Below are 144,179 nucleotides of genomic sequence, written 5' to 3' on the forward strand. Positions count from 1 at the left end.
TACTACAAACATCTGTTGTATACTAGACAGGTTTACAGTTGATTTCCTCAGTACTACAAACATCTGTTGTTTACTAGACAGCTTTACAGTTGATTTCCTCAGTACTACAAACATCTGTTGTTTACTAGACAGCTTTACAGTTGATTTCCTCAGTACTACAAACATCTGTTGTTTACTAGACAGCTTTACAGTTGATTTCTTCAGTACTACAAACATCTGTTGTATACTAGACAGCTTTACAGTTGATTTCTTCAATACTACAACAACAAAAAATGTACCTCAGTGACAAAGAGATGATAGTTACTAGGAAGTGGGCACACCACGTCATTTCAAAGTGGAAAATTGCATAATATTTGGTTTAGACCAATGAGATTACAACCTATATTCACCCGCTCAAAAAGAGTTAGTTTAATTTCCAACCTGTTATCACTAGGCTTTCAACCAATCTAAAAGCGCAACCAAATTCTAATGAAAAAAACAATGTCCGAATTTTTTGGTTTAGTTGTCAACTGCGCTTTCAACCATTTAAAAGCAACGTTTAAATGGGAAATAAAATGTCAGGTATTTTGTTTATATACAACAGATTAACATGTTATCACTGTGCTTCATCTAATAGCAGAACCAAATGTCCTGGATTATAGTTGAGATTATAGTGAAAAGTACATCAGCGCAGTTCATGATTCTGTGCAGATTATTACAGCAATTGTGAAGATCTCCACGGACCTGCGCCGGGCCTATGCATGCCATCTTGAAAAGAAAACGCTTTATATGATTACAAGACAAGACATTTGTAGTTACAGTAACCTCCAAATGTAGCCACGGAGAAGCTAAACAAGACATTTGTAATTACAGTAACCTCAAAATGTAGCCACGGAGAAGCTAAACAATACATTTGTAATTACAGTAACCTCAAAATGTAGCCACGGAGAAGCTAAACAAGACATTTGTAGTTACAGTAACCTCAAAATGTAGCCACGGAGAAGCTAAACAAGACATTTGTAATTACAGTAACCTCAAAATGTAGCCACAGAGAAGCTAAACAAGACATGTGTAATTACAGTAACCTCAAAATGTAGCCACGGAGAAGCTAAACAAGACATTTGTAATTACAGTAACCTCCAAATGTAGCCACGGAGAAGCTAAACAAGACATTTGTAATTACAGTAACCTCAAAATGTAGCCACGGAGAAGCTAAACAATACATTTGTAATTACAGTAACCTCAAAATGTAGCCACGGAGAAGCTAAACAAGACATTTGTAGTTACAGTAACCTCAAAATGTAGCCACGGAGAAGCTAAACAAGACATTTGTAATTACAGTAACCTCAAAATGTAGCCACAGAGAAGCTAAACAAGACATGTGTAATTACAGTAACCTCAAAATGTAGCCACGGAGAAGCTAAACAAGACATTTGTAATTACAGTAACCTCAAAATGTAGCCACGGAGAAGCTAAACAAGACATTTGTAATTACAGTAACCTCAAAATGTAGCCACAGAGAAGCTAAACAAGACATTTGTAATTACAGTAACCTCAAAATGTAGCCACAGAGAAGCTAAACAAGACATTTGTAATTACAGTAACCTTAAAATGTAGCCACTGAGAAGCTAAACAAGACAACTGTAATTACAGTAACCTCAAAATGTGGCCACGGAGACGCTAAACAAGACAATACTAATTACAGTAACCTCAAAATGTAGCCACGGAGACGCTAAACAAAACATTTGTAATTACAGTAACCTCAAAATGTAGCCACGTAGACGCTACTCATTTTTAGGTTAAATGTTACATTAGTTTGTAAAATAGCCTTAACTTTAGGCTATTCACTGTATTAAACGTAATATTAAAACATGTTTTGTTGACAATGCAACCAAATATCAACATTTTAAGGAGATGTATCCACTGCTTGGATAGTATCATCTGAGCCACAGGCTTAATCCCATTCTTTATCTTTTATTTTTGGTTGAGTTGGAGACGTGACTCAAACGTATCATTTGTTAACTTGTCGAAAGTGAAAAGACTATTTATTGTACTTTAAAAGTCATATTGAATTATATTTGGTTGTCAACGCAACCAAATATCAACATTTGAAGGAGTATCTTCTGATTGGATAGTTCCATCTGTGCCACTGACGATACATCTCATTTAAATGTTGATATTTGGTTTCGTTGACAACCAAACAGAATTCAATATCACTAAATATAATTACATTTTAAATTAACCAGAGCTTGAAACCTTAGGCTCATTGTTTGTCTATTTTTTTGTTGAATTCTGGGTTGAATTGAAACAAAGGAGCGCCTGAGTGGCACAGAGGTCTAAGGCACTGTGTCTCAGTGCAAGAGGCGTCACTGCAGTACCTGGTTCGAATCCAAGCTGCATCACACCCGGCTGTGATTGGGAGTCCCATAGGGCGGTGCACAGTTGGACCAGCGTTGTCTGGGATAGGCCGTCATTGTAAATAAGAATTTGTTCTTAATTGACATGCCTAGTTAAAAAAAATTTTTTTTTTAAATAGCTGTTGATGTTTTTGCAAGTGCTATATAAGCCTAAATAGCATCATTGCTAATGTGAGTGGGGTAACATTTAATTTGCTTTGTTAATAAACCTACCTTTTGGAATGATTTTGATAGTAACAGTGAATCTATTTCGTTATTTAAGTGGTGGTCTCTCAGCTATCCTTCTCACAGCAACACATTGGTAATAGTGAGTAACAAATATCATGATATTTGGTTACCGTGGTGACATAATCCCGTGGTTGAAATTTTACCCTGAAAAAACAACAGTTGTTGACTTATTTCAAATCCAATGTATTTTCCACATAGATTTCACGTCACAATATGTTGATAAATTACATTGAAACGATGTTTATTCAACCAGTTTTTTTGCTCAGTGGGATTACCATTAATCGAATTTACAGTATCTTCAACGTCATCGGTTGTTTTACCTACTTCAGTTCAAAGTTCTGATTGTCAACCTCGGATAAGAGCTTCCGATAACTGACTGAAATGTACTGTCAAATTAAATAGCTGAAAATAGCAGCAGAGGTTTCTGGACTATAGGTTAAACAAATTGTTCCAGAGTTCAGGATGAAAAATCCATGACTCTTGTTTGTCCACGTCTAACCAGTCTGATCACTCGCTCTTTCTGTCTCTTTTTTTTCAGGGAATTGAACCGCGGACCGGTCGACCAGAAGCACCATGACCAGTGTTAACCCCCCCGCCTGCCTCTTGGCTCGTAACCAGTTCTATAGAAGTAAAGATAAACCCCTATTTTTAAACCTTGACTTTGTCTCGTCCATTATTGAACTTGGACAGACAACTGGTATGGTCTGAGTGTGGTGTGTGTTTGTTTGATGATATGAAGAGTGACCGGAGGATATGTGTTAACTTAATGGAGAATTACTGTCAAACTCTGCACTTTATCTTTTGAACAGGGTGTTCTTTTATTTTATTTACGGTTTATGTTTGATGAACATTTGGTTGACTGAACTGTAACCTCACTGTGAAACCACGGTATCAACACCTGGTCTAAATAATACATGACTCATTTATATTGACTTGTAGTCTCGTTCATCTGCTATTTATAAACAGTAAACTGATTCTGAGGACAAACTCCCCAAAAAAACGTACAATTTCAGAGTTGGATTCAACCTTTATTTTAACCCGGTTGTCCCATTGTGGTCAAAATAACACATTTTCAAGGAAGACCTGGCCAAGAAGGCAGCTCCAGTGTAAAAACCAAAGAAGACATCGGTCTTCATCTGTCATTAATCATTTGATTACGTACACAACATTCAAAATCACCCTAAGTATGTCCATCCATCCAGCCTCGGACTACAGTAAATCCTAACCCCACACTATAGAGTGTACAGCAAGCAGTTTAGCAGTTACACCGGCGGTCCCTGGTGGCATTAAACTAATAAAACCAAAAGCTAACCTTGACTTAGAAGACTTTCAGTGTTGGATAGCCATAGCCAGCTAGCTAACATAGCATCCCTCTGTTTGAGCCGGGTGTGTGAGTAGGCTAAACTAGCTAGCTGCGTTCGCTAGCTAGGTAAATGAAAGTGAAAAGAAATACAACTAAATATAGCTCTCTCTCTCTTGCTTCTCTTACATTTTTTAAAGAAATTAATTTGTTCAAAAACTGTTCAACTATTGTCTCTCTCTCTCTCTCTTTGAGTCAAATACTCATCACATTTTATGCACTGCAGTGCTAGCTAACTGTAGCATATTCTTTCAGTACTAGATTCATTCTCTGATCCTTTGATTGGATGGACAATATGTCAGTTCATGATACAAGAACTCTGATAGGTTGGAAGACGTCCTCCTGAAGTTCTCATAATCACTGTGTATGGAAGGGGGGGTGAGAACTCCTGAGTGGTACAGCAGTCTAAGACACTACATCTCAGTGCAAGAGGTGTCACTACAGTCCCTGGTTCAAATCCAGGCTGTATCACATCTGGCTGTGATTCAAAGTCCCATAGGGTGGTGCACAATTGGCCCAGTGTCGTCTGGGTTTGGCTAGGGGTAGGTCATCATTGTAAATAAGATTTTGTTCTTAACTGACTTGCCTAGTTAAATAACAAAACAAAAATAAACATAATCCTCCTAGGTTTGAAGTCAATGTACCTAAAGGAGGATGGAAGCTAGCTGTCCTCCAGCTACACCATGGTGCTACACCAGAGGGTGCTGTTGAGGCTACTTTGTTGTTTAAATCAATTATTTGGTGACATGTTAATATATTTAGTATAGTTTTATCTACAAATGCTAACTTTTTTTTATTGTTTCACTATTTTTATTTTTTATTTAAATTCACTGCGAAGGATGGTCCTCTCCTTCCTCCTCTGAGGAGCCTCCACTGCTGTAAGCCAAACATGCCAGCCTGAAAGAGTTTACTACAGTTTTTAGTCCAACACGTAGTCTCATCGGCCTGAGAACAGGGCTGGTTTAGTGAAGGTCCCTCACATACAGATCAATGGTAAACTGTGACTATAGGACCTGAGTCCTTCAGAGGGACCAAAAATCTTGAAATACATTGTATCAAACTCAAATATCAAGAAAATAACTGAAAACATAGCATCACTTATTGAGTCATATCTTCTGTAGTCGGGACCATTGTAGTTGTAGTGAAGTAAGAGCAGTGATTTTTGATGTCATTATGAACGACTCAAACAGGCCTGGCCGCGCTCCTGGCTGCCTCACACACAGAGACAGAACCAACATGGACACAATATGACACACAGCATAAAATAATGCGACCAGCAAAACAAGAAACACACTGTTTACACAACCTGTGATAGCTTAACACCACTTTGAAGTTGATAACAGTTGCTGCAGCCGTCTCCATTATCACACTACCACAACACAAGCTAGCTAACATCGTCATACTACTACAACACAAGCTAGCTAACATCACACTACTACAACACAAGCTAGCTAACATTGTGACACTACCACAACACAAGCTAGCTAACATCGTCACACTACCACAACACAAGCTAGCTAACATTGTGACACTACCACAACACAAGCTAGCTAACATCGTCACACTACCACAACACAAGCTAGCTAACATTGTCACACTACCACAACACAAGCTAGCTAACATTGTGACACTACCACAACACAAGCTAGCTAACATCGTCACACTACCACAACACAAGCTAGCTAACATTGTGACACTACCACAACACAAGCTAGCTAACATCGTCACACTACCACAACACAAGCTAGCTAACATCGTCACACTACTACAACACAAGCTAGCTAAAGACAATCTAACAATTTCCCCAGATTAAATCAGAAGATGATTATTAAGATTATTGTAAAGATTAAATAGAAATTATAACCACATTTAATTTAAAAAAACATACATTTTTATAAATCCTTAGGGAAGGCCTAGAAGGCCCTGACGGTTCTCCACTGATACAGATAGACTGAGCAACCAGGAATGTCTCTGAAAAGCTGCATGTGAATGTGCTTATTTGAAATGTGATTGTGACTGTTTTATCTCTCTCTCCGTAAAGTCACTGTTTTATCTCTCTCTCCGTAAAGTCCCTGTTTTATCTCTCTCTCCGTAAAGTCACTGTTTTATCTCTCTCCGTAAAGTCACTGTTTTATCTCTCTCTGTAAAGTCACTGTTTTATCTCTCTCTCCGTAAAGTCACTGTTTTATCTCTCTCCGTAAAGTCACTGTTTTTATCTCTCTCCTCCACTGTTTTATCTCTCTCTGTAAAGTCACTGTTTTATCTCTCTCTCCGTAAAGTCAATGTTTTATCTCTCTCTGTAAAGTCACTGTTTTATCTCTCTCCGTAGAGTCACTGTTTTATCTCTCTCCGTAAAGTCACTGTTTTATCTCTCTCTCCGTAAAGTCACTGTTTTATCTCTCTCTCCATAAAGTCACTGTTTTATCTCTCTCTCCGTAAAGTCACTGTTTTATCTCTCTCTCCGTAAAGTCACTGTTTTATCTCTCTCTCCGTAAAGTCACTGTTTTATCTCTCTCTCCGTAAAGTCACTGTTTTATCTCTCTCTCTCTGTAAAGTCACTGTTTTATCTCTCAGTAAAGTCACTGTTTTATCTCTCTCTGTAGAGTCACTGTTTTATCTCTCTCTGTAAAGTCACTGTTTTATCTCTCTCTCCGTGAAGTCACTGTTTTATCTCTCTCTGTAAAGTCACTGTTTTATCTCTCTCCGTAGAGTCACTGTTTTATCTCTCTCCGTAAAGTCACTGTTTTATCTCTCTCTCCGTAAAGTCACTGTTTTATCTCTCTCTCTGTAAAGTCACTGTTTTATCTCTCTCTGTAAAGTCACTGTTTTATCTCTCTCCGTAGTCACTGTTTTATCTCTCTCTGTAAAGTCACTGTTTTATCTCTCTCTGTAAAGGCACTGTTTTATCTCTCTCTGTAAAGTCACTGTTTTATCTCTCTCCGTAGAGTCACTGTTGTATCTCTCTCTGTCACGCCCTGGCCTTAGTATTCTTTGTTTTCTTTATTATTTTAGTTAGGTCAGGGTGTGACATGGGGAATGTTTGTGTTTTGTTGGTTTTGGGTGATTCTATGGTAAAGGGGTTGTTGGTGTAGTATATGGGTTTGTGTTGAGTACATGTGTCTAGCGTTGTCTATGTGATACGTTTGTAGCCAGTGTGTGCACATCGTTTATTAGCTTCACGATCGTTTGTTGTTTTGTTAGTTTGTATTAAGTGTTTCGTGTTTATTTTTCGTCGTCTTTAAAATAAAAGAAGATGGCTTATTTTCCAAATGCTGCGTTTTGGTCCGTCAATCCGCCACACGATCGTGACAGAACTACTCACCATTACAGGACCAAGCGGTATGGAAAGCGGCAACAGGACCCATCTACACAGGATTCGTGGACATGGGAGGAGATACTGGATGGTAAGGGGCCGTGGGCACAACCGGGAGAATATCGCCTTCCTCGTGAAGAGCTGGAGGCAGCTAAAGCCGAGAGGAGGCGATATGAGGAGGCAGCACGGAGACAAGGCTGGAAGCCCGTGAGTACAACCCAAAAATTTCTTGGGGGGGGCCTTAAAGGGAGTGTGGCGAAGTCAGGTAGGAAACCTGCGCCTACTCCCTGTACTTACCGTGGAGAGCGAGAGTACGGGCAGACACCGTGTTACGCAGTAGAGCGCACGGTGTCTCCTGTACGCGTGCATAGCCCGGTTCGGTACATTTCAGCTCCACGTATCGGCCGGGCTAGACTGAGCGTTGAGCCGTATGTCATGAAGCCGGCCCAACGCATCTGGTCACCAGTGCGTCTCCTCGGGCCGGCGTACATGGCACCAGCCTTACGCATGGTGTCCCCGGTTCGCCTACATAGGCCGGTGCGGGTTATTCCACCTCCCCGCACTGGTCAGGCGACGGGGAGCATACAACCAGGTAAGGTTGGGCAGGCTCGGCGCTCAAGGGAGCCAGTACGCCTGCACGGTCCGGTATTTCCGGCGCCACCTCCCCGCCCCAACCCAGTACCACCAGTGCCTCCTCCACGCACTAGCTATATGGTGCGTGTCTCCAGCCCTTTACCACCAGTGTCTAAACCACGCACCAAGCCTCCTGTGTGTCCCCAGAGTCCTGTGCGTCCTGTTGCTGCTCCCCGCACTAGCCCTGAGATGCGTGTCCCCAGCCCGGTGCCACCAGTCCCGGCACCACGCACCAGGCCTACAGTGCGCCACAGCGATGACTGAACTGCCCGTCTGCCAAGCGCCATCTGAGCCATCCGTCTCCCCAGCGCCATCTGAGCCATCCGTCTCCCCAGCGCCATCTGAGCCATCCGTCTCCCCAGCGCCATCTGAGCCATCCGTCTGCCATGAGCCTGCAAAGCCGCCCGTCTGCCATGAGCCTGCAAAGCCGCCCGTCTGCCATGAGCCTACTGAGCCGTCCGCCAGACAGGAGCCGCTAGAGCCGCCAGCCAGACATGAGCCGCTAGAGCCGTCCGTCAGACAGGATCTGCCAGAGCCGCCAACCAGACAGGATCTGCCAGAGCCGCCAACCAGACAGGATCTGCCAGAGCCGCCAACCAGACAGGATCTGCCAGAGCCGCCAATCAGACAGTCACTGTTTTATCTCTCTCTGTAGAGTCACTGTTGTATCTCTCTCCGTAAAGTCACTGTTGTATCTCTCTCCATATACACAACAAGCCCTACAGAGAGTATAAACCCTACTGCAGTCGACAGTCTCTCTGATTGGCCGATGCTACAAGTACTGGTCTGGGTGACCATGTCAACACCAGCAGGTGACTGAACCATCATATTCTACACACTACTCCTTTAATGATGACATCACACAGCGGTTCAACTAGACTGGTGCTGTCTGTCTTGTACTTTGTGTTGTCGCCTGTCATTTGCTACTACTTGAGTACCGGCACCTCTTCATATCCTCCTCAGGGTTCCCAGGAGCAGGGGGGGATCTCTAAAGGATGGTGGGTCAGTGTGGTTCTGGGGAGCCCCAAACCATTCACCACCCCAGTCCAGCCACCCCCAGCCCAGAGCACTCGCCCAGTGCTCCCGTCGAGCACCCCGGTCCAGCGCCCCCCCAGTCCAGCACCCCGGTCCAGCTCCCCAGTCCAGCACCCTGGTCCAGCGCCCCCTAGTCCAGCGCCCCGGTCCAGCTCCCCAGTCCAGCACCCTGGTCCAGCGCCCCCCAGTCCAGCGCCCCGGTCCAGCTCCCCAGTCCAGCGCCCCGGTCCAGCGCCCCCCCGGTCCAGCGCCCCGGTCCAGCTCCCCAGTCCAGCACCCCGGTCCAGCGCCCCCCAGTCCAGCGCCCCGGTCCAGCGCCCCCCAGTCCAGCGCCCCGGTCCAGCTCCCCAGTCCAGCGCCCCAGCCAACAGAACGGTCCAGTAGAGACACACCACCACCACCAATCAACAGGTTGAAACACACAGAGGGAAAGACTCCAAGAGGAAGACGAGGGAGAAGACATCTTGCTCTCTGTTCTGTCCTCTCAGCACAGAAATATGGACTTGATCAAGCCGACCGGTGTTGGACATGTTTTTACATTTTGCGTCACTCCCTATCTTACCCCGACTCCTATTTTTTGAAGGTAGAAAGAAGAGTGAGGGGGAAAAAAGAGGCAATTTCTGCAAGCGCTCTCTAAAACAGACTTCGGCCTTCATTCAATCTCTATTCGCTGAAGCCTCTCTAAAACAGACTTCGGCCTTCATTCAATCTCTATTCGCTGAAGCCTCTCTAAAACAGACTTCAGCCTTCATTCAATCTCTATTCGCTGAAGCCTCTCTAAAACAGACTTCGGCCTTCATTCAATCTCTATTCGCTGAAGCCTCTCTAAAACAGACTTCGGCCTTCATTCAATCTCTATTCGCTGAAGCCTCTCTAAAACAGACTTCAGCCTTCATTCAATCTCTATTCGCTGAAGCCTCTCTAAAACAGACTTCGGCCTTCATTCAATCTCTATTCGCTGAAGCCTCTCTAAAACAGACTTCAGCCTTCATTCAATCTCTATTCGCTGAAGCCTCTCTAAAACAGACTTCAGCCTTCATTCAATCTCTATTCGCTGAAGCCTCTCTAAAACAGACTTCGGCCTTCATTCAATCTCTATTCGCTGAAGCCTCTCTAAAACAGACTTCGGCCTTCATTCAATCTCTATTCGCTGAAGCCTCTCTAAAACAGACTTCGGCCTTCATTCAATCTCTATTCGCTGAAGCCTCTCTAAAACAGACTTCGGCCTTCATTCAATCTCTATTCGCTGAAGCCTCTCTAAAACAGACTTCGGCCTTCATTCAATCTCTATTCGCTGAAGCCTCTCTAAAACAGACTTCGGCCTTCATTCAATCTCTATTCGCTGAAGCCTCTCTAAAACAGACTTCAGCCTTCATTCAATCTCTATTCGCTGAAGCCTCTCTAAAACAGACTTCGGCCTTCATTCAATCTCTATTCGCTGAAGCCTCTCTAAAACAGACTTCAGCCTTCATTCAATCTCTATTCGCTGAAGCCTCTCTAAAACAGACTTCGGCCTTCATTCAATCTCTATTCGCTGAAGCCTCTCTAAAACAGACTTCAGCCTTCATTCAATCTCTATTCGCTGAAGCCTCTCTAAAACAGACTTCGGCCTTCATTCAATCTCTATTCGCTGAAGCCTCTCTAAAACAGACTTCGGCCTTCATTCAATCTCTATTCGCTGAAGCCTTACAGATTACGCGCTATCGAAATTTAAAGGTAATTTCTGATTGAGTCGACATATGACAGAGTTTACCGTAAATGCAGTCTCCACTAACATTTGGCTTTTAAATTTCAATCATGCCACAACGCTGAACTTCTGCGATGTGGATTGAAAAGACCCCCCTGTATATTATTACATACATTGGTATAAGATATGAATTCAATCAAACACACAGTCCAGTTATACCCCCTCTGCTCATACTCTCCCCTCCCTTCCTTTCTTCGTTTCATAACATAACTGCAGCACCACAGAAGGAACAAGATGTTCCCTTTTCTCCTGATACTGGCTGGTTGCCAGGCAGCAATATGGGAACATCCATGCATGAGTTGAATAAAACAGCTGCCTGATGCCTGGTTCAGAGCTAGAGAGAGACAGGTCGACAGGCAGCAGAAACCTGTTACCTGGTTCAGAGCTAGAGAGAGACAGGCCGACAGGCAGCAGAAACCTGTTACCTGGTTCAGAGCTAGAGAGAGACAGGCCGACAGGCAGCAGAAACCTGTTACCTGGTTCAGAGCTAGAGAGAGACAGGCCGACAGGCAGCAGAAACCTGTTACCTTGTTCAGAGCTAGAGAGAGACAGGCTGATTCTCTCCCTCCCTTTCTCTCTCTGTGAGAAGGATGTTCCCACTCACACACAACTACCCAGTGACCTGGAAAAACTTGTTTGTTTGTCTCATTGTTTGTTTTTCCCTGGTCCCTTCTGTTCTATGCATTTGGTTCCTGGGTAGCAAGGCATGACACATGCACGCAATCTAATGGCTACAACTCTAGTATTGTAATCTATGAATCGACAATAGCACTTAGTTAGCGTCAAGACAAGAACAGCCTAATAATGGCCTGGTGTCAGACAATACGGTGTCTTGAATCAAGACAAGAAAAGCCTGGTGTCAGACAATATGGAGTCTTGACTCAAGACAAGAACAGCCTGGTGTCAGACAATATGGATTCTTGAATCAAGACAAGAAAAGCCTGGTGTCAGACAATATGGTGTCTTGAATCAAGACAAGAACAGCCTGGTGTCAGACAATATGGTGTCTTGAATCAAGACAAGAACAGCCTGGTGTCAGACAATATGGTGTCTTGAATCAAGACAAGAACAGCCTGGTGTCAGACAATATGGTGTCTTGAATCAAGACAAGAACAGCCTGGTGTCAGACAATATGGTGTCTTGAATCAAGACAAGAACAGCCTGGTGTCAGACAATATGGTGTCTTGAATCAAGACAAGAACAGCCTGGTGTCAGACAATATGGAGTATTGACTCAAGACAAGAACAGCCTGGTGTCAGACAATATGGAGTATTGACTCAAGACAAGAACAGCCTGGTGTCAGACAATACGGTGTCTTGACTCAAGACAAGAACAGCCTGGTGTCAGACAATATGGATTCTTGAATCAAGACAAGAACAGCCTGGTGTCAGACAATATGGTGTCTTGAATCAAGACAAGAACAGCCTGGTGTCAGACAATATGGTGTCTTGAATCAAGACAAGAACAGCCTGGTGTCAGACAATATGGTGTCTTGAATCAAGACAAGAACAGCCTGGTGTCAGACAATATGGTGTCTTGAATCAAGACAAGAACAGCCTGGTGTCAGACAATACGGTGTCTTGAATCAAGACAAGAACAGCCTGGTGTCAGACAATACGGTGTCTTGAATCAAGACAAGAACAGCCTGGTGTCAGACAATATGGTGTCTTGAATCAAGACAAGAACAGCCTGGTGTCAGACAATATGGTGTCTTGAATCAAGACAAGAACAGCCTGGTGTCAGACAATATGGTGTCTTGAATCAAGACAAGAACAGCCTGGTGTCAGACAATATGGTGTCTTGAATCAAGACAAGAACAGCCTGGTGTCAGACAATATGGTGTCTTGCAGTACGGCAGTAAGGAAGCCCCCTTCCACTAGACATACTTATAACTTTGTTACATTTCACATAGCAATTGGCTGTACTGAATAGTCCTAAACTTCCAGGTTACAGACAAAACTTTACACAGCATGGTAAGAATGGACATTCCCATTTACTTTCCTATATACTATACCTGTTTCTAGTATTTCAGATCCATAACTGCCAAAGGCTCCATAAGTCACAGACGAGGTGGTAAGAGGATGCACGCATATCAATGGTCTGTTTCCATAAGTCACAGACGAGGTGGTAAGAGGATGCACGCATATCAATAGTCTGTTTCCATAAGTCACAGACGAGGTGGTAAGGGGATGCACGCATATCAATGGTCTGTTTCCATAAGTCACAGACGAGGTGGTAAGGGGATGCACGCATATCAATGGTCTGTTTCCAGTATTCAGCCTGACAAGAGTTGAACACCGAGTACCCAGGTAAAAACCTCTGCGGGATCGGTGTCCCCGCCGCGAGACGGTTGAGCTAACGTGCGCTAATGTGATTAGCATGAGGTTGTAAGTAACAAGGTACATTTCCCAGAACATAGACATATCTGATATGGGCAGAAAGCTTAAATTCTTGTGAATCTAACTGCACTGTCTAATTTACAGTAGCTATTACAGTGAAAGAATACCGTGCTATTGTTTGAGAACAACAAAACACTTTTATCACGGCAACTGGTTTGATACATTCACCTCTGAAGGTAAATAATGTAGTTTACATTCAGTCATCTGGCTCTGATATGTCATCCTGAGGGTAAATGTCCAGAGATAAAATGTAGCATGGTTTTGTTTGATAAAATCAATTTTTATATTCAAATGTAGGAACTGGGTTCTACAGTTTTAACCCCTGCCCCTAGATGTGTGAGGGTTAGTGTATTGTCTGTAGGGAAGCTAATCATAATTTATGACATTTCTGAGACTTACATTTTTTTATTACCATATAATATGTTCTCTATAGGCTCTGATCCTTTTAATGTTGACTGATGGATACCGAGTGCCCAGGTTAATGTTGACTGATAGATACTGAGTGCCCAGGTTAATGGTGACTGATAGATACTGAGTGCCCAGGTTAATGTTGACTGATAGATACTGAGTGCCCAGGTTAATGTTGACTGTTGGGTACTGAGTGCCCAGGTTAATGTTGACTGATGGGTACTGAGTGCCCAGGTTAATGTTGACTGATGGATAAAGGTTGACTGATGGGTACTGAGTTCCCAGGTTAATGTTGACTGTTGGGTACTGAGTGCCCAGGTTAAGGTTGACTGATAGATACTGAGTGCCCAGGTTAATGTTGACTGATAGATACTGAGTGCCCAGGTTAAGGTTGACTGATAGATACTGAGTGCCCAGGTTAATGTTGACTGATAGATACTGAGTGCCCAGGTTAATGTTGACTGTTGGATACTGAGTGCCCAGGTTAATGTTGACTGATAGATACTGAGTGCCCAGGTTAATGTTGACTGATTGATACTGAGTGCCCAGGTTAATGTTGACTGTTGGGTACTGAGTGCCCAGGTTAATGTTGACTGTTGGGTACTGAGTGCCCAGGTTAATGTTGACTGTTGGGTACTGAGTGCCCAGGTTAATGTTGACTGATAGATACTGAGTGCCCAGGTTAAGGTTGACTGATAGATACTGAGTGCCCAGGTTAATGTTGACTGATAGATACTGAGTGCCCAGGTTAATGTTGACTGTTGGATACTGAGTGCCCAGGTTAATGTTGACTGATAGATACTGAGTGCCCAGGTTAATGTTGACTGATTGATACTGAGTGCCCAGGTTAATGTTGACTGTTGGGTACTGAGTGCCCAGGTTAATGTTGACTGTTGGGTACTGAGTGCCCAGGTTAATGTTGACTGTTGGGTACTGAGTGCCCAGGTTAATGTTGACTGATAGATACTGAGTGCCCAGGTTAAGGTTGACTGATGGATAAAGGTTGACTGATGGATACTGAGTGCCCAGGTTAATGTTGACTGATAGATACTGAATGCCCAGGTTAATGTTGACTGATTGATACTGAGTGCCCAGGTTAATGTTGACTGATAGATACTGAGTGCCCAGGTTAAGGTTGACTGATGGATAAAGGTTGACTGATGGATACTGAGTGCCCAGGTTAATGTTGACTGATAGATACTGAATGCCCAGGTTAATGTTGACTGATAGATACTGAGTGCCCAGGTTAATGTTGACTGTTGGGTACTGAGTGCCCAGGTTAATGTTGACTGATAGATACTGAGTGCCCAGGTTAATGTTGACTGATAGATACTGAATGCCCAGGTTAATGTTGACTGATAGATACTGAGTGCCCAGGTTAATGTTGACTGATAGATACTGAATGCCCAGGTTAATGTTGACTGATGGGTACTGAGTGCCCAGGTTAATGTTGACTTTTGGGTACTGAGTGCCCAGGTTAATGTTGACTGATGGATAAAGGTTGACTGATGGATACTGAGTGCCCAGGTTAATGTTGACTGATAGATACTGAGTGCCCAGGTTAATGTTGACTGATGGGTACTGAGTGCCCAGGTTAATGTTGACTGATAGATACTGAATGCCCAGGTTAATGTTGACTGATGGATATTGAGTGCCCAGGTTAATGTTGACTGATAGATACTGAATGCCCAGGTTAATGTTGACTGATGGATATTGAGTGCCCAGGTTAATGTTGACTGTTGGGTACTGAGTGCCCAGGTTAATGTTGACTGATGGGTACTGAGTGCCCAGGTTAATGTTGACTGTTGGGTACTGAGTGCCCAGTTTAATGTTGACTGATAGATACTGAGTGCCCAGGTTAATGTTGACTGATAGATACTGAATGCCCAGGTTAATGTTGACTGATGGGTACTGAGTGCCCAGGTTAATGTTGACTGATAGATACTGAATGCCCAGGTTAATGTTGACTGATGGATATTGAGTGCCCAGGTTAATGTTGACTGATAGATACTGAATGCCCAGGTTAATGTTGACTGATGGATATTGAGTGCCCAGGTTAATGTTGACTGTTGGGTACTGAGTGCCCAGGTTAATGTTGACTGATAGATACTGAGTGCCCAGGTTAATGTTGACTGATAGATACTGAGTGCCCAGGTTAATGTTGACTGTTGGGTACTGAGTGCCCAGGTTAATGTTGACTGATGGGTACTGAGTGCCCAGGTTAATGTTGACTGTTGGGTACTGAGTGCCCAGGTTAATGTTGACTGTTGGGTACTGAGTGCCCAGGTTAAGGTTGACTGTTTGGCATACCAACATTGTTTTTCAGAGCAATAAATTCCATTGAAAGAAAATAGAAATGACAGACAAGTCCATAATTAGGCTGAGGCGACTTTTACTAGACATCTGCAATCACAGGGTGACAAAGTGGAGAAGTTAACAAAAGTTACGAGGGCACCACGGTGTTACAGACAAGTACAAATGTAAAAAAGTTTTTTTTCAATATATATATATATATTTTGTTCATAGATTTAAAAAAAAGGGATACAAAAAAAAAACAAGGATCATTGTCAGCCTGTCCTACTAAGACAAACACACCCTTTTTGTGTTCCAATATCCATACTACCTAGTATGAAGCAATGTAACAGGCATACATTCTATGTAGTGTGGAGGATGGAACAGAATCAAGGGTTTAGGGAATGGGGACGCAGCCTCCCGTCTCCTAGCGTTTGTCCCATCTCTCAGGAGGAGGGTGGACTCCCCGGCTCGGACCTCCCGGCTTTGCTGCCGCCGCTGACCTGCCTCTTCATCACCATCTCCCTGGCAACGCAGGTCACCTGGCCGTTGGTCACAGTCATGGCCGCCGCCCTGGAAGACAGAGGTCGAGTGTGAGAGCAAAGCAAAAAAATGGGGAGAGGTAAGGATGACCTGCGTGATTCAGTTGGTAAGACTAACAATGCAAAGGTCGGCAGTTCAATTCCCAGGGATGGAGGACAGGTTGAGTGTGAGCGAGGAGGAGTTGGTTAGGGAGAGAGAGAGGTTGAGTGTGAGCGAGGAGGAGTTGGTTAGGGAGAGAGAGAGGTTGAGTGTGAGCGAGGAGGAGTTGGTTAGGGAGAGAGAGAGAGAGAGAGGTTGAGTGTGAGCGAGGAGGAGTTGGTTAGAGAGAGAGAGACGTTGAGTGTGAGGGAGGAGGAGTTGGTTAGGGAGAGAGAGAGAGAGAGAGAGGTTGAGTGTGAGCGACGAGGAGTTGGTTAGAGAGAGAGAGACGTTGAGTGTGAGGGAGGAGGAGTTGGTTAGGGAGAGAGAGAGAGAGAGAGAGGTTGAGTGTGAGGGAGGAGGAGTTGGTTAGGGAGAGAGAGACGTTGAGTGTGAGCGAGGAGGAGTTGGTTAGAGAGAGAGGTTGAGTGTGAGCGAGGAGGAGTTGGTTAGGGAGAGAGAGAGAGAGAGAGAGAGAGAGGTTGAGTGTGAGCGAGGAGGAGTTGGTTAGGGAGAGAGAGAGAGAGAGAGAGAGAGAGGTTGAGTGTGAGCGAGGAGGAGTTGGTTAGGGAGAGAGAGAGGTTGAGTGTGAGCGAGGAGGAGTTGGTTAGAGAGAGATTGAGAATAAGGAAAACTGGTGTTGTATTCAGCAGGTAGCACCTTGCTTAATGCTGTAGATGAAACTGTCATGAGGATTATGCCTTAGAAAGCTGTCATAGTGAGGGACCCAGGAGGGATTATTCATGAAGCAAGACAACACCCTAATAAGAGTTTGGAAATGTCAGCTAATGAATGTACCACTAGTTGAAGTTGTTTCACAACACTTATAAAGACCTGGTATTTTGCTAACGTGTGCAAATGTCACTAGCATTCTGGTAAGACGCCCAATGGGCTTTGGCATTTTTGTTGTACCCCCTTATGTACTAAGCCAGTAATACCGTAAATCCCGGTGTGGGAAAAAGGACAGTATAAGGATATGAAAACCTGGATAACGATTCTACAAGGAGACAGGCTACACGTGACTATGCGAACCCTGCTACGAGCACGTGTGAAATTACAGATGCTCATTCTTGTTTTTATTTGTTTGATATTAATAAGCCTGTATTCTGGATGGCCTTGTCTACACCTCTTCTGACCAATTAGTCTGTATAAAATGTAAGTACGTTCACTATGGGACTATGTAACCTAAGATACGCACCTTTGCTGCTAATAAAAAAGGCCCAACTAAGAATCGGTTTGTTTTTCCCATTTATGAACACTTGCAATCTCACCTTTACTAGAGTAGCTATCAGGAAGTTTAGTCAACTAACCAATCATAGTGTGAGGGCGGGGTTAACGGTTTTGCTGAGTCTAGCATAGGTGTGGGAGGAGCTATGAATGGACATTTCTCCATTGAAAGGCTATGGCCATTGGAATGCATTGAAATAGTATCAAAGGTGGGCAGAAGGAAAATAAAATGTGATCAAGTCGAATTCCATAAGAGTTTTAACAAGCACACTAAAACCCTAAAAGTATTACCTCTGGTTAGATCAGTAGCTTGCCTAACTTTACAGCATTAAGTTTTTTTAAAGGGTTTTTTTTAACCTAAGGGAATTTTTTCTAACTAATTTGTCAAAGATTGAATGCATATTACATGAACTACTTGCATAAATTAACATGCAATTTGTATTATACACACACAAATATAAACGCAACATGTAAAACATTGGTCCCATGTTTCATGAAATAAAAGATCCCAGAACTTGACAAACTCAAAAAACATACTCTCAAATGTTGTGCACAAATTTCTTTACATTCCTTTTAATGAGCGTTTCTCCTTTGCCAAGATAATTAATCCACCTGACAGGTGTGGCATATCATGATTAAACAGCATGATCATTACACAGGTGCACCTTCTGCTGGGTACAATAAAAGGCCTCTTTAAAAATGTGCAGTTTTGTCACACAACACACTGCCACAGATGTCTCAAGTTGAGGGAGTGTGCAATTGAATTTAATGTTAAATTCTCTACCATAAGCCGCACTCAGCGCCATTTTCGATAATGTGGCAGTATGTCTAAGACCAGCCACACCGGACAGCTGATAAAACAGAGGAGTATTTCTGTCTTTAATAAAGCCCTTTTGTGGGGGAAAAGTGATTGGCTGGGCCTGGATCCCCAGTGTGTGTGCCTGACATTCCAGGCCCACCCATGGCTGCACCCCTGCCTGGTCTTGTGAAATCCATTGATTAGGGCCTAATTTATTTAAATTGACGGATTTCCTTTTATGAATTGTAACTCAGGAAATGTCTCCCTCAAAATTCCAGTTAACTCCTGAAAATGACTTTCCCCATCTCAAGATATTTCCGTTTGTTAATCCGAGTCCACCCAGTGACATTTTGGCACCATTTTTTTGGAAAAAAGGCTTTGCTATTGACCTGTGCATCATATCCTGTGACCTTTCGACCCAGAATTCAGACACACACACAAATTGTAATATCTCAGCAATGGTAAAACCTACAGACATGAAACAAAGAGCACTGTGCTTCTGAGAGTATGTTGCATCAGAGTTGGTACGTTCAGTTTAGCTCTAAAAGCAATGTTGATTTTACCCCCCCAGTGAGCGCAATGGAACCAGGGGATAAATCAAGAACATTCTGAAGTGTTTTGAATAGGTAAGAGGTCCATTACCCACATTTCCCTACTTTAAACTTACTTCTGCTTGGCCTCCTCTGTCAGAGTGGTCATTCCTGTCTGGTTCTGCTTCCCAAAGAAAAAGCTGGACCACCAATGTCCAGAATCTTGTTTGGGCAGACCTGAGAAACAAGATTAACAACTAGGTCAAAAACATATAAAATAACTAAACATAAGACAATTACATTTTCACGGATATACAGTAACCCGATTACCCGAAGATTCTATAGTTGACCCTCGGATCGGATCATGCTCGGTGGCCACGGACCGGTGTGAAAATATGTAAAAATACAGACCAGATCTGAAATTACCCCGATAAAAATAAATACCCTCTATATAAAAAATAAAAAAAAAATCGAATTAGCTACACATGGCAGTTGGTTCAGTAAAAAATCTTTAATTTCTCTCCTTCGCCGATCTTCCTCGCTCTGTCTGACTTGAGCACTCGCTATTCCCCGAGTTGTGCGTTTCGTCACAATATAGTTTTGAATGTTCGTTTTGGACGGATGCCCGACTGAGCATTCTACTCAATGCATCGTCAATGAGCGCCGATGACGATTTCAAAAAGGTGCATTACAGTGGCTTGGAAATACAATGACATTCAAAAAAGGAGGCAAATAATTAGGAAAAACATTTTCTCGTCATTTTGACGTCACCAGATTGACTTCAGATGGAGTATAACGCTTGCTAGCATTGCCAGCTATTTTTGACAAACTTTACTAGCTAATGTCAACATTGCCAACTGTCTAAAGTTTGATGACATGTTAACGCCGACAGAGTTGTTTCCTGCTAAATATTTGACTACTTTAGCGATGTCATCGTATTTCCTGGTCACTATAGTGTAATTTCGACAAGTAGTTTTGCTGTAATACACAGCTGTCTTTGAGCCAGGGAGAAGTGTTCAGATAGTCTATTCTATGACGTTTCCGCTGGATATATGGGATCAGCAATACGCTGCCATTTCACTACCGAGAGAACGAGAGTGTTGGAAATATTTTTTCAAAATACAGTGAGGAACTAGACTGTGGTGACCATAAAAATACATTGAGAAGCTCTGAGGCACGTAAGTGGTGGTGCATTAGGACAATTAGAAATCCTCAAACTGGAACTTTTATAGACCTACAGTTTGGGTTATCTCCCAGTACCAACCCTGAACACAGTCCCTACCCCACCAGTTTAGGTTATCTCCCAGTACCACCCCTGAACACAGTCCCTACCCCATCAAACACATTCCCCACCATCACCCATATGCTTGTGTACCTGGATGGTGTGGAATGACCTCCCCACTGTACTCTGAACTGCCACAGGAGCTGCTGCTGGAGGTGGAGCCGATGCGCCCTGGGGAAAGTTAAACCAATAGGACCGTTAGGTTCGTACAGGACAACTCATTCAGCACCTTTACAAGCCCACTCCAGATCTAGGCTATTGTCACAGGATCAATCCATACTCCTGTCACTGGATCAGGATAGGGCTGGACAATACAACCCATTCATGACCAAGAGGTTTGATCCCCACAATTTCTGAGGTGCAGTTAACTCTAATGAACTTATCCTCTACAGCAGAGGTAAATCTGTGTCTTCTTTTCCTGTGGCGATCCTCATGAGAGACAGTTATCATAGCACTTGATGGTTTTTGCGACTGCATTTGAAGAAACTTTCAAAGTTCTTGAATTTTTCCAGATTGATTGATCTTCATGTCTTAAAGTAATGGACTGTCGTTTCTCTTTGCTTATTTGAGATGTTCTTGCCATAATATGGACTTGGTCTTATACCAAATAGGGCTCTCTTCTGTATACCCCCCCCCCCCCCATACCTTGTCACAAAACAACTGATTGGCACAAATGCATTAAGGAAAGAAATTCCACAAATTAACTTTTAACAAAGTGCACCTGTTAATTGAAATGCATTCCAGGTGACTACCTCATTAAAATAAAGGTTAAATAAAGGTCCAATTTCAACAAAGAATTAAGCTGGTTGAGAGAATGCCAAAAGTGTGCAAAGCTGTCAAGGCAAAGGGTGGCTACTTTGAAGAAGTATTTTGATTTGTTTAACACTTTTTTTGGTTACTACATGATTCCATATGTGTTATTTCATAGTTGAGGTCTTCACTATTATTCTACAATGTAGAAAATAATAAAAAAGTATTAAAACTGTAGGTGTATCCAAACTTTTGACCTGATACTGATATATATTTTTTTTACTTGCGTGCCAGTTTTCAATGCTTCCAAAGACAAAGGAAAATCACACTGAAGGAGCTTGATTGAGTTAGGACCCGAGGGCTTCGTTTGTAAAGACATGCCCCGGCCCCGAGAGCTACTCACTTCGGTAGTAGTCATTGGTAGCAACAAGAGAACCGCCTGCGTTGATCGCTGCCATTCTTCAGATCTTGTTGAATAGTGCGTTAGATAGAAACCCTGGAAGAATGGGAGACTAAGTCAGACATTTGTACATAGCCAGACATTATAGCACAAGTTTTTTTATTTTTTACAACGATGTAGTTCCTAGCCAGTTCTTCATAATACATGGCTGGCTAAGTACATACAGTAACACGCAATAAGAATCACCTCACACTTATCTATATGATAAATATTGAAGCAATCATTACTGGCAAGGCTGCCTCAAATTGTTAGTGTGTAGGCTACCATCTGTTATGTGACTTTAACGTAGGCATCTGATACTACTAAACACAAATGACAAGGTCTTTTTTAAATTTAATTTACCTTTTGTTTAAACTAGGCAAGTCAGTTAAGAACAAATTCTTATCTACAATAACGGCCTACCAGGGAAAAGTGGGTTAACTGCCTTGTTCAGGGGCACAACGACAGGTTTTTACCTGGTCAGCTCCGTGATTCGATCCAATTAACGTTTCGGTTACCGGACGAACCGTCTAACCACCCAACGGTCTAACCATTGTCGCCCCAAAATTACAATATCTCCCTGATGTGGCTGTGCTAAACTCAGGGACCATTCGACCTAAACCTAACCATGATTTCAATTAACAACTGCCATTCGCTGGTGGTACATAACTAGCTAGCTAACGTTAGATATAGTTAGCTAGGCGCCTAACTATACGTTGCTAGCTAACGTTAACTTACAATGTTCCCATTCTTTAAAAAATGTTTACGAAAATGACAAACTTGAGTTTAGAAACATAACATCATTTGGTGGCCTGTTGTTGAAGAAAAAGCCAATTCGACTAACGTTAGCTAGAAGAACATGTTGTCCATTTGGGACGAAAGGCCTAAAAATGACATTCTCGAGAAAAAAATGTCAAAAGCAAATCTTCCTAAGTAATGTTGGCAAACAATAACATGAAAGTGAGTGTAGCTGCAAACAAATTACAGAAGAAAAAAAAGATAAGTCTGGAAGACTGAAATCATGATGACTTCGTGCTGTTGTCAAATACAAAGCAAATGTCCTAAACAACAAGTGCATCATATATGACCGAGCATCATTAGCATTAGCTAGCTAACTTAGCATCGCTGCATTCATCATCAAACTGCCGTTTCAAGCAAATCTCACCTGTTTGTTACCCAAGAGACGTGTTGATGTTAAATAGCACCCAACTCAATCGGCGAGGCTAGTAGGGGAGTTAACGCTAGGCGACGGGGCCCATTTGAAAAATAGATTTGGGGTAAATAAAACCCTCTAACGACCCTGCGATAGTAGTGAAATATATCGGCAGCAAATGTTCTGCCAGAATGAAGGATTGGCGAGTGGTTTTATACTACGAGGTGACACTCGCTGGTCAGACCAGGCGGAGTTTGATCTTCGATCGTGCACGACGTGCAGTGAGTTGACTGAGTTTGTTTGCTTAGAAAAAAAAACTGTTTGAGTGAACTAGAGCAATCTCTGTGACAAACTATTTATAAAATATAGTAAATAAATACATATTTATCCGTCAACAATTGTAAAAATATACATATTTATCTGTCAACAATTACTATGTTTAGCATAAGGGTTCAATCAACACAAGACTACACCTTCCCTGGTGGTCTAGTGGTTAGGATTCGGCGCTCTCACCGCCGCGGCCCGGGTTCGATTCCCGGTCAGGGAATAACTGTTTTATCAACAGACCTCCTATGGAAGAAACCTTACACGTCCTCTTCAAATCAAATTTTATTGGTCACATACACGTGTTGAAGCAATGTATGGGGATGTTTCGAAATGCTTGTGTTTCTAGCTCCAACAGAGCAGTAATATCTAACAATTTCACAATATATACCCAGTACATACATATCTAAGTAAAGGAATGATGAATTAAGAATATATAAATATATGGATGAGCAATGTCAAAGCGGCATGGACTAAGATACAGTAAATAGTATAGAATACAGTATGAGATGAGTAAAGCAAGATATGTAAACATTGTTAAAGTGACTAGTGTTCCATTCCTTAAAGTGGCCAGTGATTTCAAGTCTATGCCTATAGACAGCAGGCTCTAATGTGCTAGTGATGGCTATTTAACAGTCTGATGGCCTTGAGATAGACGTTTTTCAGTCTCTCGGTCGCAGCTTTGATGCACCTGTATTGACCTCGCCTTCTGGGTTATAGCGGGGTGAACAGACAGTGGCTCGGGTGGTTGTTGTCCTTGATGATCTTTTTGGCCTTCCTGTGACATCGAGTGCTGTAGGTGTCCTGGAGGGCAGGCAGGTAGTTTGCCCCCGGTGATGCGTTGGGCAGACCTCACTACCCTCTGGAGAGCCCTGCGGTTGCGGGCGGGGGCAGTTGCTTTATCAGGCGGTGATACAGCCCGACAGGATGCTCTAAATTGTACATCTGTAAAAGTTTGTGAGGGTTATAGGTGCCAAGCCAAATTTCTTCAGCCTCCTGAGGTTGAAGAGGCACTATTGTGCCTTCTTCGCCACACTGTTTGTGTGGGTGGAACATTTCAGTTTGTCAGTGATGAGTACGCCGAGGAACTTGAAGCTACACTGCTGTCCCGTCGACGTCACTCCAGACTGCTCCAGAGTCCAATGGTGGCGAGATTTACACTGCTTGGCATTGCGCATGGTGATCTTAGGCTTGTGTGCAGCTGCTCGGCCATGGAAACCCATTTCATGAAGCTCCTGACGAACAGTTCTTGTACTGATATTGCTTCCAGAGGCAGTTTGGAACTCGGTAGTGAGTGTTTCAACCGAGGATAGTCCCGTTTTGTGAGCTTGTGTGGTCTACCACTTCGCGACTGATTTGATATACTATCCATACTATCGATTTGATATACCTGTCAGCAACGTGTGTGGCTGAAGTAGCTGAATCCACACATTTTTGTACAGTATAAATATATATATAGTGTATGCCGGTATATAAAGTTATTTGTGGGTGAATTTTCCAGATGCCTCTTCAACCTCAGGAGGCTGAAGATACTTGGCTTGTCACAATTGAGAGCATCCTGTCGGGCTGTATCACCGCCTGGTACGACAACTGCACCGACTGCAACCACAGGGCTCTCCAGAGGGTAGTGCGGTCAGCCCAACGCATCACTACCTACCCTCCAGGACACCTACACCACCCGATGTCACAGGAAGGCCAAAAAGATCATCAAGGACAACAACCACCCGAGCCACTGCCTGTTCACCCCGCTATCATCCAGAAGGCGAGGTCAGCTGGGACCGAGAGACTGAAAAACAACTTCTATCTCAAGGCCATCAGACTGTTGAATAGCAATCCCTAGTCGGCTACCACCCGGTTACTCAACCCTGCTGCCCTGTACACAGTGGACTCCAAAATCACTGGCACCCCTGACTGGCAATGGACAAACAATACATAATAAAAGAAACAATATAATTATAGAGAAACTCAAAATACCAAAATGTGAGAAATACTGTACTTTAATGTTTCAATGGAACCCACCAAAATCATACAATTATTTAATACAAAATACATTTCACCAAAATCAAGGTTTTATAATTAATGACACTCCTCATTTAGTACTTAGTGCCACCACCTCTGGCAAGGATAATAACATGGAGGCTTTTCTTGTAATGTTTGACAAGGTTAGGGAACACATTTGGAGGGATTTTGGACCATTCCTCTATGCAGATCCTTTCAAGATCCTTCACATTCTTGGGTTAGCGCTTATCAACTGCCCTCTTCAACTCAACCCACAGGTTTTCGCTTATCAACTGCCCTCTTCCACTCAGCCCACAGGTTTTCCATTGAGGTCCGGCAACTGAGATGGCCATGGCAGAACATTGACTTTGTCACAGAACCATTTCTGTGTGGATCTTAAGGTATGTTTCGGGTCATTGTCTTGTTGGAAAGTCCACATACAGCCAAGTCCCAGCCTTCTGGCAGAGGCAACTAGATTGTCATCCAAAATTGCCTGATACTTGGTGGAATTCATTATGCCATCAATCTTAACCAGTACACCATGACCTCTGGAATAAAACACCCCCAAAATGTCACTGACCCCCTTCATGTTTCACCGTGGGTATGAGGTACCTCTCCTTGTCTGCATCTCTGTTTCAACGCCAAACATGCCGATGCTGTATCTGACCAAAACGTTCAATATTTGTCTCATCTGACCAGAGCACCTTCTTCCAGTCATCATTTAAATGACGTTTGGCAAACTCCAAGTGCTCCAAGTGCTGTGTCTTGGGGTCAGAAAGGGTTTTCTTCTGGCAACCCTTCCAAAGAGCCTGTGGTTGTGGAGGTGGCGTCTGTGTCTTGGGGTCAGAAAGGGTTTTCTTCTGGCAACCCTTCCAAAGAGCCTGTGGTTGTGGAGGTGGCGTCTGTGTCTTGGGGTCAGAAAGGGTTTTCTTCTGGCAACCCTTCCAAAGAGCCTGTGGTTGTGGAGGTGGTGTCTGATGGTGCTTCTTGAACCCTGGTGACCCCGAGACGCCACCAAGGCCTGCAATTCTTTCACAGTGATTCTTGGGAGATTTTGTTACTTCTCTCACCATCCTCCTCCCTAAACTGGGGGTCAAAATGCATTTGCGTCCTCTACCCGTGAGGTTTTCAACTGTTCCATATCTTTTGAATTTCCTAATAATTGCCCTGACAGTTCTCAGTGGTATATTCAATCGTTTGTGGATCTTCTTGTAGCCATTACCAGATTTATGAAGGTCTACGACCATCTGTATCTTTTGAACTGACAGTTCCTTTTTCTTCATGGTGTTGGATGACAGCAGGATATTGCATACGTGTTACCTCATTTTTATACCCTAGTGAAACAGGAAGTGATGTTAGGGCTCAATATAGTTCCTTAAGACTTAGATAAACTTAAGTGGCATTTCGTTTCTCATTTTATTTTGGTAGATGTTATTTACAATAATCTTTAAGGGTGCCATTAAATTGTGAAACCTTGAATTGGAGAAGATTGAATAAAAAAATCAATAAATTATTTTGTTGGGTTCCATTGAAACATTAATAAAGTACAGTATTTCTCCCACTGGTATTTTGAGTTTATCTACAATTATATTGTTTATATACTTTAAGTATTGTTTGTGCATTGCCAGTAATTTTGGAGCCCACTGTACATAGGCATGGAATCACTGGCCACTTTAAATAATGGAACAGTCACTTTAATGTTTACATAATGTATTCTATTCTACTGTATTTTAGGCAATGCCACTCCTACAATGCTCGTCCTAATATAATTCTTAATTGAATTTGGTTTACTTTTAGATGTGTGTTAGATACCGTTGGAGCTAGGAACGCAAGTATTTCACTACACCTACAATTACATCAGCTAAATATGTGCATGTGACCAATAACATTTTATTTGATGAAAAATTTTTGCCCAATGAATACCATTTAAATCAGCTTCTTGATATGCCACACATGTCAGGTGGATGGATCATCATCTTGGCAAAAGGAGAAAACACTCACTAACAGGGATGTTAACACATTTGTGCACGGACCAGCATCTATATTTTTGTTCAGTAGTTTGATCCCCGCTCTAGGCCCTTGATCCCCTGCACTTTGGGGTGTATGCCAGGTAACAGTAAAGAACTACTGAGGAAAAGGGTTTTAAATAAAAAAAATATATTGGATTGATTGATCAAATTTGAACATTTCCCCCACAATTCTCCTTTGTTTAAAGGAATGCTTTATTGATATTCTCCACATATGACAAACCAACATTGAATTCATCCACCATGCTCGTATCTTATCCATTTAAAATGTCTACAACTAGGCTCCCATTCTAAATAAAGCTCATATATATATATTCCTTCTATCATCCCCAAACATTGTACATGCCTTCAATAAATGTGTTAACAAATTCAGCCGTGGCGTCCCAAAAGTGTACATTAGACCCAAACACTGTTTTTGCAGCTCAACACAGTCTATGGATTCATCTTCCTTTATCCTTGCTCTATGTCATAACCAGAGACAATAGAAAACTGAATACACTAAGGCTGCGTTTACACACGGAGGCCAATTCTGATCTTTTGCCACTAAATTGGTCTTTTGACCGATCAGATTTTTTTTTGCCAATAAATTGAACAAAACATAAAATTGGGTTGCCTTAGGAGGCCCTGTCTGTCAACACAGATTAAACTTAGTCCTGGACTAAAACGCATTCCGGAAATTCTCTGTCTGGCGAGTGTCTGGGGGGGTGGGGGTCCAGATAGGTTAACTGCGATCTATGGAATAACTATAGTTTTGCGTTGAGAGATCTGTAACAGGCAGGTATTAAATATTGGCAAAGATTTACAGATGGCAATTAAATATTTAATTTTTTTAAATTTAAACTCTACCCAAGGGAGAGACATCAAAAACACAACCTAAATATAACTCACTACTAAATAAAAACTAAACTAAAAAGTTAAAGGGTAAATGAATACTCCATCCCCTGGACAGAAATGTAAGAGCACTAAATTGTGGGGGGGGAGAAAAAATACAATCTACGTAGATACATCAATGTTGAAAATAACAAAAAGTGACGTTGTCAACAAACCAATAGAAGCTATTTCATGTTGAAGTTGAAGGTTATCAGCTAGGGAACAGGTAGCTGTTCGTTATAGTGTAAAGAGACTGGGTTAGTGCACACTGGCTAAAACAGGAAGTGTTGTTGATTTAACAGTAGAGCGAGTCACAGGGTGGGTAGGAGTACGTCTGGGTACAGGAGTGTGTGGCGGGGTTACAGCTGAGGCACGCGGACAATTCTTATAATAAAATGGTGGACGCAGAGAGCTGTCTTTGACCGTTGATCGTTTCAGATGTGGCACAACAACAGTAAGCACTTGAGCCTACAAATAAAAAATAGAGAAGCAAACACCTCCCAGGTTAAACGCTAATTCTACAACTTCCAGATGAAGAATAGAAAAACGTACATTTATTTTATACCAGCAAAGTAACAGAAAGCAGTAAGACTGAAGGAGTAAGGCCTAAAGATAGCCATCTGATGAAGGTAGAAACTGGTCTTTACACCAAAGTCTTGCTTCACATTGTAGAAACACACCAAAACAGAAATAGAATGCTCAGCAGGGCACCAAAACAGAAATAGAATGCTCAGCAGGGCACCAAAACAGAAATAGAATGCTCAGCAGGGCACCAAAACAGAAATAGAATGATCAGCAGGGCACCAAAACAGAAATAGAATGCTCAGCAGGGCACCAAAACAGAAATAGAATGCTCAGCAGGGCACCAAAACAGAAATAGAATGCTCAGCAGGGCACCAAAGCAGAAATAGAATGATCAGCAGGGCACCAAAACAGAAATAGAATGCTCAGCAGGGCACCAAAGCAGAAATAGAATGATCAGCAGGGCACCAAAACAGAAATAGAATGATCAGCAGGGCACCAAAACAGAAATAGAATGCTCAGCAGGGCACCAAAACAGAAATAGAATGATCAGCAGGGCACCAAAACAGAAATAGAATGCTCAGCAGAGCACCAAAACAGAAATAGAATGATCAGCAGGGCACCAAAACAGAAATAGAATGCTCAGCAGAGCACCAAACTGATCATTGTTGTAGTCGTAGTGTTTTTATTTTCCTTTCTTGTTTGAGCCTCCACGTCCGCCATACCTACCGATGAATGCCGACTGGCAGTATTGATCATAATATATTTATTCATATTTATACATATAGATAAGTCATGTAAAAACATTATGCAAAGCAGTGTAAAATTGTTTTATAATACAAAATGGTTTAACTTAGTTTTTTTTCTCCCTTTTACAAGCTGTGGTGATTTGATGTTATGTAACCTCAGGTTGTATTTTGCGGTAGTTTGTATTTGCACAGTGAGATGAGATATGCACATGCTTTTAGTAGGCGATGGGGCTGAGGGACATTTCAAAACGGACCTTTAAGCCCCTAACCTACAAGGCACTTGTGGCGATCTGAAGGAACTAGATCAGAGTAAACAATATGGTAGTGGATCCACCTTGCCCTGTCATAGCTGGAATTGTTGACATATTGCACACATCAATCCAGTCCTTTCAGTCGTCCACAAGGGAGAGGGTAGGGGCTACGGAGTAGGGGCTAACGGGGTGATTTAGGACTGGGCAGTAGTATTAATGATAGAGGCCACTACGTTTGCCGGTCAGGTGAGGGAGGCAGTAGTGAGTAATGTGTGACTTCTTTAGGCCAAAGGTCATGTGTCACTCAGTGATGAGGCTCTTGATGATGATGTCACAGTCCCGGTGATGAGAGAGAGAGAGAGGAGGGGGGGGGGGGGTCTTCAGAAGGGTGCGTTGTCCTGAACAGGGTTTGTGTCGGTTGGGGACTGGACAGCTTCACCGTTACCTCTGGCTCCAACCACCTTGTACTGAAGAGGAAGAGAGATGGTAAATCTTAAGTCATTACATTTAAAAAGGAGCTGTGAGAGACTGTAGAGAACAGAGTGAGAGAATAGGGTGAGAGACTGTAGAGAACAGGGTGAGAGACTGTAGAGAACAGGGTGAGAGACTGTAGAGAACAGGGTGAGAAACTGTAGAGAACAGGGTGAGAGACTGTAGAGAACAGGGTGAGAGACTGTAGAGAACAGGGTGAGAGACTGTAGAGAACAGGGTGAGAGACTGTAGAGAACAGGGTGAGAGACTGTAGAGAACAGGGTGAGAGACTGTAGAGAACAGGGTGAGAGACTGTAGAGAACAGGGTGAGAGACTGTAGCGAACAGGGTGAGAGACTGTAGCGAACAGGGTGAGAGACTGTAGCGAACAGGGTGAGAGACTGTAGAGAACAGAGTGAGAGACTGTAGAGAACAGGGTGAGAGACTGTAGAGAACAGAGTGAGAGACTGTAGAGAACAGAGTGAGAGACTGTAGAGAACAGAGTGAGAGACTGTAGAGAACAGAGTGAGAGACTGTAGAGAACAGGGTGAGAGACTGTAGAGAACAGGGTGAGAGACTGTAGAGAACAGGGTGAGAGAATGTAGAGAACAGGGTGAGAGACTGTAGAGAACAGAGTGAGAGACTGTAGAGAATAGAGTGAGAGACTGTAGAGAATAGAGTGAGAGACTGTAGAGAATAGAGTGAGAGACTGTAGAGAATAGAGTGAGAGACTGTAGAGAATAGAGTGAGAGACTAGAGAATAGAGTGAGAGACTAGAGAATAGAGTGAGAGACTAGAGAATAGAGTGAGCTGTGTGAGACTGTAGCGAACAGGGTGTGGATCAAGCCCCCTTTAAAAAAGGTTGTACACTTGTCACAATGCCTGTGCTGCAGCACCGGTAAACCATTAATGTGACACTCTTCCGCAGGACTTTATTGAACTAGGCAAGTCAAGTTAAGAAGAAATTCTTATATGCACACAAAATGACAGCCTACAACCGGCCAAACCTGGACGACGCTGGGACCAATTGTGCGTCGCCCTATGGGACTCCCAATCACGGCCGGTTGACATACAGCCTGGAATCGAATCGGCGTGTCTGTAGTGACGCCTCTAGCATTGCGATGCAGTGCCTTTCGACCCGTTGAGTCACTCTGGACCTCTGGGTGAGTAACACCAAGCGTAACACATCACCCAGGTGTGTTAGCGTCTAACAATAACCCATAGGTACCACACATATACCCACGATGATATATTATACCCATTATAAAATATAGCCATTATCAGATCCACTTTGCCACACACACACACACCTTTTCTTTACATGTGCTGCAGTGCAGGGAAACTTTAAAAATCAGCCCAGCTGTGAATAGAGAAAAATGGGAAATCTTCAGGGAGTCAGTCATTTCATTTTAAACACCATTTTTATTTTCCAGAGTTGTTTTGAGAGACAGTTGAGAATAATCCAGTAGTAATACAATCCCGTGCAGGAATAGGATAAAGCACTCCTAAACTAACTCGTCTGTACGGTGTTAACAAGCAAAGTACAGTGAGGGGAAAAAAAGTATTTGAATCCCCTGCTGATTTTGTACGTTTGCCCACTGACAAAGAAATGATCAGTCTATAATTTTAATGGTAGGTTTATTTGAACCGTGAGAGACAGAATAACAAAACAAAACAAAAGTAAAAAATTTTATAAAATGATTTGCATTTTAATGAGGGACATATGTATTTGACCCCCTATCAATCAGAAAGATTTCTGTCTCCCAGGTGTCTTTCATACAGGTAACGAGCTGAGATTAGGAGCACACTCTCAAAGGGATTGCTTCTAATCTCAGTTTGTTACCTGTATAAAAAAGACACCTGTACACAGAAGCAATCAATCAGATTCCAAACTCTCCACCATGGCCAAGACCAAAGAGCTCTCCAAGGATGTCAGGGACAAGACGGTAGACCTACACAAGGCTGGAATGGGCTACAAGACCATCGCCAAGCAGCTTGGTGAGAAGGTGACAACAGTTGGTGCGATTATTCGCAAATGGAAGAAACACAAAATAACTGTCAATCTCCCTCGGCCTGGGGCTCCATGCAAGATCTCACCTCGTGGAGTTGCAATGATCATGAGAACGGTGAGGAACCAGCCCAGAACTACACGAGATCATTGACAAGATCCTCCCAAGGCAGCTGGGACCATAGTCACCAAGAAAACAATTGGTAACACACAATTGAAGGAAGGACTGAAATCCTGCAGCGCCCGCAAGGTCCCCCTGCTCAAGAAAGCACATATACATGCCCGTCTGAAGTTGTCCTCGGAATCATTCAGATGTTCATTGGCAAACTGGGTGAAAGTGTTGTGGTCAGAAGAGACCAAAACGGAGCTCTTTGGCATCAACTCAACTCGCCGTGTTTGGAGGAGGAGGAATGCTGCCTATGACCCCAAGAACACCATCCCCACCGTCAAACATGGAGGTGGAAACATTATGCTTTGGGGGTGTTTTTCTGCTAAGGGGACAAGACAACTTCACCGCATCAAAGGGACGATGAACGGGACCATGTACCGTCAAATCTTGGGTGAGAACCTCCTTCCCTCAGCCAGTTCATTGAAAATAGGTCGTGGATGGGTATTCCAGCATGACAATGACCCAAAACACACGGCCAAGGCAACAAAGGAGTGGCTCAAGAAGAAGCACATTAAGGTCCTGGAGTGGCCTAGCCAGTCTCCAGACCTTAATCCCATAGAAAATCTGTGGAGGGAGCTGAAGGTTCGAGTTGCCAAACGTCAGCCTCGAAACCTTAATGACTTAGAGAAGATCTGCAAAGAGGAGTGGGACAAAATCCCTCCTGAGATGTGTGCAACCCTGGTGGCCAACTACAAGAAACGTCTGACCTCTGATTGCCAACAAGGGTTTTGCCACCAAGTACTAAGTCATGTTTTGCAGAGGGGTCAAATACTTATTTCCCTCATTTAAAATGCAAATCAATTTATAACATTTTTGACATGCGTTTTTCTGGATTTCTTTGTTGATATTCTGTCTCTCACTGTTCAAATAAACCTACCATTAAAATTATAGACTGATCATTTCTTTGTCAGTGGGCAAACGGACAAAATCAGCAGGGGATCAAATACTTTTCCCCCTCACTGTATATGGCATAGCGGTAGCGGCCGATGGCATACGGCGCAGTTCACAATGAAGATACAAATGGAATGTACAAACTACAAAAAGATAGTTTTCCATTTGACCGTTTCTACATTCCAGTTGTGAGTCGTAAAGTTTTAATATAGTACTCTGCGTCATATTCCCATTTCAACAACACCCCTCAGCTCACCTTCATGTTTCCAACTTTGTCCTCAAACGACTTGAAGGTCGGCGAGTTTCTATATAAAAACAAACAAATATAATATATTACACAACATTCTACAAATGAGCACATGGGGAAGATCATAGAATTAGGAATGACTTTCAGAAGTGTTCATTCACGATATAAAACACAGGACTCAAAAAAAAATAATAACGATCCTCTCCCGTAAGGGGGTTAGGGTGCACGACAAAACAGGAAGTGGTAACCTCCATTTTATTATACTTTGATTGTCCTTATCCAGGGCTACCTCTGGGAGACGACAGGTTCATGCATCATCAGGGCATATTCTTAGTGGAGTTGATTTACATTGAGTTACCACAGTCATATGATGTGTATTGAGGTAGCTCACCTATATATTTCACAGGGAAAAGCATGCAGACAGGATATCAAAGTTATGCTTAGTATCTTCATTTAGTTAGAGCCAGCATATAGAAATCATTTCCACTAGGTATTTCTACAAGGCTGTCCTGTCAAACGATGTGTATCATTATATTGTTTGTATATGGGAAATTCAAAAGACCAAAAAACATCACAAACAAGACCAACAACAGCTGTTACTCTAAAACCACTAATGTCATAAACGACAAAGCGATACTTAGTGATAAAAAAAAAAAAAAACGAAATAGAATAGAAAAGTGTGAGCTAATTTACCTCATCGTTGGCATACTTATCGAATGGCGGATGGAGTAGTTGCTACTTTGTAAGCGTTAAAAGAAGGGAGACAAAGAAGTGATAGCATTAGGAGCCAAGCGGAGAAGAGGGTTATTACAGCAGCGAGGCAGGCCCATGCCCCACTACTGGAGCAGTCAAACACAAGCAGGGGAACATGGTTACAGTGGGACTGCAGTCAAGTCAGTCAGTCAGTGCAAGGAGGATACTGCCATCTGGTGGTTACTTCAGGTTAGTCATTTTTTATTTTATTGAACTAGGCAAGTCAGTTAAGAATAAATTCTTAATACAATGGACGGACTACCCCGGCCAAACCCGGACGACGCTGGGCCAATTGTGCCGCGCCCTATGGGACTTGCGATCACGGCCAGATGTGATACAGCCTGGATTCGAACCAGGGACTGTAGTGACTCCTCTTGCACCGAGATGCAGTGCCTTAGACCACTGCGCTTCTCCGGTAATTCATCATTAAAATATGCAGGTAATTAACATATAAACTGAACTCCTATTAAATAATAAAGTCATTAATTAAATCATAACCTGAGGGGGGAACAAAATTGTATCTTTCAAAGAAAATACCAACTAAATGGTACCAGAGTGTCGGCTCTCAGACCCATAGGCTCTGCGATAGCAGTCTTATGGCTCGGGGGTAGAAGTGAACTATTCAGCAGTTTTCTGACTATTTAATTGGTTACCCAGACTCTCTGCACTACCCACACTCACAAGCCCATAAACTCAGCGGCCAGTTTATTAGGTACACTCATCTAGTACTGGGGTCGGACACCCCTTTGCCTCCAGAACAGCCCGAATTCTCCGGGGCTTGGAAACATTGCTCAATTGGCATCAAGGGACCTAACGTGTGCCAGGAAAACATTCCCCACACCATTACACCACCGTCCCCAGCCTGTACCGTAAACACACCAGGTAGGATGGAGCCACGGACTCCATGCTGCTTACACCAAATCATGACTCTGCCATCAGCTTGACGCAACAGGAACTGGGCTTCATCAGACCAGGTGATGTTTTTCCACTCATCTGTCCAGTGTTGATGATGGCGTGGAGCAGCTTCTTCTTGTGTTTCGCTGATAGGAACCAGGTGTGGTCGTCTGCTGCGATAGCCCATCTGTGTGTTCTGCGATGCCGTTCTGCACACCACTGTTGCACTGCGTGAATATTTGCCCGTTTGTGACCCAGGTGTAAATTCTTGCCATTCTCCTTTGACCTCTCTCATCAACGAGCTGTTTCCTGCAGCTGACTATGTTGTTTTGTTTTGTTTGTCGCGCCATTCTCTGTAAACCCTAGACCAGGGCTCTCCAACCCTGTTCTTGGAGAAAGACAGTCCCATTGGTTTACACGTCAACCCTAATCTAGTGCACCTGGTTCTAATAATCAGCTGGTTGATGAACTGAAATCAGGTTAGTTAAAACTAGGATTGAAAGGAAAACTTACAAGAGGGTATCTCTCCAGGAAAACAGGGTTAGAGAGTCCTGCCCTAGATAAACGTTGTCCGTGAAAAGCCCAGGAGGCTGGCCGTTACTGAGATACTGGAACCGGCGCCTGGCACAGACGATTACAACACGCTCAAAGTCGTTAAGCTAATCCGTTCTAACGTTCAGTCGAACAGTAACTGAATGCCTCGATGCCCGTCTGCCTGCTTCCTATAGCAAGCCACAGCCAACGTGACTCACTGTCTGTAGGAGAGATCCATTTTTGTGAACGGGGTGGTGTACCTAATAAACTGGCCACTAAGTGTATAAACACACTGCTGCTGCTACTCTGTTCTTTATTTTATTATCATCTATCCTGATGTCTAGTCACTTTACCCTGCCTTCATGTACATATCTACCTTATTATTATCTATCCTGATGTCTAGTCACTTTACCCTGCCTTCATGTACATATCTACCTCTAATACCTTATTATCATCTATCCTGATGTCTAGTCACTTTACCCTGCCTTCATGTACATATCTACCTTATTATTATCTATCCTGATGTCTAGTCACTTTACCCTGCCTTCATGTACATATCTACCTTATTATCATCTATCCTGATGTCTCGTCACTTTACCCTGCCTTCATGTACATATCTACCTTATTATCATCTATCCTGATGTCTCGTCACTTTACCCTGCCTTCATGTACATATCTACCTTATTATCATCTATCCTGATGCCTCGTCACTTTACCCTGCCTTCATGTACATATCTACCTTATTATCATCTATCCTGATGTCTAGTCACTTTACCCTGCCTTCATGTACATATCTACCTCAAATACCTTATTATTATCTATCCTGATGTCTAGTCACTTTACCCTGCCTTCATGTACATATCTACCTCAAATACCTTATTATTATCTATCCTGATGTCTAGTCACTTTACCCTGCCTTCATGTACATATCTACCTCTAATACCTTATTATTATCTATCCTGATGCCTCGTCACTTTACCCTGCCTTCATGTACAGATCTACCTTATTATCATCTATCCTGATGCCTCGTCACTTTACCCTGCCTTCATGTACATATCTACCTTATTATCATCTATCCTGATGCCTCGTCACTTTACCCTGCCTTCATGTACATATCTACCTTATTATCATCTATCCTGATGCCTCGTCACTTTACCCTGCCTTCATGTACATATCTACCTTATTATCATCTATCCTGATGCCTAGTCACATTACCCTGCCTTCATGTACATATCTACCTCAAATACCTTATTATTATCTATCCTGATGTCTAGTCACTTTACCCTGCCTTCATGTACATATCTACCTCTAATACCTTATTATCATCTATCCTGATGTCTAGTCACTTTACCCTGCCTTCATGTACATATCTACCTCTAATACCTTATTATCATCTATCATGATGCCTCGTCACTTTACCCTGCCTTCATGTACATATCTACCTCTAATACCTTATTATTATCTATCCTGATGTCTAGTCACTTTACCCTGCCTTCATGTACAGATCTACCTTATTATCATCTATCCTGATGCCTCGTCACTTTACCCTGCCTTCATGTACAGATCTACCTCTAATACCTTATTATCATCTATCCTGATGTCTAGTCACTTTACCCTGCCTTCATGTACATATCTACCTTATTATCATCTATCCTGATGCCTCGTCACTTTACCCTGCCTTCATGTACATATCTACCTTATTATCATCTATCCTGATGCCTCGTCACTTTACCCTGCCTTCATGTACATATCTACCTTATTATCATCTATCCTGATGCCTAGTCACATTACCCTGCCTTCATGTACAGATCTACCTCTAATACCTTATTATTATCTATCCTGATGTCTAGTCACTTTACCCTGCCTTCATGTACAGATCTACCTCTAATACCTTATTATCATCTATCCTGATGTCTAGTCACTTTACCCTGCCTTCATGTACATATCTACCTCTAATACCTTATTATCATCTATCATGATGCCTCGTCACTTTACCCTGCCTTCATGTACATATCTACCTCTAATACCTTATTATTATCTATCCTGATGCCTCGTCACTTTACCCTGCCTTCATGTACATATCTACCTTATTATCATCTATCCTGATGCCTCGTCACTTTACCCTGCCTTCATGTACATATCTACCTTATTATCATCTATCCTGATGCCTCGTCACTTTACCCTGCCTTCATGTACATATCTACCTCAAATACCTTATTATTATCTATCCTGATGTCTAGTCACTTTACCCTGCCTTCATGTACATATCTACCTCTAATATCTTATTATCATCTATCCTGATGTCTAGTCACTTTACCCTGCCTTCATGTACATATCTACCTCTAATACCTTATTATTATCTATCCTGATGTCTAGTCACTTTACCCTGCCTTCATGTACATATCTACCCCAAATACCTCATTATTATCTATCCTGATGCCTCGTCACTTTACCCTGCCTTCATGTACATATCTACCTTATTATCATCTATCCTGATGCCTCGTCACTTTACCCTGCCTTCATGTACATATCTACCTTATTATCATCTATCCTGATGCCTAGTCACATTACCCTGCCTTCATGTACATATCTACCTCAAATACCTTATTATTATCTATCCTGATGTCTAGTCACTTTACCCTGCCTTCATGTACATATCTACCTCAAATACCTTATTATTATCTATCCTGATGTCTAGTCACTTTACCCTGCCTTCATGTACAGATCTACCTTATTATCATCTATCCTGATGTCTAGTCACTTTACCCTGCCTTCATGTACATATCTACCTTATTATCATCTATCCTGATGTCTAGACACTTTACCCTGCCTTCATGTACAGATCTACCTCTAATACCTTATTATTATCTATCCTGATGTCTAGTCACTTTACCCTGCCTTCATGTACATATCTACCTCAAATACCTTATTATTATCTATCCTGATGTCTAGTCACTTTACCCTGCCTTCATGTACATATCTACCTCAAATACCTTATTATTATCTATCCTGATGTCTAGTCACTTTACCCTGCCTTCATGTACAGATCTACCTCTAATACCTTATTATTATCTATCCTGATGCCTAGTCACTTTACCCTGCCTTCATGTACATATCTACCTTATTATTATCTATCCTGATGCCTAGTCACTTTACCCTGCCTTCATGTACAGATCTACCTTATTATTATCTATCCTGATGCCTAGTCACTTTACCCTGCCTTCATGTACATATCTACCTTATTATTATCTATCCTGATGTCTAGTCACTTTACCCTGCCTTCATGTACAGATCTACCTCTAATACCTTATTATTATCTATCCTGATGTCTAGTCACTTTACCCTGCCTTCATGTACATATCTACCTTATTATTATCTATCATGATGCCTCGTCACTTTACCCTGCCTTCATGTACAGATCTACCTCTAATACCTTATCTATCCTGATGCCTAGTCACTTTACCCTGCCTTCATGTACATATCTACCTCAAATACCTTATTATTATCTATCCTGATGGCTAGTCACTTTACCCTGCCTTTATGTACATATCTACCTCAAATACCTTATTATTATCTATCCTGATGGCTAGTCACATTACCCTGCCTTTATGTACATATCTACCTCAAATACCTTATCTATCCTGATGCCTAGTCACATTACCCTGCCTTCATGTACATATCTACCTCAAATACCTTATTATCTATCCTGATGCCTCGTCACTTTACCCTGCCCTCATGTACATATCTACCTCTAATACCTTATTATTATCTATCCTGATGCCTCGTCACTTTACCCTGCCTTCATGTACATATCTACCTCCAATACCTTATTATTATCTATCCTGATGTCTAGTCACTTTACCCTGCCTTCATGTACACATCTACCTCAAATACCTTATTATTATCTATCCTGATGTCTAGTCACTTTACCCTGCCCTCATGTACACATCTACCTCAAATACCTTATTATTATCTATCCTGATGCCTAGTCACTTTACCCTGCCTTCATGTACATATCTACCCCAAATACCTTATTATTATCCATCCTGATGCCTCGTCACTTTACCCTGCCTTCATGTACATATCTACCTCATACCTTATTATTATCTATCCTGATGCCTCGTCACTTTACCCTGCCTTCATGTACATATCTACCTCTAATACCTTATCTATCCTGATGCCTCGTCACTTTACCCTGCCTTCATGTACATATCTACCTCATACCTTATTATTATCTATCCTGATGCCTCGTCACATTACCCTGCCTTCATGTGCATATCTACCTCAAATACCTTATTATTATCTATCCTGATGCCTAGTCACTTTACCCTGTCTTCATGTACATATCTACCTCAAATACCTTATTATTATCTATCCTGATGTCTAGTCACTTCACCCTGCCTTCATGTACATATCTACTCCAAATACCTCGTTCCCCTGCACATTGATCTGATTCCCCCTGTATAAAGCTTCATTCTCGTTTATTTTAATCCTTGCGTTTCCATTATTCTTTAACTCAGCATTGTTGGTTAAGGGCTCGTCAGGAAGCATTTCACGGTTAAGTCTACACCCGTATAATACATTTTGATTTGAGAAAGCAGAGTGGCAGCATAAAGACTATAGCTTTATTAAACCAGTCAGAACCTCTTAGGTAAGTGACGAAGTGGGTAAATTGGGTTATTCCAGATCCAGAAGCAGAGAGTAGGTCTTACCTAAAGGAGTTAGAGAACGGCAGCGCTCTGTAGACCAGACGCAGCGGTTTAAAAACAAACAAGAGAAACAAAAAACACATGGTGAGGCACATGAAGCAACGAGCTGAGCAGAGCTAGCCTAATTTTATCAAAAGGGGCTGCTTTCAGAGGGTACGTTCCAAATGGCATGGCACCCTATTCCCTATTTAGTGCACTACTTTTGACCATAGGGCTATATAGGGGAAAAGTTGCCATTTGGGACACGAGCAGATATTGAATTAATTTAAGAAGTCCAGAAAACCTCATTGCAATGCACAGGTCAGCCATGTTTATTTTGTTGGGTTTTTTCCCCCAAACCTGGTAGCAATGATGGTGATGGGTACATGATAGATGGCATTGCAATGCACACCAAGGTCCCATGTTCAGCAACCCTGCTGTAGGAAGTGTATAGACCTATAGTTTGGTCTAATTCAGACTTGGTCATGGATATTGTTAGATGAAAATGAAAGATAATAAACCAAAAAAAAAAATGGGACAAAACAAAACTAAGGCCAAAGAACAAGAGTTGTTGCATCACATTGATACGGCGCAAGCAGGAAGGAAGTACAGTTGCAAGGCCAGAGTAATGGATCCAGAAACAGGGAAACAAAGAGAGGGCGATGACACACACGTCGATGTGGACAATGTGAATGAGATATATTCTGAAATCATGTAGATAGCAGAGATAATGTGTTATTATGGTGGTGATGAATGGAGAGATGACTTATTTACAACAAATGATTAAGTGTTGAATCAAACCATATATTAAAAAAGGCCTTCGGACATTTGGTTCAATTACAAGTCATCTATAACATGGCTGTAAAAAGCATGGTCCACCATAGCAAGTAACTAGTTAAAGTTGGAGCAACCAAGTGGAATTGACTGCAGGCAAAGGAGGTTATCAGTCAAGTCTGGGAGGATGGGGGAGGTTAGTGTAAATTCTACAGTGTCTACTTCAGTAGTCTTCTAGGAGAGTAAACACAGATAGTGTTTTCTGCATCAGAGCTGCCAAACACTCCTCCTGGAGAACTACTGGCTAATCAAGGGTCCTGGGGCCTTATTCATAAACGTTGCAGCTAATCAAGGGTCCTGGGGACTTATTCATAAACGTTGCAGCTAATCAAGGGTCCGGCCCCCTTACCACTGTAACCAGTCCTACTGTAGTTCCCCCCCCCCCCCTCCCCTCCGGAGCAGACGATGTTATAGAATTTGTGGGCAGTGCAACTTATTTCTGTTCGGGGGGGGGGGGGGGGGGGGGGTGGAGTTTGTAATGTTTACAGGGCCACAACAATTTGCAATCGTTGTCGTCTTTCAGAAAAACGGTCAGATATTACAAACGTCACTGCAAAAAAAAACGTCCTTGCCAACCCCTCCGAAGACATTTAATCACGTTCACCGTTGCTATTTCCTTTAGCTAGAGACTTGGACTAATTTCCATATTCACAAAGTAGACAGCAAACAAAAAATCAAAAACGAGACGATTACCACCACCACACAAAAAACAAAAAAAGGGTGAATGATGGACGTTTCCAGACGGCATTATAACGCTCGTTGACACACGCACAGTTTAACAACACGTCTGACTCATAACAGGAAATATACGTTGTATATTATAAATCTATATTTGTGCGCAGTCTTTTCATGAAATTAAGCAAGCAGATATTTAGTGTCAAATTGACCTTTATAAAACACAATTTGACAGTTATAAATGAGGCCCCAGGTGTGCAGTTGAATCAGGTGTTCGAGATTAGAGGGGCAGGACTAGCTCTCACCAAATACACTTATACAACCTAATGGAAAAGTGGACCGAGATGACACCTCTAGGTTTTTACAACTTTGTGGTGGTGCGAACCTGCTCTACAGAAAGGGTATTGAGGAGGCCATTTTGAGTCTTGGTCTGTACCTCATGTCTCCCAGTTTCCTGCTGAGGGCAGTACCCATGGTGGAGAGGGCAGCGGTGGTCTTCTGTCCCGCCACAGACAGGGTCTCCTGAGTCTTCTTATACCTGGCGGGAGAGGATAGATAGACTATATATCATTAGAACATGACTGAAACCATAACGAAAATAGGACTCAGTTTCGAATAGATGTCGCAAGCAGAAGGAAGATTCTTTGCCACTAAGGGGTTAATAAGTCTGACAGACAAGAGCAGAAATACTGAGGAATTAGCAAGAGCTTGTATCCAATACTTGACAAAGATCAACCAATACATTCTGATGAAAGATCATATTTTTATTTTTTTTTAAAAGCCCACATTTTGCACAGGTTATAGCTGCACATTGTTCCGAGATACTGAGCATCAAAGTTCACATCCCAGATCTCACTAGCGATCCGTTCAGTACACAAGTCTGTATGTCTAAGTCCTCTCATCTTTATCCCAGAAAATGGATGTATATTCAGACTGACCAATACAAAAATAGTGTTGATAACTGTATGATAATCCTGAGAAGACGGTTGGGGAAACTATGCAGTTGGTGGATAATCAATTAACAACATCGTCTTGTTACACATTGTACAGCGGGTCAGAGGTTCCCCAGGAAATGTGATGACCAAGACAAAAGCAAGTACATTCAGCTGGACTAGGGCAGGCACCCCAGTCTCACATGATTTAAGTGAAGGTGGGCATGTGCAGGGCCATCCAAATATCACTCAGCCAAACAGAAGGGAAGCAGGAACAGTCAGAAGCCCCACCCCCCCTCCAAGCAAACAGCAGGAACAGTCAGACGCCCCTCCCCCCTCCAAGCAAACAGCAGGAACAGTCAGACGCCCCTCCCCCCTCCAAGCAAACAGCAGGAACAGTCAGACGCCCCTCCCCCCTCCAAGCAAACAGCAGGAACAGTCAGAAGCCCCACCCCCCTCCAAGCAAACAGCAGGAACAGTCAGAAGCCCCACCCCCCCTCCAAGCAAACAGCAGGAACAGTCAGACGCCCCTCCCCCCTCCAAGCAAACAGCAGGAACAGTCAGACGCCCCTCCCCCCTCCAAGCAAACAGCAGGAACAGTCAGAAGCCCCACCCCCCTCCAAGCAAACAGCAGGAACAGTCAGAAGCCCCACCCCCCCTCCAAGCAAACAGCAGGAACAGTCAGAAGCCCCACCCCCCCTCCAAGCAAACAGCAGGAACAGTCAGAAGCCCCACCCCCCTCCAAGCAAACAGCAGGAACAGTCAGACGCCCCTCCCCCCTCCAAGCAAACAGCAGGAACAGTCAGACGCCCCTCCCCCCTCCAAGCAAACAGCAGGAACAGTCAGACGCCCCTCCCCCCTCCAAGCAAACAGCAGGAACAGTCAGAAGCCCCACCCCCCTCCAAGCAAACAGCAGGAACAGTCAGAAGCCCCACCCCCCCTCCAAGCAAACAGCAGGAACAGTCAGAAGCCCCACCCCCCCTCCAAGCAAACAGCAGGAACAGTCAGACGCCCCTCCCCCCTCCAAGCAAACAGCAGGAACAGTCAGACGCCCCTCCCCCCTCCAAGCAAACAGCAGGGAACAGTCAGACGCCCCTCCCCCCACCAAGCAAACAGCAGGAACAGTCAGACGCCCCTCCCCCCTCAAAGCAAACAGCAGGAACAGTCAGAAGCCCCTCCCCCCTCCAAGCAAACAGCAGGAACAGTCAGACGCCCCTCCCCCCTCCAAGCAAACAGCAGGGAACAGTCAGACGCCCCTCCCCCCTCCAAGCAAACAGCAGGGAACAGTCAGACGCCCCTCCCCCCTCCAAGCAAACAGCAGGGAACAGTCAGACGCCCCTCCCCCCTCCAAGCAAACAGCAGGGAACAGTCAGACGCCCCTCCCCCCTCCAAGCAAACAGCAGGGAACAGTCAGACGCCCCTCCCCCCTCCAAGCAAACAGCAGGGAACAGTCAGACGCCCCTCCCCCCTCCAAGCAAACAGCAGGGAACAGTCAGACGCCCCTCCCCCCTCCAAGCAAACAGCAGGGAACAGTCAGAAGCCCCACCCCCCCTCCAAGCAAACAGCAGGAACAGTCAGACGCCCCTCCCCCCTCCAAGCAAACAGCAGGAACAGTCAGACGCCCCTCCCCCCTCCAAGCAAACAGCAGGAACAGTCAGACGCCCCTCCCCCCTCAAAGCAAACAGCAGGAACAGTCAGAAGCCCCTCCCCCCTCCAAGCAAACAGCAGGAACAGTCAGACGCCCCTCCCCCCTCCAAGCAAACAGCAGGGAACAGTCAGACGCCCCTCCCCCCTCCAAGCAAACAGCAGGGAACAGTCAGACGCCCCTCCCCCCTCCAAGCAAACAGCAGGGAACAGTCAGACGCCCCTCCCCCCTCCAAGCAAACAGCAGGGAACAGTCAGACGCCCCTCCCCCCTCCAAGCAAACAGCAGGGAACAGTCAGACGCCCCTCCCCCCTCCAAGCAAACAGCAGGGAACAGTCAGACGCCCCTCCCCCCTCCAAGCAAACAGCAGGGAACAGTCAGACGCCCCTCCCCCCTCCAAGCAAACAGCAGGGAACAGTCAGACGCCCCTCCCCCCTCCAAGCAAACAGCAGGGAACAGTCAGAAGCCCCTCCCCCCTCCAAGCAAACAGCAGGAACAGTCAGAAGCCCCACCCCCCCTCCAAGCAAACAGCAGGAACAGTCAGACGCCCCTCCCCCCTCCAAGCAAACAGCAGGGAACAGTCAGACGCCCCTCCCCCCTCCAAGCAAACAGCAGGGAACAGTCAGACGCCCCTCCCCCCTCCAAGCAAACAGCAGGGAACAGTCAGACGCCCCTCCCCCCTCCAAGCAAACAGCAGGGAACAGTCAGACGCCCCTCCCCCCTCCAAGCAAACAGCAGGGAACAGTCAGACGCCCCTCCCCCCTCCAAGCAAACAGCAGGGAACAGTCAGACGCCCCTCCCCCCTCCAAGCAAACAGCAGGGAACAGTCAGACGCCCCTCCCCCCTCCAAGCAAACAGCAGGAACAGTCAGACGCCCCTCCCCCCTCCAAGCAAACAGCAGGGAACAGTCAGACGCCCCTCCCCCCTCCAAGCAAACAGCAGGAACAGTCAGACGCCCCTCCCCCCTCCAAGCAAACAGCAGGAACAGTCAGAAGCCCCTCCCCCCTCCAAGCAAACAGCAGGAACAGTCAGACGCCCCTCCCCCCTCAAAGCAAACAGCAGGAACAGTCAGAAGCCCCTCCCCCCCTCCAAGCAAACAGCAGGAACAGTCAGAAGCCCCTCCCCCCTTGCTGAAACTAAAATGCAACTCAGACAAAACTATAATAGTTAGATCAACTCACGCTTCAGATCGGGAAATTTCATCCAAAGTTGCAGACGCTGTAAGATATCTACGGACAAACAAGTGTGACAATGAAATGACTGACTTCTTACAGAGGGAGGAAAGAGCAAGTTAGAAACTTTAAAGTTAATAACTTGAAATAATAATAACATAACTAGAACCCTTCTACACACACACAAATATAAAAACAGACAGTCCAAAAACTTGCCACAATACTTTGATTTGTTTGAATACCGCATTTACTGAACCAGGGAAACACTACGACAATGAATCAGTGTTTGTTTGGAAAGTTACAGAAGTGTCAAATATTCCAACTCTGCTGAATTTCTAGGGGATTATTACAGCTGGATTTCACACCAAACTCGGGTCCCTGGGGTCCCCCTCTAGGTGCACGTTTTGGGTTTGTTGCCCCCCCCTAGCGCTACACAGCTAATTCAAATAAACACAACATGAAGCGTTTTGATTATTTGAAACCAGCTGTGTAGCGCTAGGAGGGGATTATACCACTAATAAACCAACATGACAGAGTTACGGAAACCCTGCAGTAGAGGACAACACCATGCTCAAGCTTGGACGTAGTCGGCAGTCGCATATCTTGTGTTTTTAGTGATTAAAACTCTTAGTAATATTTTCAAACATAATATATATATATATATTTTTTTTTAAACGGCTAATGTGTTAAGCATTAGAATCTATTGGATGAGTCATTGATTGAGCACAAACCATTCAGTGACTCAACATCATTGTTACATTACATTTACATTTTAGTCATTTAGCAGACGCTCTTATCCAGAGCGAATTACAGTAGAGTGCATACATTTTATTACATTTTATTTATTTATTTATTTTTTACATTTTACATACTGAGACAAGGATATCCCTACCGGCCAAACCCTCCCTAACCCGGACGACGCTATGCCAATTGTGCGTCGCCCCACGGACCTCCCGGTTGCGGCCGGCTGCGACAGAGCCTGGGCGCGAATCCAGAGACTCTTGTGGGCGCAGCTAGCACTGCGATGCAGTGCCCTAGACCACTGCGCCACCCGGGAGGTCACGTTACATGGTTACTGTAATGTAACCATGACGATCCCGGTCAGTACAGTAACCTGCGTGGGAAAGGAGGATGTGGCTTTAGTTCTGCTGTCTACAATGGAAATTAAATACATAGCAAGCATAGCTGTAGTCCGACTAAAAATAAATACGAATTAATTGACTTTAAATGTATCTGTAAAAACACTGATACAAATATTTCTGTCTAGACCGAATTAAATATCTCCCACGTAACACACTGACAAACCAAATACCTGTCTTCTAGGGCCCAGGACCATACCAGTATCACTCGGTTAGTATCGTGGCAAAGAACCCAAAAACACGAAGCGGATTTCACTTGTTTAAGAACACAGCCCTAATGTTGGAAATAAAACATTTATTTTCAAAAAGGTATAGAACACAATATTTTACATAGAGCAGGTTTTAAAAAGACCAAAAGAGTTGAGTCTGTTTCACGTTTTCATTTTTTTTGCCATGGATTTTGTTGTCGTTGATACTAGCGTCACGGCCACAGCGTCATCCCTACACAGGCACTCTCGTTCACTTGGTATTCTTCCACATCCTCACTCTGGGTCAGTCATGTGACTGATCAAGCAAGACAACCATTTTTGGGGGGGCGCCAGCCCACCGTTGTCTCTCTCTCTCTCTCTCTTTGCCCATGGTCGTTTATCAACTCTCTTTCAGTCTCTCTCACAATCCTCTCCCACACAATCCTGTGGCGGGTCCGGGCTGTTTGTCTGGTCGAGAAACTCTGCTGTGTGTGTGTGTGATATATATATATATATATATATATATATATATATATATCTCTGTGCTGAAAGGACAGTGTAAGATAGCTCACATTTAAGCACCATGTCTTCATGTAAGCCTTCAGACACCCAGACAATTTAAATTTGCTGTAGCAACAACAGTGGTGGTGGGTAGTTTCATTACCGTCACACACAGATGTAGAAGATAATTAAATGTATAGTGAAAGAGGGGAAAACGTTATTCCTCATGTATTTCAGTTTCCCTCGTTTTCAGCGTAAATCAACCACCAAAAACTAATAGAATGAGTTATAACTAGGCTTGAACCTATACCGGGCTATTTGGAAAACAACATCCTCAATACATTGTTATATTTATAGCTATTTTAACTAAATACCCCAAGTCAACTTGTGCAATACACCTTAGGAGAAAAAAAGCAGACGGAATTCTTTATTCCACCTGTCACATGACAGAAGTTTAGCGTAGGTCCCCAGGACATGTTAAGGCGATCACATGGTGTTTGTAACGAGCACAACGGGAGAAAGCGAGAGCATGGGAATTCAGCTGTGTATTGACAGGGGTCGCGTTTTATATTGAAAGTCTGTGTTATTTTGTTGTTGTTGCTGCTTCAATAGAGTGATCACATTCGACCCCGAAAACGGTTTAATTTTCATCAGACGAGAGACGTGTGACACTATTTGGTTGGCAGCCACACAAGTAAAATGAGCTCACAGTGAAAAAGCATGGCCCATCATATCCTTTATGTTTATTAGAGAAACAATGTAATCCTAATCTAGCATTTTACCAAAAGTAGTCTGGCTACACTGAAAAACAATAACTGAGGACAGTAGCTCCACATCAGTCAGAGTGCTGTCTGCTGATAGAATGATGGAGAACAGTAGCTCCACATCAGTCAGAGTGCTGTCTGCTGATAGAATGATGGAGAACAGTAGTTCCACATCAGTCAGAGCGCTGTCTGCTGATAGAATGATGGAGAACAGTAGCTCCACATCAGTCAGAGCGCTGTCTGCTGATAGAATGATGGAGAACAGTAGCTCCACATCAGTCAGAGTGCTGTCTGCTGATAGAATGATGGAGAACAGTAGCTCCACATCAGAGTGCTGTCTGCTGATAGAATGATGGAGAACAGTAGCTCCACATCAGTCAGAGCGCTGTCTGCTGATAGAATGATGGAGAACAGTAGCTCCACATCAGTCAGAGTGCTGTCTGCTGATAGAATGATGGAGAACAGTAGCTCCACATCAGTCAGAGTGCTGTCTGCTGATAGAATGATGGAGAACAGTAGTTCCACATCAGTCAGAGCGCTGTCTGCTGATAGAATGATGGAGAACAGTAGCTCCACATCAGTCAGAGTGCTGTCTGCTGATAGAATGATGGAGAACAGTAGCTCCACATCAGTCAGAGTGCTGTCTGCTGATAGAATGATGGAGAACAGTAGCTCCACATCAGTCAGAGTGCTGTCTGCTGATAGAATGATGGAGAACAGTAGCTCCACATCAGTCAATGCTGTCTGCTGATAGAATGATGGAGAACAGTAGCTCCACATCAGTCAGAGTGCTGTCTGCTGATAGAATGATGGAGAACAGTAGCTCCACATCAGTCAGAGTGCTGTCTGCTGATAGAATGATGGAGAACAGTAGTTCCACATCAGTCAGAGTGCTGTCTGCTGATAGAATGATGGAGAACAGTAGCTCCACATCAGTCAGAGTGCTGTCTGCTGATAGAATGATGGAGGACAGTAGCTCCACATCAGTCAGAGTGCTGTCTGCTGATAGAATGATGGAGAACAGTAGCTCCACATCAGTCAGAGTGCTGTCTGCTGATAGAATGATGGAGAACAGTAGCTCCACATCAGTCAGAGTGCTGTCTGCTGATAGAATGATGGAGAACAGTAGTTCCACATCAGTCAGAGTGCTGTCTGCTGATAGAATGATGGAGAACAGTAGCTCCACATCAGTCAGAGTGCTGTCTGCTGATAGAATGATGGAGAACAGTAGCTCCACATCAGTCAGAGTGCTGTCTGCTGATAGAATGATGGAGAACAGTAGCTCCACATCAGAGCACTGTCTGCTGATAGAATGATGGAGAACAGTAGCTCCACATCAGTCAGAGCGCTGTCTGCTGATAGAATGATGGAGAACAGTAGCTCCACATCAGTCAGAGTGCTGTCTGCTGATAGAATGATGGAGAACAGTAGCTCCACATCAGTCAGAGCGCTGTCTGCTGATAGAATGATGGAGAACAGTAGCTCCACATCAGTCAGAGTGCTGTCTGCTGATAGAATGATGGAGAACAGTAGCTCCACATCAGTCAGAGTGCTGTCTGCTGATAGAATGATGGAGAACAGTAGCTCCACATCAGAGTGCTGTCTGCTGATAGAATGATGGAAAACAGTAGCTCCACATCAGTCAGAGTGCTGTCTGCCGATAGAATGCCTGCTGGTGAATTCTCATCCGAGTGGAGAAGTGTAACAAAATTAGTCTGATGCCGAGCAGAAATTACAATAAGCATTTTAGATCTATGTATACAAAACGCAGCAAGATATTTCTACGCTGTCAAAAAAATAAAATGGAATTCTGTGTTAACTAGCAACTTAAACTTAGGTGTCGTGTTACGAGGCTGAATTAAAAAAGGCGACTGGGCATCAGTGTTAACTTGCTGCCATGTTTGAGAAGTCAAAGTCCATTGGATTAGTTATTTGTACAGCTGCCACCATCTTGATTTCTTTGCGTTTTTTCTCCTCTCCCTTCTCGGCCTGTTCCCCCTCCCCCTTCTCAGAGCAGTGCAGGCAGGCAGGCAGGCCCGTTGCCCTAGCGACTCCAGACCACACAGACAGCGTGTACACATGCTGCTCCAGAGCCAGTACTGTTCTTCCTTCAGACCAGCATGCTTCAAAACGTTGTTCATTTGCACAATGTCTCTCGTTCACATTCCGCTTGTAAAACTTCCAAACACACCACAAATGACATTCTGTAGCTCCTACCTATACATGTAGAACTTCATGAGTGGGATTGCCTGTTTTTGGAATTTGTTTATTTTAGTTTGCGGTTGTTGGCATATTTATCTAGCAGCCTTCTTGTAAATTTGCCATTACTCGTGTTAAATTTTGTTTTCATTCTGGTAATTGACACCCAAATGGGTTTATTTGCCTTTTTTGGGGCCGCCCCCTCGTGTACTAAGCCAGTAATACCGTCGATACAAGGATGAGAGAAGGACGACCAACCCTAGTTAAAACTATCAGATATATTAGGTTGTTGGTTCAGAGGAAGTGGGAATGAGGATGTCACCTTAACACCCAGGAGTCACCTGCTTTAACAGGAAACACAGCACAGGGAAACAGGAAGTGAAAGAAGAAGAGACAGACTTCATGTAAAGAGTGAGTTTATTGCCAGTTAGCCACCCATCCTAAAGGGAAAGAGATGGACCTTCCTCAGTGGAGTACTACAAGCCATTTCCCAGCCTCATATAGCTTTCAGTTTCCTCAAGCAGAGGAGATCTAGTCTGACAGTACTGGCTCAGTACTGGCTCTGGAGCAGCATGTGTACACACTGTCTGTGTGGAGTCTGAAGGAAAGAACAGCACTGGCTCTGGAGCATTAACCCAGAAAAAAAAAGTGACTATATGGGTTAGTCTAGGATAGACAACAACTCTTTGGCAAACCAACAGTGGCACGTTAAAGCAGGGCAGAACTTTGTGGAATGTACAGATATAAATATATTATGTAGAACAAAAACTTCTGACACGTAAGAATAAAGAATCACATCAGCTCTACTCGTGACATTTCTATCTGCAAAAGAGGCACAATATCTGCCTACTGAACGTGGAAAAACGTTGCTACGACGACACCCGAAGCACCGGGATGAACTTGGAGACCCGGCATCTTCTGCCAAGTTCAAACTAGACCGTATTATATATAAAAAATAAATAAAAAAACATGCTTATATAAAACAGATGGTGTCATGGGAATGTGAGTTTTCACACGCAGCAGGCAGAGGAACCCACAAAAGGACAAATGTTACAGTAGCCAGGGTACGCTGCAGACACTGGTAGCCCACGGCAGGTGTTCTCAAATAGACATTGAGGGTGAGAGAGAGCGGTAAACTCTCTCATTCCACTCGCCAAGTTTCTCGGCGGTTCTGACATAGCTAGAAAACAGAGATGCTCAGAACTGTGCCAGGCTGTCTGATTCATGCTACAAAAGGCATGAATCATGCTGTTCTGACTCAGATGTTGGTCTGTTCACCTTGTCCTTTTCATAGCGTTGAAACATTAACCCACATTTCGGTTATTTTTTAACTCATTGAATGAAATTGGTTACATTACTTCAATTCAATTTTTGTACACCCCCCCCGTGAGCTCAATACGCACATTGCAGTTTCTCTAGATATAAAATCAGGTCAAGCCAGAACTGTGCGACGTAGTAGGGAGTTGTAGTTTAACAGGCCAATATTCTACATAGTTAATTAACAAAATGTTCTCTACTAAACTACAATGACCATAATCTATTGTCTGGTATATATATTAAATATTTTTTTAACACACCTGCTTATGTTAGTGTGGGGGGAGACAGAGAGAATGGGCGATGGAGAGCAGTTGCTTGGCCAGGTATCTCTACGTGAAAATACACAATCTAAATGATTGATAGTTGGTATTCAGCAGTCATAAAATTACACCTTATTTACTATGAAAAAAACGACTAAAATAGTGAGCAGCAGCACTATAGAGATGAGATGATTTGAAATAATAAAGTCATCAAATAAAAACAGACGTAATAAACACAATAACTGAAATATTTATATTAAAGTGAATGAATGATGTTTAATAAGTGATCAGCAGTAATGGACAGTCACTAGCATCAGGGGACTTTTATTTCATATTTTAATCTAAGTTAAAACATTCAATCCACATAATGCATTTAAAGCTGTTTAAAAAAAATATATATCTAAAACCATGATTATAATATATATATTTTAAGTCGAACTGACCTCAAAAAGCACTCAAATCGCTCAGCACTACCTTTCCAGAACTGTTCCAGAAACTTAACCAGGCCAGCACGACATTAGAAAATCAGGCATACAGTACGCAAGAGACTTAGGGTTTTGTAGCGCTAAGATATATCTGGTGAGAGTGGTCCTCTGTTGGTAGAGCATGAGGTTAGCAACGCTAAAGGTCGTGGGTTCAACTCCACATATTCAAAAAGAAAAAATGCACTCAATGTACTGTAAATCTCTTTGGATAAAAGCACCAGCTAATTTAAATATTTATATCTGAGGGGGAAGAGAATCCATTAACTAGCCTACTTCAGAAACTTCAATCAGTGACGCTGTCTAATACACCTTCACTATATCAACATCAAAAAATACATTTAAAAAAAAAAAAGGTCTTTGCTCCCTCCATTCTGACTTGGTAATATACGTGTCACTGTTAGGCTTTGAACTGTTTGACAGGATTTAAAAAAAGAAGCCTCGATTTAAATGGCTTCTTCACTCAAATCTAAAGACGCTCGGAGTTGAATCGTGCTACTTTTATAATACAACGAGGCCGTCGGAAACCGTTGAATTACAGAGTTACAGCACGAGTCGTCATAAACGTCAAAAAGGAATATTTGAGTAGCGCCAGAGGTCGAAGTAGACGGGCGTGATTCTAAATCCGTACGGATCACATCCGCCTTGATGTTCACTTCAGTGTACTAACAGCTGTGTGGACCCGCACTCACAGGGCCACTCTGGTCTACACTAAAAGCCCTGACCAGGCCAGAACGATAGAAAGAGAACAGCACAGAGCGTCTAGAAGAAATCGATTGACGGACGTTACTGCAAGCGATAATTTGATGTTATTTTAACAACCTAAGATGAATAATATTACAGATTTAAGAAAAACTATTTTTAAGTATCAACATTTTTTTTTTTAAAGGATTTTCTACTTACGCATTAGAGGTCTGGACATCCTGCCATCCTTTGGTGAGGTTCTGTTTGAGCTCGTTGAGGGGGCTCAGCCCAAGCTTCCTCTTTAGCTCAGCGGAATGCTTCTCTTTGGCCAGGAGCACCTGTCTCAGGGTGCTGATCTCCTCCTCCACCTGACAGCAACACAGCAGAGCAGTCAACCACTGGCTGGGCCAAACGTAGTTATGAACATTACCATTGGTCTGAAACAAAATATTCCACTCAAATGTTTGTGGAACCGATTATTAGTAAATCAAACTCACTCAAAAAAAGAGATGTGATCAGATTAGAGCGCAACAGACAGAAAGAACACGAGGCCTATATTGGTTCCGGCCGACAGACACCGGCAGACAGAACCATACCATGGCTAGCTCAGAGCGGATCTCCTCAGCCTCCGTGAGCCCTGGGGGCAGCGTGTTGACAGCTGCTAAGACCATGGCTACCTCTAACCCCAACAGGATAACAGGCCTACCTTGACTAGCTCAGAGCGGATCTCCTCAGCCTCCTCCTCTGTTAGCCCTGGGGGCAACGTGTTGATGGATGATACCCCCATGGCGCCGCCCTCCACGGGGACGTCAGTCAGCGGGTCTGCTCCTCCTGCGGGGCCCAGGCCCTTGTTGGGAGAGTTCAGGTTGATGTCTGGGTCAAGAGAGAGAGTGGGGGCAGGGGGGCATGCTGAGTTGAGAGAGAGAGAGTAGAAGGCCTTGAATTAAAGTGTTAGTGTCATCAACAGTAATAATAACTTTATTGGTACAGCTCTTTTCAATACAAGTAACAAAAGGACTTCACATCAAAGTGCTAACAAAATGATAGCTAATTAAAAATCAGACATGAAAAGCATCTTCATTAAAAAAAAGTGTCTCTTCAGCAGGGATATAAAAAGAGACACTGATCTCCTCTGGCAGACCATTCCCCAGTCCAGGGGTCCTAATATCCAGTCTCCTATCGTTATCAACCTAGAGACTTTAGAATGGGCAACAGTGCCCTGCCAGAGAATGTCTGGCTGCGTCCTGGCTCGGGAGGGAGATGCGTCCTGGCTCGGGAGGGAGATGCGTCCTGGCTCGGGAGGGAGATGCGTCCTGGCTCGGGAGGGAGATGCGTCCTGGCTCGGGAGGGAGATGCGTCCTGGCTCGGGAGGGAGATGCGTCCTGGCTCGGGAGGGAGATGCGTCCTGGCTCGGGAGGGAGATGCGTCCTGGCTCGGGAGGGAGATTCGTACTGGCTCGGGAGGGAGATTCGTACTGGCTCGGAGGGAGATTTGTGGACAAATGAACAAGATTATATACAACCTGAGGTTCTAGCACGTTGGGTTGCCAAATACAACCACCTCAGATTTTATATCATTGAGCTGAATTATTATATATATTTTTTTCAACATTTGGGGTCAGCAAGACACTGGTGAAGGTTCACTACGCTAGCTTGGTCTCTGTGTCAATAGAGCTGTGTTTTATCTGCGTAGCAGCGAAACTGAAAGTTATGATTGTGGATGGTGTCACCAAAGGGAAGCATATATTGGGGGGGGGGGGGGGGGGGGGGGAATTGGTCTCAGTATTGACCCGAGGGGACACCATAGTGAATAGGTGCCGGGGACGATACGGAAACACCCATTCTCACTGAGAAACATCTGCCACAAAAGATATGACCTGAACCAGTCGAGGGCAAGAGACTCCCACCCACCTCTCCAGCCGGTCAACAAGGATCCATAGTATCTTACACAGCACAGAGATCCAGATGAACTAGGAGAAAGCATTCACCGGCAGCCAACAGAAGGTGATGACTGATTTTCAAGAAAGTATTTTTTGTGCTGTGAAGTGGGCAGCTGCCGAACTGGAATTTTTCAAATAAAGTTGTTCATACTCAAATGAGCCACTAATTGCTTGAAAAAAAACTTTTTTTCCAAAATCGTATAAAATCGTATAAAATCTTATATATATATATATATATATATATATATATATATATATATATATATATATATATATATATATATATAAAAAAAAAAAGAAGCTTCGAGAAAGTTCTATAATTATTTAGTCAGGAGTGGTCTGGATTGGGCTTTTTAAAATGAGGACCAGAGACAGAGTTCAGGGAACTATTTACAATAGACACAATGTTAGGGACAACAGGGAACAATTTACAATAGACACAATGTTAGGGCCAACAGGGAACTATTTACAATAGACACAATGTTAGGGCCAACAGGGAACAATTTACAATAGACAGCATGTTAGGGCCAACAGGGAACTATTTACAATAGACAGCATGTTAGGGCCAACAGGGAACTATTTACAATAGACAGCATGTTAGGGCCAACAGGGAACTATTTACAATAGACAGCATGTTAGGGCCAACAGGGAACTATTTACAATAGACAGCATGTTAGGGCCAACAGGGAACTATTTACAATAGACAGCATGTTAGGGCCAACAGGGAACTATTTACAATAGACAGCATGTTAGGGCCAACAGGGAACTATTTACAATAAACACAATACTTAGGGCCAACAGGGAACTATTTACAATAGACAGCATGTTAGGGCCAACAGTAGTCAAGTAGGGACCACATCCAAGTGACAGGAGAAGGTCTTCATGTGAGGAAACATATCAAAAGGAGGAACTCAAAGGATATTTGCTCCAATGTGCAAAAAGGAAGCCGCAAAACTGTCACAAAGTAGTTGCCCCAAGTGCCTCCTGACCAGAAATGCTGGTATGAGACCAGCAACTGTCAATCTGGGATCTAATATTTTCTATATTTACTGTAAAGAATCGTAAGAACTATTGGCAGAGATGATGGGATACGAGCCTTTCACTGTCATTTTGCCTTTCTAAGTAAACTTTTATTTTAAAGCGTGAGTGGTCATTTTAAAAATCAGGTAGACAACGTATCACTGATATTCTAAAGTAGTCTGACATGTGTCGTTAAATAGCCATTCACCAAGTCATCTGTGTGAAGACAAAGTACAGGATCGGCGGCAGGGGACAGAAACCCCCCCCCCATGTTCATTTACTAACAGTGGTGGTGATAATGATGTGAGAGAGGGGACAGATTTTTTATGAGGCGGAGAAGAAAAAGCTTTTTTATTTTTTTAAGTCAGAGGCATCAATAGTTTCCAAGTTATCAACATTTCAGACCACAGGACAAGATTAAGAGTATGGTCACATGCTCCAAATACAACAGTGACGCTTACTTACAAGACCTTAATTAAACAGCAGCAAGAAAATAACAATGTGGAGGCTATATACAGGGTATTACGGTACAGAGTCAATGTGGAGGCTATATACAGGGTATTACGGTACAGAGTCAATGTGGAGGCTATATACAGGGTATTACGGTACAGAGTCAATGTGGAGGCTATATACAGGGGGTACCGGTACAGAGTCAATGTGGAGGCTATATACAGGGTGTTACGATACAGAGTCAATGTGGAGGCTATATACAGGGTGTTACGATACAGAGTCAATGTGGAGGCTATATACAGGGTGTTACGATACAGAGTCAATGTGGAGGCTATATACAGGGTATTACGGTACAGAGTCAATGTGGAGGCTATATACAGGGGGTACCGGTACGGAGTCAATGTGGAGACTATATACAGGGTATTACGGTACAGAGTCAATGTGGAGGCTATATACAGGGTGTTACGATACAGAGTCAATGTGGAGGCTATATACAGGGTGTTACGATACAGAGTCAATGTGGAGGCTATATACAGGGTGTTACGATACAGAGTCAATGTGGAGGCTATATACAGGGTGTTACGATACAGAGTCAATGTGGAGGCTATATACAGGGTGTTACGATACAGAGTCAATGTGGAGGCTATATACAGGGTATTACGGTACAGAGTCAATGTGGAGGCTATATACAGGGGGTACCGGTACGGAGTCAATGTGGAGACTATATACAGGGTATTACGGTACAGAGTCAATGTGGAGGCTATATACAGGGTGTTACGATACAGAGTCAATGTGGAGGCTATATACAGGGTGTTACGATACAGAGTCAATGTGGAGGCTATATACAGGGGGTACCGGTACAGAGTCAATGTGGAGGCTATATACAGGAGGTACTGGTACAGAGTCAATGTTCGGGGGCAAAGGTTAGTCGAGGTAATATGTACATGTAGGTAGAGGTATGCATAGATAAGAAACAGAGTAGGAGAAGAGTAAAGGGGGTGGGGACGACGACGACACAGTTACAGGATTCTAACAGGTTAAGAAACTACCCAGCTAGAACATTGTTTGGGCAACATGAATGAATGTTCTCCAAGAATAATATTTAAAAAGTGTAACCCAAAAGAGTGTTCATGGCAGAATTCTCTGACCTATGTATAAGGTTTAGGAGGGCGTTACAAGGTGGGCTGTTTCTTGTTCCAAGCAAAAGATAAGGCTCTCAAAATGGAGGAAAATTCACCACATTGACACAGAGCTACACATAAAGTGACCTCTATCAATGACGGCTGCCCCACCACCACAGCCACACAGCCTGGATTTTATTTTGTAGATAAGAAAAAGCTGGAGGAGGTAGTTTCATTTTACAGAACTAAAATCCTTGGGGTTTAAGCCAAATCTCAGAGCATGAAAATATCAATGGCATTGTAAATAATTAAAATCCTTGCCTACGTAGGAGATCTTTACATTTGGCAGGGTAGCCTAGTGGTTAGAGCGTTGAGACTAGTTACCGAAAGGTTGCAAGATCAAATCCCCGAGCTGACAAGGTAACAATCTGTCGTTCTGCCCCTGAACAATTTTTTTTATTTTTTATTTCACCTTTATTTAACCAGGTAGGCAAATTGAGAACACGTTCTCATTTACAATTGCGACCTGGCCAAGATAAAGCAAAGCAGTTCGACACATACAACAACACATAGTTACACATGGAGTAAAACAAACATACAGTCAATAATACAGTGAAAAATAAGTATATATACAATATGAGCAAGTGAGGTGAGATAAGGGAGGTGAAGGCAAACAAAATATATATAAATAAATAAAAATATAAAAAGGCCATGCTGGCGAAGTAAATACAATATAGCAAGTATAAAAAAAGAAAAAAAGTAGAGATAGAAATAATGGGGTGCAAAGGAGCAAAATAAATAAAATAAATAAATAAATAAATACAGTAGGTAAAGAGGTAGTTGTTTGGGCTAAATTATAGATGGGCTATGTACAGGTGCAGTAATCTATGAGCTACTCTGACAGCTGGTGCTTAAAGCTAGTGAGGGAGATAAGTGTTTCCAGTTTCAGAGATTTTTGTAGTTCGTTCCAGTCATTGGCAGCAGAGAACTGGAAGGAGAGGCGGCCAAAGGAAGAATTGGTTTTGGGGGTGACCAGAGAGATATACCTGCTGGAGCGCGTGCTACAGGTAGGTGCTGCTATGGTGACCAGCGAGCTGAGATAAGGGGGGACTTTACCTAGCAGGGTCTTGTAGATGACCTGGAGCCAGTGGGTTTGACGACGAGTATGAAGCGAGGGCCAGCCAACGAGAGTGTACAGGTCGCAGTGGTGGGTAGTATATGGGGCTTTGGTGACAAAACGGATGGCACTGTGATAGACTGCATCCAATTTATTGAGTAGGGTTTTGGAGGCTATTTTGTAAATGACATCACCGAAGTCGAGGATTGGTAGGATGGTCAGTTTTACAAGGGTATGTTTGGCAGCATGAGTGAAGGATGCTTTGTTGCGGAATAGGAAGCCAATTCTAGATTTAACTTTGGATTGGAGATGTTTGATGTGAGTCTGGAAGGAGAGTTTACAGTCTAACCAGACACCTAGGTATTTGTAGTTGTCCACATATTCTAAGTCAGAAACGTCCAGAGTAGTGATGTTGGACAGGCGGGCAGGTGCAGGCAGCGATCGGTTGAAGAGCATGCATTTGGTTTTACTTGTATTTAAGAGCAGTTGGAGGCCACAGAAGGAGAGCTGTACGGCATTGAAGCTCGCCTGGAGGGTTGTTAACACAGTGTCAAAAGAAGGGCCAGAAGTATACAGAATGGTGTCGTCTGCGTAGAGGTGGATCAGAGAATCACCAGCAGCAAGAGCGACATCATTGATGTATACAATGCAGTTAACCCACTGTTCCCTGGTAGGCCGTCATTGTAAATCAGAATTTGTTCTTAACTGACTTGCCTAGTTAAATAAAAGGTGAAATAAAATTAAATAACCCAATCTTGACACGGATAGCTGCTAGATGTACAGAGTTAAAATCAGGAGAGTTAACAGGAGCTCCTCTAACAATTTAACTGCACTACGGGACATACCATGTTTCCATGTCCTCGTTAGCCAATTATGACAGAGGAGCAATACCAGACTCAGGCGATCAGTCAGTTTATTTTTGTTTTAGAGGATCAGCTTTAATATTGCAGATTGATGTTTCCATCGTATGTAATTGTCTGTATCATTTCTAATCCCATACATACACACTTTTCTTTAATATACCTTCCTGTATTATTTCCCAACCCCTACCACCCTTCCCCCAATTGGAGGAAACTAATAAAGCATAATACTTAGGCTTCTACCTTCAGTTTAAACATCTTATACACATTTTACAGACAATCTATTTTACAATAGTTATATTTGATTTGTTTTTAGTCTTTCCTCTATTTCTGATGTCCATCCAGTTTGATTTCTATTTGTATCTGTGCTATTTCACAAAAATCCTGAACCTATATACATGTTACAGACCACGTATGTTTTACATCTTATTAGTCCCACCCTTCAGCTCCATTCAACCCCTCCCATCGATCTCTTAACACCATCCATATTGGATTGTCAGTCAAACAGTTATAATCCTGGAACCCCTGCGGTCAGGGTGAATCCAAGACCGATGCAATTTGCCTGGGTTACCACCAGGTTGGTGAACTTTGAAAGCAGGTACCGCTTTTTCCGCAGCTGAGCTAGCAACCGGACAATCTCGTCCCGAAGCGGCTCGATGGCGACACCTTTCGGGCAGACAAACCCCATGTCCACATTTTCTCCCCTCCCCCTGTGTGGAGATCACGTCGTACCTAGAGCATTTGCGCCCCGCCACGGATAGAAGCAACGGCGGGCTAGCACTGCTAGCCTTTTCCATTAGCAGCTAACTAATAGCTATGTTTTTTAGCGGGATCCCAGGGCACAAACTTGCAGTCCCAGCAGCAACAGTAAAAGCTAACCGTTGCTTGGAATTCAGAGCTATACTTAAAAAGATTTTTTTTATTTTTTAACTTTGATGTAGATCCATTTCTTACACTATTTAATCAAAGTTAAACTAGCATTCACCACTTAGCTGCGCTTTTTGATGACATCTGTACGGAGATCTAGAAAACTGCCCTCGATCTCCACATCTCTAGACACCGTCTTAGTTACACAAGCTAGGTTTCTATTCAATTTGCAACAGATATTCATGCAAATATTCAAAAACACACCCCAAAGAAAATATGCACTTGTTTCCCCTCCAGTGGCGTTTCCATCAAAAAGGACTTGGTGCAGATGAACATCACTATGTGATGACGTAGTGTACACAACATCCAAAGTTGAATGTGTTTCAATCGAATTTAACTCTACTGATAGTTGTACAAAAAAAACTTGTGGCGTTAAAATTGCAAATATGCCCAAAAAGCCAACAGCTCGCAGATAGGTGTAACAGTATAACTTTACAGCGTCCCCTCGCCCCGACACGGGCGCGAAGGAGCAACACTACTAATAGGTTTCAGAGCAAGTGACGTAACTGATTGAAACGCTATTAGCGCGTACCCGCTAACTAGCTAGCCATTTCACATCCGTTACATAGGCTAGTCTACATTATAAGAAAAAATATATATTATTATGCATAATAATGTCAAATTGCAGCCAAGCATCGATCATCATGTCACCAGAATAAGACTATACTTATTGGAAAAGAGCATCAAGCTCATCAACATGCACTTTCACCACCTTGTAAAGTTATTCATTTATTTAATCTGTAGCCTAATAAACTGCATGGTTTCCCCGAGTCGTAGTGGGAGGACCAAACACACACCATGTCATTGCGTGACTCCAAAAAGCAGAATATTTCCCGGGGGACAGCGAGGCTAAAAGTTATTCTTAAGAGGAACTGTAGCTACACAAGAAGCAGTCTTTCAACCGGCCATTAAATTCACTCCTGTCACTGAGTAGACTGGGCTTAGCCAGGCAGGGCTAATGGTACCGCCACCATTAGCTAGGGCCTTCGTTTGACTCGCAAGTCTGGTCTCAGATTTGTTTGTGCGGTCTTGTCTTGCCAACTACTACAGTCATTGGGGGTTGTCATTGCCAAGCGTTGACCATAGGAGTTGGCAAGACAGCACAAACAGATCTGGGATCAAGCACTGTATCCACAATGAACAAGGCCATTGTCTTCGAGGAAGAACACCAGTGTTTCTATACAGTGATGATCGATGGTTAAGACTAAAGCCGGGAAGATACCAGTACTGAAATATTATTTTTTTTTCACTGCAAAAATGAAAACACGAAGCAGTGTAATCTCTTTGGTCCTTTTAAAAACCTGCTGTAAAATACTGTGATATTTTTATTTTATTTTCCCAAACTATATGACAACATAATGTTGGTTTCCAACATCATGGCCGTTTTTCTAAGGAAGATCAATTCTCTTGGTGTTCTGCTTCCTTGCCGTGATAGTAACGAGTACGGTGATTCTGGTATGTCCCGGCCCTAGGTAAGACTACTGGAGATGACGGTCACATGTTGTAGTACTGTACAACACCTCTTCGGTTTAAATAGATCACCACTGTACTACGGGGTCAACAATGACCAATTTGGTCAAATGAAGCAATAATATAGCTGGCTAACAGACTAACCTAGTTACACACTGAAATTAGATGTCTGTAGTCTAGACATTTGAGACCAAGTCCACTTTATATTTATTTAAATTACCCAGGCAAGTCAGTTAAGAACAAATTCTTATTTACAATGACGGCCTACGAGGGAACAGTGGGTTATCTGACTTGTTCAGGGGGCAGAACGACAGATTTTTACCTCGTCAGGTCGGGGATTTGATCTAGCAACCTTTCGGTTACCGGCCCAATGCTCTAACCACTAGGCTACCTGCTGGTTACTGGCCCAACGCTCTAACCACTAGGCTACCTGCCTCCCCTCCACTTGACGCCACATTGTAGCACGTTTGAAGATGAACGCATGTGAAACTAAATCACGTCCTAATCAACCGTAACGAGTAGCTACAGTATCCACAGCAGGGCGAGAAGCGGCTGAAGAACAGCAATATGGCAGCCAGTCCTAGTTATTTATCGTTTTTGTTTTCGGGCAGGTTGAGCTTCGTTGGCATCTTGATGAGCTGGCATGATGATGATTACATCATCTATTCATAATGACGGTAACTACTAGAATTTACAGCACAACGACACATTTCTCAGGTAGTTACAGTGCCTTCAGAAAGTATTCCTGCCCCTTGACTTATTCCACATTATTTGTGACAGCCCAAATTCTAAAATGGATTAAAATATGTTTGTTGTTGTTGTTGTTGTTGCCACACACACAATGATAGGGAAAACATGTTAGAAATTGCAGCAACATTTTCGTAAATGAAATACAGAAATCGAATTTACATAAGTATTTCCACACCCCCTAACGTCAATACATGTTGTTAGAACGTCCTTAGGCAGCGATTACAGCGGAGTCTTTCTGGGTATGTCTGTAAGAGCGTTGCACACTGGGAATGTACAACATTTGTACATTACTCTTTTTTTTATTCTTCAAGCTCTGTCAAAAAAAGATGTAGATCATTACTAGACAGCCATTTTCAAGTCTTGTCATAGCTTTTCAAGCCAATTTACATCAAAACTATAAAACTAGGGCACTCGGGAACACTCAATGTTGTCTTGATAACCAACTCGAGTCTATATTTGGTCTTGTGTTCTAGGTTATTTTCCTGCTGAAAGGTCAATTTGTCTCCCAGTGTCTGTTGGAAAGCAGACAACCAGGTTTTCCACTAGGATTTTGCCTGTGGTTAGCTCCATTCCATTTTTTTTTTTTATATCCATAAACTCCCCACTCCTTAACGATTACAAGCATACCCATAACATGCTGCAGCCACCACTATGCTTGAAAATATGGAGAGTGGTACTCAGTAATATGTTGTATTTGCCCCAAACATAATACTTTGTGTTCAGGAGAAAAAGTGAATTGCCAAGTCATTTTTTTTGTTGCAGTTTTACTTCAGTGTCCTTGTTGTAAACAGGATGCATGTTTTGGAATATTAGTATTCTGTACAGGCTTCCTTCTTTTCACTCTGTCATTTATTTTTGTATTGTGGAGTAACTACAATGTTGTTGATCCATCCTCAGTTCTCCCATCACAGCCATTAAACTCTAACTCCGTGGTCACCAACCAGCCGATCGCGGTCGACCACCAAGGCATTCCTAGTCGACCACCAAGGCATTCCTAGTCGACCTCCAAGGCATTCCTAGTCGACCTCCAAGGCATTCCTAGTCGACCTCCAAGGCATTCCTAGTCGACCTCCAAGGCATTCCTAGTCGACCTCCAAGGCATTCCTAGTCGACCTCCAAGGCATTCCTAGTCGACCTCCAAGGCATTCCTAGTCGACCTCCAAGGCATTCCTAGTCGACCTCCAAGGCATTCCTAGTCGACCTCCAAGGCATTCCTAGTCGACCTCCAAGGCATTCCTAGTCGACCTCCAAGGCATTCCTAGTCGACCACCAAGGCATTCCTAGTCGACCACCCAGGCATTCCTAGTCGACCACCCAGGCATTCCTAGTCGACCACCAAGGCATTCCTAGTCGACCTCCAAGGCATTCCTAGTCGACCACCAAGCCGATCACCAAGGCATTCCTAGTCGATCACCAAACATTTCTATAAACAACGATAAAGCCTTGCATTCCTATTTTTGTGCTGTTTACGGTAGGTGCACTTGATTCAGCAACCCTAGTTCCAGGAAGGCAAAGTGTTCCCATTTCAAACAAATTTCATGTGTCTGATGGTAGAACTCCGCCTACCCGGCAGATCCAGAGAGCAAATCAAGTGCACCTGCAAGCCTACCACTGGCCAATCAGATAGCTCAGATCACAGTGTCTGCAGTTACCTTCGAGCCATAGGACTGTAAAAAAAAAAAAAGAAACCTTGAAAACAGGGAAAGTTGATACTGAGAGATTTAAAAAAAAAAATCAACAAATACAGCAAAGAGCTGCTGTATTTGAGTAAGTAGATGTTTGAGGTATTCAGCACGGTCAACACTTAACTTAAAACACTTTTCTAAGCCATAAAATGTGCTAAAAAACAGCACTGCAGCTGTAATGAATGAGTATATATATAAAGCAAAGTGTTTGGATTAGCTTACGTTGTTATTATCATTATTATTAGAAGTGTGTCTCCAATTAACCACATGAATTGGTGCATCAGGCAGAAATAATGCAGTGCGACTTGAGTTTCACCATCAACTGGAAGACATTGTTCCCTTTTCTCAGTGGAGGAGAGGGAGGGAGGGAGAGTGGAGGAGAGGGAGGGAGAGTGGAGGAGAGGGAGGGAGGGAGAGTGGAGGTGGGGGAGGGAGAGTGGAGGTGAGGGAGGGAGAGTGGAGGTGGGGGAGGGAGAGTGGAGGTGAGGGAGAGTGGAGGTGAGGGAGAGTGGAGGTGAGGGAGAGTGGAGGTGAGGGAGAGTGGAGGTGAGGGAGAGTGGAGGTGAGGGAGAGTGGAGGTGAGGGAGAGTGGAGGTGAGGGAGAGTGGAGGTGAGGGAGAGTGGAGGTGAGGGAGAGTGGAGGTGAGGGAGAGTGGAGGTGAGGGAGGTGAGGGAGGGAGAGTGGAGGGGTGGTGAAGCCTCACCACTGCTCCCGCCCTCCCCTAAGATCGACCACCAGGTGCATGCCATCAGTCAAGTATATATATATTTTTTTTAAAGCCAAATTTTGATAACTCAGCTGTGCCTCGCAACCAATTATCTATTACCCGTGTGATCACGTACCTAACATGAAGTATAATTTCTAAATGGTCTGAGAAGAACAACATTGGCAGGGCAATTCAAGCACAGCCAATATGCAGTGATAATGTATTGGGCCTATAGCCTAGTGAGTGGGGCAGCAGGTAGCCTAGTGGTTAGACCATTGGTCCAGTAAAAGAAAGTTTGGTGGATTGAATCCCCGAGCTGACAAGGTAAAAATCTGTCGTTATTCTCCTGAACAAGGCAGTTAACCCACTCTTCCATGGTAGGCCGTCATTGTAAATCAGAATTTGTTCTTAACTAATTTGCCTAGTTAAATATATATACATTTTAACTAATTGGTCCAGTACTGTTTTTAATAGGTTAATGTCAGTGGAGGAATGGCAGGACCATTCTCCTCAGTGAATGTCATAAAAATAGTCAATAAAAACGAATCGAGTCAGTAAAAAGAGTCGTTTATAAAGAACGAATCGTTCGCGGACTGCCAAATCAAACTAGTAGATGTGTCACTGTCAACTAAACCATATGAGCTGGCAGGCTAATAAGCTAGCTGGGTGCGTTCTTGGCTGGTCCCTGCAACCCTGCCTCATTGGGACGTCCCGACTGGTGTTAACGTTACCTCGTTGAAGTTTACATTTCTAAATGGTTAACATAAGGGTTATAGGGAAGGGCAAACTCATTCCACGGAGGGTCGGGTGTCTGCGGGTTTTCGCTCATCCCCCTTCTACTTGATTAATGAATGTCACTAATTAAAGAACTTCCCTCATCTGGTTGTCTAGGTCTTAATTGAAAGGATAAAAATTAAAAACGTGCCTACACTAGGCCCTCCATGGAATGAGTGACACCCCTGGAGTTGGAGTTATTGTGGTGACCCCCAAGTAGCACTGTGCTTTGCTAGCCAACTCACGTTAGCTAACGTAGCTAGTACGCTATTTAGCCCTCACAAGCTAACTAGCAAAGTAGCCTTTGTTTAAAAAAATATGAGCTATTAAAAAACACATGCCGTTTATTTTTTTTGTAAGATAAAACAAAACAAAAAACGAATCAATATCTACCGAGTAACCCAAGTTAATTGAAAGATTATCAAAGAAATGTCATCATAGTAACTGGATCTCTGCTCTGCTTTCTCCGGCCCTTGCGCATCTGACCACAACGGCTGTGTTGCTGCGTCGGGCCCCAAGTTGCATTCATAGCTATAGTGTGCACAATCACAAACAATCATTCCTATTCATTTCCCTAAATCAACCAACGTCAGCCCAAACATGTCTCATATCCAACAACAATCATGTCAGTAATTTACGTTACCTTGACCAACGTCCATGGCGTCGAATGAGCGGAGTTTTTGGGAGCTTTAGCAAAAGAAAATATGCAAGTTAGGAAAAAGGTGGCTAGCTAGCACAGCACCGTCCACTCAATCAATCGAAACCTTTGAGCCTCTCCGGGTGTGTGACAGGACTCCACAATAACAAAACACGTCGAGGGAGACGTACACGAACAAGGGTGTATTCATTACGTCTCGCACCGGAAACCGTGTACCGTTTAAGAGCCAAACGGGAGCAAACCAAACGGGGAGGGACCTACCGCTGAGGTATAATACGAACGGGATCTACCTGAATGTGTCCATTAGAAACTCTTATTTCGTTGCAAAACGTTTTTCCGTTTAGAGTAAACGGTTTCTGTGTAATGAATACACGCTAGGTACTACCTACTCGCTCCAATAAATTGACATTCTTTCCACGCCACTTCGATGAGAAGTGATTTTCGTAACAGGTTAGGAGAGCATTTTCGCTAACATTAACATCAGTCTCCTAACCTATGTAAGTTATCCTAACCTGCTACGAAAAAGTCATTTATGTATCGAAGTGGCGTGAAAAGTGTTAGATGTCAAAGTCACAAACCCCGTCTATATCTACTTCGTTAACTTATTTTCAACCTAACAGTACAAACCTTGTCTTAACTTAAATTAAGAAAATGTAAAAAATTGCCCATTTTTTATTTTTCATACATTTTTGTTCGATGATGAACTTCCCGCATGTGCCTTTTCCGGCGTCAGTGGATGGCGTTGTCAAAGCATCTCCCCTGTCCCGATTTTTACAGCCGACAGAGAGAGCTCTGAATGACTTAAAAATACTGTGTGCTCGGGTATATACTGTATCTACAGTGACATGTATCTACAACTATTTCTAAGCTATATTACTCTTGAGTAGTAAGTCGATTGTCATTATTACATCCACCCTGTTTTATATCACCAGGTTCGTAAATCTGAAAGCAGGTTAATCCTTTTGATCACAACACAACTAACTCGGTTTAGGGTGGTCCAGCACTTTCAATAAACTCAGGTTTCCTTACTAGCTACCTAGCTTACCAGTTCAACTAGTTAACCATTTATTCACTGCACTCTATTTGTTTTCTTATTTAAAAAAATATGTATTGTCAGGTTATGTTTAAGTTTTGAATTAAATGCTGTATCTCTAAATGCAAGGGGTTTACGAGACATAATTAAAAGAAAACCTATTTTTTAATTTTTTTTTTATAAACATTCAAATGCATATTTCATTCTACTCCAGGAGACTCACTCCTGCAATTCAGATTCTAGTTTTTGGAAATCACTGTTTATTATATTCATGGATCTAACCACTCAGCTAATACTATGATATTTCTTCATAAGTTTAGAGGTGATATTTCAGAATCTTGTGTGTCCAAAGATGGAAGATTGGTTAAATTGATCTCAAAACTAGATACTGCTTGTTTTATTATATGCAATATGAATGGGTACAATTCTCACACCTCAAATAGGACTTTCTTTTTGTATCTTGCTGATAAGCTTACTGAGCTGCAAAACAAGTATACAAATGGCTTGTAATAGCTGGAGACTTCAATGAAACACCTGAGAACTCTTTAGATAGATTTCCACCTAGAATAGCTCAGAGATCTCAGAATAGTGACATCACCTAATTTTGCAGTAAAGTGACAGTGGTTGATACATGGCATTTCTTTAATACAAACTGACAGTGATCGATACATGGTGTTTCTTTAATACAAACAAATACACCAGGTAGGTGAATGATAGTCAGATTCTCATTCCCCCCCCACTTTTACAGAATGTACAAGAAGTAAATTATAAACATGCTCATTTGACTTTTCATAAAAATTATATCGTTGAAGTTTGAAAGTTCTGAAAAATCCAGTGGCAATCGAGGACATTGGAAACTTAATAATTAATTCCTAAATGATCCACAAAGAGCTTAAATCAGGGACTCGTTTAATTCAAATGATTTAGAACCAAAGCATGGAAGTAACTGGGAAATATTTTAATTCAAAAGTAAGATATATTGGCATTACACACAGTAAGGAACTAAAGAAGCAAAAAATGTTAAAAGAAGATGAGCTTATGAATAAATGTAATGTTCTTTTAGAAAAGGATTCTCTTTCAGCAGAGGAAGAAACAGATTTGAATACATCTCGAATTGAACTAGATGAAAATGGTTTAGCCCACGAGGCCTTTATTAGAACTAGATCAAACTGGTTTAGCTCATGGGGCCTTTATAACTAGATCAAACTGGTTTAGCTCATGGGGTCTTTACTATAACTAAATCAAACTGGTTTAGCTCATGGGGCCTATATTAGAACTAGATCAAACTGGTTTAGCTCATGGGGCCTTTTCTATAACTAGATCCAACTGGTTTAGCTCATGGGGCCTTTATTATAACTAGATCAAACTGGTTTAGCTCATGGGGCCTTAATAACTAGATCAAGCTGGTTTAGCTCATGGGGCCTTTATTAGAACTAGATCAAACTGGTTTAGCTCATGGAGCCTTTATTAGAACTAGATCCAACTGGTTTAGCCCATGGGGCCTTTATTAGAACTAGATCAAACTGGTTTAGCTCATGGGGCCTTTATTAGAACTAGATCAAACTGGTTTAGCTCATGGGGCCTTTATTAGAACTAGATCAAACTGGTTTAGCTCATGAGGCCTTTATTAGAACTAGATCAAACTGGTTTAGCTCATGGGGCCTTTATTAGAACTAGATCCAACTGGTTTAGCCCATGGGGCCTTTATTAGAACTACATCAAAATGGTTTAGCTCATGGGGCCTTTATTAGAACTAGATCCAACTGGTTTAGCTCATGGGGCCTTTATTAGAACTAGATCAAACTGGTTTACCTCACTTATTTTCCTGGCACCACTCCGCCAGGGCCCTCACCTCCTCCCTGTAGGCTGTCTCGTCATTGTTGGTAATCAGGCTTACTACTGTTGTGTCGTCTGCAAACTTGAGGATTGAGTTGGAGGCGTGCATGGCCACGCAGTCATGGGTGAACAGGGAGTACAGGAGGGGTCTGAGCATGCACCCTTGTGGGGCCCCAGTGTTGAGGATCAGCGAAGTGGAGGTGTTGTTTCCTACCTTCTACACCTGGGTGCAGCCCGTCAGGAAGTCCAGTACCCAGTCGCACAGAGCGGGGTTCATACCCAGGTCCCAGAGCTTAATGTTGAGCTTGAAGGGTACTATGGTGTTGAATGCTGAGCTATAGTTAATAAATATTCCTCCAGATGGGTTAGGGCAGTGTGCAGTGCGATGGCGATTGCATCGTCTGTGGAGCTATTGGGGAGGTATGCAAATTGAAGGGGGTCTAGGGTGTCAGGTAAGGTTGGAGGTGATATGGTCCTTAACTAGCCTCTCAAAGCACTTCATGATGACAGAGTATTACAGGGCGATAGTCAGTTCAGTTACCTTTGCTTTCTTGGGTACAGGAACAATGGTGGACATCTTGAAGCAAACTGGGATAGGGAGAGATTGAATATATCCGTAAACAATCCAGCCAGCTGGTCTGCGTATGTTTTCTGTGGGCTTCTTCAGTTTGTTTATGGCAATACATAAATTCAGCAAAAAAATAAATGTTCCTTTTGCAGGACCCTGTCTTTCAAAGATAATTTGTAAAAATCCAAATAATTTCACAGATCTTCATTGTAACGGGTTTATACACTGTTTCCCAATTAATGAACATGCACCTGTGGAACGGTCGTTAAGACACTAACAGCTTACAGACGGTAGGCAATTAAGGTCACAGTTATGAAAACTTAGAACACTAAAGAGGCCTTTCTGCTGACTCTGAAAAACACCCAAAAGAAAGATGCCCAGGGTCCCTGCTCATCTGCGTGAACGTGCCTTAGGCATGCTGCAAGGAGGCATGAGGATTGCAGATGTGGCCAGGGCAATAAATTGCAATGTCCGTACTGTGAGATGCCTAAGACAGCGCTACAGGTAGACAGGACGGACAGCTGATCATTCTCGCAGTGGCAGACTAAACATCACACCTGCGGGACAGGTACAGGATGGCAACAACAACTGCCCGAGTTACACCAGGAACGCACAATCCCTCCATCAGTGCTCAGACAGTCCGCAATAGGCTGAGAGAGGCTGGACTGAGGGCTTGTAGGCCTGTTGTAAAGGCAGGTCCTCACCAGACATCACCGGTAACAACATCGCCTATGGGCACAAACCCACCGTCGCTGGACCAGACAAGACTGGCAAAAAGTGCTCTTCACTGACGAGTTGCGGTTTTGTCTCACCAGGGGTGATGGTCGGATTTGCGTTTATCGTCGAAGGAATGATCGTTACACCGAGGCCTGTAGTCTGGAGCGTGATCGATTTGGAGGTGGAGGGTCCGTCATGGTCTGGGGCGGTGTGTCACAGCATTATAGGACTGAGCTTGAGGTCATTGCAGGCAATCTCAAAGCTGTGTGTTACAGGGAAGACATCCTCCTCTCTCATGTGGTACCCTTCCTGCAGGCTCATCCTGACACGACTCTCCAGCATGACAATGCCACCAGCCATACTGCTCGTTCTGTGCGTGATTTCCTGCATGACAGGAGTGTCAGTGTTCTGCCATGACCAGCGAAGAGCCCGGATCTCCCATTGAGCACGTCTGGGATCTGTTGGATCGGAGGGTGAGGGCTAGGGCCATTCCCCCCAGAAATGTCCGGGAACTTGCAGGTGCCTTGGTGGAAGAATGGGGTAACATCTCACAGCAAGAACTGGCAAATCTGGTGCATTCCATGAGGAGATGCACTGTAGTATTTAATGCAGCTGGTGGCCACATTTAAGCTATATATTCATACTGACTGTTACTTTTGATTTTGACCCCCCCCCCCCCCCCTTTGTTCACAGGCACATTATTCCATTTCTGATAGTCACATGTCTGTGGAACTTGTTCAGTTTAGGTCTCAGTTGTTGAATCTTGTTATGTTCATACACTACAAATATTTACACGTGAAGTTTACTGAAAATAAAAACACAGTTGACAGTGAGAGAACGTTTCATTGTTTCTTTTGCCGAGTTTACAATACAGAATGAGTAGACATCATTTACTTTCTAAAAAAGGAGTCACAAAGGAGACTTGTTTAACCGTCGGAAACATTTATTTTACAACAGCACATCAGATGAATGACACCCGACTTCTCTTTCAGACAGTAGATGACCATGCTAAAACATACATCCTATCTTCTATTTACTTCCACTTGTATGTACAGGAGAACTCAACCATTCATTCAAGTGACCACACACACACACACACACCTAGTTTACATACCATTTAAGCTATATATTCATTTATTTAAAAAGATACAAAATAAAATAATGCTTCATTATTATCTTACCGCTATATATTTGCACTAACATTTCTTGTTGGTTTTTAAAAAAAAGTTTCTAACACAATGTTGTTTCTTGATCCGGTAGAACTGCGTTTTGTATACACATTGCATTCTCTCCGACACGTTGCGTGTACTTCGACACCTCAAAAGAGGAGAAAGAAACAACAGCAAGGATTTGTGGGTAACAGAAATGGCATTTTCATTTGTCAATGTCAATCGTGTTAACAGATATTCTGATAATACAACCAATTAAAATCAAAATGAGTGAGTAGTAGGGGCAGGGCAATTAACTACAAAACAATAAAAAATGTTTGACTTGATAATTTGAAACTTTCTTAGAAAGAAAAGGAGGGAATATAAAAGGAAGATGCTCTGACGGATTTTGCTCTTTCTTACACTGGAGCTCAACAAAATGGAGGCTGGTCCCAGACCTGTTTGTGCTCTTGCCAACCCCATTAATGTCCTTGTCAAGCCGAGTGCCAATGAGTGACAAGGAGTTGGTATGATAGCACAAACAGACTGGCAACTCAGGTTAGGACAAAATGACAAGTGGATAAAATTTTAGATTGACACTGAAAAAGTCTGGAGTATAACACAGCCTGCTAACATGAGGTAAAACAAGATCTAACAACAATATATATATATATAACATCTAAAAACAAAAAAATGAGATTCATGGAACGCATTACATCACACATACAACCACCATGCTGCACAAAGTTGATTGGCTAGCGAGTCTGAGTGACTACCGAGGGTGTTGGAACACCTAGAACCTGGTGATGCTTCATTGTAGTAAACTGGTCTTTTAGGATGTATCCCAAATGGCACCCTATTCCCTATATAGTGCACTACTTTAGACCAGAACCCTATGGCACCCTATATAGTGCACTACTTTTGACCAGGTCCCATAGGTAGGGCTCTGGTTAAAAAAAGAAACAAGTGTGCCCTACATAGGGAGATCCAGCCATACTCTCATATTCAGTCTGACTAAAGACAGAGATGTAGCCAACAGGCATAACCACTACTTTTGGATATATAAAATGTTATTCTCTTACCTGACAACATAAATAAGAAACAATACAATCTATTGGCGAAAAAAAATAAAAAATAAAGAAATCTACATTTTTTTGTTTGTTGCAAAACTCAAATATTCATAACTTAATAAAAGCGAAACCTATACATTTCTCATTACTTCCTCAAAAGACAAATCTTAAAACCAAGAGTTGAATAGATTGGTGGTAATAGGTATATAGAGGGAGACGTTCTGAGCACTTTTACCCACTAACACTGAACTCTGAGCTCCTAGCACAAGCTTTCATACACACGTACGCAGTATTACGCACACACAAAGCTGCTAAGAGACCAGGTTACATTATGTTAGTAAATCCTTCAGAGCTCAAATTAATGTCAAGTTTCAGTAAGGGACAAACACTGGATTGGACAGAGAGGAGGAGGAGGGTAGGTAACACAGAGAGGAGGAGGAGGGTAGGTAACACAGAGAGGAGGAGGAGGGTAGGTAACACAGAGAGGAGGAGGAGGGTAGGTAACACAGAGAGGAGGAGGAGGGTAGGTAACACAGAGAGGAGGAGGAGGGTAGGTAACACAGAGAGGAGGAGGAGGAGGGTAGGTAACACAGAGAGGAGGAGGAGGAGGGTAGGTAACACAGAGAGGAGGAGGAGGGTAGGTAACACAGAGAGGAGGAGGAGGGTAGGTAACACAGAGGGTAGTAGTAGTAGTATTGGAGAGAACACAACAGAGAGCGAAAGGACAACGATGATGAAGAAGAGGAGAAAGTGGAGGAAGAGGGAAAACATCCACATGATGACACTGAATTAAATAGAGATATATTTATTTTAAAAAATGTATGGAAATCATTCTGGCTTATTAAAAAGACACTGTGTCCATATTATAGGGCAGGGATCTTCAACTAGATTCAGACGCGGGCAGATTTTATTTTCTTGAGCGGATGGTCAGGGTGCCAGAACATAATTACAAATTATTTGTACAGATATAATAATTGACTATAAAACATAATTATTTCTAAACCTGGGTTACATTTGTATTACGATCACATGTCAACCGCCAGTTTCCACGGTGACAGTCTAGGTAGGTCTAGGTGTAATCAGTGTCAGAACCCTGCTATACTGTATCCACGGTAACAGTCTAGGTAGGTCTAGGTGTAATCAGTGTCAGAACCCTGCTATACCGTATCCACGGTAACAGTCTAGGTAGGTCTAGGTGTCAGAACCCTGCTATACCGTATCCACGGTAACAGTCTAGGTAGGTCTAGTTGTAATCAGTGTCAGAACCCTGCTATACCGTATCCACGGTAACAGTCTAGGTAGTTCTAGGTGTAATCAGTGTCAGAACCCTGCTATACTGTATCCACGGTAACAGTCTAGGTAGGTCTAGGTGCAATCAGTGTTTACCCTTCATTAAAACAAACACACATCTTTCATAGTGTGGTACCCTGCTCCCTTTCTATCTAGTCACATGCTTCTCATATTTCACTCGTCTTATAGGAACTACGATCAAAACTCTACGATCAAAACTCCTGGGAACAAACGCAACAAAGGAAAACAAAAAATCTGTAAGCAGCGCAAGTGTTTAGTCCATAAAGCAGAATACCATGTGCCTTGATCAGTACATGGTTAGGGAGGCAATGGTTGACACGGTCTACAGTACACAACGATAAACTAATCGACGTTCTTTGATGGGTTTGTGTGTGTTTCTGTATAAAAAGATAAACCTGTTGACATGGTCGCTGTGGACCTAGAGACCGTGACAAGTCTCAACACAGATATCTCCTTGCTGCCCGAGGAGGGGAATAGCGTCAAAACATCAACAGCAGTTAAATCCTGGTCCAAACAGAATGGTAGAACACGGCTCAGAACTCAGGAACATCATCAGGTTCCACTTCTCTAAATTTAAAGTGAAGTTGCTCAAGCCACTGATGGACAGGTGATCCAGTGCTAATGAAATGTGACTGTTTGTTATGGTCTCTACACAGTCTAAACTCATTCAATATATACTTAACAAAAAATATAAAACGCAACATGTAAAGTGTTGGTCCCATGTTTCATGAGCTGAAATAAAAGATCCCAGACATTTTCCATACGCACAAAAAAAAGCTTATTTCTCTCAAATTTTGTGTACAAATGTGTTTACATCCCTGTTTAGTGAGCATTTCTCCTTTGCCAAGATAATCCCATCTACCTGACAGGTGTGGCATATCAAGAAGCTGATTAAACAGCATGATCATTACACAGGTGCACCTTGTGCTGGAGACAATAGAAGTCCACTCTAAAAATGTGCAGTTTTGTCAAACAACACAATGCCACAGATGTCTCAAGTTGAAGGAGCGTGCATTTGGCATGCTGAATGTTCACCAGAGCTGTTGCCAGATAATTGAATGTTAATTTCTCTACCATAAGCCGCCTACGAATTTGGTAGTACGTCGAACCGGCCTCACAACCACAGAGTGCCCCATGGGGTTATGGTATGGCCAGGTATAAGCTACGGACAACGAACACAATTGCATTTTATCGATGCCAACAGTCACATTTGAATGTAGAGAAATACTGTGACAAGCTCCTGGGGCATCTGTGACCAACAGATGCATATCTGTATTCCCAGTCATGTGAAATCCATAGATTAGGGCCGAATTTATTTATTTAAATTGACTGATTTCATCATATGAACTGTAACTCAGTAAAATCTTTGAAACTGTTACATGTTGCGTTTATATTTTTGTTCAGTATAAACACACACACACAATGTGGAAACCAACGTAATGTCCATTAATGTATATAATGTATGTCCAGGTCGCCCTACACTCCTCTCCCCACTGAGAATGACCTAGTTAAAGTCCAAGCTCAGGAAACACTATCAGAGCATGATGACATAAGATTCCCCATCTCTGGTGGCTGGGGAGGAGACGGAGAGGCCCGGTGGCTGGGGAGGAGACGGAGAGGCCCGGTGGCTGGGGAGGAGACGGAGAGGCCCGGTGGCTGGGGAGGAGACGGAGAGGCCCGGTGGCTGGGGAGGAGACGGAGAGGCCCGGTGGCTGGGGAGGAGACGGAGAGGCCCGGTGGCTGGGGAGGAGACGGAGAGGCCCGGTGGCTGGGGAGGAGACGGAGAGGCCCGGTGGCTGGGGAGGAGACGGAGAGGCCCGGTGGCTGGGGAGGAGACGGAGAGGCCCGGTGGCTGGGGAGGAGACGGAGAGGGCCGGTGGATAGAGGAGACGGAGAGGCCAGTGGATAGAGGAGACGGAGAGGCCCGGTGGATAGAGGAGACGGAGAGGCCAGTGGATAGAGGAGACGGAGAGGCCCGGTGGATAGAGGAGACGGAGAGGCCAGCGGATAGAGGAGACGGAGAGGCCAGCGGATAGAGGAGACGGAGAGGCCAGCGGATAGAGGAGACGGAGAGGCCCGGTGGATAGAGGAGACGGAGAGGCCAGCGGATAGAGGAGACGGAGAGGCCAGCGGATAGAGGAGACGGAGAGGCCAGCGGATAGAGGAGACGGAGAGGCCAGCGGATAGAGGAGACGGAGAGGCCAGCGGATAGAGGAGACGGAGAGGCCCGGTGGATAGAGGAGACGGAGAGGCCCGGTGGATAGAGGAGACGGAGAGGCCCGGTGGATAGAGGAGACGGAGAGGCCAGTGGATAGAGGAGACGGAGAGGCCAGTGGATAGAGGAGACGGAGAGGCCAGTGGATAGAGGAGACGGAGAGGCCAGTGGATAGAGGAGACGGAGAGGCCAGTGGATAGAGGAGACGGAGAGGCCCGGTGGATAGAGGAGACGGAGAGGCCAGTGGATAGAGGAGACGGAGAGGCCAGTGGATAGAGGAGACGGAGAGGCCAGTGGATAGAGGAGACGGAGAGACCAGTGGATAAACGTGATGGTGGGAATGATGCTTGTGTTTGTCAAGAGTGAAATGGGGTTTTGATGATAATATCAGGCTAATATTTCAAGTGGCAGCCAAAGAAACCTTCTCTCGGACAGGACCGAGTCTTGAAGGGCGTGGGGTGTAGGGGGTGTTTAGTTGTATCCGGTGTCGGTCCGGTAGCTGGAGTGGCTGTCTGACGTCAGCCTGGTGGACTCTGTTCCAGATGGCTGCACCATGATGGGGTCACCACCAACGTCTGGGGGGGGGGGAACAACACACACACACACGTTACAAATCTAAATAAACTCTACGTGTGACGGGCAGGCAGCTTTAACCCGAATGACCACCCCGTAGGTTGCAGAGGACGGACCAGAGTTAATCTCTTCTAAAATACAGTTCCTTGCCTCCCTGGGATCGACTGCCCTCTATCAGTCTTCCCTTCGTTCAACCAAGTGAAAATCCACTCTACTTCAAGACCTAGTGCAGTCAAAAATGTGACATTGTTGTCTGGACTAGGTCTTGAAGTAGAGTGGATTTTCACTTGGTTGAACGAAGGGAAGACTGATAGAGTGCAGAAGGGAAGACTGATAGAGGGCAGTATATATATATATATATATATATATATATATATATATATATATATATATATATATATATATATATATATATATATATATATATATTTCCACATTGAGGTTGGAATAATACTGTGAAAATGATAATGCCCTTTTAGTGTAAGTGCTGTTTGAAAAGATGGCCTGAAATGTCAGCCTGTTTTTGCTGAGATGGAGATTTGGCCTGGCTGGTGACATCCCCAGTCGATAAATTAGATAGACAACTCCCAGACAGTCCTAGCAAAATTCTTGCTTGAGAAATCGCTCTTTGCTAAGAAGCTATTTCTGATCACAGTAGGGTACTTCATTGGTACCCAGAAAGGATTTGATTTCAACAAAGCCCTCAGTAACATTCTCTCCATCTCCAGTTCTATTGGTTGATGAAGCTCTCTCACCTCTAGTTCTATTGGTTGATGATGCTCTCTCACCTCTAGTTCTATTGGTTGATGATGCTCTCTCACCTCTAGTTCTATTGGTTGATGACGCTCTCTCACCTCTAGTTCTATTGGTTGATGACGCTCTCTCACCTCTAGTTCTATTGGTTGATGACGCTCTCTCACCTCTAGTTCTATTGGTTGATGAAGCCCTCTCACCTCTAGTTCTATTGGTTGATGAAGCCCTCTCACCTCTAGTTCTATTGGTTGATGAAGCCCTCTCACCTCTAGTTCTATTGGTTGATGAAGCCCTCTCACCTCTAGTTCTATTGGTTGATGAAGCTCTCTCACACCTCTAGTTCTATTGGTTGATGAAGCTCTCTCACACCTCTAGTTCTATTGGTTGATGAAGCTCTCTCACACCTCTAGTTCTATTGGTTGATGAAGCTCTCTCACACCTCTAGTTCTATTGGTTGATGAAGCTCTCTCACACCTCTAGTTCTATTGGTTGATGAAGCTCTCTCACCTCTAGTTCTATTGGTTGATGAAGCTCTCTCACCTCTAGTTCTATTGGTTGATGATGCTCTCTCACCTCTAGTTCTATTGGTTGATGATGCTCTCTCACCTCTAGTTCTATTGGTTGATGATGCTCTCTCACCTCTAGTTCTATTGGTTGATGATGCTCTCTCACCTCTAGTTCTATTGGTTGATGATGCTCTCTCACCTCTAGTTCTATTGGTTGATGATGCTCTCTCACCTCTAGTTCTATTGGTTGATGATGCTCTCTCACCTCTAGTTCTATTGGTTGATGATGCTCTCTCACCTCTAGTTCTATTGGTTGATGATGCTCTCTCACCTCTAGTTCTATTGGTTGATGATGCTCTCTCACCTCTAGTTCTATTGGTTGATGATGCTCTCTCACCTCTAGTTCTATTGGTTGATGATGCTCTCTCACCTCTAGTTCTATTGGTTGATGATGCTCTCTCACCTCTAGTTCTATTGGTTGATGATGCTCTCTCACCTCTAGTTCTATTGGTTGATGAAGCTCTCTCACACCTCTAGTTCTATTGGTTGATGACGCTCTCTCACACCTCTAGTTCTATTGGTTGATGACGCTCTCTCACCTCTAGTTCTATTGGTTGATGACGCTCTCTCACCTCTAGTTCTATTGGTTGATGAAGCCCTCTCACCTCTAGTTCTATTGGTTGATGAAGCCCTCTCACCTCTAGTTCTATTGGTTGATGAAGCCCTCTCACCTCTAGTTCTATTGGTTGATGAAGCCCTCTCACCTCTAGTTCTATTGGTTGATGAAGCTCTCTCACACCTCTAGTTCTATTGGTTGATGAAGCTCTCTCACACCTCTAGTTCTATTGGTTGATGAAGCTCTCTCACACCTCTAGTTCTATTGGTTGATGAAGCTCTCTCACACCTCTAGTTCTATTGGTTGATGAAGCTCTCTCACACCTCTAGTTCTATTGGTTGATGAAGCTCTCTCACACCTCTAGTTCTATTGGTTGATGAAGCTCTCTCACACCTCTAGTTCTATTGGTTGATGATGCTCTCTCACCTCTAGTTCTATTGGTTGATGATGCTCTCTCACCTCTAGTTCTATTGGTTGATGATGCTCTCTCACCTCTAGTTCTATTGGTTGATGATGCTCTCTCACCTCTAGTTCTATTGGTTGATGATGCTCTCTCACCTCTAGTTCTATTGGTTGATGATGCTCTCTCACCTCTAGTTCTATTGGTTGATGATGCTCTCTCACCTCTAGTTCTATTGGTTGATGATGCTCTCTCACCTCTAGTTCTATTGGTTGATGATGCTCTCTCACCTCTAGTTCTATTGGTTGATTGAGTACACTCCTCACCTCTCTCGTCAGACTGCATCTGAGCCTCCAGGTCTTCAGGGGAAACGTAGAACTCTGGCTCCTGGTCCGCGGGCGGCCGCGGTTTACACTTCCCACAGCAGCAGTTACAGCAGCAGCACAGACAGCAGCAGAAGTAGCAGCCAGTCGCTAAGCCACAGAAGATGAACAGGCCCTGCAGAGAGAGGAGACCATCAGGGAGAGGGAAGGAGACGAGACACAGTAGATGAACAGGCCCTGCAGAGAGAGGAGACCGTCAGGGAGAGGGAAGGAGACGAGATACAGAAGATGAACAGGCCCTGCAGAGAGAGGAGACCATCAGGGAGAGGGAAGGAGACGAGACACAGTAGATGAACAGGCCCTGCAGAGAGAGGAGACCATCAGGGAGAGAGAAGGAGACGAGACACAGAAGATGAACAGGCCCTGCAGAGAGAGGAGACCATCAGGGAGGAGACGAGACACAGTAGATGAACAGGCCCTGCAGAGAGAGGAGACCATCAGGGAGAGGGAAGGAGACGAGCCACAGAAGATGAACAGGCCCTGCAGAGAGAGGAGACCATCAGGGAGGGGGAAGGAGACGAGACACAGAAGATGAACAGGTCCTGCAGAGAGAGGAGACCGTCAGGGAGAAGGAAGGAGACGAGACACAGTAGATGAACAGGCCCTGCAGAGAGAGGAGAGCATCAGGGAGGAGACGAGACACAGAAGATGAACAGGCCCTGCAGAGAGAGGAGACCGTCAGGGAGGAGACGAGATACAGAAGATGAACAGGCCCTGCAGAGAGAGGAGACCATCAGGGAGAAGGAGACGAGCCACAGAAGATGAACAGGCCCTGCAGAGAGAGGAGACCGTCAGGAAGGAGACGAGACACAGAAGATGAACAGGCCCTGTAGAGAGAGGAGACCGTCAGGGAGAGGGAAGGAGACGAGACACAGAAGATGAACAGGCCCTGCAGAGAGAGGAGACCATCAGGGAGAGGGAAGGAGACGAGACACAGTAGATGAACAGGCCCTGGAGAGGAGAGGAGACCATCAGGGAGAGGGAAGGAGACGAGACACAGAAGATGAACAGGCCCTGCAGAGGAGAGGAGACCATCAGGGAGGAGACGAGACACAGTAGATGAACAGGTCCTGCAGAGAGAGGAGACCATCAGGGAGAAGGAGACGAGACACAGTAGATGAACAGGCCCTGCAGAGAGAGGAGACCATCAGGGAGAAGGAGACGAGACACAGAAGATGAACAGGTCCTGCAGAGAGAGGAGACCATCAGGGAGAGGGAAGGAGACGAGATACAGAAGATGAACAGGCCCTGCAGAGAGAGGAGACCGTCAGGGAGAGGGAAGGAGACGAGGGGAGAGGGAAGGAGACGAGACACAGAAGATGAACAGGCCCTGCAGAGAGAGGAGACCGTCAGGGAGGAGACGAGCCACAGAAGATGAACAGGTCCTGCAGAGAGAGGAGACCGTCAGGGAGAGGGAAGGAGACGAGACACAGAAGATGAACAGGCCCTGCAGAGAGAGGAGACCGTCAGGGAGAGGGAAGGAGACGACACACAGAAGATGAACAGGCCCTGCAGAGAGAGGAGACCGTCAGGGAGAGGGAAGGAGACGAGACACAGAAGATCAACAGGCCCTGCAGAGAGAGGAGACCGTCAGGGAGAGGGAAGGAGACGAGACACAGAAGATGAACAGGCCCTGCAGAGGAGAGGAGACCATCAGGGAGAGGGAAGGAGACGAGCCACAGAAGATGAACAGGCCCTGCAGAGAGAGGAGACCATCAGGGAGGAGACGAGATACAGAAGATGAACAGGCCCTGCAGAGAGAGGAGACCGTCAGGGAGGAGACGAGATACAGAAGATGAACAGGCCCTGCAGAGAGAGGAGACCATCAGGGAGAAGGAGACGAGATACAGAAGATGAACAGGCCCTGCAGAGAGAGGAGACCATCAGGGAGAGGGAAGGAGACGAGACACAGAAGATGAACAGGCCCTGCAGAGAGAGGAGACCGTCAGGGAGAGGGAAGGAGACGAGACACAGAAGATGAACAGGTCCTGCAGAGAGAGGAGACCGTCAGGGAGAAGGAAGGAGACACAGTAGATGAACAGGCCCTGCAGAGAGAGGAGACCATCAGGGAGGAGACGAGACACAGAAGATGAACAGGCCCTGCAGAGAGAGGAGACCGTCAGGGAGGAGACGAGATACAGAAGATGAACAGGCCCTGCAGAGAGAGGAGACCGTCAGGGAGGAGACGAGATACAGTAGATGAACAGGCCCTGCAGAGAGAGGAGACCGTCAGGGAGGGGGAAGGAGACGAGACACAGAAGATGAACAGGCCCTGCAGAGAGAGGAGACCGTCAGGGAGAAGGAGACGAGACACAGAAGATGAACAGGCCCTGCAGAGAGAGGCGACCGTCAGGGAGAAGGAGACGAGACACAGTAGATGAACAGGCCCTGCAGAGAGAGGAGACCATCAGGGAGAAGGAGACGAGACACAGTAGATGAACAGGCCCTGCAGTGAGAGGAGACCATCAGGGAGGGGGAAGGAGACGAGACACAGAAGATGAACAGGCCCTGCAGAGAGAGGAGACCGTCAGGGAGAGAGAAGGAGACGAGACACAGAAGATGAACAGGCCCTGCAGAGAGAGGAGACCATCAGGGAGAGGGAAGGAGACGAGACACAGTAGATGAACAGGCCCTGCAGAGAGAGGAGACCATCAGGGAGAGGGAAGGAGACGAGACACAGAAGATGAACAGGCCCTGCAGAGAGAGGAGACCATCAGGGAGAAGACGAGATACAGAAGATGAACAGGTCCTGCAGAGAGAGGAGACCATCAGGGAGAGGGACGGAGACGAGACACAGAAGATGAACAGGTCCTGCAGAGAGAGGAGACCATCAGGGAGAAGGAGACGAGACACAGTAGATGAACAGGTCCTGCAGAGAGAGGAGACCATCAGGGAGAGGGAAGGAGACGAGATACAGAAGATGAACAGGCCCTGCAGAGAGAGGAGACCATCAGGGAGAAGGAGACGAGACACAGTAGATGAACAGGCCCTGCAGAGAGAGGAGACCATCAGGGAGAAGGAGACGAGACACAGTAGATGAACAGGTCCTGCAGAGAGAGGAGACCATCAGGGAGAAGGAGACGAGACACAGTAGATGAACAGGCCCTGCAGAGAGAGGAGACCATCAGGGAGAAGGAGACGAGACACAGTAGATGAACAGGTCCTGCAGAGAGAGGAGACCGTCAGGGAGAAGGAAGGAGACGAGATACAGAAGATGAACAGGCCCTGCAGAGAGAGGAGACCATCAGGGAGAAGGAGACGAGACACAGTAGATGAACAGGCCCTGCAGAGAGAGGAGACCATCAGGGAGAAGGAGACGAGACACAGTAGATGAACAGGTCCTGCAGAGAGAGGAGACCGTCAGGGAGAAGGAAGGAGACGAGATACAGAAGATGAACAGGCCCTGCAGAGAGAGGAGACCATCAGGGAGAAGGAGACGAGACACAGTAGATGAACAGGCCCTGCAGAGAGAGGAGACCATCAGGGAGAAGGAGACGAGACACAGTAGATGAACAGGTCCTGCAGAGAGGGGACTCCATCCATTTACTGGGGACTCCATCATAACGCCATACATTTACTGGGGACTCCATATATATCTACCACTACATTTACTGGGGACTCCATCATAACGCCATACATTTACTGGGGACTCCATATATCTACCACTACATTTACTGGGGACTCCATATATATCTACCACTACATTTACTGGGGACTCCATATATATCTACCACTACATTTACTGGGGACTCCATATATATCTACCACTACATTTACTGGGGACTCCATATATATCTACCACTACATTTACTGGGGACTCCATATATATCTACCACTACATTTACTGGGGACTCCATATATATCTACCAATACATTTACTGGGGACTCCATATATATCTACCACTACATTTACTGGGGACTCCATATATATCTACCACTACATTTACTGGGGACTCCATATATCTACCAATACATTTACTGGGGACTCCATTATAACTCCATACATTTACTGGGGACTCCATTATAACTCCATACATTTACTGGGGACTCCATATATCTACCACTACATTTACTGGGGACTCCATCATAACGCCATACATTTACTGGGGACTCCATCATAACGCCATACATTTACTGGGGACTCCATCATAACGCCATACATTTACTGGGGACCCCATACATTTACTGGGGACTCCATAACGACACATCTATCGCTACATTTAGGTGTTGACAGTCTCCTCCCAAAACACGAGACGTTGTCTTACCTCGGCCCACCAGGAGGACGAGACGTTGTCTTACCTCGGCCCACCAGGAGGACGAGACGTTGTCTTACCTCGGCCCACCAGGAGGACGAGACGTTGTCTTACCTCGGCCCACCAGGAGGACGAGACGTTGTCTTACCCTGGCCCACCAGGAGGACGAGACGTTGTCTTACCCTGGCCCACCAGGAGGACGAGACGTTGTCTTACCCTGGCCCACCAGGAGGACGAGACGTTGTCTTACCCTGGCCCACCAGGAGGACGAGACGTTGTCTTACCTTGGCCCACCAGGAGGACGAGACGTTGTCTTACCTTGGCCCACCAGGAGGACGAGACGTTGTCTTACCTTGGCCCACCAGGAGGACGAGACGTTGTCTTACCTTGGCCCACCAGGAGGACGAGACGTTGTCTTACCTTGGCCCACCAGGAGGACGAGACGTTGTCTTACCTTGGCCCACCAGGAGGACGAGACGTTGTCTTACCTTGGCCCACCAGGAGGACGAGACGTCGTCTTACCCCGGCCCCACCAGGAGGACGAGACGTCGTCTTACCCCGGCCCCACCAGGAGGACGAGACGTCGTCTTACCCCGGCCCCACCAGGAGGACGAGACGTCGTCTTACCCCGGCCCCACCAGGAGGACGAGACGTCGTCTTACCTCGGCCCCACCAGGAGGACGAGACGTCGTCTTACCTCGGCCCACCAGGAGGACGAGACGTCGTCTTACCTCGGCCCACGAGGAGGACGAGACGTTGTCTTACCCTGGCCCACGAGGAGGACGAGACGTCGTCTTACCAGGAGGACGAGACGTTGTCTTACCCCGGCCCCACGAGGAGGACGAGACGTTGTCTTACCTTGGCCCACCAGGAGGATGAGACGTTGTCTTACCCCGGCCCCACCAGGAGGACGAGACGTTGTCTTACCAGGAGGACGAGACGTTGTCTTACCTTGGCCCACCAGGAGGACGAGACGTTGTCTTACCTTGGCCCACCAGGAGGACGAGACGTTGTCTTACCAGGAGGACGAGACGTTGTCTTACCTTGGCCCACCAGGAGGACGAGACGTTGTCTTACCAGGAGGACGAGACGTCGTCTTACCTCGGCCCACGAGGAGGACGAGACGTTGTCTTACCCTGGCCCACGAGGAGGACGAGACGTCGTCTTACCAGGAGGACGAGACGTTGTCTTACCCCGGCCCCACGAGGAGGACGAGACGTTGTCTTACCTTGGCCCACCAGGAGGATGAGACGTTGTCTTACCCCGGCCCCACCAGGAGGACGAGACGTTGTCTTACCAGGAGGACGAGACGTTGTCTTACCTTGGCCCACCAGGAGGACGAGACGTTGTCTTACCTTGGCCCACCAGGAGGACGAGACGTTGTCTTACCAGGAGGACGAGACGTTGTCTTACCTTGGCCCACCAGGAGGACGAGACGTTGTCTTACCAGGAGGACGAGACGTTGTCTTACCTCGGCCCACCAGGAGGACGAGACGTTGTCTTACCTCGGCCCACCAGGAGGACGAGACGTCGTCTTACCCCGGCCCCACCAGGAGGACGAGACGTTGTCTTACCCCGGCCCCACCAGGAGGACGAGACGTTGTCTTACCCCGGCCCCACCAGGAGGACGAGACGTTGTCTTACCCCGGCCCCACCAGGAGGACGAGACGTTGTCTTACCTCGGCCCACCAGGAGGACGAGACGTTGTCTTACCTTGGCCCACCAGGAGGACGAGACGTTGTCTTACCTTGGCCCACCAGGAGGACGAGACGTTGTCTTACCCCGGCCCCACCAGGAGGACGAGACGTTGTCTTACCCCGGCCCCACCAGGAGGACGAGACGTTGTCTTACCTTGGCCCACCAGGAGGACGAGACGTTGTCTTACCAGGAGGACGAGACGTTGTCTTACCTTGGCCCACCAGGAGGACGAGACGTTGTCTTACCAGGAGGACGAGACGTTGTCTTACCTTGGCCCACCAGGAGGACGAGACGTTGTCTTACCCGGGCCCACCAGGAGGACGAGACGTTGTCTTACCCGGGCCCCACCAGGAGGACGAGACGTTGTCTTACCCGGGCCCCACCAGGAGGACGAGACGTTGTCTTACCCGGGCCCCACCAGGAGGACGAGACGTTGTCTTACCCCGGCCCCACCAGGAGGACGAGACGTTGTCTTACCCCGGGCCCACCAGGAGGACGAGACGTTGTCTTACCCGGGCCCCACCAGGAGGACGAGACGTTGTCTTACCCCGGCCCCACCAGGAGGACGAGACGTTGTCTTACCCCGGCCCCACCAGGAGGACGAGACGTTGTCTTACCTTGGCCCACCAGGAGGAGAGGACAAAGTAGGTGTTGACGTTCTCTTCTCCAAACTGCTCGGCCACGTACAGTCCCAGGGATCCGTACTTGTCATAGATGTTCCTCTTGGTACAGTCGTTCAGGATGGAGTGGGCGTTGTTGATTTCCTTAAACTTATCAGCAGCCTCGGGGTTGTCTGGGTTCTTGTCTGGGTGGAACTTCAGAGCCAGTTTCCTGATTGGACAGAGAACAGGAAGAGGTTTATGACTGGTGCGTGTGTCAAACATTCCCCCCCCCCCCCCCCCCCCCCATTCTATAGTTCTAGAACCCTCATGTAACGCCATCACTTCAGCCCTATCATATACACTGAGTGTACAAAACATTAGGAACACCTTCAGAGCAGCTTCAATTCGCTGGGGGCATTGATTCTACGAGGTGTCGAAAGCTTTCCACAGGGATGCTGGCCCATGTTGACTCCAATGCTTTTCCACAGTTGTGTCAAGTTGGCTGGATGTCCTTTGGGTGGTTGAACATTCTTGATACACACGGGAAACTGAGCGTGAATCTCTGCAGCGTTGCAGTTCTTTACACAAACCGGCACCTACGACCATACCTCGTTCATACCCCTTTCACACCTCAGTCATACCCCTTTCACACCTCAGTCATACCCCTTTCACACCTCAGTCATACCCCTTTCACACCTCAGTCATACCCCCTCATACCTTGTTCATACCCCGTTCAAAGGCACTTCAATCTTTTGTCTTGCCCATTTACCAGTGGTGGAAAAAGTACCCAACTGTCAAACTTGAGTAAAACTAAAGATACCTTAATAGAAAATGACTCAAGTAAAAGTAAAAGTCACCCGGTAAAATACTAGAGTAAAAGTATTAGGTTTAAAATTACTTTTGATACTTAAGTATAAAGTATAAATTGTTTCAAATTCCTTCTACTAAGCAAAACCACATAGCACAATGTTCTTGCTTTTTTATTTTATTTACGAATAGCCAGGGGCGCACTCAGACATAAATGACAAACGTGTTTTATCGAGTCGACCAGGTCAAAGGCAGTAGGGACAACCAGGGATGTTCTCTTGATAAGTGTGTGACTTAGACCATTTTCCTGTCCTGCTAAGCATTCAAAATGTAACGAGTACTTTTGGGTGTCAGGGAAAATGTATGGAGTAAAAAGTACATTGTTTTCTTTAGGAATGTAGTGAAGTAAAAGTAAAAGTTGCCAAAAAATATAAATAGTAAAGTACAGAAACCCAAAGAAAAAGTCTGAAGTATTTTTACTTAAGTACTTTATACCACATCCCATTTACCCTTAAAATGGCACACATACACAATCCTTGTCTCAAGGCTTACAAATCCTTCTTTAACCCGTCTCCTCCCCTTCATCTACACTGATTGAAGTGGATTTAACAAGTGACATCAATACGGGATCATAGCTTTCACCTGGATTCACCTGGTCAGTCTTATGTCATGGAAAGAGCAGGTGTTCCTAATGTTTTGTCCACTCAGTGTAGTTCAGCAACAGCAGCTCTCTGTTGACCTCTAGAGGATCTTGTCTCACAGTGGACTGTGCTAAAAAAAGTCCACATTCTCTAGGTTGTGTCCTGTGGTGCTGTGGCGCGTGCCCATAGGACTTCCTGATGTCCTCTCCCGTGGCTACTGGTGCTGTGTAGTAACGGTGTGCTGTAATATGTGGTGTCCTGGTGTATATTGTTACCTGTAGGACTTCTTGATGTCCTCCGGCGTGGCGTTCTTGTCGATCCCCAGGACCAGGTAGAGCGAGTCTCCTGATGTAGACAGAGAACGCTGTCTCTGCGCCTCGGCTGCCATGACGACCACTCCTTCTCGCTCTCGCCTTCTGTCTCTCACACTCACTCCTCACCAGTCTGAGGGCGGGAGAGAGAAAGTCAGTGACGGTGTGATTCTAGAAATATCTATGATAAAATAAAACATGACTCTACAGTAGCAGACAGACTACACTAGCAGACAGACAGACAGACAGACAGACTACACTAGCAGACAGACTACACTAGCAGACGGACAGACAGACAGACTACACTAGCAGACAGACAGACAGACAGAGAGACTACACTAGCAGACGGACAGACAGACTACACTAGCAGACGGACAGACAGACTACACTAGCAGACGGACAGACAGACAGACTACACTAGCAGACGGACAGACAGACAGACTACACTAGCAGACGGACAGACAGACAGACTACACTAGCAGACAGACAGACAGACAGAGAGACTACACTAGCAGACAGACAGACTACACTAGCAGACAGACAGACTACACTAGCAGACAGACAGACAGACAGACAACACTAGCAGACGGACTACACTAGCAAACAGACAGACAGAGACAGACAGGCAGACAGAGACAGACTACCAGGAAGTTAGAAACGACAGGCTGAGTGGGCGGGGAGCTTATATTCATGAGCTCGCCTTGACTGACAGCTCTTTGACACACCTTTGTCTAGCATCTTGGATGCAGCGTTGCAGTAAAAATGTGATGGAAACACATTGAATATATATTTTTAAGTCTGTCGCCAATTTGAAGGAAACCTAGTTATTGATATCACTTGGAATGACTCTCCCCCCTTCTGTTCCTTGCTGCCTGAAGACCTAGCTAGCCAGTCACTAGCTAACACCATACAGATGAAGACCTAGCTAGCCAGTAACACCAGACAGCCGAAGACCTAGCTAGCCAGTAACTAGCTAACACCAGACAGATGAAGACCTAGCTAGCCAGTAACACCAGACAGACGAAGACCTAGCTAGCCAGTAACACCAGACAGACGAAGGCCTAGCTAGCCAGTAACTAGCTAACACCAGACAGACGAAGAACTAGCTAGCCAGTCACTAGCAAACACCAGACAGATGAAGACCTAGCTAGCCAGTCACTAGCTAACACCAGACAGATTAAGACCTAGCTAGCCAGTCACTAGCTAACACCAGACAGATGAAGACCTAGCTAGCCAGTCACTAGCTAACACCAGACAGACGAAGACCTAGCTAGCCAGTCACTAGCAAACACCAGACAGATGAAGACCTAGCTAGCCAGTCACTAGCTAACACCAGACAGACGAAGACCTAGCTAGCCAGTCACTAGCTAACACCAGACAGATGAAGACCTAGCTAGCCAGTCACTAAGGAGGAGGTTTCACATCCATTTCACAGACAGATGAAGACCTAGTTACTGGCTAGCTAGCTAACACCAGACAGATGAAGACCTAGCTAGCCAGTAACTAGCTAACACCAGACAGATGAAGACCTAGCTAGCCAGTAACACCAGACAGATGAAGACCTAGCTAGCCAGTAACTAGCTAACACCAGACAGATGAAGACCTAGCTAGCCAGTAACACCAGACAGATGAAGACCTAGCTAGCCAGTAACTAGCTAACACCAGACAGATGAAGACCTAGCTAGCCAGTAACACCAGACAGATGAAGACCCAGCTAGCCAGTAACTAGCTAACACCAGACAGATGAAGACCTAGCTAGCCAGTAACACCAGACAGATGAAGACCTAGCTAGCCAGTAACTAGCTAACACCAGACAGATGAAGACCTAGCTAGCCAGTAACACCAGACAGATGAAGACCTAGCTAGCCAGTCACTAGCTAACACCAGACAGACGAAGACCTAGCTAGCCAGTAACACCAGACAGATGAAGACCTAGCTAGCCAGTAACTAGCTAACACCAGACACAAATGAAAGGGAAACATAAATATCTTTGCCATAGATTAATAGGCTATTTAATTATATTTGCTGACACCCTACAGTCGAATGTTGGCACCAGTAGAGTAGCTATCTAGCTATATAAACCACGCCCTTCTGCAAACACACCTTCTCCCGATGTTGGTTACAAGACAGTACTTATTTAAATTAGGTAAGAGAATGTTCCCATTGGTGTATTACAATGAGAGTTAGGGTGATGTCACTCTGTCCCTTTCATAATGAATCCAGGTGTTTTAACATGAGGGAAGGGAACCAGTAGCAAGAGTCATTTCCCCATCATACTTTGATCTTATTTCGTGGAAAAACTTGCCCGCATCTCAGACAAAATAGTCACACGGTATACGCACGTAATGCACCATGACAACCTCATAGCATTGGCCTACATAACATATCCTTGTGAGAGAGAAATATGTGAGTCGGTCTCTGTGAGGGAACAAGGCTGCATTCCAGAGCGGTGTGCTTCCTTGCCAAACGGAGGGGATGACAGTCTTCCTACTAATGAATTGACACACTTCGACCACATCGGTTTCCGGGTCACGGAGGAGAGGATGGATTTCTTGCCCCTCTACGAGAAAACCCCAGGCAAACCCTGGCTAGCTGCTGGTAGAAAATCACACTTCAGTCTGCTCACCCCTCACGGCCACCGAGGCCCCAGTCTGCTCACCCCTCACGGCCACCGAGGCCCCAGTCTGCTCACCCCTCACGGCCACCGAGGCCCCAGTCTGCTCACCCCTCACGGCCACCGAGGCCCCAGTCTGCTCACCCCTCACGGCCACCGAGGGCCCCAGTCTGCTCACCCCTCACGGCCACCGAGGGCCCCAGTCTGCTCACCCCTCACGGCCACCGAGGCCCCCAGTCTGCTCACCCCTCACGGCCACCGAGGCCCCCAGTCTGCTCACCCCTCACGGCCACCGAGGCCCCCAGTCTGCTCACCGCTCACGGCCACCGAGGCCCCAGTCTGCCCACCCCTCACGGCCACCGAGGCCCCAGTCTGCTCACCCCTCACGGCCACCGAGGGAGTAAACAGTTGAGCGATCAGTGAAGAGAAATGATGGAGCAGAGGGGTAGCTATGGCTACGAGCCGTGTGCGTGTGTGCGTGTGTCTGTGTGTCACGCCGTGGGGCTTCGATGAGAGACATACTATTCTCCACTTCACTGACTGATTGGCACACACAGGAAGAGGCCAACCCCCTGGTTCATTGGTTAATTTAGGAACCTGGGAACTCATTCAGGCCTACTAATCTAATGACATTACTATGTGTTACTGACTGACTGTTGCTACACACTACCCTGGTTCCCTTCCTTTCAGCTCTGGCCTGGTAGGCCTCCTACTCAGTGTGACATAGCTACTAGATCTACCTGTAGTCCCAGAGAAGGCCTGGACACTTGTTGTTTGACAGTATAATCTGATGGGTCACAGGAATGGTTTCAGCTCATGAAAGCCATGCAGCCTATTAGCCAACAGACAAAAGAATTGACCCTTTATCACACTTTAAACATTATTATTATTTATTTTTTTACTAGCAAGTCCAAACTCCATGACCCGCTCTCCCTCTGGGTAATTTTCAGGCTATTCATGGCCTCGGTTTCACTTTGCCTGCCTGTTCTGACAGGGGCTTGTGCACGAAAATAACCCTGACAGGCAAGCAGTAAGACAGGCAGGCAGTAAGAAAAGGCAGGCAGTAAGAAAAGGCTCACCACCAAGTAGCAGGAGGAGCTGGTTCAGGATAATCTGATCATTTCCTCTGAGAGCCCGGTTTGGGATTAACCAGGGGTGGAGCTAGAGGCTGGAGCCCTAGACACTGACTGATCTGAGGTAATTGCTTTATATTTCCTCCATAGCGGTTCGGGTTTAGGCTACGGGTAGGGTAAACTGGTCCTGAATCAGTGGCTAAAGGCTAGTGTGTTGAAGGCTCCATTGGTGCTTAAGGGGGAGGGTTTAAAGTGTGACATGCCACCTCGGGTGACACCCGGGCAGAAGGCCGGCTTCCTTAATTACACTGTTGCCTCTTATTGATGTGTCAATGTGAATTAACCTACTACACCCCCCCCCCCCCTTCACATGTACAGAGACACACCATTAGTAGCCAGTCATAGCAGCTACCATGGGGGTTTATAATTCTGCCTGGCTAGCAGCTCTTCAAATTAGACGGTGTCAAACGATACCATGTACAGCAAACAGGGAGGTGATATAGGAGAGAGATCGGGTGTTGAGGACAAAAAAAAGACAGTGAGGGATAGAAGTATTCTCACCATGGTTACAGAATCCTGTTGCCACAGCTGCCGTTAAGGAGTCTGTGTGTGTGTGTGTAGGGGCCTGTCCACTAAAACCCTCACCAGATGGTCGACTCCCCGCCACGTTGCCATAACAACCCTCACTAGGCCTAAAACACACTGACACAACACGGCTACAATACACAGAGCGACCAAGCTGAGGTTCCGCTGCCTAGACGGAGCCACTAAAGCCCTGTCATTAAACCAGGCATCCTGTCAACCAGCGGCGTGTGTTTCCGTTTTACAGCTTTCAGACAGTATGTCTGGTCAGTACGCGTTGGTGGTTAGCACTAGCTATGGGCAGGTCAGTACACATTGGTGGTTAGCTGTGTGTTAGTATTAGCTATGGGCAGGTCAGTACACGTTGGTGGTTAGCTGTGTGTTAGTACTAGCTATGGGCAGGTCAGTACGCGTTGGTGGTTAGCTGTGTGTTAGTACTAGCTATGGGCAGGTCAGTACACGTTGGTGGTTAGCTGTGTGTTAGTACTAGCTATGGGCAGGTCAGTACACGTTGGTGGTTAGCTGTGTGTTAGTACTAGCTATGGGCAGGTCAGTACACGTTGGTGGTTAGCTGTGTGTTAGTACTAGCTATGGGCAGGTCAGTACACGTTGGTGGTTAGCTGTGTGTTAGTACTAGCTATGGGCAGGTCAGTACACGTTGGTGGTTAGCTGTGTGTTAGTATTAGCTATGGGCAGGTCAGTACGCGTTGGTGGTTAGCTGTGTGTTAGTACTAGCTATGGGCAGGTCAGTACACGTTGGTGGTTAGCTGTGTGTTAGTACTAGCTATGGGCAGGTCAGTACACGTTGGTGGTTAGCTGTGTGTTAGTACTAGCTATGGGCAGGTCAGTACACGTTGGTGGTTAGCTGTGTGTTAGTACTAGCTATGGGCAGGTCAGTACACGTTGGTGGTTAGCTGTGTGTTAGTACTAGCTATGGGCAGGTCAGTACACGTTGGTGGTTAGCTGTGTGTTAGTATTAGCTATGGGCAGGTCAGTACGCGTTGGTGGTTAGCACTAGCTATGGGAAGGTCAGTACACGTTGGTGGTTAGCTGTGTGTGTATATGGCAGGCTTAGGGAAGTATGTGTTGATTGTTAGGGCTGGGATAATACCAGTATCGCAAATATTGCAAATCTTTCCATGGCAAAAAAAAAACCCTGTCCTTTAAAAACCTTCTGCATGTAACATATTGTGTTCTATAACCTGGGAAATAAAGACATGTGACTCTGGATGACATCATAATGAGGTTTGTTTCCAACATGTGTAGGGTGCCGTCTTTCAGATGGGACGTTAAACGGGTGTCCTGACTCTCTGAGGTCATTAAAGATCCCATGGCACTTATCGTAAGAGTAGGGGTGTTAACCCCGGTATCCTGGCTAAATTCCCAATCTGGCCCTCAAACCATCATGGTCACCTAATAATCCCCAGTTTACAATTGGCTCTTTCATCCCCCTCCTCTCCCCTGTAACTATTCCCCAGGTCGTTGCTGCAAATGAGAACGTGTTCTCAGTCAACTTACCTGGTAAAATAACGGTAAAATAAAATAAAATAAATAAATAAAATTAGTGATGTTTTCCTAAAGAAGCTACGTCTGATAAGTGTTTTGTTTCCTTGCCACGACACTAAAGAGCACGGCGATGCTGCTATGGTGCCGCTCTAGTGACTGTGTCTGTCTGATATGGACAGGTCCTTGTATATGGACTGGTAAGTGTGTTAGGGGCAGGTCAGTGTGTTCTTGGACTGTCGTCCTGCGTTACGGTCACAACCGTTCGCTCCACCTCAGGTTCTTCCTCGACTACTTAAACAGAACAGGGAGATTTTACAGAACTAACAGTGACAGTCAAACAGGGGAGGCCACGTCCTCCTAAAACACGATGACAGCAGATCAGTTTGCCCTGGCTCCTTTGTCACACACTGTCCGTACACTAAGCACTGGTATATTACGCACTCTGTACTCATCGTTGCGTACTAACCTCAAGAAGGCGAGGTCAGTACAGGTGCATCGAAGCTGGAACCGAGAGAGTGAAAAACAGCTTCTATCTCAAGGCCATCAGACTGTTAAATAACCAACACAAGCCGGCTACCACCCGGTTACTCAACCCTGCACCTTAGAGGCTGCTCCCCTATATACATAGACCTGGAATCACTGGCCACTTCCATAATGTTTACATACCGCTTTACTCATCTCATATGTATATACTGTATTCTATTCTACTGTATTTTTGGCTATGCCACTCCGACATTGCTCATCCTAATACTTATATATTCCTTAATTCCATACTTTTAGTTGTGTGTGTGTTTTGTGGTGAATTGTTAGATATTATTGCACTGTTGGAGTTAGGAACACTAGCATTTAGTTAGATATTACTGCACTGTTGGAGCTAGGAACACTAGCATTTAGTTAGATATTACTGCACTGTTGGAGCTAGGAACACTAGCATTTAGTTAGCTATTACTGCACTGTTGGAGCTAGGAACACTAGCATTTAGTTAGGTATTACTGCACTGTTGGAGCTAGGAACACAAGCATTTAGTTAGGTATTACTGCACTGTTGGAGCTAGAAACACAAGCATTTAGCTGGGTATACTGCACTGTTGGAGCTAGGAATAGAAGCATTTAGTTAGCTATTACTGCACTGTTGGAGCTAGGAACACTAGCATTTAGTTAGCTATTACTGCACTGTTGGAGCTAGAAACACAAGCATTTAGCTGGGTATACTGCACTGTTGGAGCTAGGAATAGAAGCATTTAGTTAGATACTACTGCACTGTTGGAGCTAGGAACACAAGCATTTAGTTAGGTATTACTGGACTGTTGGAGCTAGAAACACAAGCATTTAGCTGGGTATACTGCACTGTTGGAGCTAGGAATAGAAGCATTTAGTTAGATACTACTGCACTGTTGGAGCTAGGAACACAAGCATTTAGTTAGATACTACTGCACTGTTGGAGCTAGGAATAGAAGCATTTAGTTAGATACTACTGCACTGTTGGAGCTAGGAACACAAGCATTTAGTTAGGTATTACTGGACTGTTGGAGCTAGGAACACAAGCATTTAGTTGGGTATTACTATAGGAACACAAGCATTTAGTTGGGTATTACTATAGGAACACAAGCATTTAGTTAGGTATTACTGGACTGTTGGAGCTAGAAACACAAGCATTTAGTTGGGTATTACTACACTGTTGGAGCTAGGAACACAAGCATTTAGTTGGGTATTACTATAGGAACACAAGCATTTAGTTGGGTATTACTGCACTGTTGGAGCTAGGAACACAAGCATTTAGTTGGGTATTACTACACTGTTGGAGCTAGAAACACAAGCATTTAGTTGGGTATTACTGCACTGTTGGAGCTAGAAACACAAGCATTTAGTTGGGTATTACTGCACTGTTGGAGCTAGGAACACAAGCATTTAGTTGGGTATTACTGCACTGTTGGAGCTAGGAACACAAGCATTTAGTTGGGTATTACTGCACTGTTGGAGCTAGGAACACAAGCATTTAGTTGGGTATTACTGCACTGTTGGAGCTAGGAACACAAGCATTTAGTTGGGTATTACTATAGGAACACAAGCATTTAGTTGGGTATTACTGTAGGAACGTAAGCATTTAGTTGGGTATTACTGTAGGAACGTAAGCATTTAGTTGGGTATTACTGTAGGAACGTAAGCATTTAGTTGGGTATTACTGTAGGAACGTAAGCATTTAGTTGGGTATTACTGTAGGAACGTAAGCATTTAGTTGGGTATTACTGTAGGAACGTAAGCATTTAGTTGGGTATTACTGTAGGAACGTAAGCATTTAGTTGGGTATTACTGTAGGAACGTAAGCATTTAGTTGGGTATTACTGTAGGAACGTAAGCATTTAGTTGGGTATTACTGTAGGAACGTAAGCATTTCACTACACCCGCAATAACAATCTGCTAAACTTGTGTATGTGACCAATACATTTGATTAGATTTTTAGCACGTATCATTTAGTTAAAAGTATTGGATTATACCAGGTCCACAACACAGTAGCGGCTCCTGACTGGCCGAGTACGTGGGGCGTGGGCCGAGTACGTGGGGCGGGGCCGATTACGTGGGGCGGGGCCGATTACGTGGGGCGGGGCCGATTACGTGGGGCGGGGCCGAGTATGGGGGCCGAGTACGTGGGGCGTGAGCAGAGTACGTGGGGCGGGGCCGAGTACGTGGGGCGGGGTCCGAGACCAGCCTGATAATAGCTCATTTCCAATTAGATTATTTCAGTAAACTGACTAGAACAGGAATTAAGTTATTGGCCTACTCAGGCTGGTTATAGGCAGACTATCACATTAGACCTCTAGCCTACCGTAGACCATACAGCTCATCTGTCCCATTTTTAATACTGATCATTGGGAATGATATCAGAATGAGGCTTAAAAATAGGTAGCCTAGCCTGGTAGGTGTAATTTCAGAGACCAGAACCGTACGGAGGTTCTGAAGATCTGTGTGGAGTGTGACCGCATGTGACTCCGTAACGGTTAGACTGGTGCCGGCGCCGTTAACATTCACGTTTGCCATCGCGGTTGAAACGTTAGTTTAATACAGGTCTTCTGCTCCTTAGATCGTGTGACATTTGAATAAAAAAAAAAGGTAACTGACGAACTCAAATGAATCAAATCTGAACAATGTAAGAAAACAGAATACAAAGTAAGAATTTGCCAAAATGAACTAATGCTACGGAGCCTCATCCAATCCAATCAAATTTTATTTGTCACATACACATGGTTAGCAGATGTTAATGCGAGTGTAGCGAAATGCTTGTGCTTCTAGTTCCGACCGTGCAGTAATATCTAATGAGTAATCTAACAATTCCACAACTACTACCTTATACACACAAGTGTAAAGGGATAAAGAATATGTACATAAAGATATATGAATGAGTGATGGTACAGAACGGCATAGGCAAGATGCAGTAGATGGTATAGAGTACAGTATATACATATGAGATGAGTAATGTAGGGTATCTAAACATATAAAAGTGGCATAGTTTAAAGTGGCTAGTGATACATGTATTACATAAAGATGGCAAGATGCAGTAGATGATAGAGTACAGTATATACATATGAGATGAGTAATGTAGGATATGTAAACATTATATTAAGTGGCATAAGTGGCATTTCACAAGCTCAATCAGAAGATATTCAAGATGTTGAAACAATGTGGCAAATGTCGAGAGACAGACAGCAACGTTTGTACAAACCCCACTGTTGCAAACTAAAAGTTTAGGCTAGAAGCAAGGGGAAAATGTCTAGATGCTTTTTTTGACAGTGGAGATCAAGTTAATTAAATTGGCTGGCTGGGCTGATGGGGACACCGAAAGCACAGGGATTTCTCAGATGGAAAACGGAAAACAAAATGCCCATTTTGTGTCAGACTTACCCGCGCTAAACGTTTTTATTTTATTTTTAAGTATGGTTTAGAACACGTCTCAACCAATCACAATGCTTGTTATGACTAACCCGTTAGACAGACAGACAGAACAGTTACAGAATGTCATTTGTGGTGAGTTTGGACGTTCTACATGTATAGGTAGGAGCTACAGAATGTCATTTGTGGTGAGTTTGGACGTTCTACATGTATAGGTAGGAGCTACAGAATGTCATTTGTGGTGAGTTTGGACGTTCTACATGTATAGGTAGGAGCTACAGAATGTCATTTGTGGTGAGTTTGGACGTTCTACATGTATAGGTAGGAGCTACGGAATGTCATTTGTGGTGAGTTTGGACGTTTTACAAGCGGAATGTGAACGAGAGACATTGTGCAAATGAACAACGTTTTGAAGCATGCTGGTCTGAAGGAAGAACAGTACTGGCTCTGGAGCAGAATGTGTACACGCTGTCTGTGTGGTCTGGAGTCGCTAGGGCAACGGGCCTGCCTGTTCTGCTTGGTCAATATGGGGGAGGAGCAAACGGGACGAGAACGGAGAGGAGAAAAAAACCCCGAAATGGAAATCAAGTTGGCAGTGGCAGCTGTACAGATAGAGAAGCCCTTTGGATGAGCTAACACTACAGTATATGATGTCTAGTCTCCTTATTCCAGAAATTTGGCCTCTCTTGATTAACTAAAAAGTTAAGTATAAAATAAATTCATACATTGTACCCCTGGCCTGAGGATGGAAGTTCAACATGTAGTAGATTAATGTTAACTAGCTGGCCCGGCGCACTGTTGCCCCATGAAAGGAAGTTTGGCTAGCGAGTAAGTATTTTAGCCAGGTAGCCTAGGACAAAAAAACAAAAAAAAGTGTGTACTGTATGACAATTGTTTTTTTGGGTATCTTTTGAGTTGTCACTGTATTAAACTAAGCATAGATGATATGACGCTGGAATAGTGGAGGCAGCTCCGGTTTTCTTTGTTACTTGCAGGTAACTCTCTGTGGTTCTAAATCAACAGTAGTCTAGTAGTCCGAACATGTCGGAAACATTGGGAAACATTGACTTGCTTGACCATAGTGCAGGTCATGTTTGTTACATACAATATGCTTTGTGGACTTCATCGGACAGAGGTTGTTATCCGGTTTTGTGATGAAACAAAGGTGTTGATGAATTTATTCTGCCACTGTGTCTTCTTATTGTCTCTGCCTTTAGGCCTATATATCACGGTGGCAAGGCATACGAACTAACAGGTTACAGAGTAAACAATGAAATTACCAAAACACATAGGTTGTGCTATGGCTTTTATTGAGCTTCATTTTACCCACGTACCATAATAATGGTATGGGAATAATAATGAATTTTATTTTGTAAAGCGGTTTCTTGCATCAAAACACCACAACATTTCCAGTCACTTCCTTGTCTGAAGGACAAGTGGATCAACAGGTTAATATCCTGCATGTTTTTTTCATAAGTCCCATGGAATGTAGACTTACATTGAACACCACACATTGGCTGTTACTGTAGGCTGAATGATAGAGCAGCTATTTCCATGTTAAAATGTTATGGGATGCATTTTCTCCATTGTTTTTGATGGCAGGCTACTCTTGTAGGCCTACATTATGATCAAACAGCCACAGTAGCCTCCATGGCCAATGTTAACTTAAAGCGGGTACAGCTTCAGTGTTCACAGTAGCTGGGAGCTGCACAGGATTTTTCACAACGTTCAAGTTGGCGCACAGCAGACCTGAAATTTGCTCAGTGGATTAAAAGAAGAAAAAAAGAACATGGAGGGAAGATTGGCTACAAATATGAAAATGTATTGAAAAACGGTACCACTACTAAATGAATACAAGGGAAACATTGCCCTACGTGTCCCACGTGTCACAACATGTCTGATCACCTTGCTTCATTAACTTGATCAACCATTCTGATGATCTATATTATCTCACATTATAAATGTAATAAAAATGGAAGACGCAGCTGTGATTCCCCCCCCCACCACAGATCAATGATCATTATCTTAATTCCATCCACCACCCCAGGGGCCATAATACCCCAGAAACCCTAATGTAATCCCAGCTAGACAAAGGAGGCCCCGAGGTCATTCCGGATCATTCTGCCTAATGAGACGTAAAACAGAACAATAGACAGTCAGAGCTCTGAGTGCCCCGGTTTATACAAACAAACCATATGGATTTTTTAGGGCCGATGACGAAACCGATTTTTGGGGGTCCGGGAGGCAGATGGCCGATATTTTAGGCCGATATTCAACATCATTCAATTTTAAAATTACGACAAATTTAGAATAGACAGCTATCTATATGCATGAATGCAAACATTTTAAAATAAAATATTTTTATTTGAATGGTAAATATTTTAATAAACTATGTAAATTAACACGGCATAGAGCTAACTCACAGTAAAGGGGAATGCATAATCAATAGGAATGTGTTCACGCGTTGAGTTATTGACCTTTTTGCTGATCAGTGAAGTCTATGGTGTTACAGATGACAATCAGTGAAGTCTATGGTGTTACAGATGACAATCAGTGAAGTCTATGGCGTTACAGATGACAATCAGTGAAGTCTATGGCGTTACAGATGACAATCAGTGAAGTCGATGGCGTTACAGATGACAATCAGTGAAGTCTATGGTGTTACAGATGACAATCAGTGAAGTCTATGGTGTTACAGATGACAATCAGTGAAGTCTATGGTGTTACAGATGACAATCGGTTTTCCTTCCTTTTGGGACTTATATTAGCCTTGTGATTAACATTTGTATAGAAGCATCACTCCAGCATGTCACACCTGTATGGCAGGGTCATCAAAACAAGCCATGCTGTTAGAGAATATAAACATATATATTCAATGCAAATGGTACACTTAACGTACTGCTACGATTGGATAGAGCGAGGATGTAACTTTGCTCCCTTTTTACATCTCTCTCCATTGCTCCGGCGGCCGGAGCCGACTCCTGCGGCCGGAGCCGACTCCTGCGGCCGGAGCCGACTCCTGCGGCCGGAGCCGACTCCTGCGGCCGGAGCCGACTCCTGCGGCCGGAGCCGACTCCTGCGGCCGGAGCCGACTCCTGCGGCCGGAGCCGACTCCTGCGGCCGGAGCCGACTCCTGCGGCCGGAGCCGACTCCTGCGGCCGGAGCCGACTCCTGCGGCCAGAGCCGACTCCTGCGGCCAGAGCCGACTCCTGCGGCCAGAGCCGACTCCTGCGGCCAGAGCCGACTCCTGCGGCCGGAGCCGAAGGAGTCGACTCTTGTTCGACTCCCAAAATGAATGAGTACACACCACATCATTATTGCAATGTCCTACACTTGCATTCTAGAGGACTGACAAGAGCACGTTTGCTGCCTATTTGCATAACAACTATAGCCTATAAAAAAGGCCTATGTTGTGTGAATACAGAAGGAGGATGTGTAGAAACTAGAAATAGTTCAGTGATATTTCTGCTGTGTGCAGCCTTGACAGATCCCCATGGGATGATGCAGTGTACTCTACGCTGATAAGCCTATTCTTTAGCCATGTTATAAGCTCTATTCAGACGGGTATTACTAGAGACGTTTGTCGTCGTTATGCGGAGCATGCCGGTTATTTCAGGAGGACCGTTCAAAACAGGATTCACCCCCCCCCCCCTAAACTTAAATCCTGTAATTATTTTATATTTGTTCTAATTGAATTGCCTCATGGGAGGTTTTTATTTCTCGGGTGTGAAGATATTTCAACGTCATGTCTCGACAATAAATGAGCTATACTGATAAGTCGTGCTTGGCCGCACCAAATGTATAGGTGTCCCTATAATATTTAAATTGATGAAGTGTGATTATAAAATCGGTAATCTTTTAAAAACGATTCGTAGTAGAAGTCCTTCCTAATAACAATACCACCAATCCTGCTGTTTTAAACGGCTGAACCGCTTGAGATTCGTTTGTGGATCAGAACGTGAACTTGCCATTTTCCAAATAGTTTAGAGGGGATGTCCTGCCTTGCGATCTACTGCCTCACCGACCCTGTTCCCTATCCTGTAGTTGTTTACTCCAACTCTAATCTGCTTCAGTAATTATCTGGTGGATAAACTGAATCAGGTTAGTTACAACTGGGGTTGTTGGAGCGAAAACCTGCAGGAGGGTAGCTCTCCAGGAAAACTGAGTTCGAGAGCCCTGGGGTTGGAGCGAAAACCTGCAGGAGGGTAGCTCTCCAGGAAAACTGAGTTCGAGAGCCCTGGGGTTGGAGCGAAAACCTGCAGGAGGGTAGCTCTCCAGGAAAACTGAGTTCGAGAGCCCTGGGGTTGGAGCGAAAACCTGCAGGAGGGTAGCTCTCCAGGAAAACTGAGTTCGAGAGCCCTGCCCTACAGTAGTAGGACATCAACAGCCAGCCAGGGTTTAATTAAATAATCTATAGGCAATACTTTTAAATGGCACACTTAGGTCTAATTTACACTGATGCATTTGGCGATGTTCAACTTCAATACACTGGCACTATGTAGAATAGCTTTGTCATACTCATTAATAGCCTAATATACATTCAGAAAGTATTCAGACCCCTTCTACATTTTGTTACGTTACAGCCTTATTACAAAAATGGATTAAATAAATACAATCTCAATCTACACACAATACCCCATAATGAAAACAGGTTTAGAAATGTTCGCATATTTATAAAAAATAAACAAATACCTTTTTTACATAAGTATTCAGACTCTTTGCTATGAAACTCAATATTGAGCTTAGGTGCATCCTGTTTCCATTGATCATCCTTGAGATGTTTCTACAACTTGGAGTCCACCTGTGATAAATTCAATTGATTGGGCATGATTTGGAAAGGCACACACCTGTCTATATAAAGGTCCCACAGTTGACAGTGCATGTCAGAGCAAAGACCAAGCCACGAGGTCAATGGAATTTTCCATAGAGCTCCGAGACAGGATTGTGTCGAGGCACAGATCTGGGGAAGGGTACCATTGAAGGTTTGAAGGTCCCCAAGAACACATTATTAATAAATGGAAGAACTTTGGAACCACCAAGACTCTTCCTAGAGCTGGCCACACAGCCAAACTGAGAAATTGGGGGAGAAGGGCCTTGGTCAGGGAGGTGACCAAGAACCCAATGGACACTGACAGAGCTCCAGAGTTCCTCTGTGGAAATGGGAGAACCTTCCAGAAGGACAACCATCTCTGCAGCACTCCACCTATCAGGCCTTTATGGTAGAGTGACCAGATGGAAGCCACTCCTCAGTAAGACACATGACAGCACTCTTGGAGTTTGCCAAAAGGCGCCTAAAGGACTGATTCTCTGGTCTGATGAATCCAAGATTGAACTCTTTGGCCTGAATGCCAAGAGTCACGTCTGGAGGAAACTCATCTGCAGAGAAGAATGGGAGAAACTCCCCAAATACAAGTGTGCCAAGCTTGTAGTGTCATACCCAAGAAGACTCGAGGCTGTAATCTCTGGTGCTTCAACAAAGTACTGAGTAAAGCAACTGAATACTTATGTAAAATGTGATATTTACATTTTTTGTTTTATAAATTCACAAACATTAAAAAAAAACGTTTGCTTTGTCATTAACGTTAGCTAGTTAGCTAACAAGCTAGAAACGAACCAAAACATAGTTTAGAAAGTTCCTTTAAGTTGCCTGGTTTGTTAGATTAACATAAACTAAATACATTTTTAAACAGATGGGTTCATTAGTGTTAAAATACACCAGTTATGTTATTTTGGACCACCAGGCTGCTGATGTCAAGCAGCTTGTTGTTTTTTGTGTTCATACTTTTTCATAACGACAACCGTCTACCGGCATGAGGATAGACGGAGTAGAAACCAGCCTTTAGTCTTGAAATCTTTGGCTGTTTACACTGCCGCGCCCACTCGGTTCACCGCCGCCGCGCCCACTCGGTTCACCGCCGCCGCGCCCAACCGGTTTACCGCCGCCGCGCCCAATCGGTTCACCGCCGCCGCGCCCACTCGGTTCACCGCCGCCGCGCCCACTCGGTTCACCGCCGCCGCGCCCACTCGGTTCACTACACTACCGTGCTCACATGTGAATCCTTAAAGAGATGGGTGGGTGTTGAGTGGGTGTAGAAAAGCTCTCCAGTAGGTTTACCAAAACATTCAAGGGCCATTTTTTCAGAAGTGGGGTTACAAGTTGATCAACTTTTAAAACAGAATTACTTTCCCCATTTTCCCTCAACTGTAGTGTATTATACACAATTGTATAGCTCTGAGTCTCTACATTTATCCAATGTAAAAACACCATTTCAAAGTTTGCTACATAAGACCCAATTGAGCCGGATAGTCACAAATGCTTTGTTTGTAAATTATTGTCTAAGCTATCTGTAAAAAAAAATACAAATATAAGGAATGTAAAATTAATGATGATTTATATTGATACTTAAGTATATTTAAAACCAAATACTTTTAGACTTACTCAAGTAGTGCTTCTACACCTGCATTGCTTCTACACCTGCATTGCTTGCTGTTTGGGGTTTTAGGCTGGGTTTCTGTACAGCACTTTGAGATATCAGCTGATGTAAGAAGGGCTTTAGGAATACATTTGATTAGTATCTTACTGGGTGAGAGTAAAGACACCTTAACAGAAAATGACTCAAGTATGACAACTGGGTTTTTCCACCACTGCTCGTGGTTCAGGCAGTGAGTGGTGCCAAAGCCGATAGAGAAGGGCCGTTAACCTAGAAAACGCCAGTGTCGGGCCGATATATAAAATAAAATAAATTGGTCGTTCTCTACCGGTTTACCACAAGGCCCATTAATGAAGACGTCATTCTCCTGTTGCCTTTCCTTATTGTGGAGTAGTTCCATATGCTCTATACATTATGGGCCTGCCCTGGGGTGGCCTGCCCTGCGGTGGGCTGCCCTGGGGTGGGCTGCCCTGGGGTGGGCTGCCCTGCAGACTCCTCCTCTCTCCATAACCAGATTACCTCAGAGCTATCGGGACAGTCTACTAGGCCTAGGCTCACACACACACACAGTAAACAAACTTCTCTTTACACCTTTTCATCCCTCCTCCAATCTTCCCGTTTCTTTCTAAACCCGATCCATCTCCACCATTATCCATCTCCACCATTATCCTAGTCTCTCTCAGACAGACAGGTTGCGGAGACTACCACCACTATCCCAAATCCTCCTGAAATCATTCAACTAGAATATTGTGAGACAGCAGAATCCAGTGGATTAACACCGGGCCAGGACCAGATCATCCATCGTCAGCATATTAATACCTCTGTGTCGTGATGTGTGAAGAGAGGGGAAAAACAACAGCAGCAGGGCCAGGCTGACCGGGGGGAGAGGGGGGGAAACACCTCATCAGTATTATCTGACCGGGGGGGAGGCAACACCTCATCAGTATTATCTGACCGGGGGGGAGGTAGCACCTCGTCAGTATTATCTGACCGGGGGGGAGGGGGGGGGGGGGGTAACACCTCGTCAGTATTATCTGACCGGGGGGGAGGCAACACCTCATCAGTATTATCTGACCGGGGGGGAGGTAACACCTCGTCAGTATTATCTGACCGGGGGGGAGGGGGGGGGGGAGGCAACACCTCATCAGTATTATCTGACCGGGGGGGAGGGGGGGAGGCAACACCTCATCAGTATTATCTGACCGGGGGCGGGGGGGGGGAGGCTACACCTCGTCAGTATTATCTGACCGGGGGGGGAGGCTACACCTCGTTAGTATTATCTGACCGGGGGGGAGGCTACACCTCATCAGTATAATCTGACCGGGGGGGCGGGGGAGGCAACACCTCGTTAGTATTATCTGACCGGGGGGGGGGGGAGGAGGCAACACCTCATCAGTATAATCTGACCGGGGGGGTGAAACACCTCGTCAGTACTATCCTACCGTGGGGGAGGTAACACCTCATCAGTATTATCTGACCGGGGGGGGGGGGGGGGGGGGGGGAGGCAACACCTCGTTAGCATTATGCATTATCTGACCGGGGGGGGGGGGTCGGCTACACCGCATCAGTATTATCTGCCCGGGGGGGGAGGCTACACCGCACCAGTATTATCTGACCGGGGGGGTCGGCTACACCTCATCAGTATTATCTGCCCGGGGGGGGGAGGCAACACCTCGTCAGTATTATCTGACCGGGAGCACCCGGCGTCAAAGGAGGATCATCAAGGACAACAGCCACCTGAGCCACGGCCTGTTCACCCTGCTATTATCCAGAAGATCATCAAGGACAACAGCCACCTGAGCCATGGCCTGTTCACCCTGCTATCATCCAGAAGATCATCAAGGACAACAGCCACCTGAGCCACGGCCTGTTCACCCTGCTATCATCCAGAAGGAGGTCAGTACAGGTGCAACAAAGCTGGGACCAAGAGACTGAAAAACAGCCATCTCCAGGCCATCAAACTGTTAAATAGCCATCACTAGCCGGCCTCCACCCAGTACCCTGCCCTGAACTTAGTCACTGTCACTAGCTGGCCTCCACCCAGTACCCTGCCCTGAACTTAGTCACTGTCACTAGCTGGCCTCCCCCCAGTACCCTGCCCCGAACTTAGTCACTGTTACTAGCCGGCCTCCACCCAGTACCCTGCCCTGAACTTAGTCACTGTCACTAGCCGGCCTCCACCCAGTACCCTGCCCTGAACTTAGTCACTGTCACTAGCCGGCCTCCACCCAGTACCCTGCCCTGAACTTAGTCACTGTCACTAGCCGGCCTCCACCCAGTACCCTGCCCTGAACTTAGTCACTGTCACTAGCCGGCCTCCACCCAGTACCCTGCCCTGAACTTAGTCACTGTCACTAGCCGGCCTCCACCCAGTACCCTGCCCTGAACTTAGTCACTGTCACTAGCCGGCCTCCACCCAGTACCCTGCCCTGAACTTAGTCACTGTCACTAGCCGGCCACCACCCTGTACTCTACCCTGCACCTTAGAGGCTGCTGCCCACTGTACATAGACATGGAACACGGGTCCCTTTAGTAATGGAACACGGGTCCCTTTAGTAATGGAACACGGGTCCCTTTAGTAATGGAACACGGGTCCCTTTAGTAATGGAACACGGGTCCCTTTAGTAATGGAACACGGGTCCCTTTAGTAATGGAACACGGGTCCCTTTAGTAATGGAACACGGGTCCCTTTAGTAATGGAACACGGGTCCCTTTAGTAATGGAACACGGGTCCCTTTAGTAATGGAACACGGGTCCCTTTAGTAATGGAACACGGGTCCCTTTAGTAATGGAACACGGGTCCCTTTAGTAATGGAACACGGGTCCCTTTAGTAATGGAACACGGGTCCCTTTAGTAATGGAACACGGGTCCCTTTAGTAATGGAACACGGGTCTAATGTTTACATACGGATTTACTCATTTCATATGTATATACTGTATTCTAGTCCATCCAATTCAACTATTGCTGTACATATACTATTCTATCCATATACTCCATATTCTATCCATATACTCCATATTCTATCCATATACTCCATATTCTATCCATATTCTATCCATATACTCCATATTCTATCCATATTCTATCCATATACTCCATATTCTATCCATATACTCCATATTCTATCCATATACTCCATATACTCCATATATTCTATCCATATACTCCATATATTCTATCCATATACTCCATATATTCTATCCATATACTCCATATATTCTATCCATATACTCCATATTCTATCCATATACTCCATATACTCCATATTCTATCCATATACTCCATATTCTATCCATATACTCCATATTCTATCCATGTATTCTATCCATATACTCCATATTCTATCCATATACTCCATATTCTATCCATATACTCCATATTCTATCCATATACTCCATATTCTATCCATATACTATCCATATTCTATCCATATTCTATCCATATACTCCATATTTCTATCCATATACTCCATATTTCTATCCATATACTCCATATTTCTATCCATATACTCCATATTTCTATCCATATACTCCATATTTCTATCCATATACTCCATATTCTATCCATATACTCCATATTCTATCCATATACTCCATATTTCTATCCATATACTCCATATACTCCATATTCTATCCATATTCTATCCATATACTCCATATTCTATCCATATTCTATCCATATACTCCATATTCTATCCATATACTCCATATTCTATCCATATACTCCATATTCTATCCATATACTCCATATTCTATCCATATACTCCATATTCTATCCATGTATTCTATCCATATACTCCATATTCTATCCATATTCTACATATTCTATCCATATACTCCATATTCTATCCATATACTCCATATTCTATCCATATATTCTATCCATATACTCCATATTCTATCCATATACTCCATATTCTATCCATATACTCCATATTTCTATCCATATACTCCATATTTCTATCCATATACTCCATATTTCTATCCATATTTCTATCCATATACTCCATATTTCTATCCATATACTCCATATTTCTATCCATATACTCCATATTCTATCCATATTCTATCCATATACTCCATATTCTATCCATATTCTCCATATACTCCATATTCTATCCATATACTCCATATTCTATCCATATACTCCATATTCTATCCATGTATTCTATCCATATACTCCATATATTCTATCCATATACTCCATATATTCTATCCATATACTCCATATATTCTATCCATATACTCCATATATTCTATCCATATACTCCATATATTCTATCCATATACTCCATATATTCTATCCATATACTCCATATATTCTATCCATATACTCCATATATTCTATCCATATACTCTATCCATATACTCCATATATTCTATCCATATACTCCATATATTCTATCCATATACTCCATATATTCTATCCATATACTCCATATATTCTATCCATATACTCCATATATTCTATCCATATACTCCATATTCTATCCATATTCTATCCATATACTCCATATTCTATCCATATACTCCATATTCTATCCATATACTCCATATTCTATCCATATACTCCATATTCTATCCATATACTCCATATTCTATCCATATACTCCATATTCTATCCATATACTCCATATTCTATCCATATACTCCATATTCTATCCATATACTCCATATTCTATCCATATACTCCATATTCTATCCATATTCTATCCATATACTCCATATTCTATCCATATTCTATCCATATACTCCATATTCTATCCATATACTCCATATTTCTAGCCATATTCTATCCATATTTCTAGCCATATTCTATCCATATACTCCATATTCTATCCATATACTCCATATTCTATCCATATACTCCATATTCTATCCATATACTCCATATTCTATCCATATACTCCCTATTCTATCCATATACTCCATATTCTATCCATATACTCCATATTCTATCCATATACTCCATATTCTATCCATATACTCCATATTCTATCCATATACTCCATATTCTATCCATATACTCCATATTCTATCCATATACTCCATATTCTATCCATATTCTATCCATATACTCCATATTCTATCCATATACTCCATATTCTATCCATATACTCCATATTTCTATCCATATTCTATCCATATTTCTAGCCATATTCTATCCATATACTCCATATTCTATCCATATTCTATCCATATACTCCATATTCTATCCATATACTCCATATTCTATCCATATAGCATATAGCATATAGCAGCATACCACCCTGCATACCACTGCTGGCTTGCTTCTGAAGCTAAGCAGGGTTGGTCCTGGTCAGTCCTTGGATGGGAGACCAGATGCTGCTGGAAGTGGTGTTGGAGGGCCAGTAGGAGGCACTCTTTCCTCTGGTCTAAAAAATATCCCAATGCCCCAAGGCAGTGATTGGGGACACTGCCCTGTGTAGGGTGCCGTCTTTCAGATGGGACGTTAAACGGGTGTCCTGACTCTCTGAGGTCATTAAAGATCCCATGGCACTTCTCGTAAGAGTAGGGGTGTTAACCCCGGTGTCCTGGCTAAATTCCCAATCTGGCCCTCAAACCATCATGGTCACCTAATAATCCCCAGTTTACAATTGGCTCATTCATCCCCCTCCTCTCCCCTGTAACTATTCCCCAGGTCGTTGCTGCAAATGAGAACGTGTTCTCAGTCAACTTACCTGGTAAAATAACGGTAAAATAAAATAAATAAAATAAAAATTCTATCCATGTATTCTATCCATATACTCCATATTCTATCCATATACTCCATATTCTATCCATATTCTATCCATGTATTCTACACATATACTACATATTCTATCCATACTGTCCATAATGTCTACACATCCCATCACACATATATATACACTGTACATACACATATATGGGAAAACAAATACTATTTGTAATACTTCTGTCATTTTTTGTAAAGCTCCAATTCTCCCCTTTTCTAGGAAACCACTGTTATTTACCCCGTTGACAGTTATGGATGGAGAGAAAAATCAGAGCTGTCTATTGGTCACGTTCTAACCAAGGCTGTATAGCCTACATGGTTAATTATGGCTGGCGTTGGTTACTATCTGCCACAATAAATCACATGTTGCCAACTAAGGGATTTTAGGCCTAGTTGGACAAGGGATATCAATGGAAGTAGCCTAAATATAAATTATTTTATAGAATCTTTTGTTGTTGTTGACTGTGACTAAAATGTCAGTGACAAACTAAACAAAACAAAATTGTCCAGTTTTAGTCAACTGAAAACAGGATGAAATGACTAAAAGGTGTTTTAAGACAAACAATTAAAATAGCTGCCAAAATGATCACTACTCAGAACAAAGAGTGGGCTATATGAACTATGAGCCTTGGACCTAAAGAGAAAGTGCTGCTATTACTACAATTGTTATAAATGTCAGGAAGAGATATCTGATATTGAAATATTCCAGCCACTAATACAGAGCTAGGTTGATTATCTTTCAATGGCCTCTCAGTTTCATAATGATGGATGCAGATAACACAGACAGCGTAACCCAGACAAATATACACTGAACAAAAAATATACACACACAACATGGTCCCATGTTTCATGAGCTGAAATTCTATTGCGCCCCCCCCCCCCCCCCCCCCGCGGGTTGTGCCGTGGCGGAGATCTTTGTGGGCTATACTCGGCCTCGTCTCAGGATGGTAAGTTGGTGGTTGAAGGTTTCCCTCTAGTGGTGTGGGGGCTGTGCTTTGGCAAAGTGGGTGGGGTTATATCCTTCCTGTTTGGCCCTGTCCGGGGGTATCACTGGATGGGGCCACAGTGTCTCCTGACCCCTCCTGTCTCAGCCTCCAGTATTTATGCTGCATTAGTTTATGTGTCGGGGGGCTAGGGTCAGTGTGTTATATCTGGAGTACTTCTCCTGTCTTATCCGGTGTCCTGTGTGAATTTAAGTATGCTCTCTCTAATTCTTTCTTTCTTTCTTTCTTTCTTTCTTTCTTTCTTTCTTTCTTTCTTTCTTTCTTTCTCTCACTCGGAGGACCTGAGTCCTAGGATCATGCCTCAGGACTACCTGGCATGATGACTCCTTGCTGTCCCCAGTGTACCTGGCCGTGCTGTTGCTCCAGTTTCAACTGTTCTGCCTGCGGCTATGGAACCCTGACCTGTTCACCGGACGTGCTACCTGTCCCAGACCTGCTGTTTTCAACTCTCTAGAGACTGCAGGAGCAGTAGAGATACTCTTAATGATCGGTTATGAAAAGCCAACTGACATTTACTCCTGAGGTGCTGACTTTCTGCACCCTCGACAACTACTGTGATTATTATTATTTGACCATGCTGGTCATTTATGAACATTTGAACATCTTGGCCATGTTCTGTTATAATCTCCACCCGACACAGCCAGAAGAGGACTGGCCACCCCTCATAGTCTGGTTCCTCTCTAGGTTTCTTCCTAGATTCCCGGAGTTTTTCCTAGCCACCGTGCTTCTACACCTGCATTGCTTGCTGTTTGGGGTTTTAGGCTGGGTTTCTGTACAGCACTTCGAGATATCAGCTGATGTACGAAGGGCTATATAAATAAATTTGATTTGATATAATAAATAAATAAAAAAGATACCAGAAATGTTCGATACGCACAAAAAGCGTATTTCAGTCAAATTATGTCAACAAATTTGTTGACATCCCTGTTAGTGAGCATTTCTCTTTTGCCAAGATAATTAATCAATCTGACTGGTGTGGCATATCAAGAAGCTGATTAAAAAGCATGATCATTACACAGGTGCACCTTGTGGTGGAGACAATAGAAGTCCACTCTAAAAATGTGCAGTTCTGTCAAACAACACAATGCCACAGATGTCTCATGTTGAGGGGAGGGTGCAATTGGCATGCTGACAATGTCCACCAGAGCTGTTGCCAGATAATGTAGAGAAATGAATATAAAATTAAGTGGCCTCCAATGTCACTTTCAGAGAATTTGGCAGTACATCCAACCGGCCTCACAACCGCAGACCACGTTTAACCACTCCAGCCCAGGACATCTACATCTGGCTTATTCACCTGCGGGATCGTCTGAGACCAGCCACCCCGGACAACTGATGAAACTGTGGGTGGTGTGTACAACCAAATAATTTATACACAAAGTGTCAGAAACGGTCTCAGGGAATCTCGTCTGCTCGTGTTCGTCATCCTCACCAGGGTCTTGACGGGACTGTAGTTTGGCGACGTAACCAACTTCGATTACTACTGGCACGCAGGAGAAGTGAGCTTTTCCACAGATGAATCCCGCTTTCAAATCTACCGAGCAGATGACAGGCGTCGTGTGGGCAAGCGGTTTGCTGATGTCAATGTTGTGAACAGAGGCCCATTGTCGTGCCATTCATCCACCGCCATCACATCATGTTTCAGCATGATAATGCACGGCCCCATGACGCAAGGATCTGTACACAATTCCTGGGAACTTAACATGTCCCAGTTTTTCCATGGTCTGCATACCCCCCAGACATGTCACACATTGAGCATGTTTGGGATGCTCTGGATCGACGTGTACGACAGCGTGTTCCAGTTCCCGCCAATATTCAGCAACTTCACACAGCCATTGAAGGGGAGTGAGACAACATTCCACAGACCACAATCAACAGCCTGATCAACTCTATGTGAAGGAGATGTCGTGCTGCATGAGGCAAATGCTGGTCACACCAGATACTGACTGGTTTTCTGATCCACTCCCCTACCTTTTTTTAAAGTATCTGTGACCAACAGATATATATCTGTATTCTCAGTCATCTGAAATCCATAGATTAGGGCCTAATGAATATCTAAATTGACTGACTTCCTTATAAACTGTAACTCGGTCAAATCCTTGAAATTGTTTGTATATACACTATATACTGAGCAGCTGCACAGAGGCTATACGCGTGAAGTCGTATTAATCAACCTATTCCCCCTGTTAGTTCTGGTCAATAGTAGTGCAGTATATAGGGAATAGGGTAACCAGACTGCCAGGCAGCTAGCGTTCCCTACTGTGCTCTGGTCTAAATGGTGAGTAGATGAATGGGTTTCACTTTCAGTCCTATCAGCTGTCCCACCACCAAGGCCTTCCTCCTTGTCTACAATCAATGTTAGCAAAGTTATCTGATACAGGAGGTACAAGCTCCGGGGTAAACACAGCTGCTGAAACCTCTGCACACACACACGCTCTCTCTCTCACACACACACGCGCTCTCTCTCTCACACACACACACACGCGCTCTCTCACACACACACACACTCTCACTCTCACACACACACACACTCTCACACACACACACACGCGCTCTCTCACACACACACACGCGCTCTCTCACACACACACACGCGCTCTCTCACACACACACACGCGCTCTCTCACACACACACGCGAGCGCTCTCTCACACACACACGCGAGCGCTCTCTCACACACACACGCGAGCGCTCTCTCACACACACACACGCGCTCTCTCACACACACACACGCGCTCTCTCACACACACACACGCGCTCTCTCACACACACACACGCGCTCTCTCACACACACACACGCGCTCTCTCACAAACACACGCGCTCTCTCACACACACACGCGCTCTCTCACAAACACACGCGCTCTCTCACAAACACACACGCGCTCTCTCACAAACACACGCGCTCTCTCACACACACACGCGCTCTCTCTCACACACACGCGCTCTCTCTCACACACACACACACACAGCCTGCTTAGCTCAGCTCTATAATTCAACATTTTGGAATAGACCTCTGAAGCAAAAGCATCCAATTAATTAACTAATGGGCAGCGGCCAACCGAAGTGCACCCTTTCCCTAGATTGTGCACTACCCATAGGGCCCAGGTCAAAAGTAGTGCACTACCATAGGGCCCAGGTCAAAAGTAGTGCACTACCCATAGGGCCCAGGTCAAAAGTAGCGCACTACCCATAGGGCCCAGGTCAAAAGTAGTGCACCACCATAGGGCCCAGGTCAAAAGTAGTGCACTATATAGGGAATAGGGTACCATTTGGGACAGACACACAGTATTTTCCTCAATGGGAAGCTTACTGTGCAGTGTGTTGATTGATGTACAGTGCTGATTTACAAACCCTATTGTGGGCCCCTTTCCACATGTGGAAGCAGCAGCTTTGGGAAGAATGTCATTCGGCGAGAGGAGAGTGAGTGTGCGTGCGATAGAGCAGGGACAATGGATGTGAAAGTTGAACAATGTATTAGGACAGAGATCACAAGACACGAAGATCAACGAGTTAAAGTGCTCTCAACATGAAAGGAGAAGTAGGCTCATTCTCTCTGGTACCGTGAATAGAAACTAGCCAGTATTCTCTCTGGTACCGTGGATAGAAACTAGCCAGTATTCTCTCTGGTACCGTGGATAGAAACTAGCCAGTATTCTCTCTGGTACCGTGGATAGAAACTAGCCAGTATTCTCTCTGGTACCGTGGATAGAAACTAGCCAGTATTCTCTCTGGTACCGTGGATAGAAACTAGCCAGTATTCTCTCTGGTACCGTGGATAGAAACTAGTCAGTATTCTCTCTGGTACCGTGGATAGAAACTAGCCAGTATTCTCTCTGGTACCGTGGATAGAAACTAGCCAGTATTCTCTCTGGTACCGTGGATAGAAACTAGCCAGTATTCTCTCTGGGACCGTGGATAGAAACTAGCCAGTATTCTCTCTGGTACCGTGGATAGAAACTAGTCAGTATTCTCTCTGGTACCGTGGATAGAAACTAGTCAGTATTCTCTCTGGTACCGTGGATAGAAACTAGCCAGTATTCTCTCTGGTACCGTGGATAGAAACTAGCCAGTATTCTCTCTGGTACCGTGGATAGAAACTAGCCAGTATTCTCTCTGGTACCGTGGATAGAAACTAGCCAGTATTCTCTCTGGTACCGTGGATAGAAACTAGCCAGTATTCTCTCTGGTACCGTGGATAGAAACTAGCCAGTATTCTCTCTGGTACCGTGGATAGAAACTAGCCAGTATTCTCTCTGGTACCGTGGATAGAAACTAGCCAGTATTCTCTCTGGTACCGTGGATAGAAACTAGCCAGTATTCTCTCTGGTACCATGGATAGAAACTAGCCAGTAATGGAGGGTAAACGTGCTTGTTCACTGGGACGATTCTAACTGAAACATCCTCCCTCGTAAGCAAGCTACGCAAACCAGCCAATAAGATGCCATGTTGAGTAGGTGACGGCAAGTTTGCTTACCGCCCCAATAGGTCCACAGACGACGCAATCGCAACCACACTGCCCTAACCCATCTGGACAAGAGGAATACCTATAACACCATAGTATCCTCCAAACTCGTCATCAAGCTCGAGACCCTGGGTCTCGACCCTGGGTCTCGACCCCGCCCTGTGCAACTGGGTACTGGACTTCCTGACGGGCCGCCCCCAGGTGGTGAAGGTAGGTAACAACATCTCCACCCCGCTAATCCTCAACACTGGGGCCCCACAAGGGTGTGTTTTGAGCCCTCTCCTGTACTCCCTGTTCACCCACGACTGCGTGGCCATGCACGCCTCCAACTCAATCATCAAGTTTGCGGACGACACTACAGTGGTAGGCTTGATTACCAACAACGACGAGACGGCCTACAGGGAGGAGGTGAGGGCCCTCGGAGTGTGGTGTCAGGAAAATAACCTCACACTCAATGTCAACAAAACAAAGGAGATGATTGTGGACTTCAGGAAACAGCAGAGGGAGCACCCCCCTAATCCACATCGACAGGACAGTAGTGGAGAGGGTAGTAAGTTTTAAGTTCCTCGGCGTACACATCACGGACAAACTGAATTGGTCTACCCACACAGACAGCGTTGTGAAGAAGGCGCAGCAGTGCCTCTTCAACCTCAGGAGGCTGAAGAAATTCAGCTTGTCACCAAAAGCACTCACAAACTTCTACAGATGCACAATCGAGAGCATCCTGTCGGGCTGTATCACCGCCTGGTACGGCAACTGCTCCGCCCACAACCGTAAGGCTCTCCAGAGGGTAGTGAGGTCTGCACAACGCATCACCGGGGGCAAACTACCTGCCCTCCAGGACACCTACACCACCCGATGTCACAGGAAGGCCACAAAGATCATCAAGGACAACAACAACCCGAGCCACTGCCTGTTCACCCCGCTATCATCCAGAAGACGAGGTCAGTACAGGTGCACCAAAGCAGGGACCGAGAGACTGAAAAACAGCTTCTATCTCAAGGCCATCAGATTGTTAACTCCAGCTCACTTTAATAATGGAAATTGATGGAAATTGATCAAAAATGTATCACTAGCCACTTTAAACAATGCCACTTAATATAATGTTTACATACCCTACATTACCCATCTCATATGTATATACTGTACTCTATATCATCTACTGCATCTTGCCATCTTTATGTAATACATGTACCACTAGCCACTTTAAACTATGCCACTTTATGTTTCCATACCCTACATTACTCATCTCATATGTATTTACCGTACTCTATACCATCTACTGCATCTTGCCTATCCCGTTCTGTACCACCACTCATTCATATATCTTTATGTACATATTCTTTATCCCTTTACACTTGTGTGTATAAGGTAGTAGTTGTGGAATTGTTAGGTTAGATTACTCGTTGGTTATTACTGCATTGTCGGAACTAGAAGCACAAGCATTTCGCTACACTCGCATTAACATCTGCTAACCATGTGTATGTGACAAATAAAATTTGATTTGAGTTGCCTAATTGAGGGAGTCATTTTTCTGGGTCAACAACATTCAAACAAATACTGTAAGTAAATGGTCAGCTCCACCCACTGCTTGCCTGAAGCAGTAAGACTGTCAATAGCACACGTTTTAGGCCTATACACACACACACACAATGAACTTGTTGACACTAGCTAGGTCGCTAGCTAGGCCGCTAATCCACACCCTCAAATGAGCTCAAATGAAGGTTGGCCATATTTTTCACTTAACTAGGAAAGTCAGTTGAGAACAAATTCTTATTTACAATGACGGCCTACCCCAGCCAAACCCAAACCCAAACCCGGACGACGCTGGGCCAATTGTGCGCCGCCCTATAGGACACCCAGATCACGGTCGGTTGTGACAGAGCCTGGAATCGAACCAGGGTCTGTAGGGACACCTTTAGCACTGATATTCAGTGCCTTGGAACGCTGCGCCACTTTGGATGCAGGATTCTGCTCCTGGATGTGTGACATGCCCAATAACGAACCATACATTTGATTTATGCTATCCTCTATAGTCTCTAGTCAGCCATTGTCAGAGATGCCTGTCTTCTTGATGACAACATAATGAAACAACTCCCTTTAAAAAAATAATGTGCACACGATGCTAAATGTGGGTAGGTTTATGGAGGGAGTTATAGGCATATCCATGCGATGTGTTGCTGTCCACGTCACTAAATCATGCATCCAGTCTGTATGACAAGTAGCTAATTTCCATTATAGTGAACAGAATCCTTTGTAACTCGTGTGGTGGAATCATGGGCTCGTTCGGCCCACAGACTTACTGTACGTATGGGTTGGCCTCACTGAACTCAATGTATGTTCTGTTCTTCTTAAAATGGCCAAGGCATGACATTCTAACATGGCTAGTACTGGCATCAGCTGATCAGTTAAATAGCCAACTAGCTAACAGGAACTAGATTCATGTAAAAGAGTGCAACCAAGCAAGGCTAACTAAATCAAACCTAGATCGGATTTGCTTAGCTAGCTGGCTAAAGAACATAACGAATCTTTGGTCAGGGGGACCTTAACATGACTTGGTGTTTCTTTGTACCGGTGAATGGAATATGGTTCTATATACGAAAAGTAGATCAAACATTTGTTGTGACAAACATCGACAACAACTAACGTTAACGAGCTAGGTAGTTAGATATAAATCACCGGTCCCATTTACAGCAAATCCAGATTTACGCAACACGCCGGGGTCCATGTTAGCTAGTTAACGTTAGCTGGATATCAAATTTTAGATGTTTAAAGTTAGCTAGTTAAATGGTTAGCTAAAATATAGCTAAACTTACTAGCCAGTTAACGTCAGCCAATTCATAATGGCCTGGTATTTAAAACCAACCTACCAGCAATCTCCCACTCGCTGTCTAGAAAATAAAGATCGGAAGACAAACGGTAAAGCGGATAATCTCTTGCTACCGCATCAAAGGAACACAGCATCCATGTTAGGTTAGCGGTTGCTAGTTAGCAGTGACAGTCAGCTTGCTAACTAACACCACCCAGGCACGACTCATTCACTAACGTTAGCTCGCTAATCCAAGGACGGCGGAGAAGCAAGCAGGCATGCCCGGGGATACGAAATATGCTATCAAATGCATTTCTTACCGTTTAGCTACTTGGGCACAGTGGATTTTCGATTTTGAAAGGTATCTATGCTGTTCGCATGCCAAGCAACAGTTCACACTAGCTTCCTTGGTTGAGCACTCAATAAAAAAGCACGTAGTAAACTAGCTAAACTAGAAGCGGTACTGGCTGGCTGTCAATCCCTCCCACGTCCAGGGCTGCGTTCATTACGAAAACATATAACGGAAACAGTGTTGTACTGAACGACCCATATGTAAAAACAACGGAGGGGTTTGCTTCGTTCCGTTTGTTTCCGTTTAAGATATATTTTTCAACAGAATTGGCATAATGGATACAACCCTGTTCAAGAACATTGAATAACGTTTTGGGGAAACGTTTATCAGTACAAATCGTTCCGCAACGTAGCACAGGTTCAATCGAACTGAACGCACCCCGGGTGTTGGGAAAGTGGGAGGTATGAGGGAATTCGCACAGAAGTCATATTAATAAAATCTAAATATTCCCCCGTTTTGTCGATCACAAAATAATTATTTTCTGATCTCGACAAAACGAGGGATTTTGTTTTTCATATGTCCTTTCTGTTCTTCCGCAAATCCGTCCTGAGTGATGTAATCAAGAAAAATGGAGTAGTATTTCCCCCTTTCACAAGCCCACTTTACAATAGCTTTCTAAAACATGTCTGATCTATCCTTAAACATTTCCAAAAGCTAGTCTTTGATGGAGAAATACATGAACCGGTTCCTGCATCAGATTTTCGAACTTGTAATTGATAGGTCTAACCTGGCATTGTTTCGTAACAAGCCTTGCCTAGGTAGGCTTGTTACTAGTTTACCCAACAATGATTTATATATATACTAGATGACTAACAGGGGCCGCTGTTTTGAAGCCTCCATCTTGGCACTCCTTCACCGTTGTAAAAAAAATAATTTGTATGCTATTGAAATGCATTTATTAATGTCTACATTATTATTTATTTTTTTACATGTTTATTCTATTCCAGACACCTTAATGTATACTTTTAAATCAACTAAAATGTTATTGGTCACGTACACATATTTAGCAGATATAATTGCAGATGTAGCAAAATGCTTGTGTAAGAAATATTATTTGAGCTAAACATACAAATAAAACACGAACAAATACAACCTTTTCCTTAAAGTATAACTTTTGGAAAGTTCAACTGTTACTGTCCCCATTACAAAAATACTTAAATACATGTAATTTTGTCCTTGAAACGTGTGATTGAAATATTGTAGAATTCCATCAATTCCGTTAATTCCTATGGATAACTACTTCTCATTTGCCGTGCATATAAGACATCGGTGTCAGAAGTGCGATGGCGCCTGTGAGACCATCAGAGAGGCATGCACATGTAGAATTAAATAGAACTATGACCATCCTAGAGTTCTATTGTCACGCGTCTTTGGTGACCCACATTTGACACTAGTGTAGCAAACGAGGACAAAGCCTATCTAAGCAAGTGGCATTCGTTGTAATACACTTTATTTGTAATGGTTAAGTCATGTATGACTTTCCATGATACACTTTTTATACAGTATTGGAAGCCTTTAATCTCTGTTTACAAAATCTCACAGGACAACACACATTTAAAAATGAGCAGTATATCCTTGGGTTTGAGATCCAGGAAAATAAAAACCACACAGGAAATCCAGAGACCAATGTGCTTGCCATTTCTAGTGGGTGGCGATGATACATGTTTTCTACTGGTAGAATTGCGAAAGAGTCACCATAGAAGAAGCAAACCGTTCACCCACCCCACGAAGAAGACCAACGAGGAAGTCTGATACAAGAAATAACTTTTGTTGCCAGCTAAACTTCAGGTAATTCAATACAAATGTATACGGAATGTGAAATGTAGAAAGACGAATTATTCAGTTAAATTTGAGAGAACATCGGTATGTGTTTTTCTTGAGAATTACGGTTTTGAAAAACTAGTCCCGTCCTCAGATTTGAGTTTTAGCCTTGTCATGAGCTAACGTTAGCTAGCTACTTAGCCTATGCTAACTAGTTAGCAAGTATCAGGACACAGCCAGACACTCATTTTATTTTATAACTAGCTAATGCTATAATTTAAAAGAGAACGTTAGATAATTTGCCTGGAAGCTACATGTTTTTTTAGATTATACGTTTCCATCCTATGAATTTCTTGTTGATAGTTAGCCAAACAACATTATTTGGTTGATTGTCCTCGTCTTGAAACTGCAGTTGAATTGTCCAGCTAGCTACACTGAACAAAATTATTTAAAAAACGCAACATGTAAAGTGTTGGTTTCAGGAGTTGAAATAGAAGATCCCTGAAATGTTCCATACGCACGTTTGCGTGGAGTTTTAACTCTCAGATTTTGCGCACACAGTTGTTTACATCCCTGTTAATGAGCATTTCTCCGTTGACAAGATAATCCATCCACTTGACAGGTTCGATTTTTTTTTAAATTTAACTAGGCAAGTCAGTTAAGAACAAATTCTAATTTTACAATTACGGCCTACCCTGGCCAAATCCCCCGTAACCCGGACGACGCTGGGCCAATTGTGCGCTACCTTATGGGACTCCCGATCACTGCCAGTTGTGATACAGCCTGGGATCGAACCTGGGTCTGTAGTGATGCCTCTAGCACTGCGATGCAGTGCCTTAGACTGCTCCACCACTCAGGATTTCACCACAGGTGTGGCATATCAAGAAGCTGATTAAACAGCATGATCATTACACAGGTGCGCCTTGTGCTGGGGACAATAAAAGGCCACTAAAATGTGCAGTTTTGTGTCACAACACAATGCCACAGATGTCTCAAGAGTTGAGGGAGTGTGCAATCAGCATGCTGACTACAGGAATGTCCACCAGAGCTGCTGCCAGAGAATTTAATGTTCAATTCTCTGCTATAACCAGCCTCCAACGTCGTTTTAGAGAATTTGGTAGGTACGTACAATCGACCTCACAACTACAGACCACGTGTAACTACATCCGCCCAAGACCTCCACATCTGGCTTCGTCACCTGCGGGATCGTCTGAGACCAGCCACCCCGACAGCTGATGAAACTGAGGAGTAATTATGTCTGTAATAAAGCCCCTTTGTGGGGGAAAAACTAATTCTGAATGGCTGGGCCTAGCTTCCCAGTGGATGGGCCTATGCCCACCCATGACTGCGCCCCCTTGCCCAGTCATATGAAATCCATAGATTAGGGCCTAATGAATTTATTTCAATTGACAGATTTCCTTTTATATGAACTGTTACTCAGTAAAATCGTTGCAATTGTTGCATGTTGTGTTTTTATTTATTTTTGTTCAGTATATAATCAAGTAATTACATAGCACATTTTCAATAGTAGTCCTATATCACGTGACACTGCAGAACAATACTATGTCGTTAATAGTCATTTTTAAGCATGCTTGTGCAACTGTCTGCTAGGTCAGGGAAGGAAAAATGTAAATAAAATCCCTTGTCTCCTCCCACTTCAGAAGTAAAACCAACCAGCCTACGTGTCTGTCAACAACCCCGAGGATCATCATGTCTTCAGGTGCCCTATTCCCCAGCCTGGTGTCAGGCTCCCGGGGCTCGTCCAGTAAATACCTGGTGGAGTTTCGTGCCGGTAAGATGACCATGAAGGGTAGCACAGTGACACCGGACAAACGTAAGGGCAGTGTGTACGTCCAACAGACGGACGACTCCCTCATCCACTTCTGCTGGAAGGACCGGGGGTCTGGAAACGTTGATGATGTGAGTGGATTGCTGGGTTTTGATCAAGTTGAATCAGATGGCGTAGAGTCTCTAGTCTGGTCCCAATTTTGGTTTGCTCAAAGATGGCAGCAATGGAGTTTGTAAAACTGTATGAACAGATTATTGTACCAGGCTATGATGTTTCTGGTAGCGAAACAGTATATAAACTGAAGAATATCTAACGATTTATATAATATTAACCCAGTAAAAAAAAAATTTTTTTAATGTGATGGTTTCCGGTAAGTTTTATAATATCCTTGCTTGGTGTTTTTGATTCCAGGACTTGATCATCTTCCCTGATGACTGTGAGTTCAAGAAGGTGAGCCAGTGTACTACTGGACGTGTGTTTGTGCTTAAGTTCAAGGCTGGATCCAAGAGGCTGTTCTTCTGGATGCAGGTGAGGGTTGAATTAACATATACACATAACATTTGAACATAATACCATTTATTTTGACATGGAACTATAGCACACAGGGTTGGGATTAGTTAGCCTGGTGGTCCCAGGTCTGTTGGTACTGTCTTGCCAAATGTGTGACAATGACCATAGGAGTTTGCCAAGACAGCATAAATGGGTCTGGGACCAGTCAAGGAATTAATGGGATTATGTAAGACCCTTTCTTAAAGGCCCAAAGCAGCTGTTTTTTATATATTAATATGAAATGTTTTCTGGGGAACAATTCAGTATCTTACTGTAATAGATTTCCATTAAAAAGTGCAAAAAATATATATTAAAAATGAGCCAAATAACTATTTCTCAAGCAAGAACTGAAACTTAGCTGTTATTGGTAGAGAGATTTGGAATTCTTTTTGTTATTGGTAGAGAGATTTGGAACTCTTTTTGTTATTGGTAGAGAGATTTGGAACTCTTTTTGTTATTGGTAGAGAGATTTGGAACTCTTTTTGTTATTGGTAGAGAGATTTGGAACTCTTTTTGTTATTGGTAGAGAGATTTGGAACTCTTTTTGTTATTGGTAGAGAGATTTGGAACTCTTTTTGTTATTGGTAGAGAGATTTGGAACTCTTTTTGTTATTGGTAGAGAGATTTGGAACTCTTTTTGTTATTGGTAGAGAGATTTGGAACTCTTTTTGTTATTGGTAGAGAGATTTGGAACTCTTTTTGTTATTGGTAGAGAGATTTGGAACTCTTTTTGTTATTGGTCTGTTAACCAATTTTCTTACGTATGGTGATATCACCATGGAATGCTAAAACTCCCGCCCATGCAAACCTGTTGCTTTAGAACAGGGGTGTCAAACTCATTCCACGGAGGGCCTAGTGTCTGCAGGTTTTTGGTTTTTCCTTTCAATAAAGCCCTAGACAACCAGGTGTGGGGAGTTCCTAACTAATTAGTGATGTTAATTCATCAATCAAGTACAAGGGAGGAGCGAAAACCCGCAGACACTCGGCCCTCCGTGGAATGAGTTTGACACCTGTGCTTTAGAAGGTCCAGTGTTGACACCGATCGTATGTTTTTACACTTTTACAGTGTTAGTTTCATCAGGTGTTTTAAAATATGCTATAAAACACAAGTTTAAAGTTTTTACATCACATGGCCTTTTATACTTTATTCGTTCTTTATAATGTTATCCATTTCTCTTGTCACCAAGAGCCAATACTTTTGATATTGATCTCTATTCCTGTGATCACCAGGAGCCTAAATCAGACAAGGATGAGGAGTATTGCCGTAAGGTGAATGAGTACCTGAACAACCCTCCCATGCCTGGAGCACTGGGCAGTGGAGGCAGTAGCAGCCACGAGCTGTCTGCTCTAGGAGGTAGGACACACACAGACCACTCAACATTCATAACAATTTATTTGAATTGTTTTGTCTCTAAGTTCAGAATTGTTATTATTTTCTTCCCCCTCCCCCAGGTGAGGGTGGCCTGCAAAGCCTCCTGGGTAACATGAGCCATACACAGCTGATGCAGCTGATTGGACCAACTGGTCTGGGAGGACTTGGTGGTCTAGGGGCCCTAGCAGGACCAGGTCTGGCCAGTCTGTTAGGCAGTGGAGGCCCTGCTACCAGCTCCTCATCCTCCAGGTAAGGGGCCCTAGCAGGGGAGAAGGGGAGGGCGTAGGGGAGGGCGTGTGATATGACTTTTACAGCTGTGCTGTGGTCGAGGCAGAGCAGAGTACCCTAGATCAGCGCAGCCATGCTAAAGAAGCTGGTCCTTCGTTCCTTTGGCTCTGTAGCCAGCCAAGCCTGCTGTTCCTTTGGCTCTGTAGCCAGCCAAGCCTGCTGTTCCTTTGGCTCTGTAGCCAGCCAAGCCTGCTGTTCCTTTGGCTCTGTAGCCAGCCAAGCCTGCTGTTCCTTTGGCTCCGTAGCCAGCCAAGCCTGCTGTTCCTTTGGCTCTGTAGCCAGCCAAGCCTGCTGTTCCTTTGGCTCTGTAGCCAGCCAAGCCTGCTGTTCCTTTGGCTCCGTAGCCAGCCAAGCCTGCTGTTCCTTTGGCTCCGTAGCCAGCCAAGCCTGCTGTTCCTTTGGCTCTGTAGCCAGCCAAGCCTGCTGTTCCTTTGGCTCCGTAGCCAGCCAAGCCTGCTGTTCCTTTGGCTCTGTAGCCAGCCAAGCCTGCTGTTCCTTTGGCTCTGTAGCCAGCCAAGCCTGCTGTTCCTTTGGCTCCGTAGCCAGCCAAGCCTGCTGTTCCTTTGGCTCCGTAGCCAGCCAAGCCTGCTGTTCCTTTGGCTCCGTAGCCAGCCAAGCCTGCTGTTCCTTTGGCTCCGTAGCCAGCCAAGCCTGCTGTTCCTTTGGCTCCGTAGCCAGCCAAGCCTGCTGTTCCTTTGGCTCCGTAGCCAGCCAAGCCTGCTGTTCCTTTGGCTCCGTAGCCAGCCAAGCCTGCTGTTCCTTTGGCTCCGTAGCCAGCCAAGCCTGCTGTTCCTTTGGCTCCGTAGCCAGCCAAGCCTGCTGTTCCTTTGGCTCCGTAGCCAGCCAAGCCTGCTGTTCCTTTGGCTCCGTAGCCAGCCAAGCCTGCTGTTCCTTTGGCTCCGCAGCCAGCCAAGCCTGCTGTTCCTTTGGCTCCGTAGCCAGCCAAGCCTGCTGTTCCTTTGGCTCCGTAGCCAGCCAAGCCTGCTGTTCCTTTGGCTCCGTAGCCAGCCAAGCCTGCTGTTCCTTTGGCTCCGTAGCCAGCCAAGCCTGCTGTTCCTTTGGCTCCGTAGCCAGCCAAGCCTGCTGTTCCTTTGGCTCCGTAGCCAGCCAAGCCTGCTGTTCCTTTGGCTCCGTAGCCAGCCAAGCCTGCTGTTCCTTTGGCTCCGTAGCCAGCCAAGCCTGCTGTTCCTTTGGCTCTGTAGCCAGCCAAGCCTGCTGTTCCTTTGGCTCTGTAGCCAGCCAAGCCTGCTGTTCCTTTGGCTCCGTAGCCAGCCAAGCCTGCTGTTCCTTTGGCTCCGTAGCCAGCCAAGCCTGCTGTTCCTTTGGCTCCGTAGCCAGCCAAGCCTGCTGTTCCTTTGGCTCTGTAGCCAGCCAAGCCTGCTGTTCCTTTGGCTCCGTAGCCAGCCAAGCCTGCTGTTCCTTTGGCTCCGTAGCCAGCCAAGCCTGCTGTTCCTTTGGCTCCGTAGCCAGCCAAGCCTGCTGGTCCTTCGTTTCTTTGCCTCCGTAGCCAGCCAACTACACAGCTAAAACAATAATGTCAGACAAGCTGCATGAAATACATTTTTTTACCTGTTATTCTATTGACATTGTTCATGGATATACACAAAAACCATCTGCTGAGGCGTGATTTTACCTGTCTGGTCCTAACTGTCTGGTCCTAACTGTCTCGTCCTAACACGTTAATTCTCTGTGGGCCGGTGGAGATCGCAACATTGTTTCAATTTTAAAATGCGAAGGTCAGAGAGCTAGACCGTATTGTTTATTCAAATCAAAGGTCAGAGAGGTAGACCTCCCGAGTGGTGCAGTGGTCTAAGGCATCGCAGTGCTAGCTGTGTCACTAGAAATCCTGGTTTGGTTCCAGGCTCTGTCGCAGCCAGCCGGGAGACCCATGGGGCGGCGTACAATTGGCCCAGCGTCGTCCGGGTTAGGGGAGGGTTTGGTCGACAAGGATGTCCTTGTCCCATCGCACACTAGCGACTCCTGTGGCGGGCCGGGAGCAGCGCACGCTGACACGGTCACCAGGTGTACTGTGTTTCCTCCGACACATTGGTGCGGCTGGCTTCCGGGTTAAGTGGGCGTTGTGTTAAGAAGCAAGAAGAGGCTCTCGACCTTTGCTTCTCCCGAGTCCGTACGGGAGTTGCAGCGATGAGCTAAAATCTGTAACTACCAATTTGGATACCAAGAAATTCGGGAGAAAAGGGGATAAAAAAAAAAATCAGAGGTTAATTTATTCAAATCCCCACTGCAAACCGAGTGCTAGGCTAGAAGCAAGGGGAAATGATGTCCAGATGCTTTTTTTACAGTGGAGGTCGACTTAATTAATTGTCTGGCTGGGCTGATGAGACAGTGGATGATGATGATTTATCCGATAGGCTACTTTGTTTACGGTTCAAATTATTATTTTTTTGCATCAAAGGCCTTCCCGTTCTAAACGGATTGTTAAGCACCGCTTAGAATGTGTTTCAACCAATCACAATGCTCGTTTTGACCAACCCGTTTTATAGAATAGCTAATAGCAACGCCAGTATTGTTAGTTTGATTCCCGGAGGCTACCCATGCGTGAAATGTATGCACACATTGACTGTAAGTCGTTTTTGGATTAGAGCATCTGTTAAATGGCATGTTATATTAGCCAATTGGTGTTTTTCCTCAGACTGGTTTGACAGTTTAATGTACCAAATGTCCTTTCTGTATAGACTGTTAAGGTATTAGAATTTTGTACGGTGTATATATATATTTTTTAGCTTAGACTATTTACATAGATACAAGCTATGCTACGATCTACAGTACGCATCATTATAATTCCTCCGCTCTTCCCACCACAGCTCCCGTAGTCAGTCTGCGGCCGTCACCCCGTCCTCCGCTTCCTCCACCACCAGGATCAGTTCGACCGTGGCCCCCACCACTCCAGTTACCCCTGCTGCCACCACCGCTGCCTCCCCCACTGTCACCCCCACCACTCCTGCCGGTACTGTTATTACCATTATCTACTGTCTATAGTATTGCACCCTACTGGTTTACTGTTATCACCATTTCTACTTTTATATTTTATTGTCCCGTTTACACGCCTCTGTATGTCTGACTGACGCAATACAGCGGGGTGTAAACGGTGCAATACAATGTCAAAGTGTGTGTGTGTGTGTATATATATATTTAGTTACACACATTACATGACCCAAAGTATGTTTTACACCTGCACGTCCAACATCTCATTCCAAAATCATGGGCATTAATAAGGAGTTGGTTCCCCCCTTTGCTGCTATAACAGCCTCCACTCTTCTGGGAAGGCTTTCCACTAGATGTTGGAACATTGCTGCTATAACAGCCTCCACTCTTCTGGGAAGGCTTTCCACTAGATGTTGGAACATTGCTGCTATAACAGCCTCCACTCTTCTGGGAAGGCTTTCCACTAGATGTTGGAACATTGCTGCTATAACAGCCTCCACTCTTCTGGGAAGGCTTTCCACTAGATGTTGGAACATTGCTGCTATAACAGCCTCCACTCTTCTGGGAAGGCTTTCCACTAGATGTTGGAACATTGCTGTGGGGACTTGCTTCCATTCAGCCAAAATGAGCATTAGTGAGGTCGGGCACTGGATGTTGGGCGATTAGGCCTGGCTCACAGTCGGCGTTCCAATTCATCCCAAAGGCGTTGAGGTCAGGGCTCTGTGCCAGTCAAGTTCTTCCACACCGATCTAGACGGATCATTTCTGTATGGACTTCGCTTTGTTAATGGGGGCATTGTCATGCTGAAACAGGAAAGGGACTTCCCCAAACTGTTGCCACAAAGTTGGAAGCACAGAATCGTCTAGAATGTAATTGTATGCTGTAGCGTTAAGATTTCCCTTCACTGGAACTAAGGGGCCCGAACCATTATAAACAGCCCTGAACCATTATTCCTCCTCCACCAAACTTTACAGTTGGCACTATGCATTTTGGCAGGTAGCGTTCTCCTGACATCTGCCAAGCGTGTTTCATCACTCTAGAGAACGTGTTTCCACTGCTCCAGAGTCCAATAGCGGCGAGCTTTACACCACTCCTGGCATTGCAAAAGGTGTTGTTAGGCTTGTGTGCGGCTGCTTGGCCATAGAAACCCATTTCATGAAGCTCCCGACAAACAGTTCTTGTGCTGACGTTGCTTCCAGAGGCAGTTTGTAACTCGGTAGTGAGTGTTGCAACTGAGGGACAGACGATTTTTACACGCTTCAGCACTCGGCGGTCCTGTTCTGTGAGCTTGTGTGGTCTACCACTTCGAGGCTGAGCCGTTGTTGCTCCAGGACGTTTCCACTTTACAAAGACAGAACTTACAGTTGACCGGGGGCAGCTCTAGCAGGGCAGAAATTTGACGAACTGACTTGTTGGAAAGGTGGCATCCTATGACGGTGCCACGTTGAAAGTTACTGAGCTCTTCAGTACGGCCCATTCTACTGCCAATGTTTGTCTATGGAGATTGCAGGGCTGTGTGCTTGATTTAATACACCTGTCAACAACGGGTGTGGCTGAAATAGCCGAATCCACTAATTTGAAGGGGTGTCCACATACTTACTTACTTACTTTATTGTCCCCATGGGGAAATTTTGTTGCAGTGTCATGTACACATTTAAAGTGGCGTTAAATACAAAACAAGATTGACGGGAAAAAAAAAAAAACTTTCAATAACAGTCACGCACCAATAAAAAAATAATAATAGTAAGAAATAAGAAATAAAACATTTAAAACAAAGACTAGCCTGCTGGCCTTACGGGGTCAATGGGAACATTTGCCCGAGCTATTTAAGAGGGATATCACACCTGGCACAAATGATTGTCTCGTTCTATTTTTCCTGCTGAGGGGTGTCCTATACCTGCGCCCAGAGGGGAGTAATTCAAAGTCCAGGTACAGGGGGCGACTTGGGTCTAAAATGATTTTGTGAGCCTTACGGAGGGCCCTGACCTTAAATATCTCATCCAGGCCTGTCTGTTTGACTCCAAGTACCTTACTTGCTGTGGTAATAATCCTTCTCAGCATGTTTCTCTGACTGACAGTGGCATTGCCAAACCAACAAACAATACAAAAAGTTAAAATACTCTCAATAAAGGATTTATAAAACAGAGTCAATATAGTACAGTCTATATTAAAAGAACCCAACTTTTTTAGAAAGTACAGTCTCTGTTTGCTCTTTTTGTAGATCAGGTCTGTACATTTACTCCACTGAAGCTTACTGTCCAAAAAGACACCCAGATATTTATATTCCTCTACAATCTCTATGTTCTGACCTCTGATAGATGTTGCAGAGGTAGGTGTTGTACGCTTCCTGAAGTCTATGCACATCTCTTTGGTCTTGTTAGTATTGAGGACCGAGTGTGATTCCTCACACCACTCTACAAAGTCATCTAGGACTGGGCCATGATGTTCCTCGTCATCATGCAACAGGCTGATCAAGGCAGTGTCATCAGCGAACTTAACGAGGTGTCTGTCAGTATGGGAACTAGTACAACTATTAGTGTACAAGATGTACAGAAGTGGGGACAAAACACATCCCTGAGGAGAGCCTGTGTTGGTGGTGGAGTGGGGACAAAACACATCCCTTAGGAGAGTCTGTGTTGGTGGTGGAGTGGGGACAAAACACATCCCTGAGGAGAGCCTGTGTTGGTGGTGGAGTGGGGACGAAACACATCCCTGAGGAGAGCCTGTGTTGGTGGTGGAGTGGGGACAAAACACATCCCTGAGGAGAGCCTGTGTTGGTGGTGGAGTGGGGACAAAACACATCCCTGAGGAGAGCCTGTGTTGGTGGTGGAGTGGGGACAAAACACATCCCTGAGGAGAGTCTGTGTTGGTGGTGGAGTGGGGACAAAACACATCCCTGAGGAGAGCCTGTGTTGGTGGTGGAGTGGGGACAAAACACATCCCTGAGGAGAGCCTGTGTTGGTGGTGGAGTGGGGACAAAACACATCCCTGAGGAGAGTCTGTGTTGGTGGTGGAGTGGGGACAAAACACATCCCTGAGGAGAGTCTGTGTTGGTGGTGGAGTGGGGACAAAACACATCCCTGAGGAGAGCCTGTGTTGGAGTGGGGACAAAACACATCCCTGAGGAGAGCCTGTGTTGGTGGTGCATATGTCCGACACATGGGGACCTATTTTGACTCGCTGTGAGCGTTGGCTCAGGAAGTCCAACAGCCACAAAACCAGCCCCCCATCTAAGGAAAAGTCCCGAATGAGTCTCTGTGCCAGAATGTAGGGCTGGATTGTGTTGAAGGCAGAAGAAAAGTCAACAAACAGAACCCTGACATGGGATTTGGCACCCTGTAGATGTCTCTAGACCATGTTAAGGAGGGTAAGAATGGCATCATCAACTCCTCTGCTGGTCTGATAGGCAAACTGAAATGGGTCGAGGAGCTTCTGGGTGACACTGAGAATATGACTTTTCACAATTTTCTCAAGGCATTTCATAACTAAGGATGTCAAAGCGACAGGGCGATAGTCATTCAGCACAGAGGGATTCGATACTTTAGGAATTGGTATAATTATTGATTTTTTTTCCACAATACTGGAACGTGTTGCTGGTTGAGTGAGGATTGGAAAATGTCTGTAAAAACACCAGCCAGTTGTTCAGCACAGTGCTTTAACACATGTCCACTTATTTTGTCTGGGCCTGGGCTTTTGTATGTGTTACATCCCCTGAACAACTTTAGGACATCAGACTGTTGAACAACAACTCTCTCAAACATTTGTAATGATGCTTCCATTTGTTTTACCTCCGACACGAAGTTGTCTGATTTCAAATCTTGAGAAGAAAACATTCAGTTCATTAGCCATGTTCTGGCCCTCATATCCCCCAAGGTCAGCACTGGTTTTTCCCCTGCCTATATGGGGGGGCGCTAGCCATGGATTTAATCCCTTGCCAGGCCACCCTTGCGTTGCCTGAGGAGAGGGTCCTCTCCACCCTTTGCTTGTATGCCTCCTTGTCCACCAGTATCTGTCTTTTTATCTCACGTTGTACATCTCTTAAAGCCTGTCTATCACCCCCAGCATAAACTGCCTTCTTCCTATCAAGTAGGGATTTTAGATGTTTTGATACCCAAGGCTTGTTGTTAGGGAAGATTTTACAGGTCTTAGTAGGCACAACTGACTCAACACAGAAGTTTACATAGTCTGAAATAACCTCTGTGAGTTCATCCAGATCAGAGCTGCTGTCCTCAAATACCTCCCACATTGTACAGTCAAAACACCCCTGGAGACAAGTGATACTGTTGTCATTCCAGATCTGGACAGTTTTAACTGTGGGTTTCTCCCTCTCCAGGAGGCGACAGTAAGTTGGCCTGAGGTAGACCACATTGTGGTCTGATGTCCCCAGAGGAGGTCTGGTGGTGGCAGAGAACGCCTTTGGTATTGTCCCATAGCACAAATCAAGAGTCCTATTTTTCCTAGTGTGACATTTCACATACTGATGGTATGTGCGCAAGACTTTGCGCAAGGTACAGTTGTTAAAATCCCCTAAAATAAATTTGGGTGCGTCGGGGGAGATGGATTCCAGTTTCTGTGACAGATTATAAATAATCTCTGATTCCTTTGTTATATTAGCTTTTGGTTGAATGTACACAATGGTAACAAACAATTGGGGGAACTCACGGGGCAGATAGTAAGGTCGCAGTGACACAGAAAGCAGGTCAATGTCGGGGGTACAGAGTCGCTCTCTTACCAGGATCGATTTACACCACTGGTCCCTGACAAGCAGGCAGACGCCCCCGCCGTGAAGTTTCCCTGTGACTGTCAGATCGCGGTCCGCTCTGACCAGGGTGAAGCCGGCCGGCTCCACTTCTCTGTCCGGGACTCTGTCATCCAGCCAAGTCTCAGTAAATGCCAGCAAACAGGCCTCCCGATATTCGTGTTGGAAGCGCAGATTTGCTGACAACTCATCCTCTTTCCCCCTCAGTGACCTGGGCATTAATCAGCAAGGTGGTGCGTAAGGGAAGTTTGTTCTTAATTTTTTTAAGTCGTTGTCTGATTCCCCCCGCGTTTTCCACGTTTGCATTTGGGTTTGTAATCCACTCGCAGACAATCAGGTATTAGATGGGCCATTGGGATATCCATGGCGTTCGTAATTGAGTTGCATTGTAGTAAAAACTCCCTGCTGTATTGGATTCCACTGCCAGCAGCGTTTTCATTATTTAGTCCGTTCGTAGCGGGTATGTACACGATCAACAAGATCAGTCCAACACCCCACCACTGGAAATCCATGGTTGGCAGGATGTTTGTAAACTAAGTGTACAAATTAAAAACAAAAAATAACGCCACACCAAACGTCACACACACTGCAGGTCGCAACAGCCCCTTCACCTGATTAGTGATTAGGTACTTTTGTGTGTGTGTATATGTACACGTGTGTGTGTGTGTGTGTGTGTGTGTGTGTGTGTGTGTATATATATGTATGAATTGTGTGTGCACACACACACTTTGTTAGTTTATTGAATATGTAGAAAGAGGGGGGAAGATGGAGAGTTTGTGTTAAAGGGCATTTGTCTGGGTTAGGGTTAACATAGCTTGTGTCAAAGGGCAGTTGTTAGGGTTAACCTGCCGACACTGTAGACATTTGTGCCTGCGGTTTAGACACCTTAGAAACACCCTAGGCCACGTCCTGTCTGTGACGAAGAAAACGTTGATTTGTTGCAGCCCAGACCCCCGTAGTGCCCGCAGCCGTCGGCTCCCCCACCCAACCCATCCAGCTCAGCGACCTGCAGAGCATCCTGGCCACTATGAACGTACCGGCCATGTCGGCTGCCGTCGCCGTACAGGGAGGTGACGGTAAGCAGACGACTGCAATGAAAATTGATGGGTAGAAGTTGTATACATTTTACAGATATATTTTTTTTAAGTGGCTTTGTTTTTCACTTTTTGACAATTAGCTTGTTTTTAGATGGCTAAATAGGCATGATTTTTTTTTTTTTTTTAAGAGTGTAGTTGAATAATGAACTGTAGGCAATACATGACTAAATTTCATGTGGACATTTTGAACTTTTCTTCATATGAGTAGACCGTAACACATCTGACATTGTGTTGTCTTTATGAAGTAACAAGTGTATGTTTTATCATTGTGTTGACCCTCTCCTCTCAGTGGACCTGGTCAGCGTGTGTACCCCAGAGATCATGGCTCCTATCCTGTCTAACTCTGAGGTACAGCAGAGGCTCCTACCCTACCTGCCCTCGGGAGAGTCTCTACCTCAGAGTGCAGAGGAGATCCAGAACACACTCACCTCACCACAGTTCCAACAGGTTAAGGATTTCTTTTTTAAAAACCGCAGTCACATCTCCTAGTTTTTATAGAGAAACATTTGATCGGTATGACTGACAAAGGACTTCCTCGACATTCTCTTTAAATGCTGAACTCCTTTCTCTCTCTGTGTCTCTTCCCAGGCGATGAGTATGTTTAGCAGTGCCTTGGCATCAGGGCAGCTCGGACCTCTCATGAACCAGTTTGGTCTGCCCGCAGCGGCTGTTGATGCAGCTAACAAAGGAGGTGACCCCCACCCCCACACACATCATAATTTACACATCCTCACACAAGCAGTAAGCACACGTGGCAAAAGGGGGGCAGCAGTTGCCTTGAAGTTAGAGACAGGCCTGTAACCAGAGGTTGGCATCAATATACCATCTGCTGCCTACTGCTGTGCCCTTGAGCAAAGCACTGATACCCCACTTTGTGTTTTAGATGTGGAAGCGTTTGCCAAAGCCATGGAAGGGACCGACAAGGATAAAGACAAGAAGGAGGATGATGAGGACATGAGCCTGGATTAGAAGATCTTGAGTCCTGTCCTCGTTTTGTGTTACTTACTGCAGGAACACCGCTCGTCTGGAGTGTTGCCTAAACAAATATTCTGCATTTCTCAGATGCATCTTTACAGAAAATACACGTGCCAACGAATCAATCGTCTTTAAATAGCTTGTGTAGTCAATGCATTGACATTTAACATTAAATTAGTAAAATTACCAATGTCTTTCTCTTTTTTAATTATAAGCAAATAATTGAGCACAAAAAAAAAAAATACAAAGAAGTTGACCCATGCCCATTTTTGTATCAGATAAGACTTTATTTAAAAAATGTATTTAGCATATCTATTATTCTTAGGGGGAATCAGTTTATGTTATCTGAGTGAGATATTTAAGCACTAAGGCACCTCCGGGGGGTTTGTGGTATATGGCCAATATACCACGGGTAAAGGGCTGTTCTTAGACACGACGCAACGAGGAGTGCCTGGATACAGCTCTTAGCCCGTAGTATATTGGTCGTATACCACAACCCCCCCCCCCCCCCCCCGAGGTGCCTTATTGCTATTATAAACTGGTTACCAACGTAATTATATCAGTACAAATTGTCATACCCTGGCTATCAGCCAATCAGCATTCAGGGCTCAAACCACCCAGTTTATAATCTTTAAACAGTAGTTGCTTTAAAGTTTTAAACTCTTGTGATATAATCCATACATTTTTTTCCCATTATACCAACTATATAAAATGTGCATTTATTCTATAGAATACAGTACATGTGATGTGGATCAACGTTAACACTGATTATAGTATTTAAATCTGGACTCCTTAATGGTGAAATTGACATGTTCGTTTGGGATGTACCAGAGTATTACTGAGGGCCGGTTTCCATAGACCTACATTAGTATTCTCAACATGAAAGCATTTTTTTTTTTTTTTTGAGCTATGATCAAGCTAAGTCGAATCAATGTATGTAAAGCAGAACCACAATTTTCTACTAAAGGAAATCTTTATATATATATATTTATTTTTAAGTACTTTCCAGAACTAGTTAGTCGAAGTGGATTCTATCCATGGCCAAACAACGATAAGCTTTTTAGTGGTCTGTATAAAATAAGTGCAGTTTTGTCCAGGTAAGTTTAGGGCTCGATTCAACCCGGATCACGGAAGTTATAGCGCGATTTGAAATTCAAGCGTTATTTCCGATTGAGCCGACATAATGCAGGAAAGATTGCCTTTAAATTGATGTCGCACTGTAGAGCGGATCTTCAGAGCTACGGATTGAATCGAGACCTTGAAATGTAGGTCTGTGAAAGCAGCCCAGAGCGATGTAGATTACTATTAACACACTAAAGACAACCGATTCAGCCATCTTATACTCTAGCCCAGGTACCAGTCTGTTTGTGTTATCATTCCACTACTTGTATGACACGAAGGATTTCAGACTTTACTCTAGCGCTAGCACGAAGTTATTTGCAAACCGGAAATCAAGACGTGGAAAAAATAAATACATTTAAATTAACTAATGCACGTCACCCACCACCAGTGATTTGTATGGTAGACTTCTTGTACGTGTTTATATTGATCCTTTTAGCAGTTGGTGACGAGTAGTAAGGGGCATCAGAGCACGGCTGCGTTCAACAGGCTAACAAAGTGGTTGGAATGTTCAGATAGAAATACAATATCTAGAACCGACATGCCTCTCTGATGTGTAGAATACAGTATCACGCCAGCTCTATTCATAACATTTCTGTCTGCAAAGCTCCACAACATTGTCCTACTGAACTTGCATTCAGAGGTGAAACGTATTTTTATTTTTTTAAAGATAGAACTGGCCTATTCTACAGTCGTGGCCAAAAGTTTTGAGAATTACACAAATATTAATGACCACAAAGTTTGCTGCTTCAGTGTCTTTAGATATTTTTGTTAGATGTTACTATGGAATACTGAAGTATAATTACAAGCATTTCATCAGTGTCAAAGGCTTTTATTGACAATTACATGAAGTTGATGCAAAGAGTCAATATTTGCAGTGTTGACCCTTCTTTTTCAGGACCTCTGCAATCCGCCCTGGCATGCTGTCAATTAACTTCTGGGCCACATCCTGACTGATTGCAGCCCATTCTTGCATAATCAATGCTTGGAGTTTGTCAGAATTTGTGGGGTTTTGTTTGTCCACCTGCCTCTTGAGGATTGACCACAAGTTCTTAATGGGATTAAGGTCTGGGGAGTTTCCTGGCCATGGACCCAAAATATCGATGTTTTGTTCCCCGAGCCACTTAGTTATCTCTTTTGCCTTATGGCAAGGTGCTCCATCATGTTGGAAAAGGCATTGTTCTTCACCAAACTGTTCCTGGATGGTTGGGAGAAGTTGCCCTCGGAGGATGTGTTGGTACCATTCTTTATTCATGGCTGTGTTCTTAGGCAAAATTGTGAGTGAGCCCACTCCCTTGGCTGAGAAGCAACCCCACACATGAATTGTCTCAGGATGCTTTACTGCTGCCATTCCTGAGCAAGCTCTGTACTGGTGGTGCCCCGATCCCACAGCTGAATCAACTTTAGGAGACGGTCCTGGCGCTTGCTGGACTTTCTTGGGTGTCCTTATGCCTTCTTCACAACAATTGAACCGCTCTCCTTGAAGTTCTTGATGATCCGATAAATGGTTCTTACTGGCAGCAATATCCTTGCCTGTGAAGCCCTTTTTGTGCAAAGCAATGATGACGGCACGTGTTTCCTTACAGGTAACCATGGTTGACAGAGGAAGAACAATGATTCCAAGCACCACCCTCTTTTTGAAGCTTCCAGTCTGTTATTCGAACTCAATCAGCATGACAGAGAGATCTCCAGCCTTGTCCTCGTCAACACTCACACCTGTGTTAACGAGAGAATCACTGACATGATGTCAGCTGGTCCTTTTGTGGCAGTACTGAAATGCAGTGGAAATGTTTTTTGGGGATTCCGTTCATTTGCATGGCAAAGAAGGACTTTGCAATTAATTGCAATTCATCTGATCACTCTTCATAACATAATTCTGGAGTATATGCAAATTGACATCATACAAAACTGAGGCAGCAGACTTGGTGAAAATTAATATTTGTGTCATTCTCAAAACTTTTGGCCACGACTGTACATGACAGACAATCATATTGGTTCTACATAGGTATTTATATCTGCACTTTCTGTAATGTTGTCCTTATGAACATGACCCAGAGCTAGCTGGCTGTAACGGAGCTAAAAGGGGCCTACATGGCTGGACAGCCCTGTGTGCCCACAGCTCCGTGTACTGACAGGGGTTTAGAAAGCACGGCTGGTCGCTGGTTCAGGACTGCTCTCCGTACACAACCATGGAAGGAGGGCAGGGCATCGGGGAGGCCCGGCACATCAACACCATCTAGGAGGAGAGAGAAGAAGACACACAGGAAATGCTGAGTTGCAATACAGAAAGATAATTTAAGATGGGTTTGTACGTGTGGCAAAAAACAGTCTCCATTTCACTTATCTGTATCCCGCAAGGTATTCAAAACCATTGTATCATTACCATAACTATTAAAATGTTTTACTTCTGAGATAAATGTTTGTCATGTTAGTCCGGACCCCAGTGAGCATTGAAGGTCCCCAAGAACACAGTGGCCTCCATCATTCTTAAATGGAAGAAGTTGTGAACCACCAAGACTCTTCCTAGAGCTGGTCGACCCCGGCCAAACTGAGCAATCGAGGGAGAAGGGCCTTGGTCAGAGAGGTGACCAAGAACCAGATGGTCACTCTGATAGAGTTTCAAAGTTCCTCTGTGGAGGATGGAGAACCTTCCAGAAGCTTCCATCTCTGCAGCACTCCACCAATCAGGCCTTTATGGTAGAGTGGCCAGATGGAAGCCACTCCTCAGTAAAAGGCACATGACATCCCGCTTAGAGTTTGCCAAAAGGCACCTAAAGACTCTCAGACCATGAGAAACAAGATTCTCTGGTCTGATGAAACCAAGAATGCCAAGAGTCATGTCTGGAGGAAACCTGGCACTATCCCTACGGTGAAGCATGGTGATGGAAGCATCATGTTGTGGGGATGTTTTTCAGCGGCAGGGACTGGGAGACTAGTCAGGATCGAGGGAAAGATGAACGGAGTGAAGTACAGCGAGATCTTTGATGAAAACTTGCTCCAGAGCGCTCAGGACTTCAGACTGGGGCAAAGGTTGACCTTCCAACAGGACAACGACCCTAAACACACAGCTTTGGGACAAGTCTCTGAATGTCCTTGAAAGATATTCCACAAATAGACTTTTAACAAGGCACACCTGGTAATTCAAATGCGTTCCAGGTGACTACCACATGAAGCTGGTTGAGAGAATGCCAAGAGTGTGCAAAGTTGTCATCAAGGCAAAGGGTGGCTACTTGGAAGAATCTAAAATCTAAAACACTTTTTTGGTTACTAGATGTTTCCATATGTGTTATTTCATAGTTTTGATGTCTTCACTATTATTATAAAATGTAGAAAATAGTAAAAATTAAGAAAAACCCTTGAATGAGTAGGTGTGTCCAAACTTTAGACTGGTACTGTACGTATATGTATGTATATGCATTATATAGTATCTCTATGGGGTGTCCTCACCTGGTATGTGGTTGAATATACACTGAACAAAAATATAAAACGCAACATGTAAAGTGTTGGTCCCATGTTTCATGAGCTGAAATAAAAACATCTCAGACATTTTCCATACACACCAAAAAAGCTTATTTCTCTCAAATGTTGTGCACAAATGTGTTTACATCCCTGTTAGTGAGCATTTCTCCTTTGCCAAGTTAATCCATCCACCTGACAGCTGTGGCATATCAAGAAGCTGATTAAACAGCATTATCATTACACAGGTGCAACTTGTGCTGGTGGAAATAAAAGGCCACTTTAAAATGTGCAGTTTTGTCACAGAACACAATGCCGCAGATGTCTCAAGAGTTGAGGGAGTGTCTAATCGGCACGCTGACTGGAGTAATATTCACCAGAGCTGTTTTCCAGATAATTTAATGTTAATTTCTCTACCATAAGCCACTTCCAACATCATTTTAGAGAATTTGGCAGTACGTCCACCTCACAACCGCAGATCACGTGTAACCACGCCAGCCCAGGACCTCCACATCTGGCTTCTTCACCTGCGGGATCGTCTGAGACGAGCCACCCGGACAGCTGTTGGTTTGCACAACCAAAGAATTTCTGCACAAACTGTCAGAAACAGTCTCAGGGAAGCTCATCTGCGTGCTCGTCATCCTCACCAGGGTCTTGACCGGACTATTTCGGCGTCGTAACCGACTTGTTAGCAAATGCTCATTTTCTTTGGCCACTGACTGGGGGGATCCTAGTTGGTTTTTGACCATAGTATTTATTCCCTTACCACCAGGGATGAATCTATTTTAGAAAATGTAAGTTGATAGATTTCCCCAAAGAAGCATCGCAGCGGGCTGCATTGCCTGCATGTATAGTAACATTAGCAGCATCCCCAACCCAAAATATCTTCCCGCGGCCAGCACCCCCGACCCAAAAAGGCAGAGCAAAGTGGGTTTGTCTTTTCATTAATTAATGAGGCTAACCATGTCGAAGGATACCAGATTAGATTTATAATGAGGCTAACCATGTCGAAGGATGCCAGATTAGACTCATAATGAGGCTAACCATGTCGAAGGATACCAGATTAGATTTATAATGAGGCTAACCATGTCGAAGGATGCCAGATTAGACTCATAATGAGTATAACCATGTCGAAGGATGCCAGATTAGACTCATAATGAGGCTAACCATGTCGAAGGATACCAGATTAGATTTATAATGAGGCTAACCATGTCGAAGGATGCCAGACTAGACTCATAATGAGGCTAACCATGTTGAAGGATGCCAGATTAGACTCATGAGGCTAACCATGTCGAAGGATGCCAGATTAGACTCATAATGAGGCTAACCATGTCGAAGGATGCCAGATTAGATTTATAATGAGGCTAACCATGTTGAAGGATGCCAGATTAGACTCATAATGAGGCTAACCATGTCGAAGGATGCCAGATTAGACTACTACAGCTACTGTACATGCCGTCATGAAATTAATTAGTGCAGGCCCTAGCCTTGTAATTTAAATTTTGAATTTTACTAGGCAAGTCAGCTGAGAACAAATTCTTATTTTCAATGACAGCCTAGGAACAGTGGGTTAACGACAGATTTTTACCTTGTCAATTCGTGGATTTGATCTTGCCAACCTTCCGTTTACTAATCCAACGCTCTAACCACTAGGCTACCTGCTGGTTACTAGTCCAACGCTCTAACCACTAGGCTACCTGCTGGTTACTAGTCCAACGCTCTAACCACTAGGCTACCTGCTGGTTACTAGTCCAACGCTCTAACCACTAGGCTACCTGCTGGTTACTAGTCCAACGCTCTAACCACTAGGCTACCTGCTGGTTACTAGTCCAACGCTCTAACCACTAGGCTACCTGCTGGTTACTAGTCCAACGCTCTAACCACTAGGCTACCTGCTGGTTACTAGTCCAACGCTCTAACCACTAGGCTACCTGCTGGTTACTGGCCCAACGCTCTAACCACTAGGCTACCTGCTGGTTACTAGTCCAACGCTCTAACCACTAGGCTACCTGCTGGTTACTAGTCCAACGCTCTAACCACTAGGCTACCTGCTGGTTACTGGCCCAACGCTCTAACCACTAGGCTACCTGCTGGTTACTAGTCCAACGCTCTAACCACTAGGCTACCTGCTGGTTACTAGTCCAACGCTCTAACCACTAGGCTACCTGCTGGTTACTAGTCCAACGCTCTAACCACTAGGCTACCTGCTGGTTACTAGTCCAACGCTCTAACCACTAGGCTACCTGCTGGTTACTAGTCCAACGCTCTAACCACTAGGCTACCTGCTGGTTACTAGTCCAACGCTCTAACCACTAGGCTACCTGCTGGTTACTAGTCCAACGCTCTAACCACTAGGCTACCTGCTGGTTACTAGTCCAACGCTCTAACCACTAGGCTACCTGCTGGTTACTAGTCCAACGCTCTAACCACTAGGCTACCTGCTGGTTACTGGCCCAACGCTCTAACCACTAGGCTACCTGCTGGTTACTAGTCCAACGCTCTAACCACTAGGCTACCTGCTGGTTACTAGTCCAACGCTCTAACCACTAGGCTACCTGCTGGTTACTAGTCCAACGCTCTAACCACTAGGCTACCTGCTGGTTACTGGCCCAACGCTCTAACCACTAGGCTACCTGCTGGTTACTAGTCCAACGCTCTAACCACTAGGCTACCTGCTGGTTACTAGTCCAACGCTCTAACCACTAGGCTACCTGCTGGTTACTAGTCCAACGCTCTAACCACTAGGCTACCTGCTGGTTACTAGTCCAACGCTCTAACCACTAGGCTACCTGCTGGTTACTAGTCCAACGCTCTAACCACTAGGCTACCTGCTGGTTACTAGTCCAACGCTCTAACCACTAGGCTACCTGCTGGTTACTAGTCCAACGCTCTAACCACTAGGCTACCTGCTGGTTACTAGTCCAACGCTCTAACCACTAGGCTACCTGCTGGTTACTAGTCCAACGCTCTAACCACTAGGCTACCTGCTGGTTACTGGCCCAACGCTCTAACCACTAGGCTACCTGCTGGTTACTAGTCCAACGCTCTAACCACTAGGCTACCTGCCGCCCCACAATGAAGGTAGGCCTTAAGGATGACATGCTCAGGAGAGAGACATTATTAACAAAATATCACCATCACGAGGTGATGTGCAGAAAGGAATATTTTAAGGTTAATTTAATTTAAATTCAAAATACATGTTGCTTGAAATAAAGTTGCAATGTGTTTGCTTCATGCTGTGTAGTTATATGCAGTTCAACATTATCACCACAAGGTGTCAGCGCTGGCATTTGTATTATTGTCTAGCTCTACTAGCTACATGTAAACAAAGAGCTAGCTAGGTCTCGTAACTTGAGGACGATAAATACATGCCTAGCACAAGCTAGCAGTTCATTACAACTACAGTATGTTTCTTAACTGAAACTAAGTGGGGCGGCAGGTAGCCCAGCGGTTAGAATGTTGGGCTAGTAACCGAAAGGTTGCTGGATCGAATCCCTGAGCTGACAAGGTAAAAATCTGTCGCTCTGCCCCTAAGCAAGGCAGTTAACCCACTGTTCCCCGGGCGCCGTGGATGTCGATTAAGGCAGCTCCCCTCACCTCTCTGATTCAGAGGGGTTGGGTTAAATGAGGAAGACGCATTTCAGTTGAAGGCATTCAGTTGTACAACTGACCCCTTTCCAATGCACCTGGGTAAAATATAGTTGTGTTTTGGAGGAAGAAGACAGATTGGTGAGGGGAGAGAGAGGGGTTGATTGTGAGGTAATTACTGCTGCTAGCTAACTTTTGATTTAAACAATGTGGCCGTTAAACATTGGACTCGTATACTAGCTACATTTAGTTTAGTTATATTGATGGCTATCGTGAGATAAATTAATCTAGCTAGCTACATTTAGTTTAGTTATATTGATGGCTATCGTGAGAGAAATTAATCTAGCTAGCTACATTTAGTTTAGTTATATTGATGGCTATCGTGAGAGAAATTAATCTAGCTAGCTACATTTAGTTTAGTTATATTGATGGCTATCGTTAGATAAATTAATCTAGCTAGCTACATTTAGTTTAGTTATATTAATGGCTATCGTGAGATAAATTAATCTAGCTAGCTACATTTAGTTTAGTTATATTAATGGCTGTCGTGAGATAAATTAATCTAGCTAACTAGCTAATGAGGTAAGCTGATCTTTCTCGAACTTGAACGCACGCTAGCTTTGCGGTTATTTGCTGTGCTAGCCAAATGTAGCTAACACCACCAGAGAAAACGGATAATAAAAAGGGAAACTAACATTATTTGATCGTTTGTTTAGTGGAGCGAACTGGTAGCAACAAGTCAATGTGTGTATATAACTAGTTTTGTTCAGTTTTTTGGTTATGAACTTGTCATTTTGAGCTAGCTAGCCAACTAACAAAGCAAACATGGCGTGCTGCAACGGCTGATGTTTACTGGGGAACCTTTTGGTTTACACGTGCATTTGGTACGTGTTATTCTTTTGACAGTTGAAAAGCTCTATCGTATCTCCATGGGGTGTCCTCACCTGGTGCTCCCCCCAGGTACACAGCCTCCTTGGCCCCCGATGGTCGGCCTTGTTTGGGCCCCACACTGTGTTCACTGGCTGCATCCACATGGAGCTGGAGCACGTTGCTCTTCTTCACAACTACAGGGAGAACACCAGAACACAACATATCACTCAGCCAATCAACCAATCAATCAATCAACCAATCAATTAACCAATCAATCAATCAACCAATCAATTAACCAATCAAGAAACCAATCAATCAATCAAGAAACAAAAAATACAATTATTCGAGAATTTTAAACACTAATATCATATTGTTGCAAATCTCGAATGACAGGATGTTACAGTGCTAAAGAAGGTGAAACTATTCCTTTAAACATCAAATTGTGTGTGTGTGTGTGTGTGTGTGTGTGTGTGTGTGTGTGTGTGTGTGTGTGTGTGTGTGTGTGTGTGTGTGGTGTGTGTGTGTGTGTGTGTGTGTGTGTGTGTGTGTGTGTGTGTGTGTGTGTGTGTGTGTACAATATAACACTCACTTGTGATACTGTGCCAGCGTCCGTCACACAAGGATTCCTCTGGTGTGAAGGAGGTGTAGAACTCTCCGTTGCCACTGTTTACTGTGACAGTTACGGCTCCCTGATAGAGGTAGAGGCTGAGCTGTCGTCCTGCCCTGGAACCAGCATGCAACAGGAGACCAGAGTCTGACACCGGCCTGACCTCCAGCTGGACCTCCAGGTTCCGGCCCAACATCAGGGACTCATCTAGACAGAGAGAGAGACTCAGACTTGACACGGTCATGTGTCTTTTGTTGTGTTGTCTCATAATTCTGGAATTCAGCTTTTTTTTCTCCGTCGATTATTATTTTGGTTGAAAAAAATAAATTATAATATCAATGTACCAAATCTTTACAGATTTTTGTTAAAAAAAATCCAATCCAAAATTTTCAAAAGTATCCAATTTAATCAAAATTGTTTCAGAGAAGGTGTAACAGAGTTCGACAGCAAGAAGAGAGGAGGTAGTCTATACCTATGGCCATGTGTCCTCCCTGGGAAGAGAAGTATGCCCCGGGCTGCAGAGCGGTCTGGAAGCAGGGTACAACCCCCAGGCTGGTGGAGGGACTGGTTGGGCTCTCCTCATTCAGCTCCAGGTCCCTCACACAGCCCACAAACCCTCCTGGACCTGGCACCTACATGGAGGGAAACAGACGATTGTCAAGGAACTAAATACCAGAGTATTATGTCTTTCTATATTCACTTACGTTGTATGTCTTATTTAACTCCTCTTTCCTTGTCTCTTTCTCAAAAC

General features: G+C 44.5%; 5 protein-coding genes and 1 non-coding gene across 19 annotated transcripts in view; 2 read left to right on the forward strand and 4 right to left on the reverse strand.

The window, feature by feature from the left end:
• Nucleotides 1-15,894: 15,894 nt before the first annotated feature.
• Nucleotides 15,895-22,871, reverse strand: LOC129861344 (pancreatic progenitor cell differentiation and proliferation factor B-like). Its single transcript, XM_055932701.1, has 5 exons — nucleotides 22,685-22,871; nucleotides 21,484-21,576; nucleotides 20,424-20,501; nucleotides 19,186-19,285; nucleotides 15,895-16,384 (listed from the first exon to the last, which is right to left on the reverse strand). Exons 2-5 carry the CDS (start codon nucleotides 21,536-21,538, stop codon nucleotides 16,258-16,260), a joined length of 360 nt encoding a protein of 119 aa, XP_055788676.1. The 5' UTR covers nucleotides 21,539-21,576; nucleotides 22,685-22,871; the 3' UTR covers nucleotides 15,895-16,257.
• A 276-nt stretch (nucleotides 22,872-23,147) lies between these two features.
• trnae-cuc (transfer RNA glutamic acid (anticodon CUC)) lies at nucleotides 23,148-23,219 on the forward strand. The gene has a single exon. It is a non-coding gene; the product is annotated as a tRNA-Glu (tRNA).
• A 3,979-nt stretch (nucleotides 23,220-27,198) lies between these two features.
• On the reverse strand, nucleotides 27,199-66,760 carry LOC129861345 (tumor protein D54-like). 12 transcript variants are annotated; one of them, XM_055932710.1, is made up of 10 exons: nucleotides 66,322-66,754; nucleotides 53,565-53,767; nucleotides 53,078-53,226; nucleotides 45,334-45,381; nucleotides 42,013-42,114; nucleotides 40,092-40,118; nucleotides 33,892-33,936; nucleotides 33,208-33,256; nucleotides 31,194-31,243; nucleotides 29,792-29,880 (listed from the first exon to the last, which is right to left on the reverse strand). In XM_055932710.1, the coding sequence occupies exons 1-9, from the start codon at nucleotides 66,335-66,337 to the stop codon at nucleotides 31,235-31,237; spliced, it is 648 nt and encodes a 215-aa protein (XP_055788685.1). In that variant the 5' UTR covers nucleotides 66,338-66,754; the 3' UTR covers nucleotides 29,792-29,880; nucleotides 31,194-31,234. The 12 variants fall into 12 exon arrangements, with proteins under 12 accessions (XP_055788679.1, XP_055788678.1, XP_055788677.1 ...); XM_055932704.1 differs by lacking the exon at nucleotides 31,194-31,243 and having other exon boundaries at nucleotides 27,199-29,880; nucleotides 53,565-53,731; nucleotides 66,322-66,758; XM_055932703.1 differs by lacking the exon at nucleotides 31,194-31,243 and having other exon boundaries at nucleotides 27,199-29,880; nucleotides 33,892-33,933.
• A 4,652-nt stretch (nucleotides 66,761-71,412) lies between these two features.
• LOC129861346 (dnaJ homolog subfamily C member 5-like) lies at nucleotides 71,413-118,457 on the reverse strand. 3 transcript variants are annotated; one of them, XM_055932716.1, is made up of 5 exons: nucleotides 118,221-118,423; nucleotides 87,742-87,910; nucleotides 86,034-86,247; nucleotides 79,409-79,580; nucleotides 71,413-76,809 (listed from the first exon to the last, which is right to left on the reverse strand). In XM_055932716.1, exons 2-5 carry the CDS (start codon nucleotides 87,852-87,854, stop codon nucleotides 76,706-76,708), a joined length of 603 nt encoding a protein of 200 aa, XP_055788691.1. In that variant the 5' UTR covers nucleotides 87,855-87,910; nucleotides 118,221-118,423; the 3' UTR covers nucleotides 71,413-76,705. The 3 variants fall into 3 exon arrangements, with proteins under 3 accessions (XP_055788691.1, XP_055788692.1, XP_055788693.1); XM_055932717.1 differs by lacking the exon at nucleotides 118,221-118,423 and adding an exon at nucleotides 117,962-118,140; XM_055932718.1 differs by lacking the exons at nucleotides 71,413-76,809; nucleotides 79,409-79,580 and adding an exon at nucleotides 82,166-82,868 and having other exon boundaries at nucleotides 118,221-118,457.
• Nucleotides 118,458-119,929: 1,472 nt separating this feature from the next.
• adrm1 (ADRM1 26S proteasome ubiquitin receptor) lies at nucleotides 119,930-133,974 on the forward strand. The gene is made up of 10 exons (XM_055932719.1): nucleotides 119,930-120,040; nucleotides 121,675-121,933; nucleotides 122,214-122,330; nucleotides 123,582-123,705; nucleotides 123,804-123,972; nucleotides 126,837-126,979; nucleotides 132,661-132,792; nucleotides 133,103-133,260; nucleotides 133,402-133,504; nucleotides 133,697-133,974. Exons 2-10 carry the CDS (start codon nucleotides 121,724-121,726, stop codon nucleotides 133,780-133,782), a joined length of 1,242 nt encoding a protein of 413 aa, XP_055788694.1. The 5' UTR covers nucleotides 119,930-120,040; nucleotides 121,675-121,723; the 3' UTR covers nucleotides 133,783-133,974.
• A 2,372-nt stretch (nucleotides 133,975-136,346) lies between these two features.
• The window catches only part of LOC129861510 (laminin subunit alpha-5-like), a 155,113-nt gene continuing 147,280 nt past the window's right edge, over nucleotides 136,347-144,179 (reverse strand). The window contains exons 74-77 of the mRNA XM_055932887.1: nucleotides 143,901-144,060; nucleotides 143,411-143,635; nucleotides 142,896-143,015; nucleotides 136,347-137,143 (exon numbers count right to left, since the gene is read on the reverse strand). Of these exons, the coding sequence (XP_055788862.1) occupies nucleotides 136,995-137,143; nucleotides 142,896-143,015; nucleotides 143,411-143,635; nucleotides 143,901-144,060 (654 nt within the window). The 3' untranslated portion in view covers nucleotides 136,347-136,994. The remainder of the gene's footprint in view (nucleotides 137,144-142,895; nucleotides 143,016-143,410; nucleotides 143,636-143,900; nucleotides 144,061-144,179) is intronic.

This window comes from Salvelinus fontinalis, chromosome 8 (genome assembly GCF_029448725.1).
Source record: "Salvelinus fontinalis isolate EN_2023a chromosome 8, ASM2944872v1, whole genome shotgun sequence".
Classification (NCBI taxonomy): Eukaryota; Metazoa; Chordata; class Actinopteri; order Salmoniformes; family Salmonidae; genus Salvelinus; species Salvelinus fontinalis.

What these genes read in the sequence shown, in the direction of transcription:
- adrm1 (XM_055932719.1), top strand. Translation starts at nt 121,724, where the DNA reads ATGTCTTCAGGTGCCCTATTCCCCAGCCTGGTGTCAGGCTCCCGGGGC. An exon ending in GGCTGTTCTTCTGGATGCAG is followed by an intron (nt 122,331 to 123,581) that starts GTGAGGGTTGAA and finishes TGTGATCACCAG; the next exon opens with GAGCCTAAATCAGACAAGGA. An exon ending in ACCAGCTCCTCATCCTCCAG is followed by an intron (nt 123,973 to 126,836) that starts GTAAGGGGCCCT and finishes TTCCCACCACAG; the next exon opens with CTCCCGTAGTCAGTCTGCGG.
- LOC129861344 (XM_055932701.1), bottom strand. Translation starts at nt 21,538, where the DNA reads ATGGCAGCGATCAACGCAGGCGGTTCTCTTGTTGCTACCAATGACTAC. An exon ending in TACCAATGACTACTACCGAA is followed by an intron (nt 20,502 to 21,483) that starts GTGAGTAGCTCT and finishes AACTTTCCCCAG; the next exon opens with GGCGCATCGGCTCCACCTCC. An exon ending in ACAGAGGAGGCCAAGCAGAA is followed by an intron (nt 16,385 to 19,185) that starts GTAAGTTTAAAG and finishes TCTGTCTTCCAG; the next exon opens with GGCGGCGGCCATGACTGTGA.
- LOC129861346 (XM_055932716.1), bottom strand. Translation starts at nt 87,854, where the DNA reads ATGGCAGCCGAGGCGCAGAGACAGCGTTCTCTGTCTACATCAGGAGAC. An exon ending in GACATCAAGAAGTCCTACAG is followed by an intron (nt 86,248 to 87,741) that starts GTAACAATATAC and finishes CTGTCCAATCAG; the next exon opens with GAAACTGGCTCTGAAGTTCC. An exon ending in TCTCCTCCTGGTGGGCCAAG is followed by an intron (nt 79,581 to 86,033) that starts GTAAGACAACGT and finishes CTCTCTCTGCAG; the next exon opens with GGCCTGTTCATCTTCTGTGG.
- LOC129861345 (XM_055932702.1), bottom strand. An exon ending in TCCGCTCTGAGCTAGTCAAG is followed by an intron (nt 53,227 to 53,564) that starts GTAGGCCTGTTA and finishes TGTTGCTGTCAG; the next exon opens with GTGGAGGAGGAGATCAGCAC. An exon ending in ATAAGTATGCCAACGATGAG is followed by an intron (nt 33,257 to 33,891) that starts GTAAATTAGCTC and finishes GTTTTTATATAG; the next exon opens with AAACTCGCCGACCTTCAAGT.